Genomic DNA, 116,274 nt, shown 5'->3' on the forward strand with positions numbered 1-116,274 from the left:
AGCTTTGTATATTGGCCATATTTGTATTGTAAGAAGGCACTTTGGGATGTCATATCATTATTAGTGTTAAATCATTAACCATACACTAAACTGGCCCTTTACTTTGAAATAAAATGTAAGTTTTCTGCTAATACGCAGCCCTCTCACTAATTTTGATCAGCAAAATTCAAATTCATAAAAATATTCAGCCACTCATCCTGCTGGCCCAAAGTTACTGTGATTTGTGGCCAAATGCATATAAAAGCCACAAAAGGAGTAACTGCTGAGTGGTCTTGGCACTTCTAACAATTTCTCAGTAATTAGCTATTTGATACAAGTAAGTTCTCTTGAAAACTATAAATTAGATGAACCCTATAGAAGGGATTGCATACCATCACACCCAAAGAAATTCTATGCCTGTATACTGAATATTACCCCTGTGGCTGCTCTGCCCCCCACTAGTTACAGGTTAGAATAAATCACATAGCACTTACGATTAAAGCAGCTTAAATAACAATGAAGAGTCTTCTGCTCTACAAAATGATCACACATTGGAAAAGGTTTTGGACTATTTCTTCTAGGGCAGGCATGTGTGTGTGGGGGGGGCAATAAAGTGGTTTTAGATTATAAATATAGCTGCCTATAATCAAGTTATCATTTTCTGGAACATAGAAAACTGGGCGATTTTGTGGAACTCAGAAAGTGTTTTTGCCATTAGCTCATGAATTACTCAGCAAAAGTCAGCCATGTATCATTCCCTATGAGAATATCACTTGACTCAACATTTTTTTTTCCTATTTATTTATTTTAGTCCATCATCAAATCAATAGTTCAGTCTGCAAGAGACAGAGCCTGTTATCACCAGCTATATCTGGGAAGAGAATGGAGAAAGTGGATATTTCAAAAAATGCGGGGGAAATAGAATAAAAAGGTTTTTTTTTGATGCAAAACAGTGGGAAATCCTTGCAAAATCGTTTTTATAATACCAACTGCCCATGAGCTTATCGAAGACCCCCTTGTGCTTGCGGACTAAGGTTGAGAATCGCAGCCCACAGCCACTGCCATGGCCCTCACTTGGGCACCAGGAAGGGTAGGGGCTGGCAGCTATGCAGAGCCTTGGCACACGTGGCATGGAGTGGCATGAAGGCCCGGGCTCTTGGGTACACTCTGATTTCACTCACAGGGCTAGGTACCAAACGGCAGGCGAACCCAGACCCACCATCCGGGCCTATGCTGCACTAGGAGTCCTGCTGGCCTGAGGGAAAGAAAGCTCATTCTGGCGCAGGAGGCACACGGGCCGGTCGGCGCCATAGCCTTGAAAGAGAAGCCCTCAGCCAAGGCTGACTGACTGGAAAGCGCGAAAGGATGACAGGTGCCCGAGCCTTCGTGTCGTTTACCTACTTAAATCTCCCGGCAGCACCAAAGTCCATGTTATTGTCCCTGTCAGAGAGGCTGCGCTGAAGGGGTTCTGCCTCCAGCGCCTCAGACTCGGGGGAGAGCCGTAGCCGCTTTCTGGAGGGACAACAGCCCCACTCACCAGACGGAAACCTAAGCCCGGCTGAGGAGACCGCCCCCGGCAGCCAGTCTTTGCGACCCTCGCCCCTGGTGGGTAAGAGCTGGCGGCCCGGCGCACACCTATGTTGACAAGCGCCAGCCGCCGCCAGCCTTCTCGCAGTGCGCAGGGGGTTCTCACGCCCCCTGGCTCCTGGCTGGCTGCGCCGGAGGTCGGAAGGAAAGGGGGCGAGGGATGAGTCATCCAGATTAATTCTTTCTTTTCGAGCCCCGAGCCTCCGCTCGCTAACCCCCTCCCGGGATCCTGCAGCTGGCAGCCAAGACACCCGCCACCCTCCCCCCGCCTCGCCCATTCTTAGGCTCCTCTACCAAACCCCCGTGGCCTGCGGAGGAGAGGAGACGGACGGGGCTCAGAGCCAATGAGGAACTCGCTCTCTCGCCCGCCGTCCAATGGGACACGGCTGACTGAGGGGCGGGGCGGGACTAGGAAGGCGGGAGGGGGCGGCCTGGGGCAGGCGCGCGGCGCGGCTTCGCGGCTTCTCGGCTTCTCACAGAGCGGGAGCGCCTCGCGGGGAGCCGGCGCCAGGGCTACCCGGGAAGGCGCCACCACCGCCGCCACCGCCACTGGCCAAGGTGCTGGACGCCACAGGCCCGTAGGGCCCCTCACCAGCTCAGACACCGGCTGCAGCCGCCGCTGCCGCGCTCTCAGCCTGGTCCCCATGGAAGAAATGGAAGAAGAGTTAAAATGCCCGGTGTGCGGCTCCTTCTACCGGGAGCCCATCATCCTGCCCTGCTCTCACAATTTATGTCAGGCCTGCGCCCGCAATATCCTGGTGCAAACCCCGGAGTCCGAGTCCCCCCAGAGCCGCCGGGCCTCTGGCTCCGGCGTCTCCGACTATGACTACCTGGACCTGGACAAGATGAGCCTGTACAGCGAGGCGGACAGCGGCTATGGCTCCTATGGGGGTTTCGCCAGCGCTCCCACCACCCCGTGCCAGAAGTCCCCAAACGGCGTCCGCGTGTTTCCTCCAGCTATGCCGCCACCGGCCACCCACCTGTCCCCGGCTCTGGCTCCGGTGCCCCGCAACTCTTGCATCACCTGCCCCCAGTGCCACCGCAGCCTAATCCTGGATGACCGGGGGCTCCGCGGCTTTCCCAAGAACCGCGTCCTGGAAGGGGTCATCGACCGCTACCAGCAGAGCAAAGCCGCGGCTCTCAAGTGCCAGCTCTGCGAGAAGGCGCCCAAGGAGGCCACTGTCATGTGTGAACAGTGCGATGTCTTCTACTGCGACCCCTGCCGCCTGCGATGTCACCCGCCCCGGGGTCCCCTAGCCAAGCACCGCCTGGTGCCCCCGGCCCAGGGCCGCGTGAGCCGACGGCTGAGCCCGCGCAAGGTGTCCACTTGCACAGACCACGAGCTGGAGAACCACAGCATGTACTGCGTGCAGTGCAAGATGCCCGTGTGCTACCAGTGCCTGGAGGAGGGCAAGCACTCCAGCCACGAAGTCAAGGCCCTAGGGGCTATGTGGAAACTGCACAAGGTGAGTCTTCGGCACCCTCAGCCCCAAGTCCCCTGAGCTGGCCCTGTTTGGGCTTTGCGCCAGCTGGTCCCCTCTCACGCATAGCGCAGTCCAGCGGGGGCGCAGTGCAGGTGCCTGCGATGTCTGCCTCCCCGGGCTGGTGCATTGCAGGAGGCACAAGAGGACCTTAAACGGCACACGGGGGGGGGGGGGAATTTAATACCCCCTCCTCTATACCCCCAAGAGTTGTAGCAAAGAAGCCTTAGAAATCTCGAGCGCGCAGACTGCGGGGCTGACTCTGCCGCCTGTGGCTGCCGCCTGTGGCTGCCCTGTGTGCCTGGGCAAGCCGCGCGAGTACCAGGGACTGTCAAGCGCGCTCGAGGGCAGGGACCGCTGTGAGTGTCCGGAGAGGAGTGTGGTGGGATCCCGTGGGTCGCTGAGGCAGACACTGCCTGCCGATCTGCGACTTGGCGGCAGGGGAAACGCTGCGGGCGGAATACTGATGAGCCCCCGCTGGGCCTGGTTTGGATGCATGGTTGGGGTGGAGGGCGCCTCACACTCTAGAAGAGGGGGGAAAAAAGATCCTGCAGTCGCCATGGCAACAGGAGCAGCAGGCTTGGGTCTTGACCTTCCCCAGGGGGACGCAGTGCTGGAATAGGGGTGGAATGGGGGTTGAGTGGGGGACGAAGAAGGGAGCAGCATTTCTCCCCCTCTCCCACGCCTTCCTCACAGCCTGAAAGCCAGGCCCAAGTGCGTCTCCCAGGGCAACAGCCTCTTTTGACCCATCCAGACATTTGTTTGCTGGATTCAGTCCTTCTTTTAGTAGTTGCGAGTGCACAGTTTGGGACACCTGTTACCACATTTAAGATTCAGGGCTCTTTAGATGAGGCCTCCACCATGGCTATACAACCAGAGCTCTTTACCAGCATCTTGAGTTAGGTCAATCCTCTGTCCACAGTCTTTTCCCAGGGTTTTCCTAAAATGGCCTGCTGGAGCATCGTGCCCTGACTTTGTAGGCCTTCACGCAATGGTTGCCTCTCACTCATTCCTTCTGCCTCTGTCGTAGTGTGCTATCGCTGTGCCTCCACTACACCAGGTACTTTCTCATCCCAGTGTCTGCACCTCCCGTTTCCTCAGCCTGAGCCTATTCCCAAAGACTCCTTCATTTACCTCCCTCTGATCTTGGCTAAGATGCCCTCTTTGCAGTGGACCTTCCTGTCTGCGGTTGTTACCACCCAATTCGGATACTAAGGTGGCTTAGTTACCTCCCTGCCGTTTCTCCCAGGTGCAGTTGTCACCACCTGGGCATGCTACATGTTTTAGTCAGAGTGTTACTTGGTTGCACCCTCACACACACACGAAGTAACTTCATAATGAAAGAGACTGTTACAAGATTATGCCTACCCTAATCAAGAGGAAAGGAGCCAGTCTAGAGATACACCTAAATTTGACTTTGTAAATAAGCCCTGTAGACATGTGGCAGGCATTGCAGGGGTTCAGGGTGATTGGGGAGTTTGTTTTTGTCACCGAGTTGTAGGGTTGAGGCAGGGCAGTGAAGAAGGTTTCAGGCATTCCTTGCAAGCAGGACAGGCTGGCCTTCCACAGAGGATAAAGCTGTTATACCACTATTATTGCCATGTAATTTTAAATGGTTCAAATTCTTGTTTAATATTATTCTTGAACAGATGTATTTATTTACAGCCAGAAAGAAAGTAAAATAACATTTTCAGCATTCAATGGAGGTTTTTTTGACTCCTTATCACAGTTGAATGTGGGCTGTGCTTACAGTTGTTCGGGTTCTCTCATATAATTGTTGCAGACCATTTAGTACTAATGGAGATTTAATTTAGGACAAAATTTGAGCTCCACGAGGCACATGACTGCTTTTTAAAAAAAATACTTCAATTTCAGTTGTGTAAAACAGCATTTCTTCTTAAAAAGTTTTTGGCACTTAAGTTCACAACCAGACTTTTCTTCACATGGTGATTTTGCTGTGGACTGCAAACTGTAGTCCATGTTGAATTGCCCTACAAAGCAGCTAAGAAATTCATCACTATGGCTGGAAAAAGAATTTAGGGTTACTCAAAAATTAGGATGGTCAAACCATAGCCTCATTTTTCTATGAAGAACCTCTCTGTTTTCTATGAAGAAGGAATGTGTCAAGCCTGGTATAGACCTGAAATGTTAAGCCATTTTTTTTTTTTTACCAGTAATGTGATTTGGAAATACAGTGCACTTCTGGGTAATTTAAAATTTGGACTTATGTTAGAGAGAATTACGTGAAAACCATTGAGACAGGAGGTAATTTAGCTGGAAGACCATTTATTCTCAGATCTTTTGCATATTTTTTAAGATTTATTTATTTTTATTGCTAAGTCAGATATATAGAGAGGAGGAAAGACAGAGAGGAAGATCTTCCATCCAATGATTCACTCCCCAAGTGGCACAATGACCAGAGCTGAGCCAATCTAAAGCCAGGAGCTCAGAGCCTCTTCCGGGTTTCCCAGGTGGGTGCAGGGTCCCAAGGCATTGGGCCATCCTCGACTGCTTTCCCAGGTCACAATCAGGGAGCAGCTGAATGAGAAGCGGGGCTGCCGGAATTAGAACCAGTACCCATATGGGATCCTGGTGTGTGCAAGATGTGGACTTTAGCCACTAGTCTACCGTGGTGGGCCCCTGCACATTTTTTTTTTGTTTCAAAATACTAAGTAGGTATGATTTTTATTTTTTGCCAGTATCAGGAGTATTGAATTGACAAAAAAGAATAAGCCAAAAATGATGACAAATTTTAACCTTTGCTTGTCAACTGTTAGATGAAAAACAAACATTGCTCCCCTACCTTATTTCCATAAAGGGTAGTTCATGTATTAGCTTTTGATTTTCTCACTTAGTGTTTTTGAATTCACAAGTTAATGATACCTCTGTTACCACAACAGTTCAGGCCAGAATTTCTATGTTCTTCAAAATATATGAGAATGAAGAAGTATACAAAGTAGTTCCCCCAGCTTTAGCAGTTCTTGACACCAGTTATTACAACATCTGAAAATTTGCATTAATGTTCTAGATATTAATCATCTCTACTCAGAAAGAAAACCCTATGAATAAGTAATTTCCTTCAGGCATACATCATGTTCTTACAGCTTCAAGACAAAATCGCTGAAGTTTATTCCTAAATAGTTTTAGAAACAACTAGTTGAAATTTACTAATTTTCAATTGAATTGAAATATTTTAAAAATATTTGTGGTCTTCACAATCTATGCAAAAAATTAACACAAGAAGTGCCCTTATAAATTAGTTAACGATAATCATTTTCATTTAGTTCTACTTGCTATAATTATTCCTTTATCTAATTGAGCTGTTATGAAGAATGACAATCCAAAACATGATTCTGGACAGTTTCATGATTCTGAGCAGTTTTGGATGACTGTTATTACTTTGTAATTATAAGCCATTCATATTCCTAGATTAGTAGTAATATGAATTCTTGATTTGTTTTGCTAGTGGTCAGTAACATATTTCCAATCATTCTTTTGTGTCTGTGCTGTACAGCAAAGGACTTCTTTTCCTTTGTGTCTAAGTAATTACTCATGTGAATCATGTCCCAAGTGTCATTCTCTATTGCCTTGTTTTCTTGAAAGTGAAGATCTTCGGTTGAAACAGTATTTTTAAATTGTCAGTTGATATGTTTTCAACTCCAAAGTATTCTGGAAAAATATATCTGGTTAGTTATGTGGTAGCATGTCATCAAAACATGTGTAGCCAATATCATATCAACTAATTCTGGTACGTTATAAATTGTTACTGATGTAATGTCGGGGCTTTCAATTGATTGGGATGATACTCTTTCGGCTGTACCTTCAGACCAGAGACTGTCTCCCCATGAAACTGTTGAACTTATCTGCACAATAAGATGCTGGACTCTATGTTTTGTAGATGCTTGCAAGGAAAAAAATCTCAACTGAATTTGATCTGTGGTAATGCAACAAGATGGAAGAATCCACCATGGGGGGGGAAGCGGGTTTTGGGGAGGGGAAGGGGGAATCCCAGTGCCTGTAAAACTGTGTCTCATGATGCAATGTAATAAAAAAAAAGAAAAAAAAAAAGAAATGCTTAAAAAAAAAAAAAAAAGAAAGAAACAGCCAGAACTGAGGGAGAGGTCAAATTTGGCCCAGGATAGATTTTTCTGGGTCTCATTAAAACCTATACAAACAGAAAAGAAAAAAAAAACATGTGTAGCAAAATATGTTATGTAATGTCACTGAAATAATATTCAGTTAACATATGAAATCAGTAAACATTTTAATTTCTGTATTCTGATGGTAGATATACTCTGAAATCTTAAGCAAATATTAGTGATTTTCTACTTTTATCTTTTTACTTATAGTTCAATCAGATTGCTTACTGTCAACATCCTTGCAGATCTTCAGGACAGTGTGACAGAGGGAGAACTATTCCCTTTTCTCCTGAGCCACAGTGGAAAGAGCTAGCTGACAGATGATCCAAGGGCTGGAACTGATGCTGCCACTTGTACTTGGAGACTCTTGAGCAAGTCTCAAACTTTCTTTGCTTCCTTCCCACAAAACATGTAAAGGAGTTAAGACTACATTTGTGAAAATATTTTCACATGTAACATAAATGGTTACATTTTATTAATTTCAGTTTGGTACAAGTGTAAACTGTGTGAAACAGAAGTCAATGGCTGTCTAGACAACAGTAACTGCCTAGAAATCACATCCCCCAACTTGATAGTCCTTTGCTTGCTCTTTTCTGAGCACAAGGTCCGGTCCATAGCTGCCTAAGAGAATAAGGCACATTCTCATGGGTCCAGAAATGATATTCAGTTGAAGTAGGTTCAAAGAATAAGAATATAACAAAGATTTATTTATCAAGCAAAGATATTTTGTTACTCCTTAACAAAGCTGAAATGATGTTTTATGTGACTGTTATTCTCCAGTAAACATGTTATAACTTTGAAATAGCAGAGTCATCTCCACCCTCTGCATACATCATGAAAATATTCTATTAATTTAAATTTCAGGTCAACTCACAATTTGCACAAAGTAGGAGAAAATTACTGTAGCCATCTGTTTCTGGATAATAAGAAAAAATACAGACAAGGATTATCCTTAGCATTGGTACAACAAATGGCATTTCTCTCCCTTAAGCAAGTTAATGGACTTGTTATAAGTATGGATCTGCATTTTGACTTAACATGGGCATAGGCATACAAGTAATTACTTATTATGTGATAGAAGGTTAAGAACCAAGTTTTAATTTTCATCAGTCTTATCAGGATCTGTTGGAGGTATGCAGAAGAAATTAACATTAGAAATCTTAGTGGACTTCACTCCTGGGAAGTGAAATGAGGGAAAATGGAACTGAAAAACCTTATAGTTCATCCTCAAAATCATTGAGTTACCTTGGGCTAAATGATGTTGCAGTGATAAACAACCTATTAGTCTTAGTGAGTTGTAACAATACCATCTAGTTTGTTACTCATGTTAATATCACTAAGAGACCTTTTTTTTTAATGATTTACTTAATTTGTGTTGGTTTTTAGACGCTTTCAGCTAAGTCCTACTTAAAAAGCATGTGTATCAACACACATAAAGATTTTTATTTGAAGATTCTAATTCTTTTCTAAAATTTTATTTATTTGGAAGACAGACACACAGAGAGAGACCTCCCAGCTACTGATTCACTCACTAAATATGTAGAAAAATGGGGTTGGGCCAGACCAAAACCAGGAGGCTGGAATTCTGTCCTGATCTATAATGTGGGTAGTAAGGAACCTAACTAGTCAAACCATCACTTGCTACTTTCCAGTGTGTGCAGTAGCAGGAAGCTGGTATCTAAAGTGAATATGGTACTGAAACCCAGGAAGTGTGATATGGGATGCAGGCATTTCCACATGGCATCTTCACTGATAGGCCAAACGCCCATCCAAGGTTCTAATTCTTAATAATTCCAGATATTGTGTCCAGAATACTACACCTAGAAGATTAGGTTATAATGCCGTAAGTTCAAAGACAGAGGCAGTTTAGAGTTAAAGAAGAAGCAATCATTTAATATTTGATGTGTATTCATTTACTACTGGGTAGCACAATCTATTGGGTGATTTATTCAAATATTCATACTATAAAAGCCCTCGGGGATTTTTTTAAGGTTTTATTTATTTATTTGAAAGGCAGGGCATGAGAGAGAGAGAGAGGAGAGAAGGAGAGAGAGAAAGATTTTATAACTGCTGGTTCACTCTCCAGATGGCTGCTGTGTGGAAGTTGACCCAGGTGCTCAGATGTGAGTGTTAGGGGCTCAAGTACTTGGACAATCTGCTGCCTTCTTCTCAGCAAGGAGCTGGATCAGAAGTGGAGCAGCTGGGACTACTCAAACTGGTGAAGTTCTGATATGGGATGCTAGCATTACAAGTGCTGACATCACATGCTACATTACACATTATTCTGATTTTTTTTCCCCCTCAGGCAACTCTAAATTACTCAGTGTGTATGGGTATATGGAGATTTAGCTGAAAGGCTGGAGAAGGTTCTGTACTTATACTTCTCTGAATAGTCAGTGTTATTGAGGCAATAAATTCCTGAAGGAATTCTTTATGCATGAGTCCTGCAGAATTCAGAATTCATTTTGTTTTGATCCAGACTCTAGTTACAATTTTCTCACTCATTGTCTTGGCCAATTTCTCATCTTAGAAAAAGCTATGCAGTGGCCACCATCAGTGTACTCAAATGGTCAGAGACCCTTTAGGCTTTGTCAGCAGCACATCTGATTCATCCTTAAGGATGTGTGTCAAAGCCAAAGCCAAAACCACTTCCCTGAGATTTCTCATAATGGTTTCATCCTCAACCCTAAAATGGCCATCCCCCAAACTGAGAGGTATCTTCAAATAAAATTACTCAGGAAAACCCAAGCAAAATGCACTCCTCCCCTTTTCATTGCATTGGAAAAATCATATCCCATCATCAGGTCGTTTGTTTGGCCCTGGCCTTGCCATGTTTTTAATTTTCCTGGTTTAAAGCACAGCCTGTCAGCTGCAGCCCCATCTGCCTGTCAGTGTCTTCTCCTCCCCCTCCTCCTCTACACCACCTGGCCTTCCAGCTTCCCCTGAACCTATCTCTTCAAGTCCACCACGCATTACCTCCACCACTTGATTAGACCAGATCATTGAATCACCCAGACAGCCTACCTGGCCAGGCTTTGCTCAGAACTTCTTTGCACTAGACCAATCTGTCTGCCAGGAACTTGTCACTGTTCCCTTATCCCACAAGAGTCCCTCCAGAACCTGCAGCTTCACCTACCCCAGCTTGATTTTTTTTTTTAACTATAGAGTACAAGAAAACTCCTTGAGTCTAGTCATGAACAAACCATTGATTTTTTTCCCTTCTCAATCCACCTGTCCGTAGAGATGCACGTACCCCATGGTTCTAATCCTGTTGCCCCTGGATGTCTAATGCAGATTGGAGCATCTCAGCCTTCTTCCTTCTACTTTGATTTCAAATTGCCTTCCCAGCCTTTTGTTCTGCCCTCCCTCAACTACCAATGCTCTCACATCCATGTCCTATCACTAAACATTCTTCCATTGCATTATAATTTGCTCATGTTAGACTTTTCTCTTTTAGGGAAAGGTCATATACTATTTCTTACATATCTGTCCCCCCATCTCCCATATTTTTGCGCTTGGTAGATATCAGTTTGGTTTAATAAAGAAATCAATCAAATGAGTGTTAATAACAATATATTCCAATATTTTAGGTTTCTTTTAGCCTAACAATATGACTGCAGACCTGCTTTCATAATTTTTAAAATGTCCTGAGCATTTACTTACTATATACCAGGCACTGTTCTAAGCCCTTTATAATCCACACATCTTCCTAACAGAAAATAAGGGCACAGACAGGTTATGAAGTCACACCAGTTGTAAGTGGCACAATAAGGACTTGAACCTAGGCTGTCTGCAGAGCTCATGTATTTAGCTACAATTCTGTTGAACTTTCTGATAAGCCCAGGAAATGTATGACCTACAGTGTTATAGCCTTAGGAATTAGAATGTTATAACTAACAGCTGAGAATCTTTAGTTCTCCTGTATAAAAATCACAGATGTTAGGAGTTATTTTTCTGCTCAGTTTCCCTATGACAAAACAAAGAGAAATGTAAGGAGTGGGAGGGGGGGAAGGAAAAGCAGGTGCACTTTGTCTTCCATAGACCAGATCATCAGATGTGTGATGGGTATGAGCAGGTGGGTATAGTTTGTAAAGGGTCCATCCTGCCTCCCATCAAATCTAAGTGACAAGTTGACAGTACGGTTCTGTCAGCTCAGCTGTGGATTGTCCCTCTCCTAACAAAATAACGTGTCCTGACATTGGTAAGCTAAAACTGACAAGAAATAATACATAGATTTTTGAAAAGATTTATGTATTTATTTGGAAGGCAGAGATACAAGGAGAAGAAAAGAGAGAGAGAGAGAGAGAAAGAGAAAGATCTTCCATGCACTGTTTCACTGCCAAAGGAACACAACAGGCAAAACTGAGCTTGGTTGAAGTCAGGAATCTGGAGCTTTCTTGCGGGTTGACCATGTGAATACAAAGACCAACTACCTGGACCGCCTTCCACTGCTTTACCAGGTGCATAGGTGGAGAGCTGGATCACAAGTGGTTCAGCCGGGACTCATGCCAGGGTCCATAGAGGATGCAGATGTCACAGGCTGCCGCCTAGCCCACTATCACAGTGCCAGCTCCAATAAGGAGATTTTTTTAAAGGAAAGTGGTACATAGATATTTTTGAAGATTTAAAACATTTATGTTACAACATTAAAACATTTACAAGTCCATTTTTTAAGATGCAAAAATATTTAAAACATTAAAGAAGTAAGAGACATATGTTTACTTCTTTTTCCTTGTACCTTTTGACCATGTGGTTAAAGACACATGGGAACTTTATAAAGTTTGCGGGAAAGTAGAATTAAAAGATAAGTTTATCATGGTGCAAAAAAATATTTGAAATGCATGCACTGTCTTTTATAATACACATTTGCCATGAACTTTTTGAAGATGCCCCTCATGTGTCTATTTTAGTTCAAGAACAGACTTGCTTGTGACCATAAATATTTTAAGTTATTTGAGCTGTGAATGTTACTTATATATTATTCACTGTGAATATTCACATATTAAAATATGTGAATATTTTTACGTTTTGCTATTTCAGAATATAATTAAGCTCTGCCAAACAAAATTCTTTCTCATAAGGGTTGTTTGTAAGGCTCAAATGTGCCCCCTAAAATTCTTGTGCCAGAGACTCAACCCCTAAAACAGTAGTGGAGAAGTGAAATTTTTAAAGGAGCTTAGGCCCCAAGGGCTCTGCAATCTGTGTGGTTTAGTGCCATTTTCCACTATGTGGGTTAGTTGCAGAAGGAATGAGTTCCTGATAAAAGGATGAGTTCAGTCCCCTCCTCAGTCTATGTCTTTTATCACATTACGATGCAGCAGAAGACCCTCCCCGGAAGCAGCCCCTCTATTTTGAACTTCCCAGGTTCCACAGCTGTGAGCCAAATACATTTCTATTCATTATCAATTACTCCATCTACCAAAACAGCACAAACTGGACTAAGATGCTTGCATAGAATCAGAACTGAACATTTTTAACTAACAGCTCCGATCAAAGAACAAACTGTTTCTAGAAGAAAAAGCTCTGGGGAGAGAATGCTGAACATTGTTCCCGGGTGTGGGAATAGATACCTTCCGTCACAGCAAGCACGCAGAGATGGGTGTTTCTCATCTGCTGTTGATTTATTCATGTGAAGCTGACTTCCCAGCCTGATAGCATCAATTCTGCTTTATTGGGAGTTTTATTCTCTTTGATTGCAGCCTGCATTTTAAGAAATAACTGAATCCAAATAGTCATTACTGACTCTTGCTCCTGTGTTGCTCTGCACTGTATCCCATATCTATTCTGTTTTTTTAAGATTTATTTTTATTTATTTTATTGAAAAAGCAGATACACAGAGAGAAGGAGACATAGAGAGGAAGATCCTCTATCTGCTGGCTCAGTCCTCAAATGGCCGCAACAGTCAGAGCTGAGTCAGGAGCTTCTTGCCGGCCTCCCACACTGGTGTGGAATTCTAAGGCTTTGGGCCATCCTCTACTGCCTTCCCAAGCCACAAACAGGCAACTGGAGAGTAAGTGGAGCAGCCAGGACATAAACCGGTTGCCCACATGGGATCCCAGTGGATTCAGTCACTAGGTTATCATGCTGGGCCCCCCATATCTGTTCTCTGAACAAAGTCGTTGCAGTATGGAGCACATGTGAAGGTGAAGGAATAAACAGTTTCTACATAATGCAGGTTTTTGTAATAGGCTTTGTAATAGGAAGCAAAATATTGGGTGCTTAAATATACATAGGGTCAACTATAACTCCGACTTACCTACAGCCAAATGGAAATGACTCTATAATGTAATCTAAGTGGTTTGACTGTTCTGTAGTTTCTGTTGATCAATGTAAATAACCAAACACTGAGTTTACTATAGATTTATGTAGTCTGTTACCTCATAGTATTGATACTTATGCTATCACTAAGACACAAAAACTCATGAAACTGATAAAATGAATGCTGTTTATGCTATGTACCCTTCCTTCTACACCTATGAGATATTCTCTCAAGAGCATTTGCCACATAAAATCAAATGGAAAATTGGACTTCTGTCTTGTCTAATAAGTTTCACATGGCTCAGATAAATCTGTGATGCTTTTAACAAGCAGTTGCTATTGATTTATTGACCACCAGTCATCCAGTCAGGACCTGTCAAGAAAAGATGGTAATAGCTTTCAGCCTGCCATCAGTGCAGTAGAAAGAAGTGTGATGTTGACATGCCACCTGCTGCCACTGTGGAAGTGAATCTACCATGGATGGGTATAAAATATTGTTCAATATTAAAAAATGTCTCTAGTTTGAAAACCAACCAATATAAAATCTGAATACTTTTATGACCACTGATTTTCACAAACTCAATTTAAAAAAAAGACTGTGACTATCTGCCCTTTAGAATCCTAAAATAGCACACATTTATTTATTTTAAATTATTTATTTTTTCTTTGAAAGGCACAAAGAGAAAGAGAGAGAGAGAGAGAGAGAGAGAGAGCGAGCTTCATCAATCACCTATCTGTTGGTTCAGATCCTCAAATGCCTGCACCATTTGGAATTGGGCCAGGCAAGAGTTGGGAGCTAGGGACTTAACTGGGTCTTTCACATGGAAGTTACCCACCCAACTACCTGCTGCCTTTCTAGGTACATGCTATCAGGAAGCTGAGATAGGGAGCAGAGCTGAGACTTGAACCCAGGCAGTCCAATATGGTGTGTAAGCATTGTAAGCAGTATGTTATCACCAAATCAAGCACCCACCCCAAAATGACACGTTTGGAGTAGGATATGTATTTCTCATTGCTCTGGCTGCTACATATCAAACCAAATTGTGTTTATTAAGGTATTTGCTATGTAAATACAAAATGCATCACTAAAACTGGCTGTGTTTGGTGCAAATAAGCACATAAATATGTCACATGAATTGAAAAAAAAAGATTGAGCTAGTGGAGAAAATGAGCATTTCTGGTATTATGATGTTCAATTCTTGTTGACTTCACATTCAATATTTGATGTAATACTAAAACAGTATTTTGAGGTACAAATTACCTAACAACAGGGCTTGGATTCAGAATTTCACTGAACTTGACAGGTTGTCCAGTGAATTACCCTAAATATTATTTTGGTTAAAATGTATTTCTTATTGCCCCACTTTGTAAAATTTGAGCCACCAATAATTTTTTGAGTTCAGTTTGAGTTCAGTTTGAGAGTATTTTGTTGCAAGCATATACCAAGCAAAGAGTCCAGCATCTAATTGTCCAGATATATTCAACAGTTTCTTGGGGAGATCATCTCTGGTCTGAAGGTAGAGCTGGCAGAATATCATCCTGATCAATTAAAAGCCCCAACTTAACATCAATGACAATTTACAACATTATGGAATTAATTGTCATGGTATTTAGTAACCAATATGTTACAAGATGCAAGTTCTTAACCACATCCTGTGACTTCTTAAGGTCAGAATCTCGATTTTGTGCTTTCAGTACCCTAACTTGTACTGCATAGATCCTTTGTTTACTCTTACCCTGACAGAGATAAGGTTACTTAGAGGACCAATAATGGGGGCAACTGCTCAGTTTCTCACTTTTTTTGTTTACTTGAGCTAAAGTACACAAACCATAAAAACTTATCCTCTTAAAGTATGTAATTTAGTAGTTTTGAGTACATTTACAGAGTTGTGCATTCAGCATCAATAATTCTAGAACATTTTCATTACTCCCAAAAGAAACCTCGTTAGCAGTCAGTTTGTCATTCAATGCCCTGTCCTTTCCCCAATTTCTGGTAACTGCTTTTTATGTCTGTGCATTTACCTAGTCTGAATATTTCATAAACATGAAATCATACATACAGTTCATTGATATTGTACCTAGGAAACCAGTGGAAGATGGCTCAATACTGGGGTCCCTGATCTGCATGAAATTCCTGAATCCTGATTTCTGTCTGCCCAGCCCCAGCAGGCATTTGAGAAATGAACCAGTAGATAGAAGATATATGTCTCTGTCTCTCCCTTTTACTCTGCTTTATAAATAAATAAAATAAAGCTTTAAAAATATAGAATCATATCATACGTAGGGTTTTGAGCTTGATTTCTTAGCATAACATTTTCAATGTTCATTCACCTTGTAGTGTATATCAATACTTCATTACTTTTTATGATCAAATAATCTACTATTATTGGATATACCACATTTTGTCTATACATTTGTCAGATGATGAACTTGGTGGTTTCTAGCTTTGGTTATGATGTGTGGTGCTGCTAGTAACATTCAAATAAGATGCGCTAGTGTGGACATATATTTTCAATGATCTTTGGAGTTATGGCGTGACAACAAATATTTGGAGGTCTTCTCCTTGGTTCCTGGTCCAAAGCACTTGAGACACTGGGGATTTCTTATTCCAAGTTTGTGTTAACAAGTCTAGGCCTCCCATGAAGCTCCAGGGTGGGTGCTGGGCACCAAAAGACCAAAAATGAGATCAAAGAGTGGGTGCTCTCAGCTCCAGCTGCTGACTTCTGACTCCAGGGACTGCAGGGAGACTGGATGTGGATGTTGAGTTTTATTAAAACTCTTGAATTTCACAACATTTGGAGAGTTTCTAGGTTAGTGAGGTACTGGAAGGATGGCAAAATTAGACACGGGAGTACCATTCCTCCACCATATCTTACCATGTATCTCTTCCCTTTGTTTCTGAGCTTCTGTCAAACTGGTACATGCAAATAGTTTTCTGAGTTCTGTGAGTCATTCATTGTGATCAGCTGTTGAGCATGAGAGTGGGTTCCTGGTCAGACAGAACTAGGATTAGTCTGAGAACACACAGCTTGTGACTAATGTTTGAGATAAGGACAGTCTTGGCGAAAGGGGGCTGGGAAGGTGAGGATTCTAAAGGTGGGAGGCTAGAGTCAGAATAGGATTGAATGGTCTTATTCATATTGGTATTAGTTGGAAAATCAAAACAGTGTAAATTTAGGAGTAGAATGGTTGGATTACATGATAACGATGTGTTTAATATTTTGAGAACGTGTCCAATTGTTTTCCGTAGACATTGCACCATCTTACATTCCTATTGTGGTATATGAAGTTTCCAGTTTCTCCTTGGCCTCATCGATACTTCTTACTGTCCATCTTTTTTATTAGAGCCATCCTGGAGAAAGTGACCTATTATCTAATTGTTTATTTGTGGATCTGATTTGCATTTCCCTAATAATTTGTGGTGTTCATAATCTTTTCTTGTGCTTATTGCTTAATTTTTGTCTTTTTAAAGAGAAATTATTTGTCCATTTTTCAGTTATGTCTCTTTTTTGTGAGAGTTATTTGTATGTTGTGGGTAATTATTTACTTTTAAAATGGGATGGACCACGGCCAACATTGTGGTGCTGCAGATTATGATGCTTCAGTCTGCAATGCCAGCATCCCACAATTTATGTGTCTACTCTCAGTCCAAGTCCTGCTAATGCATATGGGAAAGTTGCAGACGAAGGACCAAGTACTTGGCATTTAAATATTAATCTTAAATAATGACTTACATAAAGGTTACAAGACCAAAACAGAATTCCCCAGTAGTAAACATCACATGGTCTGTCATTCTTTTCCTGTCTTTCTATTATTAACATGCAGAGCAACATATCTATATAAATAGATAAGGCCCAACATTGTGGCAAAGGCAATAAAGCTATTGTCTGTGATATCAGCATCCCATATCCTGCTCCCTGTTAGTGCACCTGGGAAAGCACAGAAGGTAACCCAAGTACTTGGGCTCCTTAACCTACATGGAAGGCCGGGATGGAGTTTGAAGACTCCTGGCTTCAGCCTGGCCCAGCCCTGCCTTGCATCCATTTGCATAGCAAACCTGCAAACTGAAGATTCTTTCTGTTTCTTTCCCCCACCTTACCTCTGCTTACCAGGGCTTGGTGCGGTGGCATAGCAGCTAAAGTCCTCACCTTGAACGTGCCAAGATCCCATATGTGTGCTGGTTCTAATCCCGGTGACCCCACTTCCCATCCAGCTCCCTGCTTGTGCCTGGGAAAGCAGTTAAGGGTGGCCCAAGGTCTGCACACATGTGGGAGACCTGGAGGAAATTCCTAGCTCCTGGCTTCAGATTGGCTCAGTTCCAGCCCTTGTGGCCACTTGGGGAGTGAATCATCAGACGGAAGATCTTCCTCTCTGTCTCTCCTCCTCTCTGTATATCTGACTTTGCAATAAAAATAAAATAAATATTTGTTTTAAAATATTGATAGCCACTATAGAGGGAATTGCAGATATCACGCCCAATAACCCTCAAATAATCTGGTGTGTATGTACTAATACAATAGTATTTTCTTCTTGTTATTGAAATTGGGATATTGACACTAATAAAATATTAAATAAATAATTAATAAAATATTGTTTTCCAATCTGAAGATTGCCTATTCAGAATTTCCCAGTTGTCCCAATAATATCTTTTAGTGAAAACATTTTTTTCCCTAGGAGTGGGTATTTGAAGCAGCAGTTAAGACACCATGAAACCAGCATCCAATGTCTGAACGTTGGGTCAATTCCTGGCTGCTCTGCTTCTCATCCCACTCCGTGCTAATGCTCCTGGGAAGGCAGCAGATGATGTCCCAAGTACTTGGGCCCTGCCACACCTTTGGGAGACCTGGGCAGATTTCCTGGCTTCTGTCTTTGGGCTAGCCCAGTTTTGACTGTTGTGGTCATTTAATGAATGGAAAATGTCTCCATCATTCTCTGTAACTATACCTTTAAAATAAATACATATTTTGTTGAAAATTGAATGTACAGATATGTGTACCTGTTGTCTCTTAGAAATACTCAGAGAAGGACAGAAGCCTACATTGACCCAGGAATGACGGAAAATTTGTCAAAGACTGGCCTTAGGACCTACCACAAGTTTTTTGTTTGATAACCCCTAATGAGCCAGTGTTCAGCCACAGCTTGGATAAATTTCATCAGGATTGGCTCTGACAAATTGGAAACAGGGACAATTTCAGAAGGAGAATGAAGAGAAATATAATTATGTAGATCCTTAGATATGGCAGTAATTCTTCCTACCTACCCAAGTCTCACTTCTCCTGACTTTTGTAATAGAAGTTCACCTCGGTACAGTTTCATGGAGTTGCAGTGGTGCTGTTTTCAGTCATCTGAAGGTTAACATTGTGGTATTCAGAAAACTTATTTAGAGTTTTCCCAAAAGATAAATCTAATGGTAGAATTTTCTATATAGGACTGGAAAAGATATGAGGTTTAACAGTGCTTCCTACACGGAAAGAAATGCTGCACTGCCGCCTGGCTGACTCCTTGGAATGGCTATCTAGTTGGCTTCTGCTCTGGCAAAAAGCACAAAGGAAGATTCTGGAATAAGCAAAACAGTCTCCCAGTGCTCCTCTTCCTATTCTTTTACAAAATTTGTTGCTTTCTTGGAATCTTACTAATGACTAGCACTCTGCATTTCTGGTCTCTCCTTCCATTATGGCCTCCTGAGGATTTTCTGGTTCCTGCCTTCCTATCTGCAAGCACTGCTCTGTCTGTGCTGCATGTGTCTTGCTCCTGACCATCTGCACAGCTTGCTCACATCAGAGTGTGTACAGTCTGCTAACCCAGCTCCAGATCCTTGATCAAGGAACTTCAATGGACTCTTCAGCGCCCAGTCTGTGAGGCTTGTGCAACTCCTGCCTCCAGCCTAGTATTGGCTTTTGCAACCCTGGCATCATTCCCACGGAAGATCCAGTGCCAACAACTTCTCAGATAATGCCTTGTGGGCAGTATCTTTAGGGCTGGCACCAGTCCCAGTAATAGATTATTGTAATGTACTTGGCTAGTCACCTGTAATGTTAAAATAAGATCCCCAATGCCTATAAAACTGTATCACATAATACAATGTTAACAACAATAAAAAAAAATAAGATTACACCGTATACATCTGGGTTGCATAGAAATGCCCTCACATAACTTTTCTTTGAAAAAAATGCCATAAAATTATTTCACTAAATGCAACACAGAATTTATTAATGTGAATCCTCTATTGAAATGGAATATGACAGATATTTAGCATAGCCTGAAAGTTCTGATTACTTTAAGGACACAAAGAATAAACTTATAAATTTCATCTGCATGGAGGGATTGAATTAATAGGTAGAAGTTTGTTACTAAATTTGGAGGCTAGCCAAAGACTGGCCAATTACTGTCTTTTAAAAGGGTCAGGGAGTTCAGTTATGGTGTGGTTTCTTTTCTTTAAGTCTTTGGTTAGCTTTCATGAGAAATCAATCATCAGTTTATCATCAATATGATTTAATTTGAATGTTATGATATCATCATCTATTATTAAGTTTTCTAAAATTCTAGGTATAAGAAATTAATGTGTAACAGCCATCAAAAATCAATCCAGAATGCTTTTTGTTTGTTTTATTTTCTTAGTAAATAAACACATTACATTGTGTTTTGGTCTACCTAAAGGTCATAAAATGATTATCATAATGAAGGACAATAGCATGCTTATCATCTTATATTCTTACCATTTTGGGAAGGACATGAGCAGATAATATCTACTTATTTGACAAGAAAAAAAATCCCTAATTTAATTCCATTTTTTATCTATAGCCTTCATGTATATGTTGCATCTGCACACCTGTTCATCCCACAGTCTTTTGACCTACACCTCCCTGTTTCTCCTCCCATCCACATAGTAACCACTGTTTGATTCTCTATATATTTTATGAATCCCAGGCAAGTAAAGCATACACTATTTCTCTTTCTGTGTGTGGATAATTTCATTGAGCATATTGTTCTTCATCTCATCCTTGTTGACTAAATGGCGCAATCTGTTGTTTGGAGGCTGAATGGACCATCTCATCTTTTCCATACCTATTTCTTTACTGTTGGACACTTAGGTTGTTTCCTTATCTTGGCTGTTGTGAATCCAGAAGATTTTTAGAGAAATTCCTCAGTAAATCTGACAACATTGGTTAAATATATATATATATATTTAACTGGATTTGAAAGCCAGTTTCTTATAGTTGTTTGTATTTCATGATTTTTCTTTGGATTGTGGATTCATATTTATCATGGAAATACTATACTCACTGCATTCCTTCTTGCCAGCTGCTCTGACATCCTTTGGCCTTGTTACGGACTTTAGACGATCTGTATTCAGAACTCCATTCTCACTGCAGTTACCTTAAGACCCAGCATAGACCGAGTGAGGCTGTTGCTGCTGTGGATTCAAGTTCGTGGAACTGGTGGAGTAACATAACACCTCTGGACTGTTCAGAGATCGGGTGTATCTGACTGCTCACTTGAGAAATTCACACAGTGAGGGAGATTTCTAGTTTGGTTATACAAGCAAAATACTTTCATGTGAAGAATAGATAATAGCTACAATGAAGATTGCATTTGAGGTTTGTAATTCCCAAATGCCTCTAGAAGAATTGGTGGTTGTAAGAATCTAGAAACCAGGCCTAGCAGCTTAAGTTTTCACCTTGCACACACCGGGATCTAATATGGGTGCCAGTTCATATCCCAGCAGTCCCACTTCCCATCCAGCAACCTGCTTGTGGCCTGGGAAAGCAGTGGAGGGTGGCCCAAAGCTGTGAGACCCTGCACCTGTGCAGGAGACCCAGAAGAAGCTCCTGGCTTCAGATTGGCACCGCTCCAGCTGTTGTAGCCACTTGGAGAGTGAACCAGCATATGGAAGATCATCCTCTCTATCTTTCCTCCACTCTGTATATCTGACTTTCCAATAAAATTTTTTAAAAAAATCTAGAAACCAAGTTCTTGGAGCAACTGTTGGCTGTAACAAGAGTTACTATGTTAACTATATTGTGAAATGTGGTTTCCTAACAATGTCATTCCCATTAGAAATGCTTTGTGCAAGATGAAGCCGAGACTTAGGGCAGGATTTAAAAAGATTAAGAGTTTGTGATCACCTTACCTCAAACCTTGAAATAGCACTATGGCCGCTATATCACCTGTAGGAAACATGGAAATTTGTCCTCCCAACTTCTAAAAACAGCCAGTCAGGTGCACCATTGTACAATAGCCAGATTAATGTCTTTCCGGCTTTGAGCAAATGAGAACAAGCATTCTGACAATATATATAAGCTGGAGGAAAATGAGAAGCACAGAAGAATTCAGGTTAGCAGACAATGAAATATGAGAAACAGGAAATAGAATAAGCATGGCAGAAATGCAGAAACTGGCACAGGTGCTGTGATGCAGCAACTTAAGTCACTGCTCATAATGTTGGTATCCTCTATCAAAGTGCTCATTCCAGTCCCAGAGGCTTGCATAAGATCCAGGCCCCTACTGATATACCCGGAAGGAGCAGAAGACATCCGAGAACTTGGGTACCTGCCACTCATATAGGAAAGCTGATTGGAGTTCCTAGTTTTTAGCTTCAGCCTAACCCAGCCCTGGAGTGAATCAGCAGATAAAAAATTTCGGTCTCTCTCTCTTTTTCCATCTCTTCATGTTCTGCCTTTCAAGTACATGAATCTATTTTAAAATTATTTTATTTATTTGAAAGGCAGAGTTACAGATAGATGTAGGAGGAGAGAAAGAGCAAGCAAGGTTTTCCATCTCCTGATTTACTCCTAAACAGCCAAAACAGATAGTGTTGGGCAAGGTCAAAGTCAGGAGCCAGGAGCTTCTTTCCAGTTTCCCACATGACTGCAGGGGCCCAAACACTTAGGCCATCTTCTGTTGCTTTCCCAGGAATGTTAGTAAGGACTGGATCAGAAGTGGAGTAGCTGAGACTCTATCCCTTGCCTATGTGGAATGCACTGCAGGCAATGGCTTAATGTGCAACACTGCAGCACCAGCCCCAGTAATTGTTTTTTAAGACATGAAAAATTAGTCTCTGGGAAAATCCTTATATAGCAAATGCTAAGATGAACTAAAGCCAGACAAAAGCCAGAACTAAAGCCAGAACTGGAGCCCAGCTGAAGAGATGTTTTCCTTAAAAAGTCATGGTAAGGATAGGCTACATGGTATCAGGCAGTTTACTAGCTAGCCTGGGGCTGAGAGTGCCCAACAAACTGGATTCTGTTTCAAGGTCTTTAACTGTTCAGACATCACAATAAAGGAGTTGATAATACAAATGTTGAAGTGTGGGCTTGGGATGGATGGTGGTTAGGTTAGCTGTGTGTGAACTTAGCTAAATGGGCTCTCTATGTTTCAATGTTCCAGTCCATGAGATGGAAATAATTATTGAACCTACCTTCATGGATTGTTGTACGGATGACAGAATAGTAGACACAAAGCCCTGGGAATAGAGGCTGATCAGAATAAGCCAAGGTAATGGAAGCTATTGCTGTTACACATGGCTGGTAATTTCCACCTAGACTGAGCTTGGTAATGAAAGTCTTCTGGGAAAAATTAAGTTTCTCATGATGGATGTATTATCTGTGTCGTAGAGGGCTACACACATGCGTCTTACTGGTCCCTTTCACCTTTGGGTCCCTTCCCTGGAATGAGGGAGAGACATGGTACTTTTCACAGAACAGACAGAAGATGAAGGACCAGGGAAAGGGTCCCAGGAGATGACATCTCTAGCAGGAGATTGTGTTGGTTCCTTACATCACTCATGATCTTGAAAAGGCACTATTCCTTGGAAAAAGGGAGCCATTGTCTTCTGGGAAGGACTCTGGGCTTCAGGGCTAGAAAAGTCTCATATTACTTGAATGTCTTTGCTAAGAAAATTAACCTACCTGTGCCTCAAGATCCTCCTCTGTGAAGCAAGAAGCTCACCTCTTCCCAGAACTGTGGGGCAGCTTGTCTTTGGAAAGTGTCTGGCTTTTTTGTTGCTCGTAATAGCTTGTCTTTCTCCAAAGGTCATCCAACTATTTAAGCTGGTGCTCTAGGATGCTTGTAAGTATTAGGGATCCAGCAGTTTGAAAAAGAAAATAGATTGTAAAAACTCTGTGCCCATCAAATAAACATTGAAAGGAATATTTGTTGAATTCCTGAGGCAATTCCCTTTAAGGTGAATGTTCTCTAACAGGTGAGGCCAGGGCATTTTTTTTTTCCATCCAGGTTTATATCGAGTGAAGGTAAAGACTGGGTTAGTCAGATATTTGGCTGAGAGCAATGAGTTTAAATCTATCAGATGTGCTACCCCCTTTCCGGAAGCCACCCCTGCTTTTGCTTGCTCGGGAACTATTTAATAACTCCCTGTCTCTCACTCCTCCCTCCCTTCCTCTCATATTTAATATTATTTTTTTAAGATTTATTTATTTATTGGAAAGTCAGATATACAGAGATGAGGAGAGACAGAGAGGAAGATCTTCCGTCCGATGATTCACTCCCCAAGTGAGCGCAGTGGCCGGTGCTGTGCCAATCCGAAGCCAGGATCCAGGAACTTCTTCCGAGTCTCCCACACGGGTGCAGGGTCCCAAAGCTTTGGGCTGTCCTTGACTGCTTTCCCAGGCCACAAGGAGGGAGCTGGATGGGAAGTGGAGCTGCCGGGATTAGAACCGATGCCCATATGGGATCCCAGGGTGTTCAAGGCGAGGACTTTAGCTGCTAGGCCACTCCGCCAGGCCCTCCTCTCATATTTAAATAGTAAAATTAATAAAGAGAAAGCAGGAAACTCAGAGATTGAAGCCCTGTCTAGGTCCTGCCCTACCACCTTGGACAACCCACTTAACTCCACTGGACTTTCAGCTTGTCATACATAAAGGAAGAATGCAGCATTAGATGAGAGGTAAGGTCCCAGTTGGCGACAAATTAATTGGGATTTGGAATAATTGATATTTCTCTGACTCATTTCCTGACAAAACTTTCTTAGATAAAACTGTCTGCTACCTGCTGCTGTAGCTTTGTTCAGAGACACTTTCAGTTTCCTCCAGTTTTAAATTTCTCAGTTGGGGCTTCAACATTGTAAGATCAAAAGAAGGCAGAGCTGGTATCTGCAACATCTTCCATTCCTCTCCTTTTACCTGGCCTTTGAAAGTGTCCCTGTGGAAGCCAGGGCCCTGTGGGACCTTGTGAAGGAGGCAGAACAGAGCGAGGCAGAATGACAAGGGGCAGCTAAGTGGAGAAAGAACACCTGCTAGCCAGCTTTGAGCTCCGCTTCCCTTTTCCAGTAGAATCACTGGTTGGCTGATCTGTAATATTCTGGCCTCCGAGCCACACCCAGTGTCATTTCCTGAAAGAACAGAGATAGGAATCAAGGAATGAATAGAAATAAAAATACCCATTTTGACTGTTTACTTCCTAAAATACGATATCATGGGTAAAAAATGTTTATGCCATTTCATGCTCTTTTAAGTGGATTTTGAAGACAGAAAGAGTATACATTGCCTGGAGTTCTTTGAGGCCAAAAGCTATAGTGGCTAAACCTCTAAGAATATTGTATTCATTTTTTTAGATAATAGATCTTCTACTTCAAATGATGAGTAGATTCATTTTTTTATGCAGAAAGCCATAAATGGCTCAGGTATTTTGTGTTTTGATTTGTTTTTTTTTTATCGTGGTGTTTTTTTATTATCATTGCCAATATTTATGGTTATGCTGGGAATCTCTTATTTGCAGCTAAGGCCTCTTGCGTGAGGTCACTGACCTTGCAGTTGGGAAGAATTAGAACAAGCCAGCGTGAGCACATCACTGCTTATTTGTATTTTAGCTTAGTCAGATAGGAGGACTGGGTAGGTTGCAAGTTTTCTAAAATTATCTCTAAAATTATTTAATCCTGCAGCTGCCAAAAAAATGTATTCATTAGAGAAATTTTCTTTCCAGAAGTCGTGAATGGGTAGCTCCTGATTTTTCCCAAGCTGATCACACCTGTGTAATTAGCATTAATTCAAGAGTCAGAATATATTCAGTCCTTAGTCTCCAAGAGCCCTGTTCATGCTACCAGCCACCCCTGGCCAAAGTGAGCCAGCATCTTGACTTATAACAGCATGCTGACTTTGTTTTTGTATTTCATTCGATGTAATCATGTAGCAGACAATCTTAGGGATGATCTCTTTTGCTCATCTTTATGTCTGTTAGATTCACATTGTTTATAGTTTTAGGTCATTCATTCTCTTTGTTGAGCAGTATACCTTTTGTGAACATTCCAGTTTATCCGTTTTGCTATTGGTGGGCCTTTGCTTTCCAGTAAGTTATACATCTTATGATATCTGTTGAATGTCTCACAGGAAGGACACTACTGGGTGACAGGGTATGCTGCCCACACGCTTGGCTATGTACTTTCTGCAGATGTACCCAGGTAGTGATGCCATTGTGCTTCTTCACCAACAGTACTTCTTACACTCGCTAGCATGTGCTGTTTGTCTTTTCATTTTAACATCTTGGTGGATATATGTTACTGGCTCCATTTTCTAGTAACAAGTAATGTTAAACACGTTCTTACATTTTCTTTATGATCAGAATCTCTTTTTTGGATATGATGACTGCTAAATAATTTCCCCACTTGCCCATTGTTACCTGCCTTTTTCTTGCTCAGTTGTTTCTTTTGTCAAAAAATAATTAATTTTATTTTTCAAAAGGCAGGCCAGCATAAAGAGGGGGGAAAGGAGAAGGAAAGAGAGATAGAGAGATCTTCCATATGCTGGTACATTTCCCAAATAGCTACAGTGTTTGGACCATGCCGGGCTTATGGTATAGTAACCTGGAGCTCTGTCTGACCTCAGAAGTAGATGGCAGATGTGCAAGTACTGGAAACAACTTCTCCTGTTATCCCAAGTGCATTGACAGGAATCTGGATCAGAAGAGAGTCACGCAGACTTGAACCAGCACTTCCATATGGGATGCTGGCATTTGCAGAAAGTAGTTTAATGATGCATCAAAGCCCTGGACCTTCATTTGCGTTTTACATTTATTTACCAGCCACAAATAACAACAACAACAATAACAAAACACACTAATCTTGAAATAAACTGCTTTGTCTTTGTATTTTGTTGTTGTTTTAAGATTCACTTATTTTTACTTGAAAGAGTTACAGAGAGAGAGAGAGACAGGTAGAGAGATCTTTTATCTGTTGGTTCACTGCCCAAATGACCACAACAGCCACAACTGAGCTGGTCTGAAGTGGGGAGCCATGGGCTTCTACCAGAGCTCCTAAATAGGCAGGGGCCCAAGATTTTAGATCTTTCTCGGCTGTTTTTCCAGGCCATAGCATGTTAGCATGAAGCCGGGTCAGTAGTGGAGCAGACAGGACACGATTTAGCACCCATATTGGATGCCACCACCACAGGCTGAGGATTAGCCTGTATAGTCCCTTTCCTTGTGGTTTTATCCCATGAGCTGGAGATACTAAGCAGACAAGGTTTACCACATCCACATTCTCCCGTATTCCTTCTCTCCATGCAAATCATCTCCTACACTCTGCAGTGTTCTCTATCAGATTTTGTGCATATTTCATAGCCTCACTCAGAAATATTATAAAGTAATTTAAGAGAAGGGTTCTTCAGTGCAAACAGTACAAAAGCAAATCGATTTTGAAAAGAGGACAATTCTTGCTTAAATGAAAGCAGGAGCTATTCAAATAGCTTCTAAGAAAGTAATAATGAAGTCGTAATAACCTCAAAGATGTAATTCTAATTTCATAGCAAATGAATTTTAGAAAGTTCCTGGGGTAATTCTTTTTCCTTTCCATTATATCAATAAAAAAACCTTATTCCTTATCTATAATTCTTTTTAAGATAATTTTTATTAGGCAAATTTACAGAGAGGAGATACAGAGAGAAAGATCTTCCATCCACTGGTTCACTCCCCAAGTGACCACAACGGCCAGAGCTGAGCTGATCCAAAGTTAGAAGCCAGGAGCTTCTTCCAGGTCTCCCGCAAGGGTGCAAGGTCCCAAGGCTTTGGGCCATCTTCCACTACTTTCCCAGGCCATAGCAGGGGTTTGAATGGGAAGTGGAGCAGCTGAGATATGAACCAGCACCTATGTGGGATCCCAGCACAAAACAAGGCCATTCTTTGTCATAGAGGGAGGGACATTATATGCACTGTAAGGTGGTGACCTTAACTCAAAGGAGCTGCCTCTTGACTTCATTACCGAACTCACAGGCCTAACAACTAAACATGCCTCTACGTATTAAGTGTTCCCAGGACCTGGGTTGTGGCAGGGGTGGAACACAATTAGTTGAGATCCACTGGTCTATATTCACACAGGGGAACAACCTAAAGGCCCTTATAATTCACCTTTCTGTTTTCAGGCTGCAACTCTCCTCATTGTACAGGTCTTCATCTTCTGGATACATGGCTGCTTTCCTTTTTTTGTATTTGTTCCATTTCTAGACCCTTTTAATTCTCTCACATTCAATTCTTGCTATATACTTACTAAAATCCTTACCTCAATACCCCACGTCCTCTCACCTAGACTCTGAAATAGGCTCTTGACTGGGTACTTCACACTAATCTCTTCCTTCTGTATTTCATCAGGCCATTCCTGCCAAATTGCTATTTCAAGATGCTATTTTAAATCATGTTGTTAACCTCATACTACCTCAGCTCTCGCCCCAAAATGTTAATTAGTGCTTCTTTCCACAGAAATTATTGGTACACATCCAGCAGCCTCTGCTGGAGTGCAGTAGGAATAACCACACAGCAATAGACAGACAGGAGCTGTAGAGAACCGGGTGACCTTGGTTCTGCATTGAGGGCTAGCCTCATTACTTCCCTTTTAATTCTGTCCTGCTTCCATAACTCTACCTGTAGTGCCAAAGATATGTAAACAGAATTTAAAATTCTTTCAAAAGTTCCTTGACCTTTTTGGTCCTCATTTTGTTATTTGTAAAACAGTGGTAAAAACAATATGCACAGGTTTTTATAAAAATTAATTGATAGTTTCCAGTAATGCACACAAGGTTGTGAGCATTACCTGACAATTTGTCCTAATTTCTAAAGATTGTGCCTTAGTGGCTACTCTCAAAATAATATGTAGTCCTGCATTTTGTTTTTTTTAATAGCTGAGTAGTATTCCATGGAGTAGATGAACCAAAGCTTTCTTATCCAATCTTCTATTGATGGGCATTTTGGTTGCTTCCATGTTTTTGCAATTACTGATTGTGCTGCAGTGAACATAGGGATGCATGTTGGTTTGTCGTAAAACAGGTGTTTTGGATATATTCCTAGGAGTGCTATTGCTGGGTCATATGGCATGCAGATTCCGAGTTGTTTGAGTGTTCTCCAGACTGATTTCCATAAAGGCTGTACCAATTTGCAGCTCCACCAGCAGTGGAGTAGGGTTCCCTTTTCCCCGCATCCTCGCCAGCAAGCGTCGTTGGTGTTCTTGATTATGTGGGCCAATCTTACTGGTGTGGCTAAATGGGCACAACTGGAAACTATAATGCTAAGGGAAATGAGCGAATCCCAAAAGATTAGATACCACATGTTTGCCTTGATTTAACCTGTAATTTATTGTTTGGTTGTTTGTTATTTTTTGAACGTGTCATTGATGCTGTCTCAACCCAGATGTTTCGAAGAATGGAACTTGCATTATTTTTAACATATTGTTTACCCAATACAATGTCAATTAATTCCATAATGTTGTATTTTGATACTGAGGCCTTGTTGGGGCTTTTAACTGACCGGATCTTTACTCTGTTAGACCTATCTTCAGACCATAGAAGGTCTCCCCAAGAGGCCACTGGACTTATCTGGACAATAAGACGCTGAACTTTATGCTAGGCATGTGTTTGCAAGCAATGAATCTCAACTGAACTTGAACTATGGTTATGCAGCAAGGTGGAGGAATCCACCATGGGGGGAGGGGTGGGGGGAATCCCCAGCGCCTATAAAACTGTACTACATAATACAGTGTAAGCAACAATAAAAAAAAAATAATATGTAGTCCTTATGAATCATTAACTACACAGTCTGTGACATTATATATCCTTAATTGATAACAGTCTGCCTAGAGATAACACACAAAATACCAAAACCTTTCAAGAGATCAGTTCTCCCATCTTTAACTTTTGGCTCTTATGATCATACATATATTAGTTCTACCTACTTATGTTGTAAACCACCATAAAGTGCAATGATTTTATCTTTAACAATAATATGACTTTTAATAAATGAACTAACAGGAATATGTATTACATATTTCTACTTACTTCCCTATTCTTGATTTATTTCTGCATAGTCCAATCACAATCTTTCATCATAAATTTTTGTAAGTTTAACATTCTCTTACTGTGAGTCAACTAAAGACAAATTCTCTTTGCTTCTATTTATCTGAAAATATCTTTGCTGTAATTTTTAAATTTTATTTATTTATTTCTGCCCATGACACAGGTTTGTAAACAGAGGGAATCATTCCTCCCCCTCCTTTCCTATATCCCCTGCCTATTATTTGTCCCCCAAATTATTATAGTATTATAGTCATTCATTTAACAAGCTTAGCTTTCTTATATATAAACGTGTCATGATGCTTGCTCTAATTTTTGAACATTATTTACTATGTATATAGAAGTCTTTTTCTTTTTTTGCACCTAAAGAATTTGGTTCCATTATCATTTTGCCTTCGTTTTTTTCTAATGAGTAGGCAGCTGTTGTGTTGTCTCTGCCACTCTGCAGTGTGTCTTTTGCAGCTTAAAATATAATGATATTCTCTTTAGCTCTTCTTTTAGAGGATTTTTTAAAAGTAAATTTGGGGAAAAATCTTTATCACTATCTCATGAAATATTTTTCTGGGTCTGGTGTTGTGGCACAGCAAAGTGAACCACCACCTGTGACACTGGCATCCCCTTATGGGTGCCAGATTCCCTGGTTGCTCCACTTCTGCTCCAGCTCCCTGCTAATGCACCTGGTAGAGCAATGGAGGATGGTTCAAGTAGGCTCCAGAGCCTGTGTGGGAGAACCAGATGAAGCCACTGGCTCCTAACTTTAGCCTGACCCATCCCTGGCTGTTATGCCCATTTGGGGAGTAAATCAGATGGGTGTTCTCTGTAATTGTCATCTTTATATAAATAAATAAATGTTTAAAAGTGGTGTTTTTTTTGCATTTTTCTTTCCTTTTCTCCTTATGTTAGTAAGATGCTACTTATTTTTGTGTAGGTCACTGAAGTGTTCATTTTTTAACTTTTCCCCTCTCTTTACATGTGAATAATTACTATTGATTTCTTTTCAGAATCTTTTATTATGCTAAACATATTGAATTGATGTATTACAGATATTGTGATTTTTCTATTCTTGTAACTCAGTTTGGCTTCTTTTGTCACTTGTACTTTTCCCTGAAGTTTGTCATATATTAACAATTCATGATGATCATCTTAAGTCACCAAACATGTTTATAATAGTTGTGTTGAAGCCTTTGTTTGCCAATTCCAACATGTAGGTCATTTCAAGTTCTGGTTCTATTCCTTGAATTTTCTTTTTAAACTGTGGATCTCATTTCCTACTTCTACATGTATCTTATAATGTTTTATTATATGTTGAAATCAGTCATTTGTTATCTTATTTGTTCATCTTAAGATATATTATAGAAGATGCATTTTTAAAACTCTGGCTTCTGGACCTGGTGTGATAGCCTAGTAGCTACCTCACCTTGAATGTGCTGGGATCCTGTGGGTACCAATTCCTGTCCTGGATGCTGCACTTCCCATCCAGCTCCCTCCTTGTGGCCTGGGAAAGCAGTTGAGGACAGCCCAAAGCCTTGGGACCCTGCACCCGTGTGGGAGACTTGGAAGAGGTTCCTGGTTCCTGGCTTTGGATTGGCGCAGTACCGGCCGTTGTGCTCACTTGGGGAGTGAATCATCAGACGGAAGACCTTCCTCTTTCTCTCCTCCTCTTTGTATATCTGACTTTGTAATGAAAAATAAATAAATCTTTAAACAAGCCTTGGGACCCTGCACCTGCATGGGAGACCTTGGAAGAAGCTCCTGGCTCCTGGCTTCAGATCAGTTCAGCTCTGACTATTGTGGTCACTGGGGAGTGAACCAGCACTGAGAAGATCTTTCTCTCTGCCTCTCCTTCTTTCTGTAAATCTGCCTTTCCAATAAGAATAAATAATTTTTAAAAACCCTCTGGCTTCTGTAAATCTTTATACAAAGAGTATGTTTTCTCTGGTTACACATGTAAATTATTGTATAATCACTTTGCCTTTATAGAGGCTTGGTGTTCTGCTTTGTTGGGATAAACTTTAGAAATTCCAAGGGGATTACCAACTGCTGCACAGTCAGGTCTCAAACTACTTCCTCACCATTGGACAGATGGCAGATGTTACTTTCTTCCAGGCTCCCTGGAGTCTCACCGTGCGTCTCAGTTAAAATATTAGCTAACCGCTGGCTGGAAGCAGGGTGTTAAATACAGATTGTCAGAAACCCCTCTCTATGATATTCTCCTTTATAGGATAATCTTCCCTTACCACTGGCCAAAGAGACCTCACTTTTTCTAGCTGCCCTCATCCCGGAGGAAACCTCTGTAAACACAGACCTACGTGTAACTCTTTTCCATTTATATCTTTTGGTTGCTTTCCAGTATCTTTAAATTATTTTTAATATATATGCATATTTAACTCAGGGTTTGTAATTTATGTGTACATGAGAGTTACTCTAATAAAAGTTGCTCCACCATTAATGTAACTGGCATTTCTGTTCTTTTCAATGTAATTTCTAATATACAATAAAAATGGAGATACTGGAAGAATCAGGAAATATAAAAAGACAGCTCAGATTGTTAAGAAAGAATTAAAGCAGTAATCAATACGGTAGACACAAAATTGGCCTGGAGGGGCCTGGAGTAGCCTAGTAGCAAAAGTCCTCATTTGCATGCTCTGGAATCCTTTATGGGGGCTGGTTCTAATGCCCCAGCTGCTCTATTTCCCATCCAGCTCCCTGCCTGTGGCTTGGGAAAGCAGTTGAAGACAGCCCAAAGCCTTGGGACCCTACACCCATGTGGGAGCCTATGAGGAGTTCCTAGTTCCTGGCTTTGGATCAGCAAAGTTCCAGCCATTGCAGCCACTTGGGGAGTAAATCAACAGATAGAAGATTGTTCTGTCTCTCCTTCTCTCTGCATATCTGCTTTTCTAATAAAAATAAATAAATCTTTAAAAAGCATTTTAAAATGTTTTAAATGGCCTAGAGTTAGTATTTTTAGATGAGGATCTCCAATAACCATATTAAAGGATTTGTTATAAAAACAGAGGAGTGATTTTAGCAGAAGAAAACTGTAAGAAAGAATGACTACAAATACTAAAAAGCAAAAACACTATGACATAAAAGAAGAATATGCTCATCAGGCTGAATGATGGATGAGAAAAAGCCAAAAGAAGACAATGAAACTGAAGATTTCACCCACACTGAAATATATCACAAGATAAAAAAAAAAAGTGAGTCGAGGACGGCCCAAAGCTTTGGGACCCTGCACCCGCGTGGGAGACCCGGAAGAGTCTCTTGGCTTCGGATTGGCATAGCATCGGCCCGTTGCGCTCACTTGGGGAGTGAATCATCGGACGGAAGATCTTCCTCTCTGTCTCTCCTCTCTGTATATCTCTCCTCTCTGTATATTTTTCCAATAAAAAAATAATAAAAATAAATCTTTTTAAAAAAATAAGTGAAAACACAGCAACAACAGAAACTGAAACAGAGGGTCTGAAATCTGTGGGATAGCATTATGTCCTCCAAACCCATATTAATGTTCTTAGAATCCCAAAATAGTAGAGAGGATGATGGAATAGAACAAGTATCTCAAGGGATGATACATTCTAGTTTTAGACCCAAACAGCTAACAAGACCCAATGTAGAGTAACTGATGCTAAAATAATTTGATACCACATGCAAAAATAAATGTTTAACCATAAAAAGACAAGCTCCTACACTGATACACACAAAAGCCTCATTTGTTATAGTGTCATAGGCCAACAGTTAGAACCACAAATACTCTAAAATAAAACTTGAGAACTAGTTTCAGTTTAGAATGCACAAAAAATTTCTTAAAGCACAAAAAGTTATAACTATACAAGAAAAAACTATAGAAATAATTTTGTCAAAATCTAAATTATTTCTACAGATAAAATGGTGTGGGGCCAGGAACATGGGCCACAGCTATAGTACTGGCATCCATATTGGCACAGGTTCAAGTCTCAGCTGCTCCACTTCTGATCCAGCTCTCTGCTCATGTGCCTAGGAAAGCAGCAGGTGATAGCTGAAGTCTTTGGGCCCCTGGATCCACATGGGAGACCTGAAAGAAGCTCCTGGCTTTGATTTGGGCCAACCCTGGCTATTACAGCCACTTGGGGAATGAACCAATGGATAAAAGACATCTCCCTCCTTCTCATGCTGTGTAACCCTGCCTTTCAAATAATAAAATCTTTGAAAAAAAAAGACTAGGAACAAACATGACAAGGACTTGCATTCTGTCTGTGTGTATGTATTCTGCTAATAAAAAGCAATTTTTAAATGACAAATGGCCTGAACAGATAGCTACTCAGCTCTTGCTAATGTGGATTCTGAGGCTACATTCATGGCTTTAGTAGCTGGGACCCTGCCACCCTCATGAAAGGCCCAGATTTGGTTCCAGGCTCTTGACTTTGGCTGTTGCAAGCATTTGGTGAGTGAATCAATAAGTCAAAGATTATTTTTTGTTATTTTTCTTTCTGTGTCTCTACCTTTTGGAAAAATGAAAGTAAATAGATTTTTACAAGGGATAAGCTAGATGGTAACAGAGAAATAGATTGTTATAAGACTGAAATCTAGGCTGAAGGATAATTGATTAAATACAAAGTAAGAATAGATTCTTAGCCAGTGAAGAATATGATGAAAATTCTATTTCTGAAATATTACTGTGGAAGTCAATTACAGTTTAATTGGTGAAAGAAACAGCGAGAAAACCCACTGCAATTCTGAAGTTTTCCAGGCAGGAAGTGATTCATCTGTGTATTCTAGTTTAATGAAAGCCTACTTTTGGAATGAAAACACCTACAGAAACCTTAAAACTAGCATAAGACGGTTTTATCAAATTTAGTCCACATTTTTCCCTGAATGTGCCATGAAGAAGCTGGCTTTAGAGCCTTTTTAGTTATGAATAATCTAAAAGATCTTCACTGATGGTTAGATAGTCCTAATAGAGGAATAGGGCAGTAGTTTCTGTTTTGTTTTGTTTAAAGATTTATTTATTTTTCATTACAAAGTCAGATATACAAAGAGGAGGAGAGAGAGAGGAAGGTCTTCCGTCCGATGATTCACTCCCCAAGTGAGCACAATGGCCGGTACTGCGCCAATCCGAAGCCAGGAACCAGGAACCTCTTCCAAGTCTCCCACATGGGTGCAGGGTCCCAAGGCTTTGGGCTGTCCTCAACTGCTTTCCCAGGCCACAAGCAGGGAGCTGGATGGGAAGTGGAGCTGCTGGGATTAGAACTGGCGCCCATATGGGATCCTGGCGCGTTCAAGGCGAGGACTTTAGCCGCTAGGCCACTGAGCCGGGCCCGGGCGGCAGTTTTTTAAAACCACTTCTTAGGCTGCAAATTCTATGCTGATTTGAACGTTGGTGAACAATTAGAGGAATAAATGTCCAAAGACTATATACCATCTCTACTTTTAAGATTGATTGATTGGTTGATTTGAAAATAGAATGACAGAGGGAGAGATGGAGAGAGAAATCTTCTACCCACGCTTTCATCTTCCAGGAGTCAGGAGCACCGCTGTGTTCTCCCATGTGGGTGGCGGGGGCTCAGGTAATTACACCATCATCTGTTGCTTTCTAGGAGCATTAGGAAGAACTTGGATGGAAAGAGCTGAGTAGGTGGGACAAAACCCAAGCCCTCTGAAATGGGGTGTGGGCATCCTTAGTGACTACTTACCCAACTGTGCTACAACAGTCTTCCCTGCATTTTTTTTTTCCTCTCTCTTTTTCAAAAGTTGTTTCTCTAAGAGAGAGAGTGTGCTTCCATCACTGGTTGACTCCCAGGCCCTGGCAACAGCTAGGATTAATAACCTGCCTGAAGGCAGGATCCCCAAATTCAATTCAGGGGGCCCACATGGTAGCAGAAAGTCAAGTGCAGGAGCCATCACCTGCTGCTGCCAGAATCTGCATTAGCAAGAAGCTGGACTCAGGAGCTGGAGTTGGGCATTGAATCTGGATATGTCTATATGGCACACGGACGCTTTAACTGGCAATTCCCACTGTCAGTGTGCGGATTTTTTTTTAACAGATTAATATTTTCCTGTTATAATGAAGATACTTGGGCTATTGGTTTCCACGAGTTCTGTTTCTGCAGAACCTAATCCAGAAATCATGTGGTAACCATAGAAACATGAAGCAAAGCAGTAGCAGTGGGGCTTAGAGGAAATGGAAAATCTCTGTGCCTCCTCTGTTCTCAGATCTGCTTTGCTCCACTGCTTTTCGGCTTAGACAAAAAAAGCTAATTTCCCAGGACTGCTGCAGGAGGAGGTTGTACTGGAATCGGGGCTACTTACTCCATTTCATCAGCTCCTTTTCAAGGAGAGTCTACCCTCAACAACTCCGAGAACTGTGTTGTTTACCGAGGGGCCCCACAATCGTTGTTTATTACTACAGCCTCTAAAGAAAAAGGTAAAACAGTATCTAACAGTTTCTACTCATATATGGAAAGCTAAGAAAAAAACCAGTAAAATTTGAGAATAAACATTGTTACAGTGTTCTGTCTCTTGAAAATGCATCTTGAAGATTAATTTTACTTGGGAGAAGCAGAATTGCAGAAGGAGAAGAACCAGGAGGAGGAGAGGAAGAAGAAGGAGAAGGAAGATACTGTATATCAGTTTTGCTCTGCCAACCTCTTTTCCACTTCCTCCATCTTGTATAAATGTGTTAATATCTGAAAATTTTAAGATGTCCTGATTGTATATTGTTAATATTGTTCTTACAGACAATAGGATACATTACTGGAAAAAAGATAAATAAATTCACATTTTTAAAAAATCATGATTTTTTTTATTTCACAAGAAAAATCAATAAAAGTAAAAAGTGATTTTCTTTTTCTGCCTATGTGTATCGTATTTGGTGAAGTGGATCACGGATAAGCAGCTGCTAAACTGGTTTTAAAGAAAAATTTAAGATAAAAAAAGCACTTTTTTATAGTGTTTTATTTTAGCCAACAGAGTATTACTATGAAAAATATTAAAACTCAAGTTGTAATAACACTAATTATGGTGATTTCTAGAAAACAAATTATTTTTACCTGTAAGAGGAAATACTATTACTCCCATATGTAATCATCTTGAAAGCAATTAAAGGAGTATCTGTAGATATCTTTGGATTATTTTAGATGTCAAAACAATACTTCAATTCTATTGAAAAAAAAGTGCTGCATGCCCAGTAAGATGCCCATAGCAGTCTCGGAATAGTGCACTAGATTAGCTGTCATGGCCACTCAAGTTATTTGCTTCTTGTTAGGAATATGGGCAGCATATTCCTACTAAACAGTTGTGAGGGAATAAAAATAAGCATTGGGAGACTGGAAGCACAGCATTGATGGGCAGAGAGACTTCGTATGTTTGAGGCCCTGTGCTGGCTACCTGAAGAGCTAAAAAGGAATCTTCAGAATGATTTTGTTAATGGATAGGAGGTGAGCAGAATCTAAGCCAAGCCAGATGAATATTCACAGGTATAAAACATCACATTAAATCTCTCTTTCACCTGAGCAAGTTCTTGCTTCTTGATCCCAGAAGTTGAAAACTCTCACCTTTGTTCTGTTATGTATGAAAGGTTGCAGTGATAATGGAAACAAAGGGGAAAAAAAAAATCAAGATCTTGCACAAGCAGCAATTAAGACCATGGAATTGTGAAATTGAGAATGCTAAGAATAGCAAAATAATGATGTTTTTGCTCAGGATTTTTGCTGAAATGTTGATGCAAACCAAATGATTGTGTCATTAATTTTGTATTCAGGGTGATGCCCTTTGTGCGCACATGAAGTGACATTTCCAAACTGCCTGGAAAGAGGCTGGACACATTTGCTGAATGTCAGGTCTCACAGATGTGAGATCTGGGATCTGGCATATAAAGTATGTGACATTAAGGATTATTCATGATGAGTTTGTTTATTTTGATTTTTTTTTAGAAATTAAGTTTTAAATTTAGGAAGTACAGTTGCAAAGCAGACATTTATATTAAAATAAGGCTTATTGTGCTGCACTCAGAAATACCATGTTGAATTTGATATTCTTTAACTGAAAAACAAATTTTTTTTTTATTTCCAAACATAATACTTACTGGTGATAAATTAATTTATGATCTAGTTGGAGAGATTTTAAAGCTTTTAGGTACTCTGATTTCTTAACCATATTAAAAATTATCAGTGTATAATCATACTTGCTTTTCTACATCTGTAATAAATAACAATGAGCTAAACATCACAGATATGAGCTATATGTTGAGTGGTGAGATTTATTTTTGGACATGCTAATCTAAATATACACTTCCTAGTGAAGGTTGCCCTTATGGCAAATGAATGCATTCTTGAGGTTTTTAGAATTGTCTAAAAATATTCATGAATTACAACTCAACAAATCTCGTGAGTTTATATACCTAATAAAATATGAATATTATAACTTTAAAATTGTACAAGTTGTGTGGGATTTGCTTACCATCATAAGTCACACAAATTTTATTTATTGAACAAACATAACTGTATTGCCCTTACAGTTCTGTAGGTGAGATGTCCATTGTGGGTCTTGCTGAGCTAAAATGGAGATGTGAGCAAAGCTGCTTTCCTTTCTAGAGGTTCTGGGAGAGAATCCCTTTCTAGCCTTTCCTGTTTTTTGAGTTCATTCTCATTACTTGATTCAGAGCCTTTTTTGCGTGTGCAAAATCTTCCAGCTGTAGCTCACCCTAGCTCCCTGTCTTCCTGTTTTCAAGGATCCTTATGAGTCCATTGTGAGTCCATTGTGTGTAAAATCTCGCTAACTTGCCAATAAACAACATTAAATTCATCTGCAGCCTTAATTCCCTTTTGCTGCATAACCTAACATATTCATGAGTTCCAGGGATTAGAATGTCCATGTGTTTGGGGCCCACTATTCAATTTACCACATACAATTTTCCCCCCACATTTTATCATCTTTGCAATTGGAATGTGTCTTGAACCAGTATGATAAGTAAACATTGTTTCATGGCTTCGCTAGCAATGCTTTTCTTTCCTATTCAAATTTAACATAAAGGTGTTGTTATCTTATAGTTGATAGCTTTTACATTTAATGAAATGACCATATCAATACCCTCAAAGTAACATGACAAATAAGTCTAAATTTTTCTATAAATGAGAGCCGGTACTTACTCTTCTGTATGAATCATAAAGCATGCTCTCAAAATTGTGTCAAAGTGATGCTGGAGGAAGATTTTTTTGAGATGTTCTCTGGACTGGAATTAGTGAATTTTAAGATAATTTTAAAGTTTTTCTCTCTCTTCCTCTTCCTCTCAAATAAATAAATAAATCTTTAAAAAGAAGTAAGCCTTGTGATGCAATCAGTTAAGCCACTCATATTAGAGTTCCTGAGATCAAGTCCCACCTCTGTTTTTCCCATTCAACTTCCTTTTAGAGACGTCCACAAAGCTCTATAAGTCAGGGCTGGGAAGAAACTCAGGATTCACCTTTGGATCTTAGAAAGAAATAAGCATTTGAAAACCTGACTCATTAGGCTTTTTAATAACTAATAAATATAAAGGGTCTTCATAAAGTTCATGGAAAATCATACTTTTTTAAAGCGCTATAGGTACTAAAATAATGATTTCTCTCTAAGAACTTCTATGAGGCATGGGGCTTTTTATTATGCCACAGTAAAACAATGTGACCTCAACACTAAATAATTTATGGGCAGCAGTGTTTGTATCTAGAGTTGGAAAAGGGGTTCTGAAGAGAAATCAGCTTAAGTAATGGAGTCTGAGTTCATGGGACAGCAGCTGAAATGAGTATTATAGAATCTGGGCAGCCTTTGCCTGTGTCAGAATTCCTACTTTGAAATTCAAGAATTATATCATTGAAGAGATGGTAATGTTCACACATCGGTGCTGCTTCGGGTAGTCAGAATCTCTGTCTCTTTCCCAAGGAAAATTCTGTCAGTAGGGATTAAATGCTAATGGCAACAATAGCCAAAAATAAATGACTTTGAAGGCTGGGGATGCTGATGATCAAATTTAATTCCCCCAGAGTAGAGGAATTCCAGCAGACACACAATAGGAGGTAAAAAGGCTTTAGAGAGCTGCTGTTAATGAAAAGTAATTCCTAATTAGGTTCACAGGATTTTGTTCTTTTGTTATTTTTTTCAAGGGTTAGTTTAAGTGGTAGGGAGTTGGTAGTTTGCTTCCTAACACTTGCTTTTTGTTTTTTTTTTTTTAACCATGCATAAGGACTTCAAAAAGTTCATGGAAAATACATGCTGCAAAAGAACCATGTATGGATTTTAAAATTTTTGCACCACAATAAACATCTCTTAATTTTGTTTTCTGTGAGCTTTCTGAAGTGCCCTTCTGTTAATGATTCTGGAAAATTTTATGTTGAGAAAATTCATTTAAACTCAAGGCAGATAAGGATATTAATGATATTCAGTAGCTGCATCATTATGGCTGCCATATAAAAGACTTGAAGTACAGACAGCATGTTGAACCCGTCCTTCTCTTTGGGGAGCCCACATCTCTAACCAACAATGGCAGTTTAGAATGATTTAGCTAATAGCATTATTCCAATCTGCTAATTACACCCACGCTAGCAAATTCCATGAATACATTTCTTCCTGGGTGCTTGGTGTGAAAATCTTCCATTCTCTGTGGGCAACAGAGACCTCCCAAGTAGGACCTGCCTGCTAACCCTCCTCCAAGTCCTCTCAGTCCTTTCTCCTGATGTTAGCTGGTTATAAGGATCACAGGTCCTCTGAGTGGATGAGCCCAGGAGCAAGGGAATGAAGAATAACTGCATTGAAAGGAAAGAAACAAAATAGAGAAGGGAGCAAAAGAGGACCAGAGAGAAAAAGATTAAAGAGACTGTAGATAGAAGAGAGGAGATTAAACAGGAGGAAATAGAAAAGATACTAAAATTTCAGGGACTATGAGTGTCTCCTGCATTTTTAAAGCAAGATAACCAATTTTTATTTATTTATTTTCATTAGTTTAAATTCTTCAGGGGTTTGCATTCTGGGTATGGTAATATTATTCCTAACTGGTAAACTAGAACATGTGAGTTCCTTTTTAAAACTCCCTGTTTGTTATAGTCAACTTCAATCACTACCAAGGTCTGATTGAGGCCATTTACTTTGCTCTTTTGGACAGAAATCCAAATTACCTGTCATTTTCAATGAAGGTCTTTGAGATAATGCCAACAATGCATGATAATGACAATACTGTCACAGTTCCTGTGTTCCAATGTGGATTTATGACCTAATGTTCCTTGAATAAAGGATACCTAGTTGGTTGAAAGGAACCTTCCATGGTACCCCAGAGCAGTAAGGTGGCGAATGCCTGCTACAGTGCTCCTAATTGGCCTCATCTGCCACCCTGACCTCCAGGGACAGGTAACAGTCTTTCTCCAGGCAGTCCAACTTGATGATGCAGACAGCTGAAATTTCCATGTTAAGCTAAAATTACATGGTGTTCAAGAGAGTGGAGAGTGATGCCTCACCACAGTCCTGAGCGCATGAGCTGAGTTAGCGCTAGCTTGCAAATGAGGCTAGACCACAGATGAGCCTTGAACAACCCCAATAGTATCAGCCCACACAGTAAATAAATTTGTTTCCGTATATGCACATGATGACAATCAACAGAATTTGAGAAATAGCTGCCCACTTAGACAAATAGATTCAGCAACTCAACATACAGTCCTCGCCAACAAAGAACCTAACAACTGTATTATTAAAGTAATTCCTTCTATTGAGGGAAGCTTGACTTTTTCTTCTTCCTTAAAAACAAGTATAAAAACAAAAAGTATTCCTAATGGGAGCTTTTCACCTAGTGGAGATATTTGGGAGTAGCAACTATTCACTTAACCCTTTGCTCTTTTATTTGTTTATTTTTGTTCTATTTGGGATTTTGTTGTTGTTGTTGCCGCTGCTGGCCTCTTATAAAGCCAGGAACAGATTTGCAATTTAAAGAAAACAAGATTGGCCTAAATAAAATAAAGATTTGTATCTAACTCACATAATACAAACACAAAGATAGACAGCTCATGGTGGCTAAACTGCCACCAGAGACCCACATTCCTTGTATTTTCTGCTTTGCCATTCTTGGCATCTCTCTTCCACCCACTAAGTTGTCTCATGGGGCCAAATAACAGTGAGAGTTCCTGTCACTGAGACCATGGCCCAAATGGGGAAAAGATCTAAGGGAAAAAGGAATACAATGTCACACTTTGCATCTGAACCAGTTCCCTTTAAAGTACTTTTTCAAGAAGGCTCCCTCAGAAACATTAGCCTTTCTCAGTAGCTGTTGATAGTTGTAAGGAAACTTCAGAAATTAGTGTTTTTATTATTATTTATTTTTAATTTTATGGTATAATTCCATAGCATCTGGGATTTCCTGCCCCCAATTATATAGGAGTCCTAAGAGAAGGGACATATACATGGGGGATATGACGGATCATTGAGACCTGCAGAGAAATTCTAGTACCATGGATGGCAGAACAAATTGGACAACTCTCCCAGCCAAGCGTTGACAGCAAGTATCTGATCAAGTTGAGACTTTAAGATAGACTAAGTCAGCCAAGGTACCTTGGAAAGATTTCTTCAGCTTTGGAACAAGAAAATAAGCAACACCTCAGAACTACCGAAACGGCTTAAACAGTACTCTCAAAACACGCTCCACATTGAGGAAATAGGATGATATTGAATGGCCGTCCCGCATCCCCAGGTACTGATGTAGTTAGCCTGCTGAAAGGAGCCCTCTATCCTTTCCTCCAGATACAGGAAGAAAAAAAAATGAAAACAATTGTCTCATCCACATTTCCCCATTCCTTGACCCACAATACAGATTGTTTTGTTTTGTGTTGTTTTTCGATTTTACATCAAAAGCAAAGCACATAATCTGCCCCAAACAGAATTTCTTTGGATCCTAAATCTGATATTTTGCTTAAATACATGCAAATTTATGTATTGTCTCTGATGATGCCCTCTTCTACTTGCCGTTGAAATTAAAAATGTCAAATTCAATAGGATCAATGTTAGGACACTTCGTTATTCCTTCAGAAATATCCCTTTGTGTAAAAAGTGTTGATTTACCTAACTAATCTCCGTAAGGGTTCTTAGTCATTTTTATAAGAATATGATGTTAGACTCATTTAAATGTCTTTTTAAAATCACACTGTAAAGTTGCCTTTATAGCACCTATTTCCTAGGGATCACTGTTTTTCCTCTCAGTGAACAGTATTTAGATATTGTTTTTAGACTTCATGGCTTCTGCTAGCTTACTTAAAGTGGACTTGCCTGAGGTCTAAATTTTATTTAGGTTTTATATAACTGATGCTTTTTTTCATTTGTCAGAAAAATACTGAAACTTGTTTTTCATAATTGCTTTATTGGGATGTAATTCACATTCTACAAAATTTACCAAAAGGTATATTTCAGTGGTTTTGGATAAATTCAGACTTGTACTTTCCTTATAAATGCAGGAGTTCATAATATTTTTATATCTCCCAAATAAACTGCATCTATTAGCAGTCATTCTCTATTCACTTCTCCCCACTATCCCCTAGGAACTACTAATTTATACTTGTGCTTTTTCATTCTGAGAACTTCATATAATTATGATCATACAGCACTTACATGTGACCTTTTGCCTCTGGTTTCTTTCATTTAACCTGTTTTCAAGGTTGTACTTTTTAGCCTATGAGGGGCCTTCAGAAGTTAATAAAAGATACCTGTTATAGAAGAACTATGCGTGGATTTCGAGCTTAAGCCAAAATGGGCTTATCTTTTCATTTTTCCCATAAATTAAAAAAAATCTATGCTAATGTTCGTTCATTTGAAACAAAAAGCAATGGAGAGAGACAAAGAGACACAACTCATTGGCTCATTCCTCAAATGCCCAAAATAGTCAGTGATGGACCAGGCTGAAGCCAGAAGGCCAAAACTCCATTCGTTCTTTTCTGTGGGTGACAGGATTCCATTCACTAGAGTTGTCATCTGTTTCCTCCTATTATATATTATGAGAACAACCAGAACTCAAACTGGCACTCAGATATGTCATGTGTCACATGTCACATGTAGCCACAGTGCCCTTTTTGAATCACCTTGTGTATCAGGGCCTCATTCCTTTTTATTGCTGAATAATAATTCATGATGTGGATATATTATTTCATTTTTCCATTCATCACCGGATGGACATTTGGATTGCATCATGCTGGCTGTGCATATATCCTTTCAGACTCCTTGACTATTCTGCCTCCTTGGAAGCAGATCAAGTGGTAACCCTGTGTAACATTTTGTGAAGCTGCCAAGCTTTTTTACAAAGTGGCCGTGCCATTTCACATGACGATTAGCAATCGATTAGGAGTCCAATTTCTCCAACACTTGTCATGTGTCTTTCACCTATAGTTATCCCAGTGGGTATAGTACAGTGGGTGTGAAGTAGTATCTCAATTGATTTTTATCTGCATTTTAAGTTTATTTGTATTTGTTTATTGATGCATTCTGTTTTAATTTGTGCCTGTGACAGCCACAGCCAGGGCTCTGTGTGTCATCACAGAACTATGATTCTGGCTCAACTCACCCTGAAATTCAAACCCAGAACTCACACTGTCCCCACCCCTACAGACAGCCAGAGACACCAGATCTATTAAAAGCTGCTGACCTTCCCTCCACCAGGGAGCACGCACCAGATAGACTTGGGTGGGGAAGGGTATTACAAAATAGGAAGAAATACCTTGAGGGAAAAGAGTTTCCAAAGGGACATGAAGTTGCTGAAACTATTATGGATTTTTAAAAATATTTAATTATTTATTTGAAAGTTATGTAGATTGATTGAGAGAGATATCTTCCATCTGCTGGTTTACTCCCAAATGACTGCAACAACCTGGGTTGGCCTATAAAAGACTGAAGACAGGTCTGGAATAAGAAGAACTTCTCTCAGGTAGAATCTGTTCCACACTGGGTAGCTTCAAGAGCCAGGGAAAAACTCATTGCCAGTGGCCCATAGAACAAGTCCTTCTGTTACCTCAGAAGACTGCTCTGAGCCAAGGAAGAAAGCCCCTGCATGGGCAAAGATGGAGGAGTAAAGCTTTACCCTAAACAGTTTCTGGTTTGCCTATGTAGCCAGCAGGGCAAAAATGAATGTGATTTCAAGGTCCTTTCCTTGCTAAAGTTGTTCCCACTCTTCTCAACATTACTGAAAATTCTTTTAACTGAGACAAAATTTTTCATCTGACAGCTAGAAGTGAAAGATTTAAAAGAGAAATCTTTGGTTTAGGTAAAAAATTAATGTGAATGATTTTGAGTGAAAGGATAGTAGGTCTCAGATCCTTCCCAAGTCCTGTGAAGAGGAATGCAAGAGACCGTTGGCAGGACAGGGGTGGGGAGTGGGGGCAAGAAAAGTGCATAGTGCACAGAGGCAGGCTTCACTATGTTTGGTTATCATTTTCTTCCCTGGCAAGATTGCCTGGGTGTTGAAGGATTTCTGTCACACAATTGCAGTGGATTTTTAAAACAGCTCACCAGGGTAAGCATTGTGTCTCAGTGGGTTAAGTTGCTTCTTAGGATACCAAAATGCCTTACCAGAATTCCTGATCTAGTCCTATCTTACTCTACTTTGAATCCAGCTTCCTGCCAATGTTCCTTGAAGGCAACAAAAGACGGCTCAAACACTTGTGTTCCTGTCACTCGGGTGGGAGACCTAGGTGGAGATTCTGGATTCCGGTTTCTGCCTGACTCAGCCTTGTCTGTTGCAGGTTTGGGATAGAGAACCAGGAAATGAGTCTGTCTCTCTCTCTCAATATGTTTCCCTCTCTATCTAGCACTGTGCCTTAAAATAAATAAATCTTTTTAACAATTCCTCTTAGCATAATGCACCATTTTGCTAGGTTTGTATTCTACAAAGCATGGTTAACACAACCTTCAATATTTGTACCCTCACTCAATGTTATGTATTCTTTCCCATTCCCACCTCTCTGCAGTATGACTTCCTGTCCAACCTGAGTCCTCTGTTGTGAAGAACCCTGGCTCAATTGAATGATGACAAGGGGCTCTTACAAGTAGGCATAGGCCATTATCATTTGTGCAACTGTTATTAGAAATATGTGTTTATTAAAAAATATTTGAAACAATCACATTGTGGCTATTTTTAAATGAAAAAATATATACAAAAATGTTTCTGTATTTTTATTCTTTTTAAATTTCATTTTATTTATTTGAGATGCAGAGTTAGAGAAAGAGAGAGGAAGAGACAAAGGAAGATCTTCCATCCAGTGGTTCACTCCCCAAATGGCTGCAATAGCCAGGCTAGACCAGGACCAGGCTAAAGCTGGGAGCTAGAAGCTTCTTCTGCATCTCCCACATGGGTGCATGTGCCAAAGCACTAGGTAATCTTCCTCTCTTCCAAGGTATGCTAGCAGGGAACTAGATTGGAAGTAGAGCACCTGGGACTTGAATTGGTACTCATCACATGCTAGCATTGCAGGTAGAGGCTTTACCCATTACACCACAGCATCAGACCCAAGTTTCTATATATCTGTTTTTTAAATAAGGTCAATTATTAAGGAGAAGTGGTAATAAAGAAAATAGAAAAGAAAATCTTATGTAATATTAACATTTTAATCACATTACAAATGGATAATAAAAAATTTAAATATATACCTTACTGGAAGCTTAAGAACTTCTTTGATAATTTCATCTCTTCAAGGAACCAATACTAAGATACTTCCTGTTTTCCTGAAGGGGCCTGCCATGTAAGTAGTTGAATAAGCTGTCATTTGCATCACTGGAATCTCATATGGGCACCGGTTCAAGTCCCAGCTGCTTCACTTCTGATCTGGTTTTCTGTTAATGCACCTAAGAAAGCAACAGAAGATAGGCCACGCACTGGGGCCCTTGCCACCCATGTGGGACACATACATGAGGTTCCTGATTTCCATTGGGTCCGTTTGGCAAATGAACCAACAGATTAAAAGATTCTCTTTTTCTCCTTCTCTTCCTGAATTCCCACTCTTTCTGTGTAACCCTGCTTTTTAAATGCATAAATAAATAGTTTAGGAAGTTTGTAGAAATATGGAATTAAATGGTAAGCTTATTTTGGCACCAAAAACATTGGAATCCATGCAAAATGGCTTCATAATATGAACTTCTTGAGATCCTCCCCTAGTTTTGGAACTAAATAGAAATGCAGTTGGGGCTAAACACTTGTCATTTGCTGTGGATGCTTTCTTATCTTGGATTCTGACAGGTCAGTCAAGGGCAAAGTTGTGCAGCCCACACTTTGTGGGTAGGGAACAGCATGAACTGCAGCTCAGAACACACATTTCTGTGCATGTCATGTGTGTGTGTGTGAATGTGTATGTGAGCAGCGGGCACAACAGTCACCTCACATAACCTGCCTGTGTTTGTGCAAACTTATCACAGACTTTCTTTGGGGAAATGACTGTACAGTTATTTATTCATATACAATATCAACCAATTCCCCTAGCCAGATTTATTTCTGTGGGAGTCAGATCCTAGATTCTAAGTAGCAGAGAGAACACTGTTGTCATGGAAACCATCCCTCTTTTCACCAGGCTAGCACTGCAGTTTACTTGCAATGAAATGAACTGGTGAGGATACTGAGAAAAAGGTGAAAAGACATGGCCCAAATCCATTTTTCCGAATGACATTTGTGGTCACTCTTAATTCTACTGTTGATGGAAATTGCTCTGTTAGTACTGGATTCTAACAGACCTTCCAATACTGACAAGGAAAACCAAAATGTAATGTAGAAGCTTTTAAGATAACTGAAAGAGCTTCTCTTTGGCCGATGAAGGTGATCAATTGCTAGAATAGTAAAACATTGTTTTTGTTTAGTCTCAGAATAATTTGAAGCAATGGTAGTGAACTAGAGAGTTATCTTATAGATACCTTAATTTCCATATTGTCAGGTTTCAGAAATGTGATGCTAGGGCTACCAGAAAGGATTGATGGTTCCTCATCAATGTGAAAGGAGTGGGCACTTCTCATACTCATAGTCAAAGTAAAGGAACAACCACGTCAGGACATACAAAGTCTTATAAGAAATTTTTAAAATATTTATTTGTTTTAAAGGCAGAGTTGCAGAGAGAGGGTGTAAGAAAGAGAATCTTGCATCTACTGATTCATTTCTCAGATGGCCACAATAGCTGACAGTGAACCAGGCTGAAACGCAGAGCCAGAAACTTCTTCCACATCTCCCGTGTGAGTGATAGGGGTCCGAACACTTGGGCTATTCTTCCACTAGCTTTTTCAGGCCAATAGCAGGAAGTTGGATTAGAAATGGAACAGCAGATAATGAAACTAAGCCCATGTGGGGTGCTGGTGTCTCAGGCAACAGCTTTACCTTATATATATTATATATATATAAGGTATATATATATATAATATATACTTATATATATAATTATAATATATAATTATAATATATAATTATAATATATAATATCAATATTATATATTAATCTATATTAATCTAATATATATTATATATATAATATATGTTATATATATAATATATACAATGGGAGATGTCCTAAGTTCTTAGGCCCCTGAACCCCTGTGGAAGATGTGGGAGAACCTCCCTCCTGGCTCCTGGCTTTGGCCTGGTCCAGTTCTGGTTGTTGTTGAAATCTAAGCAAGACCTCTAAAAAGAAAGAACAGGATATTTGTGTTCAGGAATCATTGCTGCTCTGAAATGGTGACAATTCTTTTTTTTTTAATTTATTTATTTGAAAGATAAAATTACAGAGAGGGAAGGAGATAGACAGTTCTTACATGCTTTTACTTCCCCAATAGCTACATATCTCCCAGGTGGGTGGCAGGGGCCCAAATACTTGGATCATCTTCCACTGCTTTCCCAACTACATTAACAGGGAAATGGATTGAAAAATGGAGCAGTAGGGGGAGGATTCAAACCGAAGTTTAAATGGGATACTGGCATTACAGGCAGTGAAAACTTAACTTGCTACACCACAAATGAACCTCCTACTAATTAGGGAGTTTCTCTCATATAGTCTTTCTGATGAAGTCAAAGTCTGGCATAGTCCAACAACCAATGACAGAAGTATGGCTTATCTGCCTCTCAAAGAAAACAAATGTCTTTTTCCCCAGCAAGACAGATAGCTCTGACCACCATGTGAATTCCAGAGAGACTCTGTCTGGCCCAACCACCAAGTCTCCTACCCTCCTCACCAGCCAAGCTCTGATATTGGAGATGCACAGGAATGCAGCACAATTCTCCCCCATGAGAGCTCTGCAGGACACGTTTTACCTTAGGGCACAGTAAATGAAAATCGTTGCCTCACACATTGTTCATAGTTTCTTGGGGGGACATTGGCTCCCTAAGTCTCTGTGGCTTTTGTGTGGTGTGCTGCGATACTGAAAGAATTTGTTGCAGACATTCAGCAGAACCTGAAATCCAGTCACAACATTGTAGTATCTAAGATCTGTCCTCCCACAATGACTTCATTTTATTTATGCTCCATTTGAAAGGAGATAATTGCTTAGGGGAAACAGCAACAATCAGAGCCATGGAATAGGAACTACATGCCACATATCACATTTTTCCATATCTTCACCCATTCTGGAAACACCACAATGCTTTAGGAAGGTTTGAATAGCATGAGCCTTCTAATACACACAAGTTCTGTCTGGTGTACTCACAATGCCATAATCTACACGAAGAAGGGGCTAGCATTGTGGCTTTGTGTATGTGATGAAATCCTCATCATGGTCCTGTGTTGCAATTACTGTTTGTAACCCCAAGTTGCAAATAAAGAAGCTAATCTGAGCATTATCTATTGAGTTCCCTAGATGCAGACTGTGAGAGAGATGCACAGGCTGATTAATTGTTGAATATTCTTGATAGATCCACCTATGACAAAGTGGGGAAGCCAGGATTCACTGGAAACCGAAGCCACCATACAGAAGCCTCAGTCAGTCCAACATTATTTCAGAGCTGGAGTGTCACTTCTAGATTACTCCCAGAGCAAAATCAAGAGACCCATTCACTGCATCATCATGGAGGTCTGGGAAGTACCCCATGCTCTGGGAGGCAGCACAGTCGTTTTCTGGGCCATCAAACTGCTGTTGGTCTAGCTTGCCTCGTCTGTTTTGCACTAGTTCTTTGACCTTTTTTGACCCATCCCAGACCTGTAAGTTAACATCATTGACAGCCAGGACACTTCATTCAAACTTCTGAGTTGAGAGGGAAATGACAAGTGATTTATGTTTACAGCTAGGAAAGTGAGGGAAATACTGTCTTCTATCTGGGTTGCTTGGGCTGATGTTAGTTAGGAATTGATCAGGATGGAGTGAATTCTGTTAGTCACTTACTGAGCCTAAGAAATGAATTCTGAACCACCCCTCCAGGATCACCTCCGTGTTGAGATTCTGATCTTTGGGGAGCATCACTATTTTGGGACACAATGGGAACTGAGTGGAAGTTGAAGAGGGAAAGGTATGAAAAAAGGGAAGGGGGAGATGAGTATTTTGTTTCTCTCCTTCAAGCTTGAACAACTGGGCCTGCTTGTGTGAGGCCATGTCTATTCTGAGCATGCTCTGATTCAAGTACAACCTAACTGGCAATCGGTCAGTGCCTTGTGGCTGCATCATTTTCCAGTCTCCTTCACTTTAAGATTGTGACAGTAATTCAAACAAACAAACAAACAAAATCCAAGAAACCCAAATGCCATTAATGAGGCATTTTAAATGGCTTTTAAAACCCTACCTTTCTGTCTCTAATGACTACGTGAACAGCTAAAGATGTTGTAATGAAAACACACCCTGCATGTTTTCATCTTCAGTGTTCTGGTCATTCATTTTCTGTGCTGCTCCATGGTCCTGAATACAGAGCATCTGCTAGCACGGAGTAGGAATTTAAATGCTTCTAGGAAGCTAAATCAATCAATCACAATGGCATTCTACATCAGATGTAGCTTATAAATATAATCAAAAGGCTATCCTATAAAAGCAAGGTGCACATAAATCCTTACAATGAGAGTACTTCTACTGATAAAGAGTTCTTTACAATTTTTCATGATCTTGTTCACTTTCTACAGTCAGAGCTTAGGAGAAAGATTTCTGGATTTTTATCTTATAATGTAGTTGTTTATCAAATACCATTACAGTCTATTTATTACATTAAATAGAAAGCAGTAGAACTGAACATACCCCCCCAAAAAGAATCTGGAAATAAATTACATTTTGTACTTCATTTATTGCATTGCAATATAAAACTCTGGGAATTTCTATGACTAAATCATTGTTTTTCTAAGTATATAACAGCATCTGGTTAGCACATCTTTATGAGTGTCAGATATGACTTGCATTACACAAGCTTGTAATGCAAGGAGTCACACAGATAGATAAACTTCTCTGTAGCCAAATGAATTTGGCTTCTGTGTCCAAACCCCCAAGAGTGATTCCTAAGGCATGGATTATAATTAAAGGAGGAGGAAAACCATCCTAGTAACCTTTGCTCATTCAGAAAAATTAAATAGAAAATCATCATTGAGGAGAAACTTTCACCACAAATGATGGGATTGCTGGTACTTCGCAGTAAAGGATGTTGCTGAAGGCTCATCTTTGCTTTCTGTTAGTCTATGCATCTAGCCTGCCATAGCATTAGTACATACAGCCAAGTATTGGTGACCAAGAATATTTTCCAGTAGCTCCTGCTCCAGTCAGCAGATGTTTGTATAAGCAGGCCTGAGCACAGCAAATAGCTTCTATTAAGCATGGATCTTGCCCTGTACCCCAGTGGGGGGTCTGAGTATTGGATACAGGATCGTATGCACTGCCCACAATAGTACCTTTATCCTTCTCCCTTTATGGATGAGGTAAAACCATATTTTTTAAAAAAAAAATGAACAGCCAGTAACTGGTAGTATTTATAAATTCAGAATAGTTTTCATGTTGATTAATACATTCAAAGGTTACAATAACCCAACTACAAAATATTGTTATTATTCCCATTTTTTTTTCATTAGAGTCATTCAGCAGATGAGCTTTCTAGTAAGGATAAGAGCCACAGTTTGAACCTTTTGAAAGCCTATGTTCTTTCCACCATCCCACATTGCTCCCACCAGGCATTTGGCATGCATGTTTTTAGGGACAGTCAGTGCCCAATTTTGAATTTAATAAGGCAAATGTAAAAGAAAAAACACTTCCAGGTTCAATAGCTGTAATTTTAAGATCCTATCCTTTTGCTGGATAGATAGGGTAATGAGGTACTATGTTGACAAGGAGGAAAAGTGCTTTAGTTTTCAAAGGCATTCTTTGTGCATGAGGACTAATAGGATGTGCCCAACCTGCCAAAGAGATGGAATTTTGTAGCCAGTGCAGTGTAATGGCTACAAACGATGGAAAATTCTAGTACAGAGACTTAAGCAGTTAACTTTTCACATGTAAGAAGAAGCCAAATGGCAAGAGGCAACAAGTGCTGGCTCAGTTGCTCCAAGATGTCATTAGAACCTAGACTCCTTTCTCTTCCCACCCCGCCAACCTTTACTATTTTGATCCTTTTTAAATGAGAATCAGAAGACATCACATCCATCATAAAGTTGGAAGCCCAAGGCGAAAGGGAGAGGCTTGTACCAGCCATATTGTTCCCAAGTCAGCAGAAGAACATGAACTTTCTCAGGCCTTTCCATCCTCAGAAGTTTTCCACTTAGAACCTTTGGTTCAGCAATCTGTGCCATGGCTATCCCAATAGATAAGAGATGCTGGGAAAGCAGATACTTTACTCAGAAACATTCTCTCCACATCAGAAGTGCATCTTTATGAGAGTGGAGTGGAGTGGGAACTCAGAGAGTAAGCCTTCTGGACTAGGAAGCTCAAGTGGAGGAGAGTTAGTGCAATAGGGAAATACTTGGGAACAGTTAGAGGGTGTTGGTGGAGTGAGGTAGGATTGCATCATGTCCATTGTGTTTGTGTTTCTACCCGAGCAGTCCCAGAGCATCACACCAGTAGCAATACCTTCTCTCCTTGGTCCTCTTCTTGACACTCTTTATTTTTTATATCCCAAGCCCAGACCCTTAGGGTGTGCTAAATAGTGTTGGCAATTTTGTTTTGTATTGTATTGTATTGTATTATATTGTGGGATTGTAGTATTGGCAATACTAGTGTTGCTCATTGTTGGGTTCTGCTTTCTTAATCCCCAGCAATAGGCATGACATAAACTATGAAGTAAGTAATTGTGAGCTGAGGAAATTCTAGGTAGAGATAGCAGCTGGGAGAGGCTTTCACCTGTCATGGCCAGGAAACTACTCAGGAACCCATGCAAGGATCCTGGATGCCATTATTTCCAGAATCCACTTGTCCAGTTGGCTCAATGGCCCAGCTTCACACAGGAGGAATCCAAGCAGGCTGATGACTCCCAGTTCTGGGAATCTTTTGATCTGAGAACAGCTCTGTGTGACTTTGTTACTGCTCTGTGTAATTCCAGCTCTGTGACATCCCTCTCTTTCTCTTTGCAGAACCAGCTCTCCCAGGCACTGAATGGACTGTCAGACAGGGCCAAAGAAGCCAAGGAGTTCCTGGTGCAGCTCCGCAACATGGTACAGCAGATCCAGGTACCTGAACCCCTGGGGAGGGAAAGCAGCTGCTGGGGGGGTGAAGAGGTTGTCACGTGACATTGTGCAGGGAGAGAGCTCTCTTTTCTTGTATCTTTATGTGCCATGGGTAGATTCGTGTCTCTTTTTGTTGTCTCTGACCTTATGGGGACATTTCCAAAGGCCCACAGAAAAACAGAATTTAAAAGACACTTTGCCCATCTTACTGACCTTGAGATTTAGTTCATGGAAATCATCTTAATCTGACCTCCACAAGTGGGCTCTTTGAGTTAATATTTAGTTCATATCAAGATGTAAGTTATTCTTTAAATGTAACCCAAGCTTTGAAAGCATTACTCACTGACTTCTTTGTACTTTTTGGTTATGCATACCCGTTACAGCTTTTGGTTCCCTAAAAACCCAGCAGTTTTTATACTTTCTTCTGTTTTGGAAAGCAATGGAGTTTATCAATCAGGCCTTTCTTTGCTTGTACTGGCACAAAATGTGCAGCCCAGGCTTGCCCCCACCCCTCTTCACCCAGACCAAAACTTCCTTTCTGTTCAAAATCACTGATGGAGCCTTCAAAAAGAAATTTCTCTCTCTCTCTTTCTTTCTCTCTTTCTTACACATACACCAGATCCCTAGTGTTACCCTGCATGGGGCTTAGAGAACTCTTACATGATGTTTTCTAAGGTCTCTTCTGAGAATTCAAAAGCAGTTGCTTTGAAAGGCAAAAGGTATTAATTATAGACATTGCTAATGCATTCCTTATACAAAGACCTTGCACTTGAAAACAGTTATCAGTTGGAAGTACCTGCAATACATTCTTCCCTAAAGAGACACCGTTAACTCTTAGGGGCTTTGGGAGTACACTGTAGTTCATTAGGCTCCATCCTTGCCAGCTCCCAGAAGTTTGCCTTGGCTTAGTTGAGTGTTCTTTTCTAAGTATTACTGGTATACAGGTAAGTATTTGGCTTTTTTTATTTACAAATTCATATTTTTTCCTGCTTATGGTTTAAAATCAAATTGGTATGGCTAAGTTGTTGAAAAGATTACCTTTAGCAAACGTTCATATTTCAGTGAGGAAATTGTTTATAAGAAATGTCTGTGGCATATACAGATTTAAAATTTTTTCAGATTTTTGGAAGTAAAAAGTTTCATGTCCCGCATTTAAACATTCTTGAGACACCTGTTCACTTAATACAAGTACCTTTCCTCCTGCAAACTGCTGGCTCGTGTCTGGTTTTCACAAAAGGAGATTATTTGTGCAATATCGATTGTTCTTAACTGCCCACCTGTGTGCACACTTTGCTTTCCTTAATCGGAGAGCCACTGAGTATGTTCTCCCATTGTTGTTACATCTCAATACTTCTATTTTTATTGGGCTATTGTTTAATATTGAAAGCCATTGCCCTCATCTTTCTTCCTTAGATGTGATAGTTCAGTATCACCTCCAAGTTGCCTTACTGACTGCCACATTTTACCATGTGTGGCTGAACTTGCACAGCCTTCAGGGAGACTCGTGTGCAACACCACAGACCAAGGCTTTATAATACTTAATATCTTCCAGATTGTGCAAATGGTTTCCTTTTGATAAAAACAAGCTTAGACAATAAATAGTTGTCATTTTCCGTCTAAATCTCAAACAAAAACTCTACCACTGTAGAGGGAAGTTTGCCCATCTACCTTTTATAAACATCAAAGTGTGTGCATTATGGACCGAGTTCTTTGTAATTCCCTGCAGCAGGGGTTTCTGTGCCATGCAAGGCCAGGGAAGCTCTGGATGCTCTGACAGCCTGAGATGCTCTGTATCCTGCAGCTGAGAAATGTGCTTTCTCATGCAGGAAAACAGTGTGGAGTTTGAGGCCTGTCTGGTGGCCCAGTGTGATGCCCTTATTGATGCCCTCAACAGAAGGAAAGCTCAGCTGCTGGCCCGGGTCAACAAGGAACATGAACACAAGCTGAAGGTGAGCACTGTGCCCGCTGTCCAGAGAGCAGCAACCAAGGAGGCCGGGGGCCAGGAACGGTGATAGACTTGTGGGCTGGCTGCCCACAGCCCTGGGTGGCGAATGACCTGGCCAGTGAGCAGAAAGCACAGTTCTTCATTTACCACTGAAATATCTAAATGCTTGCCTAGCAATGTTTTAGGTGTTAAACTGCTCTGGGTACAGCAATAATAATAAATCAAAATTCCTGTCCTTGTGGGGCTTCTATTCCACCTGGAGAAAGAGTAAGCAAGAAAATAAGTAAAATGTTCAGCATGCAGCAAAAGCACTGAGGATAAAAAATATAGAAAAAAAAATAGCAAAGGAGGATGGTGAGTACCTGGGGTTAGTGTTGAAATTTTTAAATGGCCATATAGAGTCAAAAATGTGTTTTTGTGTAGGAAAATGGAATCTTTGCCATAGAGAAAACAGACAAGTTTTGTCTTCTTAATTTCTGAAGGGAAACTTAATGTTAGACAACTGTGCAGACGTTTGTCACCACACCATGAAACTAATTGATTATAAGTCTAGGGCCCAGTTGGCAAGACTGGTTCTCCTGGAGACCTGGAATAGTCCCCTCATTGCCCCATGAGAGCACAGAACCAGAATATGTGAGCAAGGGTAGACAAATGAGGATGACCAAAGGGAATCTAGCAGTGGGTAGTCAGTTGAGACCCACATAGGCAAACCTCAGAGTGACCCCAATGACTGGAGGATAGGGAGAGGGGGTTGGGGCATACTGGCCTGGGGTGGAGAGATAAGTGATATCTGAACACAGGCTGTCTGTACAGGTCAGGCACTCCACATCCAGAAACCTCGGTAGGGGACAATAATGAGTTGATGATAAGGTGACAGCCCACCAAGTAGCAGGTTAGCAATAGGTGCTAGTCCCTAGAGATTAGGAGAAGGCCCACTTCTAAAAAAATGAAGTTACTGAAGGTAAATCAAGGAAAAGTTTTCAGAATGAAGAAACAAAGGAACACAGTTTGCCAACTTCAGGGTAAAACTTGGTGGCAGAGATCCATTAGGTGGACCCTGGTTCTTGACTACCAGAGACAAGGCAAGGCAAAATGCTATTGTCAGCTGGGACAGGAGAGCTGGACAAGATCTGGCAAACTGGCAATGCTAAACCCTGAAAGGCAAAGTGCCCATCTCTTATAGCCCTTGAGGCCCAGGGAGCTCTAGTGTGGAGAAAGCGTCCAGGCAGCATGAAGAAAGCAGTTGTCCAGGGAAGCTTCATAGCTCACGCTCAAGATAAACAAAACTACAACTGTGGCTTCCCTCTGCATTTCCCTCCTGTACTCCCCATCTTCAGGCTCCTCAAAACACATTCAGATCCACCCACCTGCTCCTTCCTGTCCCAGTGCTGGGGCAAGGGTGCAGTGGGAACTCAACCCTTTCTTCCTTGACTTTGTAGATTGCCTAGGGCAAGGGGAGTCTGGAATTGAGGCAGACAGAAGGCTGCGCTATGACACTGGGGCCTAAGCCAGCCTGACTCTGCAGTCAAGGTCATCACTGTACCTCTGAGGTTTTCCTCATAGATGGCATCAACACAAAGACAGTTGTGTGTCTTGAAGCTGGACTCTGATTGTGAGCTTGGAAAGGAAGACATCCAGGGCTCCAATGTTTAAGGAACACGAGCCTGTTAGTGTGGCAGGAAACAAAGACTGGCAGTGCTTATGCTCCTTTCAGAACAGCTGTCAATAGTTCCTGGTGATGTGCCTAACCAGCAGGTCCTGTTGGGCAGATCTTAGGAAAAACTCAAGCCATTACAGATCCATATGCCAACCCAGCCTCCTGGAATCGTCCAACTGGAAATGAAACTAGTAATAAAGCATGGGACTCTCCTAGGATGTCATACTCTGTGGCATGAAACACATCATGCATAATCCGTGGTGAAGTGGTCAATGATAGGGACTTCTAATGACATGGCTTGCTCTAGCCCCTAGTTCCTATTGGCTGTAATAAGCTTATTTGTTTTTTAATTTCCCCAAGAGATACTGAGCTATGATTCATGGCAACGTATATGGGAATTCTTAAAATGTGGGGGCAGTCTTAAAGATACTAACTTTTTTTACCCAAAGAGTTCTGAAAGTTTTGCCATATGGATTTCTATCTTACAGATTTACTTGCAACCATCTGGAAAATGGTTCTGTTCCATAAAAGTTTTCAACTAAGAGAAGTTGTGTCTGAATGATTTTTTTTACTGGAATCACCATTTCTTATTTGGATTAAAAGCAGAAATGTGATTCTGTAGTCACCTAGCTGGCAATACTAGATGAGCATCCTTAGTGACCAAGTCCTGGCTTTAACAATGGCAATAACAGGGATGGTGCTGTGTTGTGGGTAATGGCAATGTCAGCCTACCATATAGGTACCAGTTTGAGTCGTGACTGCTCTACTTCTAATCTGGCTCCCTGCTAATCTACCTGGCAAGGCAGTAGAGGATGGCCAAGTGCATAGATCCTTGCGTTCACATAGGAGGTCCTGGTTCTGTTTTGGCAGTATCACAGAGGATATTCATGATGATAACAGCTAAGCTTCCGGTGATGTCTCTTCGAGGCAATGATGTACAGATCCACGTGGCAGGGATCAACTTAGTTCCTGTCTACAGTAGCACTGTGGTGTCATTGTCACCATTATCTCCATGCTAGAGCAACATCTACAGCATCATGGCACCATGCACTTCAGCCAGAATTTAAGCTGTGAACACTTGGCCTGGAGCCCCAAGTCTGAGGCACAGTACCCTATTGTGTTTAGTTGGTAGAAGCATACTGTGGAGAGAAGGCATTTCTCTAAGTCAGCCAGGACCTCAATGATACACACCCTTGAGGGGCTGAGAATACCCACAAATAATGCCCACCCAGGTAGCAGACAAGCTTTGCAGGCTGTAAGGGCAATATCACTGACAGCTATAAAGGTCACAACAAATCATGGAAGAGCGAGGCCCAGAGTAGCTCAAATTGTGATAGTGTGTGTTGGTGGCTACTCACAACTTATTTTTTTAAGGAGGTTTTTTGGTTTGTTTGGTTGGTTTGGTTGGTTGGTTTTTGTTGTTGTTGTTGTTTTGCTTTTATATTTTGCTTCTGGTTTTGTTTTTGATTTAAGAGGTAGAATATAAGAAAGATAGTGATCCTCCTCATTTTCCTGTGCTGGTTCACATCTCACTGCTCTGAAGTGTGGGGCTTTTTAGGATTAAGTTGGCTGAGGCCCTTCTGGCAGAGCACCCAGGACTGCCTGCTGGTGGTAACTTGAGAAGCAGAGGGAAGGAAACCGAGGCTCTTCCTCTCTCCTAGCCTGCATGGCCTGGAGGCTCTGCCAACAACACAGCAGTCACCAGAAGAGACTCCCCAGGGTCTCTTCTTGAAAACCAAATAGCCTGCCTCTGCTATTTTGTTATAGTGATGAGAACCAGACCAGTGCTAAGTGTCCCTCTGCAGCTCGGCAACTGTGAAAGCCAGCAGTGGGTTATGCTGTTGGTGCTCGTGTGAGAAGCATGAACGCAGAGCTGGAATTCCTTGGTCCAGGCCTGGGTCCTGGGTGGGCTGCCCCTGCCAGACACAAGGATGCCCTGACAGGCTGCAGAGCAAGGCAGCTGTCTGCCCTCATTCTATCCAAGGTCCATACCCCATCTCACAGGATTGCCGAAGCCAGAGCCAGGTGGTTGGTGTCCCCCACGGCAGCAAAGCTGTTCTGTCCTCTGTCTCCAACAGTTTTTCGCTCTACAGTTCTCAGCTGATTTTTTATCTGTCACCACATTTAAAAGCTGCCACCCTCGCTGCCAGTACTGGTCCCACAAACCCTCACTCTTCCGTCCTCCCTTGCCTTTTCTCTTTCTTGTCACTTTTCTTGCTTCCCAGATTTGTGAGGAAAAAAATAAACACAAAAACAGCCTTTTATAGACTCTCCTTCCGGAGCACAGTACTTCTTTCTCTCTTCTTTGGCTAACTTGTCCTTCATTATGCGGTGAGGATAATCATGTTCTTCCAATTCCTTTTGGCCAACCTCTCTGGGGGCCAGCAGAGAAAGAAAGAATTGTGTATTTGTGTGTGTGTGTGTGTGTGTGTGTGTGTGTGTGTATGTTTCCTGGTAACTTTCTCTCTTTGAGCCAATCCAAAAGACTTGGGATGCAGGAAAGTGGGTGAGCATTTACACAATCTTTATAATCTGCTCATGTCCCTCTCTCTGAGAGCACTGATTGCTCAAACAGATTTAGTTGTTCTGTCCTTCTGGTCTGAGGCTGGATGGGTCTCAGCTGGGAAGAGCCCAGATTCTGTGTGGCAGAGACCAGACTGAGAGGACACATTTCATCACTCAGTCTGCAGCCACGGGAAGGCCTGTGCCTCCTGGCTTTTGTCTAAAATACGGGTCAAGGCGGTGCTCACTTTTTAGAGCATGGTACAGCACCTAGCACAGCATTTAGTAAATATGAGCTGTAATGGCTATCTTGTAGAAACAGAATGATGGGGAATATTTTGTCATTCAGTGTTTTAAAGAAATGTTTTCAGGAGTTTGTCTTCCACAGTGCTGTAATTCACACTATTAGAGTCAGCCCAGGCTCTTATTTTCTCATCTCTAGACCTGGGGAATTCCCTACTGGCTTGCGTTTATAATACATCATTCCATAAAATGGTTAACAAAGTTAAGTGAGCTATTTTTAAAAGCTAAAAACAAAATTTAAAAAAAAAGGCATAGGGCTTGGAGGCATATGTAGATATGGTCATGTTTTAAGAAGACTGTTTGAAATGTAAATTACAGTTATTACTCCTCTGTGGTTTGAAAAAGTACTGGGAGCCAAATATGTATTTTCAAGATGTCATGAACTTAAATAAGTATCAGAAAAGTACTAGAACAAAAATGCTTTTGAGCTTCCAAGAAATACCATTAGCTCCTAAATGAAACTCCTTGAGCAGTATCCTAGCCATTGACACCCCCTCCCCAGGTTTCTGTCCTATCTGTGCAACATGTCAGCATCCTACCCAGGACTTACCTAACTGTGGTCCTCACGGGCAACTTCTGACAGCACTTAAATTGTAGTATTGCACTCATGAGATTTTTGCATATAACCTTACATATGTCATTTTCTTTTGATAAGCTTGAAATGGCATCTAAGCATTATTTTTGTTTATGCAACATTTAGAATTTGAAATAATCCTGATATCACCTTAGATGTGTTCTGCGTCCAGTATCTTAGAATAAATGGATACATTGATTGGTGCAAGGTGACATGTTTCTTTTTGGTTACTTTCTGACTGTAATGTCCCAAATGTGTGTGTGTATATAGTATGTGTGTTCATATATATATAGCACGTGTGTGTATATAGTGTGTGTGTACACAAACACACACACATACATATATATATATAGAGAGAGAGAAACATATTTTGTAGTTGTTCAGAAAAATTTTGCAAAGAAATCTAATCTTTGATGTCCACGTATGGTTGGAAAAGTTAATGCACCAACAAGATGACTCAGCAAGGATGCTGTGAGGTGGTGATCCAGTGTTATAGAGCTCACATTTTCACAGAGGGCTCCATGTACCAGTTGTAGCTATGTGAAGAATGCTTGATTTTTAGTTCCATTGTACTGTTGGATTTTGTTAAAATCATTACCATGTTTTTCACATTGAATTTGTTATTATTCCCATACATTCCTTTTATGATTGCAAAAACAATACTTGGAAGTTCCATGGCCCTATTGCTAAAAGCACGAATTTAAATTATAAACATTGACTTATGAAATGGCTTCCATCAGCTATTTTGCCATTGTTTCAAAATAGACAATCCTTTGAATCAAGATTCATGTGTGTGGGGGCAGTGAGAGTGAGGTGGACGGAGAAGGAGAGGGCAAAGGAGGAAAGAAGGAGAGAGAGTAAAGGAGACACCTGCACATACTCAGAATGTTAGAATAATTAGATAAGATTTGACTTGCTACAACCATTACTACCAAAAAAGTAACAAATTCAAGCCAATAATCAGCTCAATGCCCCCCAAAACTGCAAGTTTGGTTAGTCCACTACATGAAAGACGTGGAAAATTAGGCACACTGCAAAAACTTACAGCCTCTAATTGCTCTCAGCAGAAATCTAACCACTCTTGGGTTTGAGTAAAACCCTTATTAGTGAGAAATTGCTTTTGTGGCTTCTTTCACCAAATTCTGTGATCCTCTACTTTCCACCACACAGGAGCAAACATCACAGGGAATTCTTTGGACATCTAATTCCCAGTTTTCTCATGAAGTCACCAGAAAGGCACACACACACAGCTAGGACTCCCCTAGGCGAGGAAATGGAATTTTGAACACCACAAACTCACACTGGCCAATGAGCTTTTAAAATGTTCTTTGATTAAACCCACATTTACACGACACCTCAAAAGGTACCTAACTCATGCCTTGAAGACGGTGAGATAATGCATGTATCCTACAAAACACCATGTTGTGTACATCATGATTTTGTAGCCCACCATTAGTAGTAAATGTTCTGAGTGGGTGGGACCACACCAAACACTTGTCTGTCCCAATGGCTTGTACCTCCTTCATCAGCTTCTCCATATAACGATACTGGGTTCAGTGCCATAAGTATGCACTTTGTGCAGTTCACTCGGTGTTTTGTGATACATTATTGATGGTATTTACACTTCTGGATTTAAAAGTTCACAGCTAAAACATAGAACCCTTCTAAAACAGGGCAAATTTTATTTATTTAATAGTCCTGACTGGTTTTATTTTACTTATTTTTCTTTTTTAAGGAATTTATCAATATGTTAGATTCTCAGGAACACCACAAATGCATGATAATTACTGTAATACAATTCAAATAAACTCTGATGCTAATGTTAATATTAATACAAAGAGATATGCTCCATGTTCTTCATAGATGCAATTCTCTTTTTTTAAGATTTATTTATTTATTGGAAAGTCAGATATACAGAGAAGAGGAGAGACAGAGAGGAAGATCTTCCGTCTGATGATTCACTCCCCAAGTGGCTGCAATGGCCGATGCTATGCTGATCCAAAGCCAGGAGCCAGGATCTTCTTCCGAGTATCCCACACAGGTGCAGGATCCCAAAGTTTTGGGCCGTCCTCGATTGCTTTCCCAGGCCACAAGCAGGGAGCTGGAAGGGAAGTGGAGCTGCTGGTATTAGAACCGGCGCCCATATGGGATCCTGGCGTGTTCAAGGCAAGGACCTTAGCCGCTAGGCCACACCACCAGGCCCCATAGATGCAATTCTAATATGGTAATTCGCTTTCTCCCTTCCTTTTCCTTTCCTTTCCTTTCCTTTCTTTTCCTTTCCTTTCCTTTCCTTTCCTTTCCTTTCCTTTCCTTTCCTTTCCTTTCCTTTCCTTTCCGTTCCTTCCTTCCTTCCTTCCTTTTCTTCCCTCTTTCATTTCTTACCCAAAGCTTGACTTGTTCTCGAAATGATTTGTTACCAATGTAGATACATTAATAGTGCAGAGAGTAGGATCAAGAGAATGGGAAAGTTGTATATGAAACCGTGTAGGGGAAAAGTGGCATATGAGGAACCTAAAAATGCTTTTCCTTAATGTAAGTGCCACTAAGTTTCAATGAATCAAATTATATATTAGATAATGTTCTACTCTAGAGGGAAAAAAAAGTGGTTTCTTTATTTTGCCAAATAAATATACCATCCAAAGCACTTCACCTTTAACTCACACAGGAGTCTATTCTAAGTACCCAAGCATTATGTGCTTACAGACGTGGTATCAAGGTCACAGGTGAATAACCTGTAGCAAGTAGCTTCAGCACTTGCTACAGGTTATGTCACAGGAGCTAACTGGAGGAAAGAGATTGGCCTAGTAACAGATTAGAGTTATGAACAGGCAAAGCAAAACTCCTTTGGGACTGATTGTGTAAACTCTCCTGGATGCTCTAGGCTGCTGAAATGTCTGAGAAGAAAATGGGGCGAAACAGCCCACTCTGTTTCTCCAAACGTGTATCAGTATCACATCCTGACCCAAGTAGTGACGTTTATTAGTGTACCTCTTAACAAGATAAATTGTTTGAATGATAAATAGACATTTGCCATTTAGAAGAGATGCTGACTCTTCTGATACAATTTTTTGAAAGATTTATTCATTTTTCTTAGAAATACGGATTTACAGAGAGAAGGAAAGAAAGATCTTTCATCCACTGGTTCATTCCCCAAGTGGTCTCAATGGCCACAGTTGAGCTGATCCAAAGCCAAGAGCTTCTTCTGGGTCTCCCATGCAGGTACAGGGTCCTGAGGCTTTGGGCCAACCTCTGGTGCTTTCCCAGGCCATAAGCAAATATCTGGATGGTAAGTGTGCCATCTGGGTCATGAGCCCATATGGGACCATGACATGGTCATGGCAAGGACCTTAGCCACTAGACCATCATGCTAGACTCTCCATGCATACAATTTTAAAGCTTATGAAACTGTAGATTAATTTATGGTCTCATCAGTTTTAATTTTTGGTGAAGGACAAAGTGAGAATATTGTTCTCTATTTGTATCATTCTGCAACTTGCATAGTTCCTAATCAAAAGAGTGTAGTACAACCATTTGCAAGTATGGTGTCAAGGGGTTTACAAAATACAAAATGTGTATCTCAGCAGTGACAAGATCTGACTGCCTAAGAATTGTTTGCATAGGAAAAATGTTAAACATAAGTGGTAAAATAGGGACTGGCATTGTGGCATAATGTGTAAGGCCACTGTATGCAGCAACAGCATCCAATATGGGCAACAGCTGCCATCCCAATTGCTCCACTTCCACTCTAAATCCCTGCTAAAAGCCTAGGAAAGCAGTGAAAAATGCCCCAAGTTGTTGGACCCCTGCTACTCTTGTGGGAAACCTGGATGATGAAGTTTCTGGTTCCTGTCTTCTGCCTGGCCATCAGGGCCACTTGGGTAGTAAACCACCATATGGAATGTCTTTCTCTCTCTCTCTCTCTCTTTCCCCCAGTGCCCCTTTCTTTTTACGACTCTGACTGAGAGTTATTTGAAATAACAGAATAGATATTATAAAAAGTAAATGAATTGGTGATAAAAGTGGTTGTGAATAGCATGGGTTAAGAAAGCTAGCGAATAAAAGTTTATTAAAAAAACATTCAACTGTGATAAAGATCTTTATGTCATTTTAAAATATATATTTATTTATGTAAAAGGCAGAGTACAGTGGGGGGAGTGGGGGTGGCAGGAGATCTCCTATCCTCTGGTTCACTCGCCAAATGGCTGCAAGAGCTAAGATTAAGCAAGCTGAAATGGGAGTCAGGAACTCCATCCGTCTCCTACATGGTATCCAGGACTCAAGTACTTGACCCATCATCACTACCTTTCCTCATGTATTAGCAGATAGCTGGAATGGAACTGAAGCAGACAGAATTCAAACAGGAATTCAGTGGAAGTTGTAAGCCTCCCAAGCTGTGGTTTAACTGACTGTACCACATAGCTCACTTCAAAATCTTTACACTTTTCAAAGATCTCATTATCTGCCTGATCTCATAAAGTAGGAAATCTTGCTAGACTTGTTCAGAAACTTGAAGTCAATTACAAAGTACCCAAAATTGCTGCTCTAGCAACCCAGAATGTTAATTTTTAGCAGTGATTCTACGATAGGCAGTTGCGGCTGTTATGCAATAAGTGAAATTCTGTGAAGAGATAGATCATAATCACTTGTAGCAACACTGAATGTTGAGAGTTGGGGAACTTGGGGATATGGGTGTGTCTGAGAAATGTGAGCTATGGAATCAGGAACCTGGGGCAAACAGACACAGGTGGAAACGATGAGTCCTTGGCACTGCAACACTCCTGCTTCTCAAGGGCAGGCACAGAACTCTAGCAATCACACTGCTCCTCTGGCAGTCCCCAGTAAACCTTACTTGAAAAGTAAACTCCAAGAAACAGACACTAAATTTTATAGGGACCTAGTATTATATTTGAAAGAGTTACAAAGAGAAGAAAAGACACAGAGAGGGAGATCTTGAACCTACTGGCTCACTCTACAAATGGCTGCAGAAGCTGGAACTAAACCAATCCAAAGCTAGGAATTGGGGTCTTCTTCTGGGTCTTTTGCATGGTTGCAGGTACCGAAGGGCTTAGCCATCCTCCACTACTGTTCCAATTCATAAGCAGAGCTGAATCAGAAGTGAAGCAGCTAGGATGCCAACTGGACCATATGGGATGCTGGCTCCACCAGCCCTCAGAAAGGTGTATTTTAATATGTTAGGGTCAGCATTCACCTCCCTTCCAATAAATCCTGCTTCCTCCGAGTTTTCAGAGCTATGTGTTCCAGAGTCATATCCATAGCAAATACTGCTCACGAAGTCTCCCAACTTAGCTCCTTTCCATGAAGCTCTTTGATTCTATTATTAAGAAGTTTTCCAAAGCTTCATTGTGCTTGTTCTGCTCTCTGCCATATTGAACCGTTGTCTCCTTATCCACCCTAGGTGGTTCGAGATCAGATCTCTCACTGCACTGTGAAACTGCGCCAGACCACAGGCCTCATGGAGTACTGTCTGGAGGTGATTAAGGAAAATGATCCTAGTGGCTTTTTGCAGGTGGGTATAACTCATTTCTGCCTTGTCTTCTAAGTGTCCCATGCAACTGAATCTCAACCCCCCAGGAAGGGCTTCCAATGGCCCTGTATTGGTAACAGACCTTTATCAGTGGGTGGGTGCTTGCTGAATAAATTCCACTGCCTTTCTGGAAGTGCCTCTTACGTATACTGCAAAACTGAGAATACATGGACTGTGTTTGTTTTGTCCCTGTATTCAAGCTCCTCCAAAGGTAATGCCTTGCAAGAACTTGAGTTTTTCTCCAATAATGTCCCTTGGATAGTTTTATCAGCTGGAAGTGTACAACTATACAAGGTTTTTATTTTCTTTGCTACCTCCCACTGGCCAGCAAGTCCGTGACTTCTCAGATGTAATGAAGGTTTTTGTTGTTGTTGTTGTTGTTCTTAGTGTCATTTTAGAAGGATGCAATAATCTAAGCCAAATTTTGCTTAATTTTTATCCTTGTAAATATCTTCCAACTCACATACTGATAAACTAGTTTAGATGACAGAGACCAAATATTAAAAAAAAGTTGTCAACAAAAGAAGAAAATGATAATCACATAAAGATTATGCACTGAATATATAAGAAAATCTATATGCAGTCTCTTTAAACTGTTTTATAAAACCTGTTTGCAAGTCTTAATGAGATATCCACAGCTAAAATTAGATACTGTTCATTCTTATTAGAGTAAGTGGTCACCACTGTATCATTATTTGAAGTTGTTGTCTTTTACTGATGATGAGCACGATGCTATATGCAGGTTTGTTTGTTAGACCAATGAACATCTGCTGTTTATTTAGAGTTGCTCCTAACTCATAAACACGCTCAGATATGCTGCCTAAGGCATGGATCACCTTTGTGGTGATAGAACCTTTCTCAACAGCTGCATTGCAGCAGGAAGAGCAGGAGCCCCAAGGAGGTTTGGGGGTGACACACCCCAGGGTCAATATGCAGCATTATGTAGGAGTGTGGTGTTGTATTTCTTAGGCTGTGATCTTTGATGTGATTAGATCTCTGACGCCCTCATAAGGAGAGTGCACCTGACTGAGGACCAGTGGGGGAAAGGCACCCTTACTCCCAGGATGACCACCGACTTCGACCTGAGTCTGGACAACAGTCCTCTGCTACAGTCCATTCACCAGCTCGACTTCGTGCAGGTGAAAGGTACGTGCTAGATCCCTGGGTCAGGCAACAGCAGCCCAAGGAGATACTGGTGCTTGAGGCAGGTTCAGTGTACCCGGGTTAATGTCACAAAACCCTGGAGTAGCTTGGATGTGACCTTCCTCTGAGCAAATCATATAAACTCAGTGCTTGCCTGTTAGAGAGTCTTAGAGATGTCAGGGAATAGCAAAAATTATCCAGAACATACATTATTCAACGCAATTATTTATGAAATTAATAATGAGACTGAATGATCTCATCTATCTTTTCAATACTTCATCTTAATTTACTTTACTTTTATTATCACTCTGCCAAGTTAATTTATATGCTCTGCTTTGCACTAAATTAATTAATTCAGTAAGAGCACATTTGTTTTCAGAAGCTGAGTGTTTATGTGTCAGCTGCATGTGGTGGAAGGAAAAGTCAAAAGTTAAGATGCAGTAGGGCCCGATTGGCCGTCATTGACATTTCTCCTACTGTCCCCTGTCATATCTGTTAACACAAAATATAGCTCTTCCTGGCGGAATGTTCTTGTCATTTTGTAAAAGATACTTCAATAATCTGTACTTTCACAGTGTGTCCATAAAAATTATCTCAAAAAAAAAAAAAAGATAACCATAGGGTTCAGTGCAGTGGCCTAGTGGCTGAAGTGCTCACTTTGAATGCGCCAGGATCCCATATGGGCACCAGTTCTAATCCCGACAGCCCCGCTTCCCATCTAGCTCCCTGCTTGTGGCCTGGGAAAGCAGTCAAGGACAGCCCAAAACCTTGGGACCCTGCACCTGTGTGGGAGACCTGGAGGAGGTTCCTGGCTCCTGACTTTGGACTGTCTCAGCTCCAGCCATTGCGGCCACTTGGGGAGTGAATCATCAAATGGAAGATCTTCCTCTCTGTTTCTCCTCCTTTCTGTATATCTGACTTGGCAATAAAAATAAATAAACCTTTTTTAAAAATGTAAAATCCACTATATATATGGCCAAAATTAAGGCACGTCTGAGCTGATATTAAAGCAGTCTGACATGGTGAAACTAACAATGTATATGCTTAATTTTTGTTCTAAAAGTGTGCCAAGTAGATGGAAATGGAAAGTTAAATATTTTCAAAGTTACTTAAAATATGCATTTGAAATTACATTGCAAAATGGTAACCAAAATAGGAGGCCACTTAAAAATTATGAGAAAATGATATTTATTTTCTGATAGAAAATTTAATTCACACATATGAGAGTTTTTTAAATGTTCATAGAAATATGTATGATTAAAAATCTACGTGTATATTTTAACATGCTTTTACATAAAGTTATCTTTTACTTTGCTCTTCTGGAAGCCTTTTGAAATATTCCCATAACTTCATTGTTTTGGCTCACAGTTTTAATATTCCATTTCTCTAGTCTTGAAATTTCACTAGAGATAATTTTATTGTTGTTATTGTTGATTCTCAAAGTCTGCAGTTGGGTTTTCACAGTTCCTTTAGACAGTGAGAAGACAGTGCCTAAAAGTCATTCTCTTATTAGCTAAAAGTTGAGCTGGTTTGCTCTTGCTGACTCCACATCCACTTTCCCCACAAGCAATTGTGATCGCTGTGGAGTGCTGGTACTTTCTTCATTCAAGAACACCTAAATTGTAATGACATGTGTTCTGTTGAGTGGAAAACCATCTTACAACTCTTTCCATATTTCCTCATTTCCAGATTGGTGTTTGAGGTTTCAGAGTTGTCTTTTATGGAAAAACAAAGTATTAAATTCATCTTTTGTTTTTGTTCAAGAGTGATAGAAACATTTTCCCTCATAGTTTTAGGTTGGTATTAGCAGCTTTCCCAGATCATAGAAAGGAAATTGTAAGAGTCTTCTCCTACTCTGCCAGGGCTCTGCTTCTAGGTTAAGAACAGATTTCAGACACCTGATCCATTCTGGATTAACATACCCAAGAGTCATCTAAATACAGAGTATTCCAAGGTTCACAAGTTGTGGTGCTGAAATGAAATACCAGTGTATTTATTCTGAACTAGTACAAAATGATGACCCACTTCTCCAAGAATGGTTGTTAATTGTGTATGTGCTTCTACTCACCTAAGCACTCAGTTGTCTTTACTAAATCATCCTGAATGCAAGAACCCTGAGTGTGCAAAAAGGTCATAGCTAGTGACAGCATGATCTGAACAAGCTCTGGTATAAATCATAGTGAGGGCCACCAGAGAGCTGGCAAGGACCCTCGTGTGCTCCATGTCATTTGTTTCTGCTCCGTGTTTGGGGGCCTGAAATGCATGTCCTTCACCCATATATTCACCTTTGTCAATGACAGTGAACCAGTGACAGCTTCCTGAATGCAGCCTGCAGTGCCTCTATCATCCGGCTTTCCCCAGCTGCTATTTGAATTGCTCATCCACCATAAAGAGGAAGGACAATCTACAAAGGAACCTCAAGGAGGATAGTACAGTAAAAGTACATTTCCAACCATTGTACTCTGAACATGAAATGTCACATAAATTACTACCAGTGACAAATGGGTATTTTAGAAAACAGAAACTTGGCATTAGGCATGGAGATTTTTCTTCTGGACACTATTACTAATTACCAGACTGAGGAAGTAATATAATGCTTCAGAAAGTTCATGGAAAATTATATTGAAATTTGCTGTGTTGCAAAATGCTTACATATACACACACTACATTAGAGGTGGGGGTGGGGAGGGAGCACTCCCATCTGCTAGTTGAATCCTCAGGAATCGGAAAGAGCTGAAAACTCAGTCCAGGTCTCCCACGTTGGACGGCTGGAACCCAATTACTTGAGCTTTTATTGCTGCCTCCCAGGGACCCCCTTAGGAGTTAACTGGAGTCAGGACCCAGAGCCACATATCAAACCCAAATATTCCAATGTGCAATGCAGGCATCTTAGACACTAGGGTAATAAATGCCTGCCTCCCTCCCTCTCAGATTTTGAAATCATATATGCAAAAAGTCTTTTAAAGTTCCCTGAAAAATAGGCATCATGGATTTGAATTTTTGTACCCAAATAAATTTGTCTTTCATTTCCATTTTCCATGAATTTTTTAAGGTATTTCATATAATGCAGTGCTAAATAAACACCTCTGGAGCTAGCCTGCTTGGCTCAAATCCCAGCTCTGTCACTTGCAAGCCTTGGAAAGTTTCTGTGGGTCAGGTTCCTTGTCTGCAAAATAGAGATGATAATAGCACCTCTCTTGTGGTGTTGATGGTAATACATGGAAAACTTTTACTATGCATGTGTAGTCAGCGCTCAAAGAGCATCTCTTAGGATTAGTGTCCCACTATAAGGTGGGAAGCCAGCTTTCATTATCATGTGAATTGTCATAATAGTCTATTCTCACAGAAGAAATCTGGATGGCTGTGAATGTTCACAATGTGAAGGGTTAGAGAAAGAATTCAATAGAAAAAAATGTGAACTATAATTTGGACCAGAAAAGTCCTAAAAAAAAAAAAAAAAAGATAGACATGGCTACTTGGTCTCTTTGTTAAAGACCAACCATAAAAGGGGAGGATACTTGGAAGCCACTGTTCTGGAATTTCACTTTGAGCCATGTCTCTGGCAGCCCCATCCAGGAAGTCAGTAAGAATAGCTAACCTTTTGTATTTAAAAGGAGAATTTTTAGCCTAAGGTTAATTTTGTAAGCTAAAGAATGCTGAGTGCTAGAATTCTGACCAGATAGGTCAGGACAAGTTAGTTCTTAAAGAAAAACTAAAGATGTCCTGGAATGAACATAAAAGTGTATAGATCAACAAAGCTATAGAAGTGCCAAAGAAAGGGTTTTAGTAAAATAAAATGCTTCCACATTTTTCTAAACCATAAAATATAGTGCTAGTTGTACCTAGGTCTACATGGAGACATTGGTGTTTCTTATCAGAGTCACTGAAAGCATTTACATGATTCAATTTGAGATGATCTTTTGATCCTGTCCTAAGGCTTTATAATTGATGAAATATTGACCTGCCTTAATCATAGACATTGGGAACTTAGAAGACTGACAGTTAACAAAGTGAAAGAGTCAAAGAATTGTTTTATGGTAGGCACTGACTGATGAAGATCACTCGTAACAAATGTCCCAGGGATAGTCAGCATGTCTCTGGAAGCCCTTGGAAGAATGAATGGCTTAAACTTGTCATATTTTAAAGTACTCTTTTAATAAATAAGTTTCAAAAAACAAAGTAGGTCCTGAATCCTTACAGATGTGTAGGTGACCCTGCAGTTACAGCTCTGAGTGTCACTGTTTGGAAAACACTCTGCTTCCTGTCTTCCCCTCTTTCCATCTGGCCTTAAAGTCTGTTTATGGAACCAAGCAATGAATTCATCTTTTCTCCAGGTCCAATTATTGTAGGACTTTAGAGACCGCAGCAGTCATAGTCCTCTGATAAGATTCCACCTCAATCTTGTGCCATTCAAGCTTGAAATCTGATTTATTTTCTCAAGCTGATGCATTTAGTTTGCTAATCATGGATTTTGACTTAATTGATCTAATTCTGTAGTTCAGTCAAGATTTTACTATAGTATGTAGGTTCTTTTTCTTAGTTAACCTGTTTATAAACCTTCAGTCAGGATTTTACTGTAGTATGTCACATTTTTTTTCTCCGTTAACCTGTTCATAAACCGAAGTTTACCCTATCTCATATGTTAGCCACTGCTTTTATTTTCTAGAGATCCACTATAGATCCTGTTTCCTAAATTGCTGTTAAAAATAAACCTCTTCTGAGATGGGGTGACTGACAGAGCAAATTTAATTCGAAGCATGTATAACACAGACAGTCTGTCCCATAATTAACATCTGTTCACCAAAATGTCCCTGGATGTTGGACTAGTTTTATTAAAGTGTTCTTTTGATAAAGCTGTTCTGTTACTAAAGTCTAGAAATAAGTAAATGTTTTGGTCTTAAAATAAAATTCAAGCATTTGGTAAAAATTATTTCGCAGCTACAAGCATTGGGTTCATATGTTAGTAACTGGAATTATTTATTGAATAGCATTTTAAAAAATAAATTAACTATTTTATTAATAATAAATTAGTTTTTAATTTGTTATTTTTAAATTATTTTTTATTTATTAATTTATTATTAAATTAATAAAATAGTCAATTTATTTTTAAGGCACAGTGATACATAGAGAAAAGGAGAGACAGAAATAAAAAGTTCCCCAGAATTTTTCCAAACTGAGAAATGATGATTTTTGTCACACGGCACAAAGCCTGGAGAAGAATCACAAGGGTAGGGAGGTGAGTCTTGCTTGGTGGTATATCAGGCCAATCCTCTGACTATAGTGCCAGCATCCCTTATGGACACTTGTTTTAGTGGATATGGAACTCATCCCCTTCTATATGCCACAACTAAGGTGACATGTCAAGAGCTGAGGGAAGGGCATCCTCACAGCTGAGGAGCCAGTCCCATCATGGAGACTCTGAGACAGATCCCAACCAAACTGGGTGCTTCTAACCCCATGTTTACCAGGGGGATGCCATATCAGGATACTGAACTATTTGCGACACAACAGAAGCCAGGGTTACACTAATTTCTGTTTAGCTTCCTCTCCAGTCCCAGCAACCCCCATCCTACAGCTGGAGGAGTGTTGCACCCACAACAACAGCGCCACGCTGTCCTGGAAACAGCCGCCTCTGTCCACGGTGCCTGCTGAAGGATACATCCTGGAACTGGACGATGGCAGCGGTGGTCAGTTCCGGGTAAGTCAAGAACCTGTGCTTCATTAGGCAAAACCAGTGATTCTCTTGGGAGGTTGTGCCTTGGAAGCTGGCCTCGCTTTCTGATATTTCATGGGCATGGGCCATCTTGGCAGGCCCTACCTCCTCTTTGGCTAAAGGTCTGCTTTGTCCTTGGGCCATCAGAGGTGTCTCTACTGATGTGTCGTATTCTTCTTACAGACAGTAGAAGCAGCACTGCAAACTCTAGATTTATACTGCCTTAGCTCTAATTAGGTAGCCTCCACTTTGCTGGGTGACGGGGTCTGCTTCTTACTTCTTTGAAGGGACATGATAACAATAACCTGAATCTTCTTAGAAATTTATGATCTGTGTGCATGGCTGCTTGTCTCTACATATCTGCTTCTCAGGTACCCTGCCTAATTCTTATCCATCCTCTCTTCCCACACTGCCTTCCACCTTCACTGCCCCAGTTTTGCCTGAGTTTGTCTCTCTTGTGAGCATTGATGTTTGAGAGCTCTAGAAAGAGGAACAGCCTTTCTTTGTCATGAGCCATTCCCCACACAGAGACCAAGTCCCTGAAGACCAGCCTGCTCCCAACTGTCAGTGCCCATCCCTAGACACTGGCTTTCAAGGCCTATCCAGCCTCCTTTTCCTGAATATGTCTTTGGCTTTCCACAGAACTTGAATCCTAAGATCAGAAACCACATCCTATACAGTTTTCTGTTTTGATGGGAAAGCTTTATTTACATAGGTGTCAATTTATTGGCATGATAAAATCAGGTTAATTCCTCTGCAAGATACATATCTCGGGTTCCATTTATGTTTGTGTCTTTTGTACTATGTGTGTATGTGGGTGTGGGTAGAGTGAGCATGTGTGGGTGTGTGTAAAGACCTGTGTCAGTTTCTCATCCATGACTTTGCCTTTTTAAACTGGTTTCATTTTCAAGGCCTTTCTTTTTTCATAATTATTATTATTTTGGCTGGAAAACATTCTCCTGACTTTCATAGTTCTCTAAATAAATTATCTCAATTCCTATCTAGGGGAGTGTCTCATACTTTAGCCAGAGTTCAGTCCCCCTCCCTTACTGTCCAATGACATCCTGCTCTTTCCCCTTGCCTCCACCTGCATGCTAACCATTTTCTAGTCCAGTTCTCTAACCCATACTTCTCCTCTAAGAGTTTGGCCTAGAAATGCCTTGAAGCTTTCTTATACTCAATGTTCTTTCAAATAAGCCTGCCATTTTCTTTTATAACCTAGTCCTGTTCTTTCTACATCCCTACTTGTCCTTACTTTAATATCAAACTCAGACTCTTAGCACCATCTGCCTACCCCTTCCTATAGGAGCCACAGTTAAACACTGATGAAGTCCTTGAATCCTACTTCTAGTGAACAGGGCTTTCTTATCTGGATCCCTTCCTCTTATTCCACAGGCTACCCCAGCGTACTCCCAGCCTATCCCTTCAGGTTATTCCTTGCTGTACCACTCAAAGAGCAGTCCTCCCCAACATGAGAACTTATTAAAAATATGAACTCTCAGACCACCACCCCAGGAACCTTTTGGAAGAGAAAACAAATTTTAACAAGATCCTCAGATGATTCATATGCAACCAAAGATTGAGAAGAGGCCTGAATAAAAGGGTGTGATATTTAAATTTGTGTTACTGCTGAAATAGTAAGGAATGGATGGGCAACCCAAGACTCCAGTCTTCTATTAAAAATTTGTCACTTTAAGACTGTGCTTTGAATGCAAATCATTTCTAGTCATTACATCAGCATAAATTTTACAAAGTGTACAGCTAAAGAGGGAAGTAAATGCCTAACCTATGCTAAAGATGCGTTATGCTCAGATTTATTTTAAGCCTTTGAAATGTCAGTCTTGCTTTCTTCCCGATTTCCTCCCCCCTTCCCTCTGTACTGTGAAGGAAACCTACGCCCCTATGACTTGGAGTGTAATCTTTGTGATGGTACCTAAATATTTCAACAGAGTTGTCAGTGCACATAAAGATCACCTTTCTTTTCATGCATGTATTTTAGAAACCATAGCAATGGATAGTAGGTATAATGTCCTTTACAAATACCAAGTTGCTGTTAGTAAGCATAATCCTAACTATAAGAATCCAATTTTAATTTTTTAAGCCCCAGCTGCCAATAATTTTCACTCATTAAGCTGCAAGGTTCATGCTAAACTTGAGGCACCAGGCTATATACACATATAACATTATGTAATCCTCATATCAACTTCATAAGGTGCCCTCATTTTGCAGATTGGGAGATTGAAGTTTAAAAGGTAAATTCTGTGATCCCATATCTCACAGGATTCATATCTATGTCAGGCTAATGCCAAAACTGTTGCTTCTAACTTAGCCATATTGCACCCCCCTTACTCCTCAACTGAGTTTATTTGAAATGGGTTCTGCTACTTTTTGACCCTCAGGAAGTGTATGTGGGAAAGGAGACAATGTGCACCGTGGATGGGCTTCACTTCAACAGCACATACAATGCTCGGGTCAAGGCCTTCAACAAAACAGGAGTGAGCCCCTACAGCAAGACCCTGGTCCTGCAGACGTCCGAGGGTAAGGCCCTTCAGCAGTATCCCTCAGAGCGAGAACTGCGTGGCATCTAAAATGGCTGGCAAGCCCGGAGGTAACCCCAGCAGTGCCCACATTCCTGAAGTGTTTCCATGACTTACTCTGCATTCTGGCACGGAGCTGCCATTCCTCTCCCACCTTTAGAGAGCCCATGGGATGTGGATGTGACCAAACCAAAGCTTCCACATCGACAGTTCCAATGGCTTGGGCCGGCGGCTTGCTTTGGTAACATTCTAAATAAGCTACAATTGAAGAAGCTGAACAATGAAGGCCTGAATTTGTCCCCGGTGTCTAAGACGAATGTATTTAGGCTCTAGAGCAGGTTCCCATTCTCCACCGACATACATCACTTGCCAGTTTTTCCCAGATGATTCTATAACTCTGTAGCACATGCTTGTGCCTGGGAGTGGGGCCTAGGTTCTTTGCAGCTGTGGATTTGTGTGACTAAATGTGTTGCAAGTGGGTGAGGGGTGCTAGAGCTGATCAGAGAGGGCAAGGCAGCCACTCATGCGTGAAACAGCGTGGACTGCATCCATTCCGTATCCCAAGCTGAGGCTGCTGGCACCGGGACTGAAATTTCCTGTGGGCAGCAGCAGGAAAAAGCCAGCAACTCATTGTCTTGTCATTTTACCTGTGGCAGTCCCCTTAGTCTAGGGGAGGCTGGTTAGGACCACTGTACAAGGTTACTCTCTAGAGAACTTTTGCTTCTTGTCTATACTGTGAATGTTTTGGCCATCAAAGATGACTAATCCATCTCAGATGAAATGCTTGAGTTTGATGGCCAAGTATAACCCTCTAATGCTTTTGGCATTTTCATTTTGAGAGTAATGGCACCAAGGAAATTAAACTTAGGAAGAGACATTTATGCTGGTGCCAAAGCATTTTGAGACCTTGAGGGTGTCATTTTAATCAGAGAAATCATACCCCCACTGGCATTCTGTAGAACATCCTTCTACAGAACTAATTATGGTGATTTTGTTCAAGATGTTAGGTACAAGAACTGGGATGGTGTCTTGTGCTTCCCACAAACCTCGACATATGCCAGTCACCCCTGAAAATGGTTCACATGGTTAAAAAAAAAAAGCACAATTTCAAATACCATGGCAAGGGCAAAGGACCCTTGGCCATGAAGATGATGCTTTGAGGAGTGGTTGTTGGTCTAAGACAGATGTTACTCCAAGAGAAACCTTTGTTAAAGGGAAAATGCCTGCATGCCCTAACCTCTTTGGATGAAGTGACACTGTAGCTGGACTTCCCCTAGCATAGTCATTTGAACAACTGTTCTCTGGAGTGACCTATGCTTTTAAGAATAAGTTTCTTCTTTCCTAAAAACACCATGCTAAGTGCTGAAGCCCTCTAAGAGGTTTTCCTAGGTGCCATGCTGAAGCTATTTGATGGTGATGGCCTCATTTCCCATGTGTGTACAAGGTTTGATTGAGGAGTAAAGTGCATGCCCACAGAGCAGAGAGGAAGCCACAGCCATGTTGCTAATACTGTGCCATCAGACCAGCGGGAAAACAGTTTCTATCCATAATACATCGTAAGAATCGTGCTATTCCGCTAAGATCACTTACTAGCATAGCAGCCTGAGTGCTTAGGATGTAGTCTCTCAGTTTCTTTCATGTTCATAAGATTATGGTGTTTAATTTAATAAATTGCAGGATTGGAACTGCGATCCCTGGTACCACAGTCACAGAATTGGGGGTCATTTTCTAAATGAAACTAATGGAACAAGTTTTCTTCCAACAAAGAAACTGTACTGTAGAAATTAATTTCTTCCATGAATTTTATATATTGTGTACAAATGTAAGGTATGTATCCAATACAAAGAAAACTCATCATGTAGATATCAGTATTCTCTGTTACTGCACAGAAATGATTTTCTCATGATGAAATAAAGTTCACATACATACTTTCTCCATAACCTTGGTTTGTTCTATTTGTTTCTCCCTCATTCTAATTTATACAGTGAGACAAGATTTAGAAAGCAAGAAAATATATAGCAAATAATTTATTTTTGAAATGAAAGATTTTATTATGTCGTAATGATAGAGAAACACCTATAAAATTAAAATAATTATATCCCTTTTTGTTTTGTAGAACTCAGTGAGACAAAGCTATTCACAGAATTTTGATATATTCACTGCAGTTTTATTTTATTAATCTTGTTTTCTACAGTTCCTGGAAAGGTTTGCTTTAGAGATTCTTGCTTTTTGCTGATCTTGGGGGTTTGGAGGGGTGGTTTGTTTTGGCTCTTTACTATAATGAAATCCTTCATGTTCTTAGTTAACCATTTACCAAAGTTCAAGACAAAATGTATCACAGAAAGGTATAATTTCATATGTGATGGCAAGTCTAACTTACTACCAGCATGCTGTCTGAGATTTAAATCACGCATTACATATATTCTTTTGGAACCATCACAAAACCTTCGGATGACTTAAAGTTGATGTAATGTAAGTGATATTATAGATTTCAGAAATCTATGGTTTGAACTGTAATTTTTTTTAAACAGATATCTCTCCCTGGCTCTCTCTCTCTCTTTCTCTCTGTCTCAGACAGTGCTTGATAAGTAGCTACTGAGTGCTGTCCTGGGAGTACAGAGAAGAGCTACGACCTTGCCACCATGGAGCTCACAGCCTGAGAAGAGAGACAGGCCTTACACAATGACCTCCTAACAAATTGCAGTAAAACACTGTGAACACAGAAAAAAGGACCGCAGAAAGACACGATTTTGATAAATTTGGTCAAGAAAACAATGAAAGTCAATATAATCTAAAGGAAATGATAAAGAATGTGTCATTAGAAGAGAAAAGGAAAGGAAATCCCATTACTATAGGAGTTCAAGTTGGATAGTTACTTGTAACTGAAGTTCTTGGAGATAGATATATCTAAGGCAATCATGCACACAAGGCCATCTGTAAAATTACCCTTAGAAATAAATATAACTGTAAGCAGTTAGAATTTTCAGTGTCTTTAAAAAATAAGGCTCACGAACGTAACACTGTATATCAGAGTAATTCACTGAATGGCCATCATGGCTGCGTCCCCATCTTTGAAACCATCTGCAGAAGAGATGGTTCTTTCAGAAACATTCTGTAAGAATGCATTTTGATACATGGAGTTTTGAGACTCATTCTGTGTGACTGACTGACTACCAAAAAAAAAAAAAAAAAAAAAAAAAAAGAAAGAAAACCTAAGGCTAACACGATAAGAAACATTCTGCTTGTATTTTCCAACTTCCCTCTAAGTAAAGTGTAGTGCATTTTGTTTTCAATCTGGAGACATGAAATCAAGTAAAGGCAGTGTTCCTGGATCTGAAATAGCTCACTGAGGTCCTGTACCCCTTGGGGCCCTCCCTGGGCTGGGACAGTGGCTGTGGGCAGCCTGCATAGCAGAGGTGCGGCACCTACTCACCACACGTCCAAAGGAAGCAGAACATGCAGATTTGCAATCTTTTTAGCACAGTTCACTGTGTAAAAGGATTATTTCCCTTGGGAAGATTCTTAGACATGGAATTACTAGGCCAAAGAGGACTAATGTTTTTAAGTCCTTTGATTAGTGTTCCCAGTTGGTTTCCAGCTAGATTTTGACCCCGGGAATGAATGTGTCATTCCATTTCATCACCTTAACTCCGTCACTCATTTTAATTTCAACTAGCAAGTAGGCTCTTCCAAAGATGAACATGTTGCTAAAAGAGTCTATTTATTTTATATTTTTAGAATTATCATTCTTGCCTTTTAATGTTTACTAGTTACATGATACAAATTAAAGAATATTTATAGGAAAAAAATGAATGTGACCTGGTGAGCAGAAGGAGTTCCCAAAGAAGGTGAGATCCAAACAGAGGGCAGAACTATATGAAAGACAAATGTGAATCAAAAACCACAAACCTAGCTCGAGCTTATAGTGAGAAGAAATTAATGACTCCAGTGCATCAACTGAGCACCTCAGTTAGGTCAGTCACTGATTTAGGACTGCCTGAAGCATAGCTTCCTCCCCTAGGATTTAGGGAAGCTCATTTTCCTCTTTCTTAAATTTCCCTGCACCCTCTTAAAATCCGCTAAAAATCATGGATCCCACCCTGTAGTCCAGATTGTCAGTTTACAGCCTGGAAGTAAGAACAATGGACTCTGGCTGGTACAAAAATAAAAGACACAAAATGCAGGCACAGACGCCCCCAGCTCATCCCAGAGCAGAACTCTCGGGTCTCACTCAGTTATGCAAGTCCCACAGAGCTCACTGACTTGTTTGCAAAAACTGTTGCAGACTGAAATTGTTAAAGAAGTGAGCTGAGGTTGTTGGTGGCACTGACCATGGAAGGTAACTAGAAATACTGAGAGAAGACCTCCAAGAAACCAAGTTAGCAGTCTGTGGCAAATGATCTTAGTAAAGAAGTCAGAAAGCATATATCCTATCAGGAAAAGGCTTCCATCCAAAACATTTAATTCATTGCATGCTCTAGAACCCATGGTGTGGAAAGTCAGGTATATCTCAAAAGGTGTATGGAATCCCAATTGAAATAAGCACCCCCTCAAAAAAAAAAATAAACTATTAGATCAAATCCTTGATCAAGCTAATGAGAACTTTCTTCATTACCTGTCAAAAGAATCCATGAAAACTGATAGTTTTAGGATACTGAAACCCATGTTTCAGGGTAAGTTCTGTCCACCCTGACATTTATAGAGATACAGAGTACACCCCTATACTCTGCCGTATCTAAAACTCTCTCCTGCTCTTGTTCTACAGCAGACATCAGTTTCCTACTACTGCTGGGACAGATGACCACCAACATGGTCAGAATCCTAAGTGGAATGCAGTGCCCTAGTATCAGCAGGTTAGGTTTCTTTCAGGAGTTGCTGGGGGGATATTCTCTGTCTTGGCTTTCCCAGTTTCTAAGAAACATATTCCTTGGCTTGTGGTACCTTCCTGTATCTTCAAAGTCAGCAGCCTAGCATCTCCCAATCACTTTCTGGCTCTGATACTCATGCCTTCCCCTTACAAGGATGCTTGTGACCACCTTGGACCCACCTGATATCCAGGGATCCTTCCTCCATCTGAGATTCCTTAATCTAATCACACCTGCAAAGTCCCCCTTGTTGGGGACATAACATATTCACAGGTTCTAGGAATTAAGACGTGGACATTTTTGGATGGATCATTACTCTGTTTACCATACTCTCTGAGGAAGTTATTATTGTTTAAGTTATTATTGTCATGAGCCATCTGAGCATCAGAGAGTTATATAATGTGCTACACCTGGGATTTTTTAACCTCCAACACCCACCCGAGCTACCTTTACTGCAGACACTAGGGAAGTGCTGCTTGCACTTAGTCAAAAGGAGTATTAGCCCAAATTTCTAGATGCATGAAAGCATATCGTCAAAATGAAGCAACACTGTGCAATTGCCTCATGTTCTCATCCAGAAACCCTGGTCAGAAGTACAGCCTTAAGCTTAGCAAAGTATGACTTTCAAGTTTTGAATGTGAGTGCCAGTTAGCCTCGGATCCATCTGCCCAAAATCTCTGTGCAGATCATATATGGTGATTTTGGTCCAGTGAAAAAACTGTGCTTTAAACAGTGATATGCTGAGATGCTCAGAGAAGAGAAAATGTAACTTCATGAGAGAGAAAGACCTCTCTAAAGCACAGCAGGAACCACCCAAGCCACCTGCCTCCCCATAGCCAGAATTCTACAGGGGAATGATGTTGTCTTGTATTTCAATCCCATGAATTTCTTTATTCAGGGAAGAAAAGATTCTACCCAGTGTCATTCAAGATTTGCAGATGGTATCAATCCATCTATACATACCCTACTCAACCCTGAAACCACTAGAAGTTCCTCTAAGGAAAAACAGTAGCCTTGTCATCCTCCAAACTTCTGTCCATCAAGAACTGATCTTCCAAAATTTTCTATCCCATCTCCACCGCAGCTGGCAATGTGGCTTTGATGCATCCCTTCCCCTCTGTAAACTTCAGTTTTCTGGTTTCTGAAGCCATAGAATTATAGCAGACGACCTTTAAGTTATTTGCAGTTAGTACCTTTGTGGCCTCTCTCTTCAAATTACTTTTGGAAGTTATTAACAGTTATTTTAGAAACATTACAAAATGGCACTTGCTACCTCTTACTCCAAGGGGTCTAGAGTGGTCTTTAAGATCTGCCTATGATACTGAATGTTTGGCACTCACAGAAAATAGTTGACAAAGGAACATGTAAAGAAAAGCTTATGGCCTACTGAGGATTTTTTTTTCTATGCCTCTACTCTGCTTTTTCAAAATTAAAGCATCTGGCCTCTCCAAAAATAAATTTTAGTCAGAGGGATATAAATTTCTAGAACAAAATCCCCATGTAGATAAATCATATACCTGACCAAATTTGGGTAAAGCTTACAAAATCTGGAGCCAGTGGTATCATGATGGATTTCAGAATTCAATAGGAACACTTTGTTAGTTTTCACTTTGACCTGATATTCCAGGTAATTTCCTGGATTTTTCCATAGGACTAAATTGGATCCAGAACCCTAGTGTATTGTGGCTCACACTATGGACTCTTCTGCATTTAATTAAAATGTAGGAATTTTTGGTTCTTATTATTGTTCCTTACAATAATGCCATGCGTGTTCCAGTTTGGAATGGGGCACTTGGGCAAGGAAGTATGCAGTCCTTCTAGTATTAGAAAAAGTTATTTCCTTCTTCTAAAATGAGGTTTTCAAAACAGACTTGTTTCTCCCACTCCAACTGCAGTTAATGCTGTGCTCAAGAAAGCTTAAAATGCCACCTTTTGTTATAAATTATGTACCAGTTGGACATAATTATGATTTAGGCTGCTTATTAGATCATTCAAGAAATCTCAGCCTCCTTCTTCATTCATTTCTTTGTCTCTTTTAAAATCTTCCCCAAAAAGCAAATTATAGCTGGTTTATAATAGAACTGAAACTCATCTTTAACACAGCTTGTGCAGTTCATAACTGATATACATATTTTTTGCTTTACCCTGTTCTAAAATACAACCATCTTTTTGGACCAGAACCCAACGGCTGGTTAGTTTGTGGAGCTGTTCACTGCTAGACAGACAAACAAGACTTCTGCCTGAATATAAAAAAAGCTGTATTAGTGTCCATTGCCTTATGGAAACTGTTTGCTTTTCCTGTTCGAATTCCAAAACTAGTACCTCAAAGACAGTACTTCACATTTTCAAAATTTTCTGTATCATCCATATAAAACTTTTGTGTCCTGTACAGGTTGGAGTTGGTTAAGAAAGTCCACCTGCAGAAGTAGAAAAACCCAATCAATCATGCTCATATATTACACAAGTTTTCTCTAAATTACCCTTCTTATGATCAGCTCTCCTGTCAATTTCATTTTTCCCAACCTCTAAATTCTGAAGTAATGTCTAACACATTGTAGGTATTCCATCATGTTCACTAACAAAGGAAATATGCAGTGAGTCAAATGGTAATGCACCTTTCAGATTTTTTTTGTTCTTCTTGAACCCACAAGTAGTAATACATGTGGTTTTCCTATTGATCCTTGCCTTGGTAATTCCCAAAGTCCTCTTTTGAGCAGAGGCTTCTGCCCTCATGTAGGCCCTTACCCTACAATCAGGTCAGTCCTACATGGAGAAAATAAGTCCAGGAAAGAGCAAGAGGAAATAATGGTAGCTGGCAGAGTTGATGAAAGGGCAAGTCTTGGTCCATTCTCTTTTTGAACACAGTCCCCATAGTTAATGGGTAGAGCCCCTACAGTCAGCCACTGACATGTTACTTTCCATTGCTCTCCCTCCTAAACTGCTTTCACTCTGCAGAGCTCTTCAACCAGATAGCATCACTACATATGACAACACATGATGAGATATTAACAATCTCCTAAGGAGCAACTTAGCTTTCTTTAATGATTTCCAGAAAAAAATTTATAATAATCACCCTGGAGGTTAGCCCAAATCTAAAACCTAGCTTCATATCATATATTCTACAAAACTTAAAAACATGAAAACTTTATTCATCATTCCTCTGATAATAGAATATTATGGCAATGAAGCTTCTCTAAATCTCAATATTGTGTTTTATAGAGGAGGTGAAGAAGTAACCTATATATCCTACCTAACCCCCATGGGTATAAAACAGCATACACACCAGGATAGTTGTGAGTTCAAAGTAAGTTAAATATTATTTGGGCAAATCATGTGTGGCAATAACCATTCTCACTATTGTCACATTGCCTCTGGTTCATACTTTTGATCATATGTTCAAGAGAGTGAAAGATTTAAAGTCTATACATAGAAAAATGGTCCCCCCAAAAGGGAAGTTTTAAGAGGACTGGTGACTGGCCTCAAACGCTTGAACAAATGATTTATTATTCCATGTGGCTCCGGATACTAATACCATAACTGAGGGCATATCCAACTCCAAGGCATCTTCAATAAGTTCTTGGAAAATGCCCTATGAAAACACTACATAAATTTCAATTTTAATGTATGTAAATTAAAGAAGGATTTGTTTAAAGTGAGAGAGTCAGAATATATTCAGGCATGAGTGTTGGCAGTTGATGAAGAGATACTTGCCCTGATAGGAGCAGAGAGTCACCCATGAGGATATAGTACAGAAGAAGGAAAGAAAAAGGAGACCAAAAAAGAAGGCTAGCTTTTTTTTTACTCCAAAACAAACTTAGCTTTTAATTTCTTTTTTCTATGAACTTCTTGATGTACCTGCGCATATAAACAGTATGTATGAAGTGGTAGAGGGTAGTGCTAGATGGAGGAAATGTACAGGGGCAGCTTAAGGGTTGATATTGAGATAACTGTCTTCCCTCCAAGGCTTGTGCATTCTAAAATAATATGGAGGGACACAGATGACCTACAGGAAGTGACCAAATGTTTACCCTGTATGCCATGGGGAAGGGTATGAAGGAAGAATTGTTTCATTGGATTGGGATTAGGTAGAAAGTTCTCTCTCTCTCTCTCTCTGTCTGTCAATTCATTTGGAAAGATCTCATGGCAAGGTAGGATTTGTTTTCTGTTTGTTTTTTAAGAACCTGTTTATAAAATGTGGAAAGATCCCAGAAGGTGAGCAATGGGAAGTCATAGGTGGGAAAAACTGCAAAATAAAGATGGAATGGCTCATAGTATGGATATTATGTAAGTGTGTTTGCATGAAGAATATAAAAAGAGGAGCAAAGGAAAATTGGATCTTTAGTTGACAATGGATCTAAATAAAAGATAGGAAAAATGATACCATTTCAGCATAAAGTTATTGATCCCATGAATAAACGTAACTGCCCTCAGCCCTCACCCCACTAAGTGGTACCATCGCCAACACTAAGTTCTTCCTGAGGCCAAGACTAGAAAAGGTGAGTATGACTCATGATGGCATTGCACATCTCTCCATGGTTTTCAGGTCTTCTTGGGGATTCAGTATATTCCAAAATTAATCTTATCATGTGTGTCCTTTCTGCTAATTTTTAAAGCCACAAATATTTTCAAGATAATGAATTGATTGTTCACATCTGGTGAAAATATGTTTCCTAGAATTAGCCCATGTCAGTCTGTAGTACTGTGTTGTATTTCAATTAAACTAAAAGATATTATTTCCTTGTTAAGAGGATTATAATGTACATTTTTTAAAAAATTGTTACCCAAGCAAAAGGAATAATGGTATATGTTAAGTCATCCAAAGCATATGAAATTTAAGTAGAAGAAAACTTAAGTGTATTATTATTGAGAACACAAATACTTAAATTGATAAGTAGTAATTCCTTTTCTCTGAGATCTGGTTTATTTAAAAACAATATCTTCCTCCAAGGATAAGTCTAAAGCTAACTTTAATATTGTGAGATTAGGATAGGAAATGAGCTGACACTTGGCAGTATGAAAATTCACCAATGCCCTTTTCTGGACTATTCAAATAGGACCATGTTCTACACACATGTCAGTTATCTTAGGTTAAATATGCCTTGTGCTAGGAGAGAGTTGTGTAACAAAACAAAGACACTATAAAACTCAAACCAGAAAAAATATTCCCGGAAACACACTCTGATCATCAACAAAGTCACTTTTCGTGAGAATAAAGTCCCTCAGTGGTTTGAGACATGGAATATTACCTTCATGCCATCTGTATATCCTGAATGATTGCAGTTGACCTTAATAACATAGAGGCTACTATTGATGAAGTTCTATCTCTGACCAGACCACACAACTCCATGGAACTCACTACTGTTTTGCAAAAAAAGAAAAGATCTTTAAAAGAGAGATTCGTTTATTTGAAAGTTACATAGAGAATTAAGAGAGATTGATAGAGCATGCATTAGCTTTGTCACTTCCCAGATGGCCTCTGTGATCAGGCCAAAGCCAGGTCCAGGAGCTCCATTCAGGTCTCCCACATGAGTGGCAGAGGCACAAACATTTGGGCCGTGCTCCCCTGTTTCACAGAGGTGGAGTAGCTAGGACAAGAACTGGCACTCACATAGGATGCCAGGTTCATAGGCAGTGATTTTATCTACCCAACACTGGTCTGAAAAGAGGAATTTTAGTAACTTAGAGAAATTAATTCACAAGCTCTTCTAGTACCACATCTAATAGTTCACAAGTCCTTACTCTGATATAGTAATGCTCTTTATACCAGATCTGATTATCTGGAAGAAAAACAAAAGACCCTTTGCTACTAGTGCACCTCACCACTGCTCACAGTCTGTTCATTAGAGAACCACAGGTAATCAAGCGATATTACCGGGACCTGATTACAATGCAGAAACCAAGGAAAGGCTGTTTTCCTCACTATTTGTCCAGCACCAAGTTTCTTAGGTCATCCCATCTGTCCTCTTCTACTCTAAGATTTGAGCATGCTAGTAGTATAGAAAATCTGCCCATCCATCTGAAAATGAAATACGTGCATTTATATATGTATACATATGTGTATATGTGTGTGTATATATATATATGTATATATAAGTGCAGAGAAAAGGAAAAAGTGGGAACAGCAAACAATTTGCAAAGATCATCATCTGCTACAGAGAAATCCTGTAAGAGGGCTGTTGTTAACATGGCAGTGACTTTCAAAGTGGCTAAAATAGATGAAGTTTTCTATCAGCCATCAGTTAGTAAAACTGAACATTGAAGTTTCTAAATTCAATTCGAAACTGCTTCATTTAGTTAAAAGGAAACCTTCCCAAAACACTTCTACCACTAAAAAGTGGAGGGAACCGAAAGTGTTTGCCATGTATCTTGGGTTGCTCTGGCCCCGGGCACAGTGGTTTTGTTCACACCTGCATATATGAGCAGAAGGACAGATGAGACTGTGGGGTTGCATCCCAAGGGCAGGTCTTGGGGAAGCATGCATGGGCAGGAAGCAGATTTCTGATCTCTAGTTTGCATTGATCTTACGTTTAGACCCAGATTCAGAAGAGCAGACTCTCCCTTTTCCAGTGCCTTCGGAAAGATTGCCGCTCCGTAGAATGAGTCCTTTCTCCTCCACCCTTAATCTACAAGCCAGCTTCCCGGGGAGATCCTACTTTGGTCTCAGATCCTCACTCCACCAGCCGAGCTTGCATTCTTCCTTACAGTCTCTCAATGCACCCGGTGAGCCGAGCTCTCTTAGCACTTTTCCTCTTGAGCTCTGTGCCTTGGTGGCGCCTCTGAATACCCTGTTTTGTTCTTGCCGTTCGTGTGTGCACAGTGAGGGGGATGAGCTAGTCTTTGTGTCTGTGGCTGCTTCGGGAGAAGGTGAACTATGGAGTTTCGTGGCGTTTTTGTTTGTGTGCTGTGAGGACCAACCATGAGGCTGTGGCCTGTGTATAACGGCATTGGAAAGCTATGAGTGAAGTAGTTCTTTTTGCACAAGCTGGTCCGGCCATGGATAACCCCACTCTGTCATCACACACAGTGGCCTCGCAGGGGCACAGGGCGGGCTGGGTGGAGGCTGTGGCAGTACTGCAGAGGTTGGCAGCCCAACTGTATCCAGGAAACCAGCTGTGACTGGAGACTGGATCAGCGCATCCAGCCTGGAGTGGTCTGATTAAACATAGACTCAAGAGATCTTCACTGACAAAATAAATTTTTTTTAAATATAAAAAAAAATCACGTACACCAGCAGCAGAATTCATCTTACAAAACAAGCAACTCAGCAGAAAGCAAAAACATTTTCTGCAAAAGTCTGTGCTCCCTAGTAGGACTGTCTGGGCTCATGGCTGACAGTTTCCTAATAGGAGAGAGCACCACTGGCTTCATTAGAAACCCTTAACTCCTAACGCCCAGTGCCCAAAGATCTGAGTAATTACAAAGTCTGTCCCCTGCAAAGTGTCCCGTGACCAAGCCTAAGACACAGGGCTGCTGGCTGACTTCAGGGAAGCCACACTTGTACTTTGCAGTGAATTCCATCTAGCAAACAACCTTACTAAACTATCTAAGATACAGATTTGATCTCTTCAGGACTATATTGTAATCATGGATACACCTGATGTACATTTCACATTTCCAAAGGTTTCTTTTGTTGTTTGTTTTATTCCTTTGGCTCATCCCACATCCTGGAATGAAGAAAGCCACAGCATGTCAGTGCAAAAAGGATGCGAGTACTTCCAGCCCTCTTGAAAATGACATTTTTCCTTTGTGCTTTCTGTTTCCTATTGTTTTTCTGTGCACTACTGGCTTTTCAACATGCTTTGTTATGGAACTCTTCTCACTGTGTCTGATGTACTGCAATATTGTTACAGTCTTTGTAATGTATATTGTCTTAAGAATAAAATGAAATGTGGGATTAGTGATATTTGATGGCTGTATAAAACTCACTGTTCTAGTTATACCGATGAATATTAAATGTATGATGGTGGGTTGAAAGTAGTGTCAAAAATTTCAGAATACTTGTTGTGAAAAAAAACTTGCACAAGGCATGATTCATTTAAAAATTGTTGAAGCCCTATTCAGTCTACATACTTATCTCCAAAGCTGGCTATGAGATCCAGTTTTAAATCTTTGAATGTTTCAAACTCACCATGAACTATATGAGCGGGAATGGAAATGACAGTGAAGAGACTCTAACCATGAACATCACTGTGAGTCAGAAGAAAATGATTTTTTAATGTGAATTCATCACAGGGTAAAGTAAACTAACCAAAATTAAAATCAGAAGCTTTCAATTTTATTTTAATTTGGTCATTAGTTCTCTTTTAATTTTTAAATCTTGCAAATTTATTTTAAGTCCTTTTAGAAATTATCATATAGGGTCTTACTAAATTGAAAAAAAAAGAAATGATCTTTTCTCTAGTAATAATCAAAACCAAATTTTCTGGATCCAACACCCTTGGAAATTATAGGTTATTCATGTGAAGCATTTTTAAATGAGACCATCCTCCTCCATCCTGAGGCATCTCCTCATGGGGTAGGGGGTCTAAACCTTAGGAAGGGAAAAAACTGTAAGACCACATGCACTCCCAGCACCCCTTCTGCTCCTCCAGGTGAGGATTGTTGAGTCAAAGAAATGGAAAAGATGTCTGTGATTTAACTTGGACCCCGGTCACAGGATGGACTATTCAGCATGGCCACAGTTGGACAGGCAGGAAAGAGTGAAATAGAGCTGTTTCTCCAAAGACCTGGGACTTTCTACATTTCAGTGGGGGATAAATTTTTCTCTTTCCAAAAAAACAGTGTTCTCAGTATGGAAGCACTAATGGAAAATATTTGAAAATGTAAGCTGCAGAGTTTAGAGTCAATTGAAGGAGGACTTAGGAAATGGTAAGAAGATGAATTGTTGATTTTGAAAGAACTGAGGAGACATTAGTACCCAGCCAAATATATTGACATGAAAAGGGCATTGTTTTTTCATGAATCAGGCCTCAAGCGACTATATTCAGCTGGTGCTCTTACAAGTGTGTGCAAATAATTTGTCACATTGGTTGTTTCGTAGTTTTGATGTGTAGTATCTCTTCATAGGATGCAATTTTGAGACACAGTCCGCACCTTACTCTCAATTAGGCAAGTATACCTATTGTAATTGTTCTTTTACTTGTGGGATTGATGTGTCAATTTTCTTCATGAAATAAATGGCAGCAGCTTCTATTATGTCAATAAATTTGTCTACTTGTCCTTCTAACTCCATTAAAGCAGTTTCTCAAATCCTTAGTAGTGGAAAAGATGCTTGGATTTTTTAGTGTTATGTGCCCCTAAGCTTACTCCCACTCCCTTTTATTTTGTTTTGTTTTGTTTTTATACGTCAGTGCAAACAATCAGTAGTCATATCAGCTCTTGTAGTACATGGAGTCTTTTAGATTGAGGCCTTTTTTTGGTAAAAGTCGACCTAAAGCGACATGCTTTCTTATCAATATCAATTTTGCTTCCCATTTCTCTCCCTCATGCCTTTCACTTGGAATGACCACAGTTGACATTAAAAAGCTGTTGGCAGGTACGAAACCACCTTATTCTGTTACCAGAGTGCATGATGTGAGATGGCTCACAGGTTCCATTAAGCAGCAATCCTGTCTTACCAGATCATGGTATTTGTCAGCAGCTTTTAGAATTTAGGAAGTAACAACTTGTAGGAAAACCTCCTTCTATCTGGACCTAACAGCCACATACCTATGGCTCAAGCAAATCATTTTACATGTTAGTTGTAGAAGCAACCCATAATTTGAATTTTTAAGTACAGAGGAAGCAACCTGTCCTACACTCAAGTCTCACTTAAGAACATCAGTGTGTGAGTTGCTTAGAGCTTTGTGGTCTGAGCTTTTATTAGAGCCATGGTAATCTTCCAAATGACTACATTCCAGCACTTCTACTGAAGGGATATTTCCCATTTTCATTCCATGTGTTTTGTCCCCCTCTATCTAGGGCTCTAGATCCTAGCCTCCCCCCCACTCAGGGCTCACACAGGCTGTTAGTGCCTTCCCTCTCCCTTTATGTCTCTGGTGCACTGTTCTGCCAGTCACCAGGTGAAGGAACTTGCACCTTCCAAAATCGATGCCACTTCACTCCTGGAGCGCTGCAGGGGAGTACAGTCTAAGCCAGGTAACCCCTGTTGACTCGGTCATGTGTCCTCTGCCTGCTTCTGCTGCAGAGGGTACCAACTCCCAGGCCACTTATGGCCCCTCCAGTCCCAATCACTTTCTTCCCGCATGACAGCATGAAAATGCAACACAATGCTCCTCACCCCACCCAGGAGTGTACTCTGACACTTGAACTTGTTGGGTTCACCTTAATAACCCTACTCCTTTCTATTGTTCCCAGTGGCCTGGTTTGCTTTTGACCCTGGCTCGGCACACTCAGACATCATCTTCTCCAATGACAACCTGACAGTGACCTGCAGCAGCTATGATGACCGGGTGGTGCTGGGGAAGACTGGCTTCTCCAAGGGCGTGCACTACTGGGAGCTGACTGTAGACCGTTATGACAACCACCCTGATCCTGCCTTTGGCGTGGCTCGCATTGACGTGATGAAGGATGTGATGTTAGGCAAGGACGACAAAGCTTGGGCAATGTATGTGGACAATAACCGGAGCTGGTTCATGCACAACAACTCGCACACCAACAGGTACCCCTGCAGCCCCCAAACCAAGCCTTCTTCACGTTGGCTTCTGGTCAGCAGAGAAAGCCCAAGTGCAAAGAGCTGTTACGTGGACCATATCAAGGAGGGGCAGGTGCTGGTGTTCATTGAAAAACGCAGGAGATACACTGCTCTTAGTGGAGTCCATCCAGTGGGTGGTGGTTTATTTTCTGCATTGCTAAACTCCACCTGTCTCTGGAAGGTCAGAATGCCCATGCATATGCACTGCAAATCACACAGGATTCTAAAACCTACACCTGCATCTTAACACAGAAGCACTTTGGGACAAATTACATTTCTCAGTCTCAGTTTCCAAATCCACCAAATGAGTATAATATTTTTTCTGTATAAGAATGTTCTAAAGATTAAATGAGCTACATAAAGATGTCTCCCACTGGAGACACCAGAATATACAGTGACTGTGGTTACTATGCTTATTATGAATATGATGCTCAGAATAGAAGCCACTCCTTAAACTAAATTATGTGGATGCTCATCTGGATAGCTTTCTTCTTAGAGGATTCTCTCAATGTCGTATGAAAGAGAGCATCCAATTTGCTGAGACTAAGAGGACACAATAATTTTCTTAAGATTTTTTTTTATCTTCAACATATAGGTAAATGTAATTTAAAGATGTATTTATTTTTATTGGAAAGGAAGATTTACAGAGAGAAAGACCTTCTGTCCACTGGTTCACTCCCCAAGTGGCCGCAGGGGTCATTGCTGAGCAAATCCAAAGACAGGAACCAGGAGCCAGGAGCTTCTTCCAGGTCTCCTACACAGGTGCAGGGTCCCAAAACTTTTGGCCATCCTCTACTGCTTTCCCCAGGCCACAAGCATGGAGCTGGGCACCCATATGTGATCCCAGCGCATACCAGGCAAGGATTTAGCCACTGAACCATTGCACTGGGCCTGATAAATAGATTTTAATACATTTTCTCATGGGATTCCCTGTGGGGACAGGGCAGAATCAGATAATTGAGCTGTGTTCAATTGGATCAAAAAGAAAGCAAGCCAGGATAACTGGTTTCCACCATTTCAGCTGTTCCTATAGGCTCATCACTGACCTCTCTGTAGCCAGGAAGCTTCCAGGGCCTCCTGTTCCCCAGGATATTTCGCTTGTATCTCTGTTGAAGGGAGCACACATGGTTTTCAGTGGTTGACATTTTGGGGAACTCTGTGTCCCTAGACTCCTTTTGCCATCACCAATATACTATGCTTACATTTTGTCCTTTGGGATTCATTCCTTTGGAGAAAAGGAGTAGATAACAACACGATTATCACACAAAGCAGAGAAACACGTTCTTAATGCTGAACACATCTGCTTGCTGGTTACCTGCATGTCACATGTGGTGTAATTGTTAAACCTGGTGATGACGAGATTCTGTGTAAGTCTGTCCTTCAGTAGCTATGAACTGTTTGTATTCTGCATGCAAGAGGAATTGAATGATACTTTTCCATTCCCCTGCTCTGCTGAGATGAGGATGACATTCAGTACAGTTAAATCTCAGGGAATAAACACGAATCTGATGGCCCCTGTTTAATTGTCCATTGGTATTTTGTGAGTTCATCAGTTGAAGTATAAGACACAATTGTTCGTCAGAGGACAGTGCTATGCAGGTTCCTTAACATCACTTCATTTCCCACCATGTAATTATTTCACCTCACCAGGAAGAATCCTCTTCTTCTGTGTTGTCATTTTAAGGACAACCTCTATCTTCTTAGTTCCAATTCAACATGCTAAAAATTACCAATTTTCTGCAATGAATTTTCTATTTCATAGGTAGTATAAAATCCAAAATCCAGTGTTTATGCGTATGGATTTTGGCTCAGCCTACATACATCTTTATTTTGATTTTCAAATGAAGCTATATTTAACGATATTTAATTCACACCATTTGTGCAAACCTTGCCATATAGCTACAAGTTAGAGCTCTGATAGCAGAAAGTCTGCATTTTTGTATCTCTTTAGTAGTGTTTTTTATTCTACTGCTGTGCCTTGGTGTCTACCCCATATGAATGCATTCACCCTCAGCAACAGCAGAGCAGCTCCAACGTTCTCTCCAGGGGCCCATTTCCCTGTCCTGGGAGGCAACATTGGTGGGTGAGAGACAAAACAACCTGCCCCTTTATAGCTATGTGGATCACAGATATATAGTCAGCACCTAAACAGGTATATCTGTGGTGTTCAATTTCTGTATCAGAAGAATTGATTGGCCAAAAAACAAAACAAAACAAAAAAACAATGTTTGGAAAGGTTGGGGGTAGTAGGCCACAATCATTTGAAACAGGCTAAAAAAGCACTGATTTACTAAAAAAAAAAAAAAAAAAGAGCTTCTGGAATGAAACCTAGTCTTTCTTTTCCCACAGAACTGAGGGAGGGATCACAAAAGGGGCCACCGTTGGGGTCCTTCTTGACTTAAACAGAAAAACGCTGACCTTCTTTATCAACGATGAACAACAAGGTCCCATTGCTTTTGATAATGTGGAGGGCCTCTTCTTCCCTGCTGTCAGCCTCAACAGGAACGTGCAGGTAAGCAGCTTGCAGCCAAGAAGAGGGAGGGAAGCTAAGAGAGGGAAGCTAGGAGGGTAAGGCCCAGGCTAAGCCACAGAGGAGAGGGGCCAACATGAACAACTCTTGTGACTCCATATCAGCTTAATCACCTTCCTTATAGAGGGGGACCTCACAAAGGTTGTGGGAAAATGGAATTCAAAGACACATTTATTTTGGTGCCAAAGTTTTGAAATCTATGTGTGTAAACATCATAATTTCAAATTTGGGGGCATCAAAATGTACTTACCTTTTAATTACATTTTTTCCCATGAGCATTGTGAAGTTCCCTCTTATTTGAACACTGTCTAGTTAGCAACACACAGGAAAATGGAAGTATATTTACACTTTGCAATGACCATTCATCCAAGTTTAGTGTTACCTCTAAGAGCAAATGAAATTGTTTCCATGAAGCTCTGGGTGCCTGGGAGGAAGATAAGATGTAGCTGGAAGTTACCAGAAAATCCAGGCATCTTTCCTATACTGTTGTTTAGCTTGGACAGCTGCCATGGACATAGAAAACCCAGTTTCTACCTATACGACCATTATTTTTTACTTATTCTAGATACAAAACAAGTTTCTTTCATTCATTTATTCACTTAACAAATATCTAGAATTCCTTTAACATATCCGTGGGGAGGGGAGATAAAAAGCTTGGCATCCTATAATGTCACCCCATTACTGGGGTCACAGGAGACAGATGATGAAATACACACAAAGTTATAGCATTAGTCACATGGTATGTTAGAAGGAGACAGGAGCCATGGAGAAAAAACCAAGGGTGAGTGAAGGAATCAAGAGTGCTAGGATGAGACAGAAGGGCTAGTGTAAGTAGGCCTTCCTGCAAGCACAGTGAACTGAGCCTTAGAGGTCATCAGGAATGTGCTTCTGAAAGCCTCCCATACAGAGGAGACAGGCTATGCAACCTGTCTAAAGCCTCACATAAGCTTACAAGGGCAAAAAGGCTGGTGCGCTATGGGTGGGAAAGGAGAGCTCAGAGCCAAGCTGTGCAGGGCCACGTCCTGCCAGCTACCATTAGAACTTATGGAATAGGATTTCACTTTTCTGAGCAGCACCGCTCAACAGCTATCATCCTCATTCAGCAAAGGGCTGCCTTAGGACAAGGCTTGGAATCAAATCACTGTATGGAATGTTTCAAAATTCACTGTTGTCTAACAGGATATGTAATGAAACTGACTGCAGGCCAGGGTGCTCTGTTTTCTCTTCCTACAAGTAGATTACATTTGATGGGAAGCTGACATCTAATCTGTCCAAGTTAAGCCTCTGCATCGCAAGAAATAAAATCTTAGATTTCTCTAGAAGTGAAATTCAGCAAACCTCATTCTCCAAAACTCTCCATAGTTTTAGTAACTTCCATCCAAAGAATACAGTACTTGATACTCCTCAAAAAAGTTCCAGAATGTTCTTAATACATTTAGACAAAGGCACCAGCCAGGAAAGACAGAGTGAGCATCTCTCATCTGAAAACTAAACATCTGAAATGCTCCAAAATCCAAAAGCTTTTGTTTTATTTTTTAAAGTGTATTATTTTTATTTGAAAAAAAGGCAGAACCACAAAGAGATCTTTCATCTACTGGTTCCCCAAATGCCTGCAACAGCCTGGACCATACCAGGCTGAAGCCAGGAGCCCAGTACTCCTTCCATGTCCTCCTCATTGGTGGCCAGGACCCAAGTACTTGAGACATCATCTACTGCCTCTGCGGTATGCAATTAGCAGGAAGCTGGATCCAAAGCAAGGCTGGGTTTCTGATATGGGATAAAGGCATCCTACGCAGTGGCTTAACCCACAGTACCATTACACCCTCCCCACATACGACTTTTAAAGTTTTATTGATGTATTTCAGAGGCAGAAGACAGATGGACAGACTCTTAGAGAGAACTTCCCTCTGCTGGTTCACGCTGTAACTTCCCAGAACGCTAAGCGCTGGGCCAGGTTGAAGGCTGATGATGCCAGGAGCCAAACAAACGTCCAGGTCTCTCATGCGATTGGCAGGACTCAGTTACTAGTGCCATTCCAGTGAACTACCAGGATTGTCATTGGCAGGAAGCTGGGACTGGAACCCAGAGCAGAAACTTAAACCCAGGCACTCCAATATGGGATGCAGGCACACTTGCCCATGGGCTGACAGCACCCTAAGGTCTGAACTGTTTTGAGTACTGTCAGGATGCTCAGAAAGTTTCTGATTCTGGAGCACTTTAGATTTCAGATTTTTAGATTAGAGATCCTCATCTAGTCACGTCAATGCAAATTTTCCAAAATCTAAAAATCTCCCCAGTTTGTTAACACTTTCAGTCCCAAATATTTAAGAGAAAGAATGCTCAATTGCATGAAATAGTTGTAACCTGGTTCACATGGGTACCCCTGAGGCTGGAGATGTAGCAGAAGTTGGTGAAACAGTATGAGAATGTTTGGGAGAATCCATGGAAAATTGAATTTAAAAAGAAGTTTTACTTCTTTTGAGTGCAAAAAAAATTGAAACCCATGCATACAAGGGGTTTTCAGAGGTTCGTGAAAAATGCAATTACGGGGAAACTTGTTATGAAGTTCAGCATTTTTACATTGAAATAAACTTTTAATTCGATTTTCCACAAACCTCATGAGGATCGCTGGGGAAGCACACCACGCTTCTTCACAATTGGCAGTCATCAGTGCAAACTCAGGAGGAGCTTACCCCAACTGGGGTGATTGGGGGTCCCCCTAATAAGAAGGGGCCGTTTTTGTCACCATGGCCATAATGTAGGATAGGGTAGTGCCTCCTGCAATGTGCCTGACAGGCATGCCTACCCTCAGGTCAGTGCTTGTGTGTGTCCTCAATAAGAAGTTGCACAGTCTCCCAGCATCTTGTACAAAGACAAATGGCTGAGAACAGTGTGCAGGGTCTCCCAAGAGTTCAAAGAAAATACTTCTAAGCAACAAACTGTTTGATTTCAGGATTTTTTGTTTATTTGTTTTTTGGCTTATTTGTGTTTTTGTTTTATTTTGTTTTGGTGCTGAAAAAAAAAAAAAAAACCTAACTGTCAATTGCATTTTTCCATGAACTTCTCGAAGCAGCCTCCTTTTTGCAAGTCTCACCAGGATTTGAGAGCCCACCCAGGTGGCCAGGCTCTAACCACAGGGCAATGTCTGCTGCTAAACAGACATTGGAGGGAAGTAAACAGTCCCTGTTCTGCATTACAGGCACACCCAGCATGTGCCATGTACTGGGGTGGGATGGGGTTACCCATGGGGCATTGCAGCACTCAGTCTCGTTCCCCAGGTCACGCTGCACACCGGGCTCCCCGTCCCTGACTTCTACTCCAGCAGAGCATCAATAGCCTAAGGACGTGCTGTGGAGGTGCCAGCTGCCCATCTTGCCTTCGCCCAAGAGAGCCACAGCGAGAGGCTGAGCCAGCCCTGGAGGGATGCAGATAGCTGGCAGAAGAAGCAGCGGCAGGAGAGAAAAGCTGGTCCTCCACAGCCTTCACCTCCAAAGCTCAGTCCCTTTCCTTTCCCTGTCTTTCCTCTGCTGCCACGCCTGTGTTCGCTTTCATAGCCAGCAGTTCTAACCCACCGTGGACCTACACAACCCGCCATGTCACTTCTCCTCCACTCCTGGATTTTCCTTTGATTTAACTTGAGTTTCTAGGTAGGTGAGTTATAGTTTGTTTCTCTTCTGCTCATGTAATTGGTGACTTACTGAACTGGCACTGCCAGGAGACTGTTTTTCTGATAACTATTTTTCTTGTTCTTTCTGTTGAGAAATAGGCAATAGGGAGAGGTCGGGAAGAAAGCTCCGTATAGCTGTATCTTTGGGAGGTGGGCAGAGTGAACTGAGAATTTTCACTCTTCACTGGCAGGATGATTGGATGACCCCATAATTAGGGTCTTGATGTGAAGTTGGAATGCTTCTATTCACAAGCAGACAAACAGACTATAGAACATGATGATTTGGAATTCCTTTATCTAACACAGATTTTTGGCTGAGAACATAGTGTGGACCAGGCACTGTGTTTGAGACACTGTGAAGACATGGTGCTGGGTAGGTAGGCATGCTTCTGCCCTCCTGGAGCTAATAGAAGACCAGGGCAAAAACTAAAATGATTATAAATTTTCATTTGCATCAGACGAGACTAAGATCAGAGAAGTTCCTTGGCAAAATTTTTCCACATTTCCAAAACAAGGCTAAAACCCCTACATAGCACCCACTCAAGGCCTTTTCAACTGTGCTATTTTTAATTATAGTACCTGTTACCACTCATTACAGAGCTCTTCTTTGGTAGAGAGGATGTCAGCATTCATATGTGTTAATACCACAGCAATGCTAAGCCTTAAAAGTAGGTGACAAAAAGAAAAGAATGCTAGCAATCAGAAGTCAGAGAATCCATTCTCACGATCTCAGGATACACACACTGTCCCCATGTCTACTCTCCGTGCCTGTCACAGTTAGGAGAGTCATCACTCTGCTGCTACTCACGACCTCATGTGCTGGGTTGTCTGGGAAGCCATCAGGTCACGTGTCATTCCCACAGCTGAGACCAGAATAGCTTTGTAATAAGAGTAAAGCTTCTGTCTTCAAGAGATAGACCTACCCAAGTGACCCTTCCAATTCTTCAGTGTGACATGAAGTGTCAGAAAAAGTGGGACCTGAAAAGAACTTCTGATTATCTAAATAGTTTCCACTGAGCTAAGAAATTTACCATAAAAAAAAGACAAGAAAAACAAACACAAATAGAAGGGAAGAAATAGGATGGAAAAGCTAACAAATCAGAATTTGGGGGTGGGGGGAGAAAGTCATACACATAAATAGCTAATGATTTACTTCTGTGCTTTCTTTATTTTTAAAGATTTCTATAGGTTGTACTGATTTTCTAGTTCAGTGTACCTAATTTATTGAATGGGTGCTAACCTGTTGATGTCCAACTTGGTTTTTCCTGACTACAGAAAACCTCTGTTGCAGGACAACACTCACTATTTGGTTTACTCTCCCATGAGACCCTGGCTAGGCCGCTGTAGCCTCACAGTTACTCTTGTTCTTTATTAAAGTCATCCTGCCAATTAGATTTCCAGTGACTTGTAACATGTAGTTTACACTGAATCGCAACTAATCATGCATAGAGTTACTATAGTGGGGGAAAAAAGAAGTCATCCTTTCTGGTGTGCCAATAAATCATTTTTATGACAGAATGAAATGTCTCTGGAATTTCTTAGCTTTTGCCTATTTGGAGTAGCAATTCACCTTGATCAGACACATATTTCATGACAAAACATTGCTAGAATGTCCCCCAATTTTGTCCTATCTCTCCCCTTCCAGTTTTCTTATTTTCTGTTGGCTATCTAGTGGACTGGTGAGACATTTTGTGCGCTCCCTGCAGTGATAAGGTTAATGGAACTTAAGACTCTCTGTCCTTTCCATGTAGAAGTGATTAAGTGATGTGCAAGGAGTCGTTCTGTTTTCTGGAAATGAGATGCTTTTGCTCCAGCCTCTGATGAGCGCATTCATCTTTGGCTCATCAACTCACTGATAAGCAACAGAGGGGGCTTGCTGCTGAATCAGAATTTTGAATTATTGAAATTTTTTTCATAATAATAAAGCAAAGAAGTGCTTGGGCTATGCCTTACCATTTATATGAAAGCGCTGAAGGCACCTACATGTGTTCCTCAAATATATGTTCCAGTTACTTCTGCCAAAACTGGTGTTGAAGGAAACCAGGGTCATCTATCAGGGAGGCTCCCTAAATTGTGCATTTATCTGAAAGACCAGGCACTGGAATAAACTAGAGTGTGGGTACAGATGCACAACAGAAGCACCTGGCCAAAATGCATGGAAACAGCATTCTGGACCTTTCTGTGCAGTACTTCTTCACCCTGCCACAGCTAGGATGAAGAAAAAGGTGCAAATCTACCTGTCTGTACTAGCACATGAGGCACTTCTCTAGGGGCAGGGGCTAGGGGAGGAACCACATTTCATCAGATTCCGATTACAGAAGAGAATTCACAGTCAGGTGGGTAGTTATATAGCCTTGTGACTATAGCAAAAAACATGGAAATGTTTAAGGGGATGGAGTGTGTGGTTAATGAACTACACTTCAATATGAAAAAAATACTTTCCATGTGACAACGTTCGCAGGATCTCCTGAATAGCCAAGTGTGTGGGGAACACCAGGAACCCTGTCTTGTGGTCCTCATACAGGACACCTCCCTGTGCTATAACCTGGTAACTGCAGGGTTGGACAAGACTGAATCTATCTAGTGAGGATGCTCCTTTCAGCCTCTGAGGCTGAACCTGCTGGCCTGGCTCCTCTTTCCCCAAGCCTATCCCAATGCTTCTGCAGCTCCTGTGCTCTGAGATAAAGCCAAGATGAGACACGAGGGAGTCTGAGGAATGGATGCAATTTGAGTGTCCCCCAAAGGGTCATGTTGAAAAACAAAATCCCTCATTCCTATGACATTTAGACGCGGGGCAGGGGGCAGGGAGGCCTTCAGAGAGGTAATTAAGATTCCATGAGGTGATGAGGGTGTGGCCCTCAGTGGGGCCTCAGTGGCTTCATAAGAGGAAGAGTGAGCCAAGCTGAAATACTCACTCTGTCTTGCCGTGGAATGCCCTTCAGCATATTAGACTGCAACAAGAAGGCCATAATCAGGTGCTGGCTCTGTGTGTGCCCATGGACTTCTGATCACCAGTATTGTGACCGAATAAACCTCGGTTGTTCGCCAGTCACCTGTCTGGTTATTTTGTTACTACAACAGAAAACCAACCAACAGAGGGACTCACAATCCGATCTGACCTCCCAGACCTCCCTGCTTCCCATGCTCCTTTGTAAATGGGAGGGTGCTCAGATACTTCCTCCTGTCTGGTGGACATGACCTCTACATTTTGTTTTCTGATACCATCGAGGCCTGCTGAGGTCTTGGCCACACCTTCAGGTGGGCAGCACCAGCATTGCCCACCCATTTCCTAACTGATTAAGAGACCACCAATGGGGAACATCTTACCTGTAGGTTCCCCACCCAACAAGGAGGGGTCAGGGAATGCTTAAAATCCCAAGACCTTTCCTCAAACCTTTGGTGTCTCTTTCTCTCTCCTTTCAAGAGGCACCCCACCTCCTGGCTCTCTCTCAGGAGGTGCTTTCTCCTTCCCTCCCCCTTCCCTGCTCACCTGGTCCCTTCGCAAATAAACTTTTCCATCTGCAACAGATTCCCGACTTTTTATTTTTATATTAAGCTGAGGAAAGAACCCATCGGGCATTTCTGGTAAGATTTTCCACTTTCCTAGACTTTGCTCATGGCCAAGTGCACAGTCCAGGTTAGGAAAGCTGGCCACCAGCAGGAAGCAATTCAGACCAGCTCCTCCAGACCCTTGATGATCACACACTTTGCTCATATCCCTTTTCCTCCCTTCATCAGGTCAACTAAACACTCACCATGAAATCAAAAAGGATTGACATCTTGCTTGGTGCTCTTGGCCATGTTTCAAATCAGAGTCTGACAGCTAATGAGCATAATTAATTACAGTTGCATTAAGAAGCAAGGCTGAAGGTCACATTTTAACTATCTGTTAGCAACTTACAAGCCAGCATGTATCAATGTATGGTGATTTTTCATGTGAATGATAGAGAGAACCATAAAACAAAAGAAACGAGTCTGATAGGACTCTTCATATAAGCATAAACCAGTGGTTCCTGATCTTGGCTAAAGTTTTTCATAAGGAAAATATGTCCAATATTTATTCATACATATTCCTTACAACAAAGGAGTTATAAAGTGGGATAAGATATGTAAAAGTGTTTTATGACATAAAAATGAAAATGCAAGATATAACATGATAGCCTGGTGGATAAATCCTCGCCTTGAATGCACCAGGATCCCATATAGGTGCCAGTTTGTGTCCTAGCTTTTCTGCTTTCCACCCAGCTCCCTGCTTATAGCCTAGGATAGCAGTAGAGAAAGGCCCAAAGCCTTGGAACCCTATACTTGTGTGAGAGACCTGGAAGACGTTCCTGACTCCTGGCTTCGGATCAGCTCACTTTGACCATTGTAGCCACTTAGAGAATGAGTCAGCAGATGGAGGATCTTTTTCTCTGTCCCTCCTTCTATCTGTAAATCTGCCTTTCCCATTAAATCTTTTTTTTTAATGAAATACAGTAAAAATAAGTGTCCCTTGTAAGTAGCATTTGTACTTTGCACTGTCAGGTAGGAATGGAAAGATGGGGCATGTAACACTGAAGTCCCCCTTTCCCAGTTCTGATCAATGTTCCAGTGCTTGCTTTGCATCCTGGGGCAAATGGTGAAAACTGACAGTGTGCACACCTCTAAAAAGGAGATTGCAATAAGATTATTTTAATAACATAATCAAGTTGCATAAAACAGTATCTGCCATTGAACAAGTGCTACCAACTTTAGTATTATTCATCTGTGGCAATCTGTTAATGATCAACAAGATTCCAGTTGGGTGTGGCTGCTGATTCTATCATCATCTTGGTGACAATGTCTTTCTCCGGAACTTAACAAAATGTTTGTGAAATTTTTCTGCAAAAATTAATGGAAAAGGAAGGCACAGAAAGACTGAGAAAAAAAAGCAGTGTACGACTGAGCTTGAAATAAAAATCCATGTCAAAGCAATGATAATCAAAAGGAGGTACAGCACCACTAATATCAACTACAGAGTAACTGAAAAATTGACATTTGAATGGGCATGGAAAAGAAAATCACTAAGGAGAAAAATGAAAATGGTGTCTAAATAGTGAAAAGAAATATTATTGAAAAATGGGCTATGTGTTTGAGAAGTAAGACTATATTCCTAATCTCACTTCCAGATATTAAGGTGTTAAAAAGAGAAAATATTAAACTTTCAGAAACCTAGTAGACAATGAAGATATGCATTTGGTCTTTCACAAGGAGGCTTAAGTCACTGTATTTTCTGTGATGGGCTTCCTTTCCAAGAACCCTCCACCTTCTCCTTGACATTTCTTCTCCTTGGTTGTACTTGCCATTTGCTTTCTTCTTGAATTAAGCAGACCAATCTTTTCTCTCTCTGAACCTACGTCTAGAGTCAAAGATCCACTGCTTTATTTTTAAGCTGCCATTTTTACCAACCGCTTTGTTGGAGAGACAAGAAGTTTTAAATATGAACTCATCTCCACTCTGCTTCCTGACTGTATTTTTGACTTAGCAGTTAATTAGTTTCTATTGAGCAAGCCATGCTCAGTACAAGATGATCCTAATTGTTTCCACGGTAATGCCAATTTTCACACGTGAGTTCAATTTATGTCCCCAATTGCCTGGTGGGCAGTGTGGCTGTCAGACTGGAGCCTTATCTGTTGGGTAGGCTTAAAAACAAGGAACAGGTGCAAATTAATCGCAGCTTCTGAAGAGGTCAGTGTCGTGGCTGGCGTTTGGCGGGATCTACAGCCTTAGCAGAATACAGAGTTGGTCCAGGTACAGTAACACACTGAGACCTGAATGGCAGCAGAAAAATCACAGATAGCCTCAACAGGAAAACAAAATAAAACAAAACAAAGCAGCCAGTCTTGAAAAATCCCCTGAGATCCAGCCAAGACTGCATGCTGCAAATCAATCCTGATTTCAACTGAGACGGAGAATCAAAACGCCGTAGTGTGGTCACCCGCAAAGCAAGCCCCTGCAGCAGGTAAGCAGGTCACACAGGACCCCAGCTGAGGGAATGCATCTCCTTGCTGTTACAACAATGTTAGCATCTGCTCTCTGTGCCTCGGTGAGATAGGGAGAGGATTCCAACGGACCCTACAAAGCACTGACCCTCACAAAGTCTGAAGAGTATGGTGGTGGGAATATCAGAGACCCAAAAGGAGCTGAACTTTACAAGACACTGGGACATTGGAGCACACTTGGCAACATACAGAGTTGCGTGCATTTCATATGGGACTTTGGGGCTTTTCAATTTTGTCTCTGCTTTTTTGGCTTATTTATTTAAAAGTCAAATGTATCGGGTTCCCTCTGTAAGCTTCCTGCCCAGTCTAAAGGAAACAGTGATTCCTGGGACATATTGCTAAGTAATACTTTCACAGCATTAGGCAAAACGGCTCAAAGTCAATAGGCTGTGTTTCCTGACCTGAATCCTCTTGGAGTTAGGCTAAGAATAACAGCCATCCCATGTTTTCTTGCTTCTTAAATGCAAGACTGTTAAGACCTGATATTATACAATAAGGAATTGACTTCCTCATTTCCAGTTTGAGTGTCCTTTACTTTTTTCCCTTGCTTGATTACTCTAACTTCTAGTGCTATCTCCTTCCATATCTTAAAGAGAAAGCCTTCTGTTTCTCCCATTCAATATGATGCTAGCTATTTACTTATTCCATATGGCCTTTATTATGTTGAGGTAAGTTTCTAATTTCATCACAGGGTTTTTTTAAAAAACAGGAAGAGATATTGAAATTCATCAAATATCTTTTGTGCATCTATTGAAATAATTATGTGATTTTTGTCCTTCATTCTGTTGATGTGGAACATCACATATGTTGAGCCATCCTTGCATTACTAGAATTAGTCCACTTGATCATAGTGAATAATCTTTTTAATGTGCTGTTGGATTTGATTTGCTGGGTTTTTTTTTTTAATTTTTGGTTACTGTAAGTATTAAAAATATGGTCTATAGATTTCTCTTTTATTATGTCCTTGTCTTATTTGGTATAAAAATAATAATGAACAAATGAATTTGAAATATTTCTCTAAGAAGTATTAGTTCTAATTTTTTAAAGTTTGATAGAATTCAGTAGTAAAGACGCCTTCTCCTAGGCTTTTCTTTGATGGGAAATGTTTTGTTTTGTTTTTTAATTTATTTATTTATTGGAAAGTCAGATATACAGAGAAGAGGAGAGACAGAGAGGAAGGTCTTCCGTCCAATGATTCACTCCCCAAGTGAGCGCAACGGCTGATGCTATGCCGATCCGAAGCCAGGATCCAGGAACTTCTTCCAGGTCTCCCACACGGGTGCAGGGTCCCAAGGCTTTGGGCCGTCCTCGACTGCTTTCCCAGGCCACAAGCAGGGAGCTGGATGGGAAATGGAGCTGCCGGGATTAGAACTGGTGCCCATATGGGATCCCGGTGCATTCAAGACAAGGACCTTAGCCGCAAGGCCACGCCGCCGGGTCCAGGAAATGTTTTCAACTGATTCAATCTTGTGACTTGCTGATGGTCATTTTTGGAATTGTATATCCTCATATTAGATGCTGGTGAAGTATTTCTGTCGAAACATTTATTCATTTATTCTAAGCCATTGAATTTGTTGACAAGAAGTTGTTCATAACAATCTCTAACAATCACTTGTATTTCTGTAATGTCAGTCTAAACGTCGTATTTTCATCATTTATTATATGTTTTTGAATCCTCTTTTTTTTTTATTAGTTTAGCTAAGGGCTTATCAACTTTGTTCATCTTTTCAAAAACCAGTTCTTTGTCTCTCTCCCTCTCTCTCTCCTCTCTCTCTGCCTCTGTCGTTTGCTTTTATTCTGAGTTTTGTTATTTCTGTCCTACTGCCAATTTTTTCCTTGTTTTTTTCTAGCTCCTTGATGTGCAGTAATGATTTTTTTTTTAGATCTTTCTGGGTTTTTTGCTCAGGCAATGATTGCTGTAAACTTCCCTATCTGTAGTGTTTTTGCTGTACCCCATGGGTTTTGCTTGCTGTATTTCAGTTCTCATTCATTTCAAGAAACTTAAATTTCCTCTTTGATATCTTTCTTGATCCATTGGTTCAGTAGTAAGCCATTTGATTCCATAACTTTGTGTAGTTTCCAATGTCTTTCTTGTTAATGACTCCTAGTTTTGTCATATTGTTATCAGAAAAAAATTGTTGTTTTGTGACCTGCTGTATCATCTGTTCTTGAAAATATCCCACAGATTGTTGAGGAGAATATGTATTCTGCACCCACTGAATGGAAACTCTGTAGATGTCTATTAATCCCATTTAGCTAGGTTGCAATTTAACTCTGCTGTTTCTTTATTGGTTTTCTATTTAAATGATCTATTTGTGAAAGCAGGTGTTCAGATTTACAGAAAGAAAGAGAGACAGAAAGATCCTCCATCCGTTGGCTTACCCCTCAAGTGGCCACAACAATCGGAACTGATCCAATCTGAATCCAGAAACCAGGAGCTTCTACCAGGTCTCCCACATGGGTGCAGGGGCTCAAGGCTTTGGGCCATCCTCCACTGCTTTCTCAGACAATAAGCAAGGAGCTGGACTGGAAAGTGGAGCAGCTGGAGTATGGACTGGCACCTATATGGGATGCTGGCACTTGAAAGCAGAGGATTAGCCAACTGAGCCATTGCACCAGCCTTGGGACCTTATTTTGCATACAAAGTTATCTGCATTGAAGGATTAGTTATAGTGATCTGGCTTCACATGTTGCTATTCTACGCAATTTATTTTCTCTGGGTCTATGGATGTTTCTGCTATTTCACTACTGCCTAGCACCCTAACTCTTGTTAAATCTTAACGAATTTGAAAAGTCAAATTTGTCCCAAATCTTCAATTGATATATAGCCCAGTATGTACTAGAAAAGTGTCTAAAAAGTAGGTACTCTATCACTGCAAGCCTCTTTCTGAACCTGTAATAGATTCAAACTCATTGCCTTATTCCACAAATACCACTCTGCTAAGTCAAATCACATAGCTCACGCGAGACCAGTGCAACCTAGAAGTAGAGCCAAGGCTCACCCTGTAGGAGCTTGTCAGCTGTGTGGGCTCACTGCCCCAAGCTGCCCGTTATACCTGGTGATGCTGCATGAGGTGTAAGGCCTCTCACCAAGACACAGAACCTTTCTGGGAACTGAAGTAGATCCAAAGGTTCTGTGTGCAGTTACCTGCCTAGTACTAGGGACCTATTAGCACAAGCTCAATGCTGGGTTGTCAGCCAGGCACTGAATGCTAAAGTGGCCCTGTGACTCCTTGCTGTGTGTCCAAGGATGATAAAGGCAGCCCCTCAGTTATTCCAGGAAGCTCTAGCTGCGTCCCATTTGAGTCTCACAGTCACCACAACCTGTGCAATCTTAGGGGGCACCCCAGGCTGGCAAGATGCTGAGGGTGATAACATTGAATCACGTCTGCCTCACCAGGGGGAAGCCTCTCCTTTATAACCTGGGCAGGCCCAGAGCCCCTGTACACAGGTACTGGCCCTGGGATGGAAGCCACTAGCATCTGTTCATCATTGCCAGTTACCAGTGCAGCTCTGGATGCAAGATACAGTCCCATAACTGTTTGCTGCTACCCATGGCTGAAGAGTGTAATAAAGGCAACCCATAGACCACCCAGTCTGGCCCCAGCCTAGTACTACCTGTGTCTATAGTAGTAATACAAGGATAACTACTGAGAAACCAGCTCTGATAATTACCACAGCTACTCTGGGTCGTACCAATTCTATGTTCCAAGCCTCCTAGTCAAATGCACTTTCTTTATTATTTCTATTCTGTTACTGCAGAAAAATTGTGTACCTACACCCAAATATGTACTTTAACAAGATTCCTGAGGCTGAGTCTTTTTTAAAAAGGGGAGCTTTACTTAGTGCCCAGCTGTGGAGGTTACAGGTCTGGGATCAGGCAACCTGATCTGGGTGCTCTGGGAGGGCTATGCAGCTGCCTCACAACATGGCAGGTGGCAGCGTAAGTGAGAGGGTGAGTGGGGTCATGTGGTTCAATAGGAAACAAATGGGATTCCCAGTCCAGGCTTGTACTTTTTCTATCAGCTCACTCTCACAAGCAACTGAGATTTCAAAACAACTGTCTTAATTTCTTCTAAGAGTGAACTCAGCACCTTGCAGTAAGCCCCACTGCTACAAAATTTCCTCTGTCTCAACCCCACTCCTCTGGGGGCCAGTCTTCCAGCATTGAAACATACTCAAACCATAGCTCCAAACCCCTATGTTCCACATAAAGGAGCAAAAACGCCCCTCAATAATGTGTAAGTACATCAGACGTAGCAATTATACTCCCAACAGAAATAAGAGCAAGTGTGGAGTAAAAACATTTACAAAATGTTTATGGCAACTTTGTTCACAATAACCAAAAACCAGATACAACTCAAAATTCCACAAGGAGTAAAAATGGATATATAAAATTGTGCTACAGTCATATAAGGAAATGAGACTTATAGATAGATGTAATGCTGAACAAATGAAGTCAGACTCAGAGACATACTGCACGATTCCACTAAATTTGAAACAGGGAAAAGTCAACTTGTAGCACTGAAAATCAGAGTGGGAGGGAGAAGGACTAGGATAGGACCCAAAGGGGTTTCTGAGCAGCTCATTCTATGCTATAGCTCAGTCTACCTCAAATGATGTGGACTACTCATTTGTTTAAAAAAAAAATCCTTGGGACACTAATTTCAGATTCACATGCATGGGGCCAGTCCTTGTAACAGGTGAAGCCACTGCTTGGAACACTGGCATCTAGTGTCAGAAAGCAGGTCCAAGTCTCCATCCCACCACTTCCCATGCAATTTCCTGATAATATACCCAGGAAGGCAGCAGAAGACCCAAGTGTTTGGGTTCCTACTACCGATATAGGAGACCTGGGTAGAGTTTCAGGCTATTGGCTTTAGCCCGGACCAGCCCTGGCCTTTGTGGCCCTTTGTAGAGAACCAATAGATGAAAGACCATTCTGTTTCTCTCTCTTCAAAAAAAAAAAGGGGATTTATGGACCCTGGCAAAATGGCTCGGTTGGCTAAATACTCTCCTTACAAGCACTGGGATCCCACTTGGGTGCCAGCTGGTATCCCTGCTGCTCCACTTCTCACTCAGCGACTCCATCTTCCCTCCTTGTGGCCTGGGAAAGCAGTGGAGGATGATCCAAACCTTGGGATCCTGCACCAGTGTGGGAGACCTGGAAGAAGCTCCTGGCTTTGGATCAACTCAGCTCCAGCCATTGCAGCCATTTGGGGACAACCAGCAGACAGAAGATCTTTATGTCTTGCCTTCTCTCCATAAATCTGCCTTTCCAATAAAATAAGTAAATCTTAAAAAAAAAAAAGAGTTATGCATCTGTCTATGCATCTTGCATCTTACTGCTATAAAAGCCTGAAGGGACTTTCAAACATTTATGGAGGGAAAGAATGTAAAGGAAAAGCTTATTTTGAAGCAAGAAGAGTTTTGTAGTTCATACATAGTTTCTCATAATATGTGCTTCTCATAAACACCCCTGGAACACTTGGATTTTAAAGGTGTATATTTTGTTTGCTTTTTGCAGTTCTAGGTTTTTTTAAGTTTATTCAAGATACAGAGAAACAGAAAGAGCAATGTCTCATTCACTGATTTACTCCCTACATGCCTGCAATGGCCAGGAGCTGAGGACTCAATCCAGATCTCTCACGACAATAACCCAAATCATCACTGCTGTTTCCCAGGGTCTGTCTTAGCAGGAAGGTGGAGTCAGAGCCAGGCAAGGACGCCAGGGACTCCAGCGTGGAATGCAGGAACCCCAACCAGCATCTCAACTGCTAGGTCAGATGCCTGTCTTCTAACTGACCTTCTGATTTCATTGTCCATGAGCTTTTTTGAAGGATTCTTGTATGAAACCCCTCTCCTCCAAATGGAACTTTACTATGTGAGGCATAATATTTGTAATGGCTAGTAATATTTGTAGCATAGAGTTATATATCAAATACAACTTGGATGCTAGATATCACATGACATTGGTGTCACACATTTTTCTCATGAGTCTTAGTCAGAAGACATTTCTGTAACTCCCCACCCATGAGGTCACCAGTTCTTGCACTATATTGTCTTACGCAATCTTCTACCTGGTGTTACCAAATCTTCCATGGCCTAGATTTCTGGGAGTCCCCAGAAGCAGTCTCCCTAGGCTCCCCACGATGAATAATGCCCTCACCCACAGAGTCCCACAACTGACCCAGGTCTGCCTTGGAGCTATGTGGCAGATACAGAGAAGGGTTCTCGTGAACCTGCTGGAAAGTGAAACAGCATCTTTCAGGTGTGCAGGCTTTATTCAGAGTTCAGCAAGAAACTTCCTGCATTGCTTCCTGACAGCCCATCCTGTCCCAAGCTTCTTGGTGGCTGGGCCAGGGAACAGAATCCAGAACCTTCACTCACCTTTGACAATAAAGATGTATTCCTGGGTGTAACCAATGGCCTGCTTCCATGTGCCTGGAGAGTGCTTGCTCACCCAGGTGGTTACTCAGCTTTTACCAGCTGCTTACACCAGCCAAATTCCAGCAAGGGTTTGATCTGCCGCCTACCCCAGGGGCTGCCTGAGCTTCGGCGAGCACCTTGACCTCACCCAGGCCTGTCTCATCAACTGCTGAGGAGCCTAGGCAGGCAGAAACCTTGAGCTCGACCCCAGAGAGGCCTTTATTCTGCTTCTCTAATTCTGTGAACCCCAGAGGGTCCCTGAGAAACAGCAGACTTTGAGCATTTCCTAAAAGAAGCTTGAGTTTATTGAAATCTCATGCTTTTCTTTCATTTTTTTAAAGTTTTTAATTTAAAAATATTTTCCAGTGTTCTGTATGGGAATCCATTATGTCTTTCAATTTTAATGTATTTCCATCTAGGCTTTTGAAAGTGAGGAAGTACAATTTACTCTATGCTCTGGCTAGAGTGATGAACATGTTCCATTCTTATTACCTTCTTCAGAAGAAGATGGGTCATTTATTTTGCGGTGTTTTGGCACATAATTTTCTGGTACAAAGAGAGAGAAAACCCTGATCCAAACTGTGGATATACTGCTGCCCTGGTAAGTCAGGTTCAAATACAAACTACTCCACCTGCTGGTGTCAGTCTCTCTCTGCAGTTCACGTGTGGATCTTCCCCAGAGCCCCAAATCTGTCTTAACGTACCATTAATGTGAGCACAGAACCCTGTATACAGTGGGTGCCCATTCAATGATTGTTTTGTTGATGGTTTGAGAAACGCAAGTGGTTCTTTCACCTGGGACATGGCCACAGAGCGATCCTTATATTTATGATTGTTAAGTCACGGTGTAAAATGAAAAGGCCCACAGTAAATACATGGACGTGTAAAGCACTTTAAAAGTTCTTAGGAAGTGGAATTTTAAAGGTGTTAATAATTTTTTGCATTTTTTATTTGAAAGACTGAATGATAGAGAGAGACAAAGACAGATCTGAGAGGGATGAAGGGCAGTTTGATCTTTCATTCATTGATTTACTCTCTAAACAACTAGAGTGACTGAATCTGAACCACGCCAAAACCAGGAAGCCTAGAAATCCAACCAGGTCTGCAACATGGGTCAGGGATCCAAGCCCTTGGGCCATCTTCTGCTGCCTGCTCAGGCACGCTTGCAGGGAACTGGACTAGAAGCAAAGCAGCAGAGATGTAAACTGGTACTCCCATGTGGAATTTGGCATTGATAGCAGTGACTCAACCCACTGGACCAGTACATTGGCCACAGATAGGAGAGTTTTGGTGCAGAAAACAAACTGAAATACACGTATAATTTTTTATGTGAACCTTTTAACGTCTCCCTCAGATGCGTGGATTTCAAAATTTGATTTACTTTGATTTCATATGAGCTTTTTGAAACACCCTTATACTTAAGTGTAAGATGAGAAGGAAGGAGAGAAACAGAGAATGCTGGGAAACTGAACTGCCTCCTTATGTCAACTGATAGGGTTCATTGATGAGTTCCAACTGCCCAGCACAATGCTGGACTCAGGGTGGGTATTTAACAACAACTTTATTAATAAATACCATATCGTGAAAAATTTTTAAATAAATTAGAAATATCAAGTTTAAAAAATCAAAATAAGATTTTATCATAAGATCATGCTTAATTAGCAATAATCTGCCTTATATGAAACAAAAGCTTATCCCACACCCCCAGACTCCATTCTTGAAAATATCAAGTGGAAGGGCAGCAATTGTCCCTCTTTATATGTGCTTATTTTAAGCTATCAGATGTTACCCTTCAGTATCTGAGTACCATTGTAGTTATAGCTTTAAAGACAATGGAAGAGCTCAGAGTTAAAGTATCTGGCATTTGAGAGCCTGTGGAGGCGGTTACTTTAACAGTATTTGTATGGGAGCCTGTGTGTTTTGTTTGCCGAGTGCCTGCGATTGCTCAGTCACATACAAAAGGTAAGCCATCCATGTGCTTATCCTGGAATCTGCTTTGACAAAGGCCTTCAGACAAGGTAGCAAGGAGCTTGTCCTTTTTACATGTTGCATCATGATCAGTTGCTGCAATCCTATCTCAGTACGTTTTTCACTTTCTTGGTCCAGATGTTCATATCTCCTTGCAAAATTTTCCCAGAGTTAATTTCATTCATTCCTAAACAAAGTTGAAAGGCTCTTCTGAAATTTGAGTCTTCTTGCATGAGTAATAATACTAGGCACTAAGCAAACATGGATAGTATATAAACTCAGATGTGCAGGAAATTATAGTTGGGTTATATGTAAAAACACATATATTATGCTTTTTTTGTTTTCTGTAAATTTTCTGAAGTACCCTCCTATGTGTGTTCAAGTTCCACTATGGTTTCAATATTAGCTCAAGTCCCCCAAAGGCCCTTGCATTAAAAGCTTAGTCTCCAACATGTACTTACTTATGTTAATAGTTATGGGATAATTAACATCAGTGGAAGCTTAATCTAATGTTGGTGTCTAACAGTGGGGTCCTTGGGAAGTGATTGGATTGGATTGGTTGCTGGAGTGGTACTCCCATGATGAAGTCATGGTGATCTTACTGGGAGAGACCACATACATGGGCAGACTTCCCTGTTTCCTTCCTGCCTCACTATGTGACTTCAAACACCCCTTTCTCTCTCTCTCTCTCTCTCTCCCATTAGATCCTCTAGTCTCATCAAATGGCAAAAGGTTCCCCAACCTTGGCCTGTGAACTTCCAAAACCATGAGCCAGACTAAACCTCCTTCCTTCCTATGTGGCTTGTCTTGGTTATTTAATTGTAGCAATAAAAATTTGACTACACTTCCAGTCTGAGCTCTCATCTCTCCAGCCTTGGGAAAAACTTAATCTTGGTTGGACCACTCTCTTGGGGACTCTTCACAGAAGTTTCCTGGCAGTAAAGTACCAGTGGTGGGAGTGGGGATGGTAAGCCTCCAGCCCTGATGTCTTTGTCCCCGGAATGTTCTCTGAATCTGTCTTCTCCATCTTCAACCAATGGCTGCCCTGTGCCTCCCTGGGGGTGAGGAGTGTGTGAACATGTCTAAATTCAGACTGCTAAGCCCCACAAGCAGCCAGTTCCTCCCTGGGTTCCTGTCCCTTGCCCTAGCTCTCCCCAGGGAGCAAAGCAAAGTCACAGGCTTCTCCGGATCCTCAGTCTAGCTGGAGTTTCTGCTGGTTCCTCAGCACGATGGGCTCAGACCCCTGACTCTCTGGGTAGTGATGTCTCTCCTCTCCCACCACGCTCTGTCATCTTCCCACCCATCTTCCCGTCCTCAGGGTCTTGGCCCTTACCCTCTTGGAGTTCAAAACCAAGAAGGTTCACACCTTTCTCAGATATTGTAAACACTTCAGTTATCTCCTGGGAAGAAAGTAAAATATTGGTTAATATCTCAGAAATACTACAATAAAGAACTAGTTAGTAGTTGCTTCATTTGAAAGGTAGTTACAGAGAAGAAAGAGCAATCTTTCTCCAAATAGTGCAACCACCAGGGCTGGACCAGGCCAAAGCCAGGAACCTGAAACTCTATCCAGGTCTCCCATGTGGTGTCAAGGATCCAGGCACTCATCTATTGCTTTTCCAGATGTATTCTAGGAAGCTGGGTAGAAAGCGAAGCAGTCCATATGGGAGAATGCTGGTATCACACATAGTGGTTTAACTTGCTGTGCCACAATACCAGCCCTGAACTTTCCATTTCTGGAGCTTGATCATTTCAGGCTACAAGGACTGGGATGATGCTTACTTTGCAGAAGTTGCAATCAAAGCTATGAATGTTTCCCCACTGTCAGCATTGACAGGAGAGGGACCTATGTGCCCACAGGATCTAACAAGCCTTATGACAGGGCCTGAAAGTACAAGGGATGCCTGCTTGCTTCAGGGCAAGCCTAATACACTCAGGAAATGAGCAAATGACCATAGTCACTACTAAATCCAGACCAGCAGGGAGGTCAGTCGCACACAGATAGCAGGAGCAGCCAGTAGAAAAATAATTCCAGACTATTTAGAATGGCAAGGCCTGGGTAGCAATCTGGTTTGATAGATTGGTACATTAAATAGAGAGAAATGTACTTATAGCTGAACCATTGGAATGTACTTGCAAATGTACTTACAATCTGCTCATTATTGAGCAAAAACCTCAGGTCTCCTTTATACCATCCAATCCAGGATCCAAGTGACCTATCTAGGGGCCTGCTAAAGACCATGCCATTCTCCCAGATTTCAGAAAAGATACAAATCAACTCAAAAGTCCTGTGAAAGGCACAAACACAGTAAGTAGCCTCGCTGAGACACAATTGAAATTTGCCTCTACTTGAGTGATTCCAAACTCCACTTCAAGGAAAAGAACATTTAAAGATTCGAAAACCATCACCCTCACTCACTGATAATCTTGAGCATGTTTCTTCTCTAAACCTCAGTTTCCTCATCTGTGAAAGGGGAATAAAAATACACCATGCCTTGCAGGGCTTGTGAGAGGATTAGATGGGGTAGGGGTACATCTTTGGAGCCTAGCCTGAACCCTTGGAAAACAGTGGTTGTAGTTTTGGTGAATCTGCAATAAGCCCTTCCTTGGGACATGGTGGATACTAATCTATCTGTCTTTTTTAAACATTTTGGATGGTCACCAGAATAAGCCAGGCAGACTCCCCCAGCTGCAGGGAGCATTAAGTGAGCCACGGCTGCAGATGGCTTTACACCCAAAAGTGACTCATCAGAAGTCTGACAGCGACCTCATCCAAACTGCCAAGTGGCCCTGCTGGCTTGCCCTGGGATGTATTCTTAGCACTCCCATCTGACTCAGACTTGCATCACAGAGTGGGGCTCTCCTAGGCTAACCTGGCTGCCTTCCTGCCTGCACCCCATCCTCTCCTATGGGCGTTTCCTCTCATGAAACCCTTGCATGTTGAATCCTGTCTTAGCACCTGCTTCTGTGAAGACCCAAACAGACACACCTGCTCATAGTTCTTTCCCAGGATGTGCATGTTCTGTGTGTCCAGTGAGGTCTGAATAGTTTGCACAAGTGCTGGGCTGTTACAGCAGCCACAGGGAGCAGAAGGTGAGAAGCAGGGAGCAGTGCTGGTACAAGCATAGGAGGCATTGAAATCTGATGCCTAAAAAAAATTTTAAATTTGATGCTTCCTTGGAGACCCAAAGCATCAGGCATTTCTGCTCAGGAAAAAGGGGAAGGAAAGTTTTTTTTATTTTTTTAAAGACAGCGATCTTCTTAGTCACATAGCTTATCATCTCAAGGCCTCAGGTCCCGGATTAGCACAGAAGTAGCCAACCCTGAAGGAACTCAGTGACCTTCCTGTTGTTTGTTTCTGCAGCTTTAGCCGCAGCCTGTGCCACCCAAATTACTGCTTTTCTCTAGATAAATGCACTTGCCTTAAATTTAACCTAATTAATTTATTTGTAACCGAAAAGTAGAGACACACAGAGAGATCTCCCATCCACAGGTTCGCTCCCCAAATACTTGCAACAAGTACAACCAAGCCAGACTGAATTCAAAACACTACACTAAATCCCACTGCTGCCTTAACATTTTTAAAGCAGAGTCCGCATCTAAGCATAAGCCAGGAAAGTATCATATACCCTAAGAGGAAGACAATGTTACAAATGCTAGTTGGAAGCTAAAATTGGAAAATGATTCAGTCTGGGGCCCGTTTCTGTTAAAATATATGTTTGTTAATGCAAGAGCCATGCTAAGGCTGAACGCTTTCCAGAAAGACAGAGAATTGGAAAGGAAGCGGCCATGAACAATGTTGTTAAAACTGAGTCTGTTGAGTACCCCTAAACCATCCACGAAGATGGGATCCTCTTAGTGGATGGGCTTGCATCCACTAAGACCCACCCCATGTTCTCTAGTTTTATTTCTCCCATTACTGAGATGTTCCATTCAGACACCAAGAAAGCAGCATGCACCCTAGTTCATCACATTGGGACTCAACAAGAATGTTGCATACCCAGGTAGTCAGAGAAGCCAGAAGCCACCGGCATGAAACTATCTTAAGCAGCACTAACAAGCAGCATAACGTGGCTTTTAGCCTTTCCCTGTCTTTTGTGCCTCTGGGTTCCTCACTCCCCACCCAAGTGGCCTGACTTCATTTTGCCCTCCAAAGCCCTTGGGATAAGATCTTTTCAGACCTACTATCCTCTTCTCCTAGCCTCCCTCTCCACTCTTTCTCCATTCAGCTGTTAAAGCTGATCCAACTATTTCACATCAGTGTGTGAATGACCTCAAATTGGCATAGTACTACGGTTATGGGGGGGAGGGGGCTTGGTAGATATGTTCAAAGCAGATTTTTTTTAAATTTTTCTTAAAGATTTATTTTTATTTTCATTACAAGTCAGAGAGGAGGAGAGACAGAGAGGAAGATCTTCCGTCCGATGACTCACTCTCCAAGTGAGCGCAACGGCTGATGCTATGCCGGTCCGAAGCCAGGAACCAGGAACCTCTTCCAAGTCTCCCATGTGGGTGCAGGGTCCCAAGGCTTTGAGCTGTCCTCGACTGCTTTCCCAGGTCACAAGCAGGGAGCTGGATGGGAAGTGGAGCTGCTGGGATTAGAACTGGTGCCCATATAGGATCCTGGTGCGTTCAAGGCGAGGACTTCAGCCACTAGGCCACGCCACCGGGCCCTAAAGCAGATTTTAAAAACCCACATATTTTTATTATGCAAGTTGTCAAGGATCTCTTCTTTCTGCCTCCTGCCTGCTTTCCCTATAGTCAAGACAAGTCATCCTAATGGGCTCTGCTCCTGCTCTTTATTTTTGGGAATTTCTGCTCTCTTGCAAATCCAAGCCCTCAGCCTCCTTGTGCTAGAAATGCACTCTAGTGCAGCTCACATGCACTGCAGGGATTGCCCAGGGCCCCAC

General features: G+C 41.1%; 1 protein-coding gene across 20 annotated transcripts; it reads left to right on the forward strand.

Annotated features, from left to right (window-relative positions):
- Positions 1-1,839: 1,839 nt before the first annotated feature.
- LOC121168171 (E3 ubiquitin-protein ligase TRIM9-like) lies at positions 1,840-96,621 on the forward strand. Of its 20 annotated transcripts, none has more exons than XM_040998015.1 (13): positions 1,840-3,032; positions 53,181-53,276; positions 55,100-55,222; positions 65,671-65,781; positions 66,792-66,945; positions 72,495-72,640; positions 75,055-75,193; positions 86,589-86,777; positions 89,124-89,165; positions 89,569-89,592; positions 90,414-90,717; positions 93,100-93,262; positions 96,559-96,621. In XM_040998015.1, exons 1-13 carry the CDS (start codon positions 1,911-1,913, stop codon positions 96,619-96,621), a joined length of 2,676 nt encoding a protein of 891 aa, XP_040853949.1. In that variant the 5' UTR covers positions 1,840-1,910. The 20 variants fall into 20 exon arrangements, with proteins under 20 accessions (XP_040853949.1, XP_040853948.1, XP_040853950.1 ...); XM_040998014.1 differs by having other exon boundaries at positions 1,874-3,032; positions 72,483-72,640; XM_040998016.1 differs by having other exon boundaries at positions 1,874-3,032; positions 72,483-72,640; positions 90,414-90,663.
- Positions 96,622-116,274: the final 19,653 nt, after the last annotated feature.

This window comes from Ochotona curzoniae, unplaced genomic scaffold (genome assembly GCF_017591425.1).
Source record: "Ochotona curzoniae isolate NIBS_2020 unplaced genomic scaffold, NIBS_Ocur_1.0 patch72, whole genome shotgun sequence".
NCBI lineage: Eukaryota > Metazoa > Chordata > Mammalia > Lagomorpha > Ochotonidae > Ochotona > Ochotona curzoniae.

What these genes read in the sequence shown, in the direction of transcription:
- LOC121168171 (XM_040998014.1), top strand. Translation starts at nt 1,911, where the DNA reads ATGAGGAACTCGCTCTCTCGCCCGCCGTCCAATGGGACACGGCTGACT. An exon ending in ACATGGTACAGCAGATCCAG is followed by an intron (nt 53,277 to 55,099) that starts GTACCTGAACCC and finishes TTTCTCATGCAG; the next exon opens with GAAAACAGTGTGGAGTTTGA. An exon ending in ATCCTAGTGGCTTTTTGCAG is followed by an intron (nt 65,782 to 66,791) that starts GTGGGTATAACT and finishes TGATGTGATTAG; the next exon opens with ATCTCTGACGCCCTCATAAG.